Source organism: Sminthopsis crassicaudata, chromosome 6 (genome assembly GCF_048593235.1).
Source record: "Sminthopsis crassicaudata isolate SCR6 chromosome 6, ASM4859323v1, whole genome shotgun sequence".
Lineage (NCBI taxonomy): Eukaryota > Metazoa > Chordata > Mammalia > Dasyuromorphia > Dasyuridae > Sminthopsis > Sminthopsis crassicaudata.
This window is the reverse complement of record NC_133622.1, coordinates 178,945,175-179,058,673: the sequence shown is the minus strand read 5'-3', so window position 1 is coordinate 179,058,673 and position 113,499 is coordinate 178,945,175. Positions and strand designations below refer to the sequence as shown.

The 113,499-nt window shown below is 44.8% G+C and overlaps 3 protein-coding genes across 11 annotated transcripts; 1 reads left to right on the top strand and 2 right to left on the bottom strand.

Annotated features, from left to right (window-relative positions):
* Positions 1-2,546: 2,546 nt before the first annotated feature.
* Positions 2,547-30,385, bottom strand: GSR (glutathione-disulfide reductase). 5 transcript variants are annotated; one of them, XM_074272971.1, is made up of 13 exons: positions 30,233-30,385; positions 23,301-23,327; positions 20,873-20,961; positions 19,963-20,032; positions 16,147-16,294; positions 13,816-13,870; positions 11,705-11,804; positions 9,762-9,848; positions 8,506-8,664; positions 7,123-7,234; positions 4,389-4,520; positions 4,104-4,237; positions 2,547-2,838 (listed from the first exon to the last, which is right to left on the bottom strand). In XM_074272971.1, exons 3-13 carry the CDS (start codon positions 20,956-20,958, stop codon positions 2,689-2,691), a joined length of 1,233 nt encoding a protein of 410 aa, XP_074129072.1. In that variant the 5' UTR covers positions 20,959-20,961; positions 23,301-23,327; positions 30,233-30,385; the 3' UTR covers positions 2,547-2,688. The 5 variants fall into 5 exon arrangements, with proteins under 5 accessions (XP_074129072.1, XP_074129071.1, XP_074129074.1 ...); XM_074272970.1 differs by lacking the exon at positions 30,233-30,385 and adding an exon at positions 29,534-29,833; XM_074272973.1 differs by lacking the exon at positions 30,233-30,385 and adding an exon at positions 29,534-29,598 and having other exon boundaries at positions 23,119-23,327.
* UBXN8 (UBX domain protein 8) lies at positions 29,100-64,864 on the top strand. Of its 5 annotated transcripts, none has more exons than XM_074272984.1 (8): positions 29,100-29,367; positions 36,831-36,950; positions 44,813-44,883; positions 45,909-46,031; positions 58,629-58,766; positions 62,198-62,239; positions 63,553-63,627; positions 64,539-64,864. In XM_074272984.1, exons 1-8 carry the CDS (start codon positions 29,139-29,141, stop codon positions 64,710-64,712), a joined length of 972 nt encoding a protein of 323 aa, XP_074129085.1. In that variant the 5' UTR covers positions 29,100-29,138; the 3' UTR covers positions 64,713-64,864. The 5 variants fall into 5 exon arrangements, with proteins under 5 accessions (XP_074129085.1, XP_074129081.1, XP_074129082.1 ...); XM_074272980.1 differs by lacking the exon at positions 29,100-29,367 and adding an exon at positions 31,308-32,159; XM_074272981.1 differs by lacking the exon at positions 29,100-29,367 and adding an exon at positions 31,313-31,609.
* A 4,812-nt stretch (positions 64,865-69,676) lies between these two features.
* Positions 69,677-108,883, bottom strand: PPP2CB (protein phosphatase 2 catalytic subunit beta). The gene is made up of 7 exons (XM_074272975.1): positions 108,662-108,883; positions 92,626-92,835; positions 78,802-78,975; positions 76,807-76,896; positions 75,487-75,648; positions 72,136-72,254; positions 69,677-70,371 (listed from the first exon to the last, which is right to left on the bottom strand). Exons 1-7 carry the CDS (start codon positions 108,761-108,763, stop codon positions 70,299-70,301), a joined length of 930 nt encoding a protein of 309 aa, XP_074129076.1. The 5' UTR covers positions 108,764-108,883; the 3' UTR covers positions 69,677-70,298.
* Positions 108,884-113,499: the final 4,616 nt, after the last annotated feature.

Sequence of the window (113,499 nt, the reverse complement as noted above, 5' to 3'; positions counted from 1 at the left end):
AATGTCCCTCCTGACCGTGACACCAGAGACAGCAGACACAGCGCCAGTGTAGCAGCTGAAATGGACTGTCTTGGGTGATATGCAATATAAAGACTGTAAATCTCCTTGAGTATGACTTTAATGAATGGGTTGAACATTTGGCCACTGTTGAGCCTAATTCTCATTGTCATACTTATATGCAATATAAATCCTGTAAATGGACAATAGGCCTGCTTGCTTCTCCCATGGCTACTTGCTATATGGTGGCCTGGGGAGAAGCTTTGCCCTATGCTTTCTATTGAAGGACTATGCTTTTAAATTAGTGAGTGAAAAACCAACACATCCACCTCTCATTGTTATTGAAACAATGCTACTGGACATGACTTTGCCTATGTGCACGTTTATCTGTGAAACTAGAATTGATCTAGGATTGTGGAAAGTACAATAGAATTCTGACAAGTGTCATGTGTGTAAGTACACCAGAATTGTGACAAACTAGATTTGTGAACTAGAATTGTGACAATTGTACTAGAATTATGAGAATTGTGCATAATTGTAACATCCTAATTTGGTGACGTCTTATCTCATTGACGTCCTGCCTCCTTGGCATCTTCTCTCCTTGGACATGACTCTGTTGATTAGGTTATTGGTGTTGCTTCCTATCTCCTTGAGCATGATCTCTTGATCAAGCAAACTATAGCTGATGCTAAGTAGCTTGACATGAGATGAGCTGTCCCCACTTTGAAAGAAAGGGGATTTGTAAGGGTCCTAGTAGATTAGGCAAGCGCAATTGAGATGGAAGTGGACCAATGGTCTTTATCCCCGGATATGCTCAAGAGTACTTAGAGACTTCCTTTGTGGGTGGGACCTCCACCCATGGCGGGAACCTAGATCTCACTCTGAAGCCAAGTTCAGGATGTAACCTTCATCATTGATTGGTTTGTGTCTGTGGCCTCATTGACCCTATTTAAGCTCTGGACAGGAAGAGCTCTTCCTTTTCCCCCTTACCACCTGGAGACTGGACTGGGAAGTCTCTACTAAGGTAGGTGCAGGAGATCATAGAGTAGATGTGATTTACGGGAATAAAGTTTAAGGTTACTCATCTAAACTCTTGGGTGCTCTGTTGTGCTTCAAACTACTTCCATATGAGATAGTAGCCGGAGGATTCTGAGGACCTCAAAACAGAGGTAAGATTGATAGTATATAGGGGCAGCTAGGTGGTGCAGTGGATAGAGCACCAGCCTTGAAGTCAGGAGGACCTGAGTTCAAATCTGGTCTCAGACACTTAACACTTCCTAGCTGTGTGACCCTGGGCAAGTCACTTAACCCCAACTGCCTGAGCAAAAAAAAAAAAAAAAAGATAGTATATTTACCAGATTTTCTCTGATAGGCCTAGGAATAAGGACCAATTAGCATTAGTTAGGAGAGTAAAAACCCTAACATCCCACTACCCCCAAACTACTTTGCATTAATTTTTAAAAGTCTGTTCTATGTTTTCTTGCCATGTTTCCTCCATCTAGAATGTAGATTCTCCTTGTGGGCAGTAGTACAGTTTTGTCTTTGCACTCACAGTGTCCAGGATTGTGCCTGGCATTTAAATGGCACTTAAAAAGGCTTGTCCATTCACTGGCTGCTCACAAATATATTTTAAAACACATATATATTAGAAAATATGCATATTTACTGATTTTAAAAGGTTCTCTTTGAAAATACCATTTTAAATACAATGACCCATTTTCCCAAACTAAAATCCAAATTCTTCAAGATTTCAAAGTTGTTTGTTTTTTAATTCAGCCTGATGGCTAAAGAACTACTGAGGAAGAGACCTATGGAATTTTTCCTCAAGGGTAAGTTCCCATTACAACCTCTTATGCCTCTCTGGTCAAGCCACACTGGCTTACTTGTGTAGAGGCAGCTCTGTGGTGAAGCAGACTTTGGGACAGTCCTGGAGAAAACTCTGCATCAATCTTCAAATCTGAGTTTCTGGTCGAACTCAAAAACCTAGGTACCTACTTGTTGAATCGTTTCAATCCATGATCCCCTCTGGAGTTTTCTTGGCAAAGATAATGGTGTGATTTGACATTTCTTTCTCAACTCATTTGACAGATAAGGAGACTGGGGCCATCAGGGTTAAGTGACTTGTTCAGGGTCACAGCTAATTAAGTCCCTGAGGCTGAAAGATGAATCTTCCTGATACCATGCCCAGTGTGCTATCCACTAAAGCACCACCTTGCTGCCTAGGTTCCTTGTTAAAGTCTCTAATCAGTAGAGAAAGATGGTCCAGCTTCCCAGCCAGGAAGAACTAGGTTCAAACAATGCAATAAGGTTTCCTCTTAATTCCCACAGTTGAATAAGGTTTCCAGACAAGATAGAAATCGAACAAACCTCATAATTAAAAAGGAGCTGAGCTAGCTCCAGAATTGAGTCACAAGATGGACTAAGTGTGGGTCACTCAATAAACTACTTATTATGCTAATTGATGGAATTACTGATACTGATGGAGTATCTAATCCTGAAAAATTGGGACAGCCAGTGAGAGAGGACTGAAGAACAAAAACATCCATCCATTTACAGAAATCATGTCTACTATTTATTGAAAATCTTTTTGACCATAAGGGAAATTGACTGACTGAAATTTATAGTCTACAAAGTAGGAACAAGAAAAAAGGCATCTGGCAACTGGCAGTGGTCCCCAAGATTCTCCCTTTTTCATCGGAGTGTGACCAGCTCTTCAGAAGAGGTCGGATGGATGGCCACAGTGTTGTCAAAGTCGGCCTTTGTGGCCCCCATCTTCACAGCCACTGCAAAGCCTTGCAGCATCTCATCACATCCAATTCCTTGCATGTGGATCCCCACCACCTGGAGAAGGCAGAAATTAGACCTTAACCAGCAGCCATGTGGGCACCTTCTTCCATAAGACTCTGCACAGTGGGTCTATACTGCTGATCAGGTAGGGCTCCTATCCCATATTAGCACACCTAGGAAATGTCCTAAAAATTAAGAAAAGCATTGGTTCCAAAGTTCCTTCAACAAGAACTTTCAGGATTGCTCTTTTCATTCTCTTATGAAAAATGAGCTAAACAATTGTATTTCCACGAGATTTTAAATGATGGTGGCACTGAGGCTCAGGAGATGCAGATTTAAGCATGAGAAAACAATCCATTTCCACAGTTCTAGCTCCTCTAAGGGGAAAAAATGGGCTACATTGGGAAACAGGGATTTCTGTCCTTAGAAGATCTCAAGCAGCAGCTGAGTAATCCCATTTGGGGAGAATTTTGAGGAGGTAGGGTTCCCATTCAGGTACAAGACAGCTTTAATGTGTCACCTATTCTATGACTTTCAAATGTGACTTACTGGTGGTGATATAACTTGTTAAATGGCAGATTTTGAGACAGTATAAAAATTTAGCCATAGAAGAGAACTTTTCCCCCAAAACACATGCAATATTTATTCCAGTAAGACACACTTGAGCCTGAAGGCACCTCAGAGATCTGCCCAACACCTTTACAGGATGGAAGAAGAAAGGGAAACTTTGCAGAGAAGGTAGGGAAGGAAATGAACTTGCCACACCTCATGGGTGAAAATGGGAAAGTCTTTTGACCCTGAATCCTGATCTTCCCACATGCTGCTTATGCCCAGACACCTCCTACCAAACCAAGAGTCACTTAAGGTGCAATCATACTCGTCCATCCAAGTACAATAAGGGAAAGGAGCTTTCACAGGCCAAATGACACACATTTTTGGACATGATCAAAACGGGAAATTGTTACAAAGGTTTTCTTCCCCACTCCCCCAAGGCAGAGGACAAAGAATATAAATGTTTACTAACAAGAGAAAAACTTAAAAATTTCACAGCATGATCTCTACTGATGAGAGGTAACATTTATACAGTGCTTTGCAAACCTTAAAGTGTTGTATAAATGCTAGTTATTATGTGCAAGTAACAGTCCCAGGAAAGATAAAACTAAAAAATAAGAAATAAAATATCCAAAGAAGCTAAGTGGCAAATAGTCACTACTTTTTTCCTTATGGAACCTCCTCTATTCCCTCCTATCCCAAACAAACCCCCAGGAGGTCACCCAATATTCCCAACTCTTTCCCACAGGAAAGGCTTGATCCTCTACCTTTTCTTCCTGGTGGGCACACACCATCTTCATCACACACTTGGTTTTCCTTCTAGTCACCGCATAGTACATAGGGGTAAAGGTAGTCACATAAGTCTTCACATTTTCGTTTCCGTATTTAGAAATGGCTTCCTCTGAAAGGCAAATGAACAAAGCACAAGGGAAGAGAGATGAGACTGAAATACAGCCCGAAGGTAAGACTTGCTAATTAGTAGTCTGGACACCACTCCAAGAGACAAGAGAAGAAGGAAGTCCCACAACACAGGAGGCAACACGGGTTCCTACCTTCTGTGAGTCCCACTGTTCCAATTGGTGGGTGGCTGAAGACAACAGTTGGGATGTTTTCATAGTCAAGCTTGGAGTCCAGTTTGCATTCAAACAGTCTGTGGGCAAGTTTCCTTCCAGCGGCAATGGCAACTGGAAATACAAGATGGGCATTAGAACAGGCCTTGTTCTTGAGGTTTAAATTTCTCGTTTCACTTGTTCCCTGGCAAGTGGGGGACTCTGTGCTTAATATTACAGACATACCGGTAGGAAAGATGCTGCTGGGATGCTGTCCTTCATGAGCCTACCACATGGTCATAGTGGAAGCTCCATATGCTGAGGTAAATGCTATGAAACTGGGCAGTCCCATCCAATCATATGATTCAGTGATCAACCATTGTTCCAGCCCATGCCATTATCTTAAGATAATCTTAACCAAGGCTGGCAAGTTTTCCAAACCCATGTGCTGTTATCTTGAAAATCTTTGCTCAAATACAGCAAAGGTTCTTCACAGGAACTAGGGACTTTTTAGTTTCAAAGTTGAACCCAGAACCTCCAGAAAAGAGCAATGGATGGGTTTGAAAACAACGCATGCCTGGATGAGAAGATGGGAATCTGACTGCAGGATAGGAGATATAGAAGACAGATGACCCCATCTCAAGGCAGTTCTAAGGTCAGAAGACCAAGGAATAATTAGAAAAATCTCAAGATTTACACTCCCCTCCAAATTCATTATATTAGAAAATTAACTATCTTATAAGTCTGAAGAGCTCCAATCTGGCCTTAAAGATCTGAATTTGCTGTCCATTTCCCATTGGTTCAGCACCAAAGGATTTAACTGGGCAGCTCCATCTTCTGGCATGGAATGGGATAGGATCTTCACTGTCTGCAAGAACATATGGATACCAGCCCTGTTCTGACATCTCAGAATCCTTCTTCCTTCTGCTTCCCTGCCTCTAGTTCTTGCTCCTTGTCCAGAACTGCCTTAAGAGACCCTATTTGTCTCCATGTCTGATCCCATCAAGTCCTTTGCACCCTCTCCTGAGGGGATTGGCATTAAATGTGCCAGTTCCTTGCATTCCACCACTCAGATCCCCTCACCTCTCAGCTTTCCACTAGGAAACCATACCACTAGGGTATGGTTTCAGGGCAAACACTCCATCAACTGCCAGACATTTTGGGAAGCCCAATGTATTTTCTATTAACCAGTTTAATGACAAAAGAAATACATCAATCAAATAATTCATTTAATACTACTCATCCCCAAAGCCACAATCTGAAAACCAAATCTGCCTTATTAAGAAAATATCAGGTCATCTTCTCAACTATGTGAACAAATAGTATAAACACAAGCATATTCCAAGTAAAGCCACAAAAACCTGACCATAGCACTGTAGTCTGGGTGTCCACCTTTCAGACATAAGCAAAGACCTCAGGAGTGGATTTTAAATGCTTTCCTTAAAGGTGTGACATGATTTTCACTCCCCACCATCGGTAGCTAGGTGGCGGCACAGCACACAGAGCACCCAGCCTGGAATCAGGAAGCTGAGTTCAAATCCAATCTCAGACACTGCAGCTAGTGACCCTAAACAAGTAACCATCTGGCTCAGGCTGCTCATTTGTGAAATAAGATGAGTAACGCCTTCCTTCTCTCTGTCCCTCCCCTCCCAAAATGAATGTGAGGATTAAACAGGATACTCTTTGCAAAGCCATTTGGAAATCATAATGTGCTCTAAATGTGCTACCTATCACAGTCATGATTAGATTTCCACTTTTCTCCCCATGGAGGCTAAGGGTATGAGGAAAAGGTATCGGGGTAGCCCACACTGAGTGCAAGGGAAGCATGGCTCTTGGAACAGCCATTCCTTGTTTGTAACTGTCTTGTCTTTATAAATTCTGTATGTAGGACCCTTATCAACCAGGCACTTCTGCAAAAGGACTGTGCCTTGAGCGTGACTCTCTAGTGGGCACAGCTTATAATCAAGGTAACAGATCACTCTCTTCTGGGCTTTAGGAAAAAAAGCTTCAACATTTTTCTTCCTTTTCTTTTGCTTGAGCATCCCTGCCCATGACCATCTCCCAGTTCTTCTCATCTCTTGCCAAAGAGAAAAGAAAGAAAAACAGAACATTTGTAGGATATGTGCCCAGACAAGCAAAACTCATGCTCCCAAGGGGTGGCATGGCCCCCAGGCAGCACCACTCCCAAGCTGCCAATGTTGGCCATATCCAGGCTGGTGACTAAGCAGAGGATCTCGGGTTTAATGCCCAAAGGGACGTAGGACATTAAGTCCAGTCTCTGCTTTTACAGAGAAGGAAGAGGCCCAGATAGAGCAAGGAAAACCCAGAGCTGATGAAGCCAGCCCAGCAGACGAGGTCTCTCTTATAAGTCAGCACATCATCTGCCATCATCCAATAACCAGCCCTAAGGAGGCTCTTTGTCCCTGGTATCAGGGAGGCAGAGGCTGGGAAATGGCTGCAGCTTAGAAGTGTTGAGCCACAGGCTGGCTAAAGCTTTGCTTCCCAGGAGGCCTGGCAGCAGGGCGGCAAGACCCTGGAAGCAGAGAGCCACTGGGCTGTACAAAAGGGTAACCTGCCCAGGTGGATAAAAGGGGAGAGGAGGAAGAGGGAGAGAAAATAGAGAAGAGGAGGAGAAGGAATTAGAGGAGAGAAGAGAGGAGGAAGAGGGAGAGAGTAGAATAGGGAGGAGACGAGATGTAAGAGAAAAGCAGGGGAGTAGGGGGAAGAGGAAGTCTACCTGGAGTAAGAAGAGATTTTCCACACACATCTCCAACAGCATAGATGCCCTTTCGGTTGGTGTTCTGGAATTCATCGACCAGGATGTGCCCTTTGTCATCAGTCCGAACGCCCTGCAATGGCAAAATGTGTGATTACAAACTTAAGGATCCTTAGCAAAAACAGATAGCCCACTAAACCCCCAAATTAAAGGACTATTTCCCAAAGTGGAAGCCTGCCCACTGCAATTCACCCCCCCCAAAAAATAAAATGCATTTAGCAGTGGTAGCTGTATGCCATAGTGGGTGGAGCCTGGCTTAGAATCAGGAAGCCTAGAGTTCAAATCCAACCTTGGACCCTTATGAGATCCTAGGAAAGTGACGTCTGTTTGCCTCAGTTTCCTTATCTGTAAAAGGGGCCTTCCCAGGAAGGCTTAGATAACTTTTGTGAAGTGCTCTGCAGGATTTAAAGCACTCTATAAATGCTAGCAATGATTATTTATGCCTAGTCCTTCACTTAAATGCTCAGGACTTTGGGCATTTTCTGCTCTGACAAGTCTTGTTCTGTATGTATCCCTTCCCTGAGGCTGCTCTTGGCAAACCCCATTTTTATCTTTTTGGGCCCAGAGCAGCATAGGCCTAGAATTCCCCCTCTCTGAAAAAGACCTACAACTTGTCCCTACACAGTCTTAAAAGAGTGCCTCAGAAAGTGGCAGCCTCACCCTCACCCAGGTTATCTCCCAGGTAGTTTATCTAAGAAGCAGGCTTTGAATGCAGGGCTTCCTGACTTCAAGGTTAGCCTTCTACCCACTAGGCAACACTGCCTCTCAAGGCATCAGAGAAACACAACATGCACAATTTCCATAAAGTCTAAAAAAAGGTGGGTAGAATGTTGGTGGACATATGGACAAATATCAAACTCCCCATTTGTTGGGAATGCAAGGTTGTTTTAAAAAATTTTCCAAGGGAAGAAAAGGCAGTGGAGGCCTCAAGCACTCTTAAGTCAGTTAAGCTGAGGCTTCCATCAGCCTTGGAATCTTGGCAATGGAAGATGAGCAGAGAAAAGGAAGGGAAGAATCATTTACTTTGAAGCTCTGTGGGCCAGGCAACATGTCCAGTGGTTGTACAAACGTGTATTGTCTCACAGTAGAGATACTGACTAGACCGTAAAGCTGCAGGGAGGCAGGAACTGGATCTTCTCTAAATTCAGTGCTTTTCTGGCCCCAGGTTCAGTGCCTAGAGTGCACTAACAGTGATTGTAAGGTCTCAGTGACTGTATGTGAATAAAGGGAAGGAGTGAAGCAGAAATGTAGGGTGGGGGTGAGGGCCACCAGCAGTACTCTCAACAGAAGGGAGATGTCCCCTGGCATCCCCTTCCATCTAGCCTGCCTAACAGCAAGTCTCACCACTTTGCTCAGGTTCAAGCTTTTGACGTTTGGGGTGCGCCCAATGGCCCAGAGCAAGCAGTCCACATTGAGGATCACGTTGACAGTGGATTTTCTGTTGGGCTCCGCTGTCATCACTTTCACCTCCAAGCCAGTGGAGGTCTTCTTCACTTCCTTGACCTGGCCACAAAGAGAAAGGCAGAGATGGAGCCGGGTGGAGGGACAAGAAGAGATCGGTGAAGGCAGGGTTGATTCACTGGACTTTTCAGAGGTTCAGAACTTTATTATTCCTCCTGACTGCCAACCTTTTTCAAGAGGTCATTATGTAAGTCACTTATCTTACATTCAAGGATGTGCTGGTAAATGCTTAACAGCTGATCTATCTATACAACCATCCATTTATCTACACAACACATTTTTAAATCTAATCTCCTTTACCAACATTTCCCCCATCTTTTTCTTAAATCTAAATGATCAAAAAAACTGTAAATCAAACCCTGATTTGTGGTGTTTACCAATTTCTGAAGTGTGAATGCTCAATTAACAACCAGCTCTCCAGCATCCTAAAATGAATCACTTATACTTGCTACCTAGATTCCCTCTTCTGAACCTACCAACTGTTTGAAACTTTCTGGGCAACTTCCCCTGCTCATGTATAAGGCCTTTCCTAAACTATCATTGTTCTTACTCTCCCCGAAGGGCTCATCAGGCGGCCTTTGGGGATACTGTGTCTCTTTGCTGATTCTTCTATCTGCTTGATATCTCTTTGGCTGGATCATCATCCACATTACCTAAAGCTCCTCCCTTGCTTCAGATGTCCCCCAGCTCTGTGTTCTCCCTCGAAACTCCCCTGGAGATGCAGCTTGCCAGTTCCCACAGGTTCAAATGTTATTATCCCTCTGCAGATGACGCTTAGACCTATACTCGCAGCCTTCCTCTCTCTTGTGAGTTGCCATTTCCCCCTGCCTACTGGGTGTGCCTACCTGGATATGCCACAGATACTTCAGACTCCACTTGCCGAAGAGCAGGGGAGCTTCCCTCTCACATGGTCCTGAGAATTGTCTGTTCTGCATCCACAGCATCCCTGATATCTCTACTTTTTTCTTTGTTCCCACAGCCATCCTCCCATTTCACTCTTGTCTCTGTCTGCACCTCCCAAGTCTATCCACCGTGAGAAGCTGAGAACTGTCTGCCTGAGCCTGGGGGATCTGATGGAAAGGAGCAGGGCATAATGAGGAGGGTGAGCCCAGGCAAGACAGCACTCAGCCCATTCATACCTGGGAGTACTGTAGGATCTCAACACCAGCATTCATTAGTTCCTCAGTGCAGTTGGAACTAATTAACTTGTCAAAATGCCGAAGCACCTAGCAGGAGGAACAAAAGGAAAAGAAGGATTAGTAAAGTTTACAAGGATAATATTTATCCCATCCCATGTCAGACTGAGAATTTAAAAGTCTGGGATGGAACTGAGGATTTACCACTAAAGATCTCAGATCTAGAACTAGGAGAGACTTCAGAGGCCATCTGCTACAGGGCAGGATTTGAACCCACATCTTTTGACTTCTGTTAGGATTACCAGGTGAGAACTCAGGTTGTCTGGACAGTGACAAGGTGAGAACTCAGATTGTCTGGACAGTGACAAGGTGAGAATTCAGGTTGTCTGGACAGTGACAAGGTGAGAATTCAGGTTGACTTGACAGTTCTCTGGCTCAGACCTTTGGTTCGGGCCTTTAAAGGGACTTTACACCTTAGGAACTCTAGGAGGAGCAAGCTCATTGGTTGAAGTAATGTTTCCCAGAAGCCCTTGCGTTATCCCACACCCATTCTCTGGGAAGAAAAAAAGAAGGGCAGCATTGGGTCTGAGAGAATGGACTCTGGGATAAAGTCTTGACACCAGGCAGGCTGAAAGGAGACCAGTCTGATTTGAGAAAGGACAAGAGTTGGAGGAGATTCAGAGCTCCCAAGAAACCTGCCCACAGAGGAAAAGATTTTACAGATCTCCTCCCAGAGAAGGATTATAATTGAGCAGACTACCAGACCCTCACAATTCAAGAACATTACAACTTTGAATCCAGTGCCAGGTACCACACTGTCCACTGAATACCTATGTGACTTTGGCCCTCAGTTGTCTCTTCTGTAAAATGAGGGAGCTAGAGTAAATGGTCCCAACCCACAAGTCCCAGGAGAGCATTCTCCTTGGTTGAGGGAAGCCCAGGCTTTCCTTTCCAGAGAGGAAGCCGGGGCAAGAAGCAGAAATCACAATTCTCTCTCTCTCTCTCTCTGTCTGTTTCTCTCTCTCTCTGTTTCTCTCTCTGTCTGTCTCTCTGTTTCTCTCTCTCTCTCTCTCTCTCTGTTTCTCTCTGTCTGTCTCTCTGTTTCTCTCTCTCTCTCTGTCTGTTTCTCTCTGTCTGTCTCTCTGTCTCTCCTCTCTCTGTTTCTCTCTCTCTCTGTTTCTCTCTCTCTCTGTTTCTCTCTCTCTCTCTCTCTCTCTCTCTCTCTCTCTCTCTCTCTCTCTCTCTCTCTCTCTCTCTCTCTCTCTCTCTCTCTCTCTCTCTCTCTCTCTCTCTCTCTCTTTTCCCCCTGAGGCAATTGGGGTTAAGTGACTTATTTGCTCAGGCTTACATAGCCAGGAAGTGTTAAGTATCTAAGGCCAAATTTGAACTCAGGTCCTCCTGACTTCAGGACTTGTGCTTTATCCACTGTGCCATCTAGCTGCCTCACCCCCCTTAGTATCCCCCCCTCTTTTTTTTTAATCATTAAATAATGTAAAAATAATTTGATCACTGCATTTCAATAGAATGGGTCCACTTTGTAATCCGCAGTATTGTCTTATATATTTAACAACATGATTCTGAAAGGGATCCATGCCACCCAAAAGGTCAAGAACCCAGTTGTCCTGTCTATGGTAGAGAAAGGGACCAGAGGACACACCCCTCTGCCAGAAGCAATGAGGATGAAACTGGCCCAGAACCGTGTGTAGCAGGGACTCAGTGGCCTTCAACAGCCTTTCTCTGTCACTGCGGGCAACAGCCATCCAGCCAAGCGTCTAAACCCTCCTAAATTAGAGGCTCACTTCCACCCAGGAAGCCCCCACTCTGACACCAGCCTCCCAAATAAAAGGCAGAGCAAATTCCAGATGAGCTGACACACGAGTAACATAGCCCTTTGAAAGTCAGGATGTATCTATCGTTATTACTGTTTTATTAGCATCATTCCTCACCTTCTCATGCCGTATCACCACTGTTGTCTGAGAGCCAAGGGCACTGAGGATACCCGCTACCTCCACAGCAATGTACCCAGCGCCCACGATCACACTGCGCCTAAAGAGGAAGCACTGGGTTCATTTTAGCAAAACAAAACAAGCCTGCTCTTGAACATAATCAGCAATTCTCAGAGAGATGAGTTCTGCTTCCCCTGTCTCATGGTTCCTAATCCCTGTCTCCTTCTTGCCTTGGTGCTGCTATTCAAAAACATAGCCCTGCTCTTGACTTGTCCCTCTGGCTCCTATCCTTGTGCTTTCATTAGGCAGATTCCAGCTCAGCCCTGCCACTCTTTGCCCCCTCAACCCAATGGAACTCCAGCCATTATTGGCCCCTCCATTCTGTGGTCGTCCTCCCTTTTCTGTTTCCACAAGGGAACCTGGGCTGCCTCTAGAAAACAGCTCACCTATCTGCCCTTTTCCTCTAGGCCTTTTCTCACCACCCAGTGGGAGCCCAGGCATCGCTCTCCCCCACCTCGTCCCTGGGGAGCCTCTGTCACACTGATGTTCATAGCTACAGATCACTCTGATTCTTATACTGCCAATGGCAAACACTCTGGGACCCAGGATCTTCCACTTTCCTCAGGGGCTTCAGAGACTGGCAGTCCCTGCCCTCTCCTGAGTGTTGGGGAGGACCCATGACCAAGGAGCCTAACCAGCTGCCACATAACCCCAGAAGCTGGGGTCTGGGAGCAGCGGGCACAGCTGGATCAAGGCAAAGGGGCCATTTCATCATCTCAACAGTAGGGGGACTGAGAGCAGGGTGGTCAGACGAGTCCTGGCATAGCTTTGCGCTGGGTCACCAGACTGGTGCTAATCTGCCCATTTCTCGGTTTATCGCTTTTCTCCATGCCTATGACACCTCCCATCTATACCATCTCAGCCACTCAGTGGGGTCAATTTCATATCTCAGTGTTGTCCAGTCACGTCTGATTCTTTCTGCCTCCATTTGGGGTTTCCTTGGCAAAGATACTAAAGCGGTTGGCCATTTCCTTCTCTAGCTCATCTTACAGGAAAGGTAATGGAGGCAAACAGGGTGAAGTGACTTGACCAGGGTCACACAGCTAGTAAGTGTCTGAGGCCACATTTGAACTCATGAACATGAATTTTTCTGATTTGAAGCTCTGTGTTTACATAGTCAACACCATATAAATGCATATTCCCTCTTCCTTCTCTGTTCTGCTCAATTTTATGGGCTTACTCTCACACTAAATATCCTGTCGGTAAACTCTCTAAACACACATGGAGTCCTCATGGTTGAAAAGGCCTTTATTTATCTCATGATTGATTCTGTCTTGCCTTTCTTACAGTTCCCCTGGGAACACAAGCCCCTGATTCCAAACGTGGGCCTCTTCAAGCAGGTGGTGCTCCCTCCTACCTCCCTTACAAGGAGCTCAGACCATCCTAAATCCAGCAAACTGCAAGAACAGGACACAGCTTCCCCCTATGCTAAGGAAGCTTTTTTGATAGTGTTCCCCTAACCTATCAGACTAGGAACCTTAACAGAAGAGAAACTGAGATGAGTCTGGCTGAACCTGTGCTTGATAAGCCCGGATTGGCTCTTGGCTTTTCTAAACATTCACTAACCTCTTCCACATTTTATTACATCATCTTCCCAAGAGCCAAAGTGGAGTTCACTATCCTATCATTTCCAGACTCAGCCTCTTCCTTTTTTTGAAAAGCAGGACAATAGTTGCCTATCTTCAGGTCCATAGCACTTTTCTATGACTCCGCCATCTTTACAATAGTGTTAATGCTGCCTGATCAATCCATTCTTTTGGAACCATGGAATGTAGCCCTGCAGGGCCACAGTAACTCTCTTATATCGCCCAACTTATCTCAGGTTTCAACTTCCCCTAAGGCATTCTTTCTGCTCTAAAAATCATTTACTTTGGCAGGACCAAGGAGCACAGCTACCAATTTCATAAGGTGCTGAGACTTGGTAACACTTGGTAAATTATAAGGAGCTATTATTATTATCATTATGACCATAAATTACCAAAAGCCCTCTTTGTTCTGAGGATCAGACAATGTCTGCGCCCACCCTGGGTGGGAGCCTCATTTGAGGTTACCTGGGTAAATCTTCCAGCTCAAAAAAGCCATCACTGGTTATTCCCAAGCTGGCACCTGGGAAGTAAAGAATAAATTATCATGACGCCACAGGCAAGAGGCAAGGCTCAGGATTTTCGATATCCACACTTGAAGAATGAAAAATAGAGAGTTGTGGACCTTGCTCAAATGAGCAAGGTTCAATGGCAGGGCCTGAGTTGGGAGAGGGTAGGCACATTGGGAAGTGATTAATAAACAGTAGGAAACATCAAAAATATTTCTTTAAGACATGCTTTTATTAGAGAATTTGTAATACTTTGTTCCCTTTAGAGTAATCCACCTTTGGGGGAGAGGGCTTTCGGGAGAAAAAAAGGCCAAAATAACTCTAGTGTGATGAGAGGTTGCACAGAAAATGAAGCATCAATCACTTTATCCCCCTGTAACCTAAATCAAGTTACTTCTCTCTGGGCCTATGCTCCTCCTCTGTCTATGAGGGAGTTGGATAACCCAACTGTAAAGGCCTTTTCATAGGGATCCTATGAATCTTTCCCTTAGGAACTATGTGAGGATAGGAATTTCTTCAGCTGTGAAATGGGAACAAAAATGCCTGCAGGACCTACTTCAGAGCCGATGGGGAGGAGCTGTATAATTACAAACTTTGAAAAGCTTTATGTCATCATCATCATCATCATAATTCTACTATTCACGCAGATTAACACTTTGTAGAACACACAGCCCAACAGAAACATGAGCTGCCATATTGAATGTGCTCACAGCTGAAAGGACTTTCAATGGCATCTAGACAAGTCAGGTGCTGCAGATAAATTCCTACTGTTCCATCCCTGATGAGTAATTACCATTGCCAGTGAAGGGCAGAGCATTCCATCCCAGAGCAGACCATTGTCCTTTGAAAGAGCACTCTCTGTGAGGAACATTCAACCACCTACAATTTGAATTGCTTGATCTGGAGAAATTCAGTCCTTTTCCAGTCCCTCCCAGTCTCCTCTTCTCCATGATCTCTTAGCCATTTCTGGCAGTGGTTTGGCAGTCATATAATCAAACAACAATTATCTGAGGCCACATTTAACTTGCTGCTATTGTTATTTAGAATAACACTAGCAACTAATAAGCTATTTATACCACTTAAAGGTTTGCAAGTGCTAATTTGTTTCTTGTCACTAAACTGACAAGTATCAGAAGTGGAATTAGAAACAAAGGTATCTCCTGATTTTAAGCTCTGAGCGCTTTATTCTGCCAGGAAATCTCTCATTCTCAGCACCATCCAGTGTATCCAGTGCCCTGGGACAGACATGTTTGGGCCCGATTACCTGAGCTCACCACAGGCAGCAGGATGTTTGTTTAAGCAATCTCTACTTTCCTTTCTAGGCCCTTGAGCATACTGCCCACCGTACAGAAGTTTAAAGCAACCTAAGGCAAGCTGAGCTGCTCAGCCTGAGTGGTGTCGTCATTACCCTGTGCAGATTGGGCAGCGAGTCTGGCCTTTCCATTTTTCTCCTGAGGTTGCTTTAACAAATCATTTGGTCCTACCCAGCCCTCTTATAGACTGTCTCATGTTCACATTTTTATCCCCCTTCACCCATCCTTAATTCCAACTTCTGAACACATCTCTTTAAAATCTAAGCTGGTCTAAGATTTCCCATCCCCTTTCCTTCCCTTCGGAATTGTTTCTTTGTGATAATGACAGGATAGCACTTGATGACATCAACGGGCTTGTTTATAGGCTGTGATTTTACATTAACAGCCCTGGGTACCAATGTACCAGAGTGCCGAATTATAAGGTACAATTAAACAGTTCTAATAGGAATTTTGTTTGCTAAAATAAAATTCTGGCTATCTCATCAGTCTTGTAAAGGGTACCCTTCAGCTCCACTTTCTGAGAGCCCAGAATGTTCCCCCCAACAACTAGACTCCCTATCATTCCCCTCTTACAGATAAGGAAATTGCGATGGGAAGAGCTGAAATCTGACTTGCCATTTGGGCCTTGCTGGAGTCAGAGTGGGAATTCACATCCAGGTCTTCTGACTCCCAAGGCCAGCCTCCTTCCCACCTGCCCATTTGTACCAGACAGTGGTCATAAATGAAGCAAATTTCCCATGTTTTTCTTTCCCTTCCCAGGACTGTGCCTGGGTGTCTGATATTCAGGACTGCCAGAGGGGCCCCTCTTTTGGTCCCCTTGTAAAGACAAGGGAAGCCCAAAGTTTAGTTCAATAGCGACCCACACAAGGTGACTAAGGAAACCACTTCCATTCATTGAATGGGATCAGAGTCTGATGCATGCAGAAGAGCCCACAATGCTGGGTCAGCCCAGAGCATCACAGCCTCCATTCACTCACCAGAGATTTGGTCATCACTGGGAATGGTTGGGAAGCCCCCTGTGGCGATCAGGATGTGGGGAGCTTTGTACTTCTTCCCATTCACCTCCACAGTGGGTTCAGAGTCATTTGTGAAGGCTGCGTGGCCCCGAATAATGTCTATTTGGGACTGAAAAAAAGAGAAGAAGGGGAAAGGCAGGGATATACTTGGTCTGTGAAGGCTGACGTCATTCAGTGAACACTTCACAGCCCATGGGGTTCCAAGCATGACAAAGTACTTCATAGGCACTGTGTCTACTTACCATTTCTAGGACAGCCCAGGCTACCGCTCCCTCCATGGGCTGTCCCTCCCGTTAGAATGTATCCACAGTACTTAATAAATGCTATTTCATTCATTCATTGTCTCATTTGACCCTCTCAGCAATCTTTTAGTAAGCATTTATTAAACACCTTTTATCACACATTTATTGCACAACTATGTGCAAATATGTAAGAAAGAGAACAGGTATCCCCATCTCAGTTTTAAGGGAGAGGGACTTGCCCAGGCTCATACAGTTAGTAAGGCTAAGAGCTGGCATTCAATGATAACTCTTGGGTGAGGAGATGCAGTGCCCAGGGTGCTACATGAGGATGCTTCTCCCAAGAAAGAAGATGACTAAGGAAAAAGCAATGCCCAGCTCTCATTAGAAAGAGAAAGGGTTTGGAAGCCTTTGTCTCAGGAAGGGAGGATGGAACAAAGGAGGTATATGGAACATAAGAGTGAGAATAAATTATGAGACTCTCTGGATCTCAGTTTCCCCATCTGTGAAATGAGGGATGACTCATTTAGGGTTAGGGTTAGACCTTTCACTGTCTTCCAGATTTACTTCTATTTTCCCCACAGATGAGAGGGCAGAGATGAGGAGCAATATATACCACTAAGAGTTTCCCCACATCACCCATCTGTAGAATGCAAAAATCATTGACTGAAAGGTGACAAGCCACTGGTGTCTGCCAGTAATAAAGAGGCATCATGTCCTTCCTTTTACTTCTCTCAGTCCCAGGACTATGGCAAGGGCTATAAAGCTTCTGGTACCACTAGCTTGCAATTCAGCCTGTGAGTGGCCCTCCAGCCCTTAGCCAGCTGGTTGGGGCCATCACAGGTAAGCATGAACAGTCAATGAGAAGAATGGTATAATCCCTGGGGTAGAGAGGAAGGAGAAAGGTGGCAAAAGGAGCAGGGATGGCAGGAAGTGCATACAGAAGGTTGAGAGTCAGGGCGAGACTGAACGGGGCCAGTGGGAGTGTGCTGGTGCAGAGAGACAACTACCTCCAATTACACCCCTGGCTCTGGGCAGAGATAAGTAAAGCCAGCAACCTAACCTACAATGGGCCTGCCCCCAGAAAGCAAGGCTGTCCGTGGCAGTCACTTTCAGAGTGGAAAACATCTATCCTCTCCACCAAACTATCACAATCCAAAACTGCCAATCTAGGTAGCTGGTCCCAGGGAGGTATCTGAAGTCACGAAACCAAGGGGACCTGCAGAACATGGGGGCTGAAGAAGAGAAAGAGGGCCGCATTCATTCACTGCTGAATGTCTCAGTAACTGACATCTAACAATGTAAATAATAAATATACACTAGGTCTGATTTTGCAAGTATGGAAAAGGCTTTTTATGAAAATCAAAGAAAAGACTGCCATCAAAATGGATGGCTGACTCTAAGGAAGCCCAGTCCCTCTCCCTCTCCCCCATAGGAATGGCCACAAATCCACCAAATAAAGGAAAATAACATCATTATGAGAAAAATTGTCCTGCAGAAAAAAAGAGAATAAGTTAGAGAAATGAATAAACAAACAAAAAAAAAATCCAAAATACTCTTTGATGTTTTCACTTCCTTGAGAAGTCAGGGAGGTCATGACCACCCTACGTTCTAAATCAAAAGAAAGAGGGATGTTAGGATTTTTACAAGGTGCTAAGTCACTGGAATGAATAGAGACAATTGATTTAATCCTACAAGGAGATGTTACAGGCCAGAACTTGAAATAAGGTACTGAGTGGAATTGAGGAGACAATGATTAAGTCTAATTTAGTATTGATTTAATCCTACAACAAATAATGGTTTCCTAGTGATGAAATGATTGGTGTATATTCAGTGTGCACCATATAAGCAAGAAACTCTCAGGGCCAAAGACACAGGAGCCCACAATCACACTCCGGTGGAGTTTGATTCATTCCCACATCTACCTTCGTGCTGGCTGGAGTCTTTGGATTCAGAGGGAGCTGGAGAGATTTGGAAAGAGACAGTAAAGGACTTTAACTCCAGGCTGCATTTGGGGGATTACTGGTACTGGAACTAAAACTAAGGCTTCCTCCAAAAGCCCCCCAAGAGATCTGCCCCCAGAGAACGATCGCAATTTAGAGACAACAGAACATCCACATTTGGGGCAAGGACTTTTGCTTATCCCAACTCTGGCTGATTCTGAGCCCTTCAGGGAGCTAGCCCGGACTTTACAACTCTTTAATGTGATAAATAAACAATAAAGAACGAAATAAGAGAACCATCTGAAGGAAAAATAATGAAATAACTCTGCCCCAGGCTCCAGTAATGAAACTAAATCCACTAGGCCATAAAATTCATAAAAACTGGCCAGCTGGCACATACCAAAAAAATGAAACTGAAGCCTGTAATGGAGGAACCAAAAAACAATATTGAGACACTCTAGCTTGGAACAACTGATGGAGAAACTTTCTGACTGAAAGAGACACTAAGCAACAAAATCATTCTGAGAGAGGGCAAAATAGAAGCTTCAAAACAAAACAAAACAAAAAAATCAGAAATCAACACAATTCAAAGTTACTTCGGGAAGTTCACAACTGAGGATAGAGCTGAGAGGAATAACCTGGGAAGACAATTTAAAGTAAAAGAAGAATCTGAATGCTATTTATTTCAGAAAAATCACACAAGAAAATTCCCCTCTTGCTGAAATCAAGCAATAATGTACAGACTATCAAAATTTATAGAATGCCAACAGAATAAATCCTAGATTCCTTTAACTAAAGAACATGATTGTCAAACTCCAATATTTCACCAACAAAGATGATTTTCTGGTTGGAAATTTGGTTGCCTCCAGCCGAAAACCAATTGAAAAGCAGAGAGAGAATGTGGGCTGAGCAACTGATGCCAATAAGATGAAAAAGTAAAGGAAAAAAGTCTATGAATATTATATATTGGTGGAAACAGAAATTATATACAGGCCTATCTGTATCCATGCATAATATGATAGATAATGTAGCAAGGCCTGATGGAAAAGCAACCTTTACAGTTAGAACCTTAAACCTGCTGGGTGTGTATATTCTTATAATCCCAGCTATCTGAAAGGCTGATGCTGGGTTAAGCCCCGAGGCTAGGGTTAAGTGACTTGCCCAGGGTCACACAGCTAGGAAGTGTTAAGTGTCTGAGACCAGATTTGAACTCGAGTCCTCCTGACTTCAAGGCTGGTGCTCTATTCACTGCGCCATCTAGCTGCCCCAGCTGGTGGAACTCTTTAGCTTGAAGGTCTGAACTGCAGTAAGTTATGCTAGCTGAAGTGTCTGTCCTAAAACTACAATAACATGTGGTATTGTGCCTATAGGTACATGTACTTGTAGACAGGGCAGGGCACCAGGTTGCCAAAGGAAGAATGACCAGCCCAAGTCAAAAGTAGAGCAGGGCAAAGGTCTCACACTGGATCCATGAGTAGCATTGAATGTACTTCTTGGTGGGATAAGAGAGGGAGACCTAGTTTTTAAAAAATGAATATATAAATTTAAAAAGAAAACCTATGAACCCCAATGGCTAGAAAATGCAAGAGATAGACCTTGAGGAGGTTATTTTGATAGATGATGTTCAGCCGGCTTACATAGGCATCCCTCTTCTCCTTGATAACCCTGCAATGAGATTGGAATCACTTCAGTCAACAATCAAAATGGCCCCATGTCTCAGCATGTGTAGGGAAAACAGCTCTTCCCATTTATCTAGGCAAGGAGAACCCTCAAGAGCTAAAAGGGGAGAAGATAACCCTAATTTCCTTGTCATATCCTTCTTCCATATATATAGGACATGACATTTTTTAAAATTATTCTAACTTTTTATAAACCTTTTTATTTTTAAAACATTCATAGATAATTTTCAACATTCATCCTTGCAAAACCTTGCCTTCCAAATTATTTTCTCTCTCCCTTTTCCCCACTCTCTTCCCTAGATGGCAAGTAATCCAATATGTTAAATATGTGTAATTCTTCTATACATATTTCCACAATTATCATGCTGCATAAATCAGATCAAAAAGGGAAAAAATGAGAAAGAAAAAAATGCAAACACCAAAAAAAGTGAAAATATTATGTTGTGATCCACACTTATCAGACATGACTCTCTAACCATGGTCTACTATATTTGTAATACCACTGGAAGCCACCTCTCCTACTCCAATTTGGCTCTGGCCACATCTCATCTACTCTGGTAGCAGAACTGCTAATATCTACGCATTACTTTAGCCTCTTTTTAAGCTATTCACGGCTGAAGGGCAAGGTCTACATGACCTTTCCCCTTGCTTCTCCTACACAAAGCTCAGGCGCTCATGTGTCTCAGAACTGAATCAATGCCAGAAGGAGAATTTGCCTTGTGCTCATGCTACCTGATTCTCTTCTAAACATAGAGTCCTGATGATCCAGCCCTCTGTTCTATCTATGCTGACTTTCAGACCGTACCCTATGTATCACCATACTTACCGCCAATTGAACTTAACATCACAGTTCTGGAAACCATAATCCTCTTGGTCGTGAATAAACTCGGAATGGACTGCTGTGTTCCACATGACCTGGAAGAGAGGTACCAGAAGACCAGTGGGAAGTATGTAGGAGGGAATCTGCTTCATGGACAAACCAGGACTTCATCAGCTCTTTGGGGCAGAAGCTACGCCTTACTTCAGCTCCATGATGAATGTCTGCCAAATGCTCAGAGGGGTTCGAGGGTCAAGGACCCCAACAACCATCACTTAAGAGCTGGAAGGGGCCAAAAGACACCATCCTGTGCAACCTTCTCATTGTTCCAGCATGAGAACTAAAATTACATTCACGGTAGGTGAGCAGCAGAGTCTCATGAATGACATGTGGCAAGATTCCAATTAGCATGAGGGCCTAATTTAATTCGAATATATGGTCCTGGCATTTGTTAGCAGTACGAAGATGCCATGAGTAGGACTGTGGTACAGAAAATGGATAAGGCCCTGCCTCTGAAACTTGCTACCAGTGTGATCTCGGGCAAACCCCTCACCTATTCGGTGCCTCAGTTTCCTCATTTGTAAGATGAGAAGGCAGTTGCCCACATGAAGCTCTAGGGATCCAGACTTTGAGTACGGCCCTTACAAGATTTGCCCAGGGGCACTTGGTGGCAAAGTGGGTAAAGCATCAGCCCTGGAATCAGGAGGACCTGAGTTCAAATCTGATCTCAAACATTTAATACTTCCTAGCTGTGTGACCCTGGACAAGTCACTTAACCCCAATTGCCTGGGGGGGGGGGAATTGCTCAATTTGTGTCTTTTTTTCCTCCCAGAACACTCAATAGGTATTATCCTGAAGCTGGGGTTAAGTGACTTGCCCAGGGTCACACAGCTAGGAAGTGTTAAGTGTCTGAGACCAGATTTGAACTCAGGTCCTGAATTCAAGGCTGGTGCTCTATCCACCGCACCACCTAGCTGCCCCACTCAATAGGTATTATAATCAATGGTCCTCCAAGCTCAAACCATAGGGTATCCTGGACTTAGAATCAGGGATCCTCAGTAAGTCCCTTCCCCTCTCTTGAACTCACTTTACTCTTCTATAAAATGAAGAATAAAAGCAAGCCACTCCCTCTCACTGGAGGGTTTTCAGTTTGTTTTTTCAATCTACACCTCAGGAATGGGATTAACTGTTCAAGAAAAAATTCTTACAAGGACCCTTGAAAAGTCCCTGGGGAGATTACCCATCCCCTGACACTCTAATACCAGGAAACTGCCAACTCCCCAGGTTGTCCTCAAGTGTAACCTGGGCTGGGCTGCCTGCAAGGCACCCATCCAGAAGGGCTGGCCCCATGAGCAGAATAAAAGGCAAGACAAGAACTCCACGCCAATGCTTTCAATCTGAGAGAGAAGAGGGCATGGGTGCTTCCTGCTATGTCTGGGATGGGAACATTCTGTTCCCCCATGGGGGACTTCTAGACCCACCCAAGGAAAAGGGGTGTGCCCTAACTCAACATCTCCCATGCAAATTATAGTCTTAGAAAGCTGCCTAGGACACAGAGGGGCCTGCCCCCTCGTAAGCCTGGAAGACAGGTCTTCCTGCTCCAAGGCCCTCTCAGCCACATCATGCAGCCTGTGAGCTCCCATAAACAAGAAGTAAGACCAGAAAACCCTAAATGTTCATGTTAGACAATCTCCAGGGCCCGTCAGCCAAGCGCGTGAGCCGGGGGAAGACCCCAGAGAACAGACCTGCTCGCTGTCCCCTTCACTGCTCAGTTAAGTCCAGTATGAATTTAAGTTGACAGAGCTGATGTTGGGCTGATGACTGCTCAAGAAACCAAGTGGCTGCAATGCCAACCTAAAGCCAGGGCCACCACACACCAGAAGGCTGGACAAAACAGACATGCTGACTCCAGGGGCAGCCATTCCAGGAGAACACTGAGAGGGAAGGCAGCTTTTCACTGGAGAAAGACCTTGAAGAAAAGGACCATGGAGCATCCTGGGTGAGGAGGGGGGGTAAAAAGAACCTCCTTCAGACCCAGAGAGGCATTGGAACTGGTGCAAGAATCCCAGCATCTGAGATCTAATGGAAGAATGAGGACACTGGACAGGCAAGGAAATTAGGACCCATGCAGAGGAAGTGACTAGCTTAAGGTCACACCTAAGATCTCAACTGCAGAGCTGGAAGGGGCCTCTGAGGAACACCCTCCTTATCTGACAGATGGAGAAGCCAAGGCCCAAGGAGGCACTGTGACTTACCTGGTCTCTCAAGCAGGGAGAAGATTCGAACCCTGGTTCGTTCACTTACACTGTACCCTACTACCTCTGCATGATCCAGGCTTTAGAGTCGACATGTTTCTTAAGGACAGCAGCCCTTCCCAAGACAAACGACCTGCCCCAACCCCCAGCTATTTACAAAGGAAGGAAGTAAGAAAGATTACCTTTTTGGGCACGCATCCAACATTCACCTGAAAAAAGAAAATGAACAGTTTCAGGTCAAGAAACCAGGCCCAGTTCCCCAGCACTCCCTCCCAGGGAGGGTCTCTCTACCCCAGAACCATCTAGTAGCTGTCTTCTGCGTTTCTCTCCCAGAGTGTTTTTAAAAAAAAAAAAAAAAAAAGAGGGCACTAATCTGGTTTGGACAAAGTTCTGGGAAAATGTTTTAACTTTCCCATTAGAAGTTACCATCACTCAGGATAATTAATTTATCAAATCAAATATTAAATGTTTTTCATCACATAACAGAGGGAACTTCAGTGATCTAGGGAATATTATCACTCCCTTTCCAAGGTCTCTCAAAGTTTTCTTTCATTTCTCCTAGTTTTAGGGTTCAAAGAAGGAAACTCCTCCAGGCTTACAGATGGAAGGGACCTTAGAGATCACTGAACCCCTCACTTTACAGGTAGGGAAACCAAGGTCCAACTATGGAAGGTGATATGGCCATGGGACATTGCCAGGAAGGCAAGAGCCAGAATTGGCATCCAGGTCCTCTGTGTTGAGATTGAAATGGCTTCATCTGGTCTAAGAGAATAAACCATTCACTGGAGCTGCAGATTAAATGCTTTGACTGCCTGCTCACAGGGGTTCAATCTGTATATGACAAGACCCTCCATTCTTTCCTGTCCCCTTTAATTAGAAAACTAAATAATCCAAACTGCTGACTAGAATCTGATCTGGCCCCAAGGTTACAATTTCACTTGACCCTCCAACTCCAGACTCTGGGCATGAGTTCTGACTATCCCCCCTTATCTCAGCCTCCTGGCTTTCTTCAAGTATTAACTAAGGTACCACCCTTCTTAATTCCAGTGCCTTCCCTCTGTAATGTATCTCCAGTGTATCCTGTTTAGAGTGTGTTCCTCACCTAGTTGTTGGTACATTGTCTCCCCCACTAGAGAGTGGGCTCCTGAAGCATAGAAACGGTCTTTCCCCTGTCATAGCCCCAGTGCTCAGTACTGCCTTAGCACATAGGAGGAACTGTCTTTCCCCTGTCTTGTATCCCCAGCATTCAGCACCACGCCCAGCATATAGTAACAACTGTTGCCTTATAGTCCCCAGAGCTTAGCCCTGTGCCTGGCATACAGCAGGTGTTTAATAAGTGCTTAAAGATTTGGCTTTTCCATTTTTCCCTGCCTTCACCCTAGTCCAGGCCCTCAGTATACAACCTCTGCTTCCCCAATCTCTCTTCACCATCCTTGTAAAGGGGCTGCCAACATCCTCACCCTCATCACGCCTCTCTCCAATGTCACCTACACTGCCATAACACAAGCATTTGCCCAGATGTATGATAGGTTAGCTGGCCACACCAATGGGCTCCAGGTATAGAAGCTCTCAGAAAGCAGGAATTGTTTCATTTTTTTGACTCTGTATCCCCCAGCACTTAGCTCAGAGCTCTGCAATTGGGCTCACTTTAAAATACTATTCATGCCATCTTTGTCTCATTCTTTTAGCAATTATCTTGTGTGTGTGTTTTTACACTTAAATACAGAAATATGAGATAAGGAAGAAGCACACACTCTGGAGGTAAAGGTATATTCAATATATTCTATGGGAGTGCTAGTCACAAAGGCTTGGACAAGGTTGCCCTAGGAGTCCAAGTGGACAAGGGAACATAGCTCTGGGGATAGCTGGCCCAAGGGGTAACAACGATCACCCAGGAGAGGAAGAGAAGAGACTGGGGAAAAAGGAAGGAAGGCAGCATTTGCAAGCATAAGTGATCTGGCATGACTGCCCGGAGACTCTGGCTCTCCTCTCCAGGCAAGTGTTTGAATTTGGGGCAGTGGGTCCCCAGCAGACAGAATCCTTGAAGCCATAAAATATTCCACTGGGTGTGTGAGCTCTCCCATCTTATCTGTCCTTCATCCATCTGGGAAAATGGTCGTGGCCCCATCAAGCACTCTCCCAACCCACGCCCCCATCCCCACCTGACCCTAACTCTGGCATCCAAGGCAATAGCTATGTGGCTGCTGCTAAGAAAAGTCCACTTCCCTGGACGGCCCTCATCCCTCCCAGATAACCTGTGTTCTGGGGCAGAGACCCAGGAAAGAAAAGTTTCACATCCTCATTTTTTATTGTGGGTGGGACGGTTGAGTCACACAGGATAGGCAGGCAAGGAAGGGCTTTTATCTGTCTCCTGGATCTTATGACATTACCTTACCCTCAAAACCCTCTTCTGAACTTCCTTATTTCTGGTGAAAGCATCACCAGCCTCCCTTGACTCAGGCTCCAAACCTATATTCTATTCAGCTCCTCATTCATCCTTCCTCCACACACAAGCAGTTTTGTCAATTTTATCTTCTCACCTTTTCATGCATCTTTCCCCATCTCTTCTACCATAACTGTTACTTGGTGTCAGGTGGTCTGTAATAGATAGGGTCTATAACTCTAGGGGAGGCCCTCCTATGGGGCTCTGGTCTTCTCCTGAGGGTATAGAGCTACGAATTGCGGGAAGCCTCCTCCCACTTCCAAGGCCCCCAATGCAAAGCTAACAGGGCTGTAGCAAGCTTGCAACAGTGAATAAGATGAGGCTTTAGTGTGTGGAGAAGGCCAGTCGGGGCAGACAATGAGAGCCAAACCATGGTCAGCCCACAGAGACCCTTGAGGAAAGAGAACAATGCTAGAGGTGTCATCCAAGAGAAATTTAAGAAAGGATATAGCTCCATATCCCTCAGAATGGAAAGACCCAGAAGAAGCTGTGCCATGTGAATGAACAAACATGTTTGCTGGGTGTCCAGGTCTTTGTTATACATCACAGAATTTGAGGTTTAGAAGGGACTGGTTATTCTGGAAAACAATATGGAACTGTGCCCAAAGTCACTGACTTACAAATGCCCTTAGATCTAGAAATAGCACAACTAGGCTTGTACCCCAGAGGGCAAAGAAAGAGGCAGAGGATCCTCATGAGCAAAAATATTGATAGCAATTCTTTTTGTGGTGGCAAAGAATTCTGAGAGGATGCCATCAACTGGGAATTAGCTGAAAGAGCTGTGATAAAATATAATAGTGCTGGAAGACAGGAGACGTGATTAATGAAATGTTTTACATGACTGCACATATATAGCCATATCAAATCACTTTCCATCTTAGAGAGGAGGCAAGGGCGGGAAAGGGAGGGAGAAAATTTGGAATTCAAAAGTTTATTGAATGCAAAAAAATTGTCTTGGAAAAAAAAACTATTAAGAAATGACATAGGAATGGTTTAAAAGAAACCTACGGAGATTTGTGCAAACAGAGACAGAGTCAATGGGCAGAACTTCACTCTATGGCTGCTCCTGGTTCTGCTCGCTCAGGCCAAGAAGACAAAAGCTGATCCCTCCTTCACATAACAGTTGTTCAGGTATGTGAAGAAGCTCTCATGTAGCTGCTGAGATTTTCCTTTTCCACAATCCATATCCCTACTTTCTTCAACCTTCTTTCATATGATACAGACTCCAGTCCCTTCACCATGCTGATAGCCCTCCTTCTGGAAATTCTCCAACTGGTCAACGTCCTTCTCAAATCAGGGAGCCCACAATGGGCACTATGCTGCAGGTCAGTGCAGAGTACAGAAAGATCATCACCTCCCTCTTCCTGGAAACTGGCTTTCTCTTACCCCATTCCAAGATGGCACAAGCTTCTGTCTGCCACGTGCCCATCTTTCCTATGACTTCCCTATTCTCATTCTATGTCCTTCTTCCCAACAATGTGGCTCCAACCCAAGCTGCCCACCTCCTAGCCGGATTTCTGGGTTTGCCAGAATTTCCACACCAGTGCTTTCTTCTGGCTCCTGACTTTAACCGGAATCTGACTCTTTGCAGAAGCATCCCACTAGGGAGGTGACTGCTTTGCCCAAAGTCACACATATATCTAGCTAGAGCTGGAAAGGACCTTGGAGGTCATCTTGTCTGACCCCTCTCGTTTTACAAAAGAGCAAACAGGGAAGGATTGGGGACTTGTGTAAGCACACACTGCGTAAACAGTAGAGCTGGAGCAAACCCAGAATTTCATCACTCTTTCCACTGAACACCACAATCCACCGTCTACACCATTCCTTCAGGCCTCAGTTTGCTCATCTGTAAAATGAGCTGGAGAAGCACATGGAAAACATCTTTGCCAAGAAAATCCATCTGATGGAGAGCGAAATATGATTAAAAAGTCACTGAACCACCACAAACACGATGCCTTTCTGGGTTACCTTTGAGGTTCATTCAATCCCATTCAAAGGAAGGAGAGATATATCCCAAGATGATTGTCTCACTTGCCAGATGGGGTCGGGTCCACTGAATGTAGAAGGGGAAGAGTGAACCAAGACAGCAGTTGTTGAGCTGTGGTTCAGTGTTGCAACTCAAGGGACCTGGGGTGGGTCAGGTTTTGTGCGCAACCCCAGAGATGTTTGAAAAACAAGACTGCAGCTTTAGGGAACAGTAACAAAACTCCACCAGCAGCCTGCGGACATTGATTAAGCATCTATTAAGGACCCCATCGTGTGCCAGGCATGGCGCCAAACACAGGCAATGCAACCAAAGGCGCTGTCAGTCTAAGGAAAAGGAAGAAGCTGCATCATGGGGCAAGCACAAAGATTTCCCTCAGGGCAGAAAAACCCAACATCTCTGGCCAGCAGTCATTATGGATCTGGGCCTTGACCTGTGGGAGTTCACTTAGATAGGAGATGAATATTTGTTACAAAAAGTTAGCTGTCCTTCCTCTCCCATGCCTCCTGGGAAAGGAAAGAAAATAGTTTTTGTGAATTAAAAAACATATAAAATTTAATGGGGAAAAAAAAAAACAAAAACAGAGCACAGAGTCAAGTGGTAGAAACAGGTCTGGATTTAGTGACATCAGGCCCAAGTTCAAGGCCTATAGAGAGACATCAAGCAAGCATACAACCTAGTTACAGACTGGATAAATAAGAGCTAGCTCAGAGCAGCTCAGGGCCCAGTGAGCACTGGGCCTGGAGGCAGGGAGCCCTGAATTCTAATAAGGCCTCACACACTTCTAGCTGGGAGACCCTGGGCAAGCCCCTTCCCCCCATTTGCCTCCCTTTCCTCAGAGCAGCAAACTCCTCCAGCATCTTTGCCAAGAAAACCCCAAACGGGGTCACAAGAGTGACTTGATTTCAACAACAGAACTTGGAGAGGAGGCTCCAGAGCAGGACTTGGGGAAGGATCTGGGGAAAGGTGGAATTTTAGTGGAGAAACCAGGGATGTCAGTCATTAGGGGAAAGAGTGAGCATTCCAGGCAAGAGCTGATTTAGACTGGAGACAGAGGGCATGGAGGGGAGCTGAGGTCACGAGGTGGGCTGCAGGTAGGAGGGGACAGGTTCGGAGGGCCTGTATTTACTCAGGAGACAACTTTGACCTGGGTGGGAAGGAAGGCATAGCACTAGGAAGATCCCTTCCCTTCCTACCTTAAAATCTTGGGTCACTGCAATTCTGTGACACCCCCCCCCCAGAACCATGAGCGTGTCCCTGCATGGTGCTGCCTTTGTTTACCCTTCCGTACAATGGGGGTTCATTTGAGGTAGGCAAAGATGCAGCCGGGCCGCCCGGCCTGGGACCCAGTCCCCGTGTGAGCGCTTCCAAGCCTGGGTTTCCGCAGCCTCGGCTGCAGGACGCCCAAGTCCTCCCTCTGCCTGTTCCCGCCAGGGCCTGTTTCCACTTCTTAAAGAATGTAAAAGATTCTCTCTCAGTGTTACACTCTTCCTCCTCCCCTTACTTTCTGGGCCAGACCCCGGCGGGTGGGGGCTCTCCCCCCATTCTGTCCCCCAAACTCGGGCCCTGTGTGACAAGGGGACAGGGCTAAGGATGCTCGGAGACCCAGCAGCGATTCTGCCTCTTGCCCAGGAAAGACCGAGCCACGGCCTCACCCCCGGCACACGCGGGGAGAGGGGCAGCCCCCTCCCCAACACGGCCTCAGGGAATCCAGAAACCAACGGTCCAAGCCCAGAGACGGGGAGCTCCGGGCTCAGGAGGGAGGGGCTCGCGTGGAGGCTTAGACAATGGGGAGCTCTCCGGCACAGAAAGGGCTCCCAAGGTAAGACCGGCTGCGGGCTGCGCAGAAAAGGGCTGGGAGGCGGGGGCGCTGAGCACCTGGGGTTCGGCTCTGCGTAGGAGAGGGCCCGGGGCACAAGGCTCCTCCTCCCTGCGGGGGCGCCGGGAAGCAGGGCTGGGGGCGTCGGGGCCCCCCGCGGCGTACTTACGCAGGTGCCGCCCAGCTTGTGGCCCTCCACCACGGCAGCGCGGGCTCCCAACTCGGCCGCACGCCGGGCGCTGGCCAGGCCGCCCGAGCCGCCGCCGATGACCAGGAAGTCATAGGTACCGACCTCCATGACCCCGGCCGCGCGCCAGTGGCGCTGGGACACCAGAGCAGCTAGCAGCAGCCGGGGCCCGCGCCGCACCACGCCCGCCGCCACGCCGAGGCCCACGCCGGTGCCGCCGTTCCGCTGGCAGCTGGCCTCCCGCCGCCGCCGCTGCTGCTGCTGCCGGGAGGCCGAGGGGATACTGGCGGGTTGGGCCGGGGCGGGGCCGGGACGCGGAAGTGGGCAAAGTCCCCGCGGGGCGCTGCAGCCTCAGCGTGACTCAGCAACCGACCGGACCCCGGCGCCGCCCTCCGCTCCCCCTCCCCTGCAGCCGGGGGAAACTGAGGCCGGTGCTCCGGGAGCGCCTGCGGGGCGTGGAGATGCCAGCTCCGTACGTGCCCCGCGGCTCGCGCCGCTCCCTGCCCAGGGCAGTGGTCAGCCGAGCCCAGCCGCCCGGCAAAGTGAGGAGACTGAGGCAGGCATGGGGGAAGCCAGGAACCCCCAGTTAGGAAGTAACTCCTGCGGGCTTCAGGGGCCCCGGGAATGGAACCCTAAATGCCCCGCCCCATTCCAGGACAGCACAGATCACGAGGAATGCACCTGCGGTTTCCAAGAAGAGGCTTGGGCCAGATAGATGGTCTATCTCTGGGTCCTACAGCATCCTCCCAATCCCTGGTTTTACCCACGTAAAAGGAAACTGAGGCTTGGAAACGGGTAGAGATTGGCTCTCGGCACCATGGTCAAAAGGCAGCCATTAGAAAGCTTTATTGCCCATTAAAGTCTGCCCTACCAGACGTTTATCCTGTTTTCCTGCACAGGAAGATGGGAGAGGGACCTGAAAGGACGCTAGTCTTGTTATCTTTTGTTTGCTTCTGGTCTCTCCCTTGCTCTTCGAGGGCAGGCACTTTTTTGTTTATATCTCTAAGCCCTGTTCTGTGCCTCATTCGCTGTAAGCTCTCAATATTGCTTAACATTTATACTAAAACCCTATTCAGACTTCATTGAAGGGGGCTCAAACCTTAAACCTTAAAAGGATCTGAGCAGACAAATAATTTCATTACCTTTAATTCTGAGCCCACTTTCCTCTGGACATTTTAAAACTTTATTTTAATTTTATTTGGGGGGAATATATACATTCATTTTTTACATATTTTCATATGAGTCATGTTGGGGAAGAAAAATAAGAGCAAAAAGAAAAAAAAAAAAAAAAACACCAGAAAGACAAAACAGGTGAAAATAGTATTCTTCAATTTGTATTCAACTTAGCAGCTTTTGGTATATGGATGACATCAACCATCCAAAGTTTTTTGGAACTGCCTTGGTTCACTGAATTGTAGGAAAGAACTAACTCTTTCATAGTTGATCGACAGTCTTGCTGTTGCTGTATGCAGTGTTTTCCTGGTTCTGTTCCCTTCACTCAGCATCAGCTCATTGTGGGTCTTTCCAGGCTTTTCTGAAATCAACCTGTTCATCCTTATAGAAAAACAATATTCTATTACATTCAGCCTCCTGAGCTATATACTATGTATCCCTATAAATGACAATTACAACAGTTGCAACTAACATTTCAAAGAAGCTTTGAGGTTTACAAAGTCCTCATAACCCCAGAAGTAAGTCCCGGGCTGTCTGGATTCCAAATCTCATCCCTTTCCGGTAACAAGTACCCTTCGGATTCTTTGCGGTACTCGATCTAACGCCTTACTGTTTCAGGGCTAGGTACACCACCAGCTGGTCCACCTCCTTTTGCGTCCCTCCATGTCCAGAATGAAGGGTTTTTTATTGCTCGGATGTCACCATTGACAACACACGACTCATCCCCCCAGCCGTTCATTTAAAATCGTTTATGGAAGTCATTACTGTGTACAGAGCATTATAGGAAGATAAAAATCAAATGATCTCTGCATTGGCTGGGTACTAGGGACAGCGTGCCAAACGTGGGCATGGGAACTTCGAGAGAACAACGGGGTGCAGGAAGAGGTAAACTTGGCCTGAAGGGCGGCTCTGGAGGCTGAGAGGCCGGCCTTTGGCTCGCCAGCAGAGTGGCTTGGGACAAAGAAGAGACTGGCCCTCAAAGCCCCCTCGAGCATCTCGTTTCTCTCTCCACCTCCCCCTCCTCCCCTCTTCCTTCTCCTCCCGTCCTCGAGCCTTTCCCAGTTGGGACGCTATAAACACGTTGGGAATAACTGAAATCTTTTCAGAGATTTAAGTCCCGAGGTAACAAAGCCTTAAAACATAAATGTGAACTCATTCCCACACGTTCCTCAGTATTTCGGCTTTACGATCTGTTATCCTCAGGCACCTCCTCCGCGGGGCTCTCACCCCCTTATCCCAGATGGTATCAACCTGCGGCAGCGGGCGGGGCTGAAGTGGGAGGCGCCTAGGAGACGGAGGCGCGGGGGACGAAGCCGCGCTTGCGCTCCGGGCGCGGCCTGAGGCGCCATGGCGGCCCGCACTGCGTGGCTGCTGTTGGCCATCCCGGCCGTGCCCCTGCTCTGCCTGCAGCTACGGAGCGCGGGCCTCAACCCAGGTAAGGCCCTTTCCCTTTCTCCGTTAGAGTTCCTCCGCCTTTTCCCTCCCGGGCCCTGTGGACTGCTAGCCTCATGGAAACTACAATCCCCAGCATTCCGTGCACGTCTGCTCGCGCGACAAGGCATACTGGGAAAGGGGCGGGGTCATTCTTGGACCCCAGTTTGGGCGGAAAAACTGCGAGCTAGCGGCAGGTGGGAAGTGAATCCTCGCCCCCGGCCCCGGGGTCAATCAGTTGGTGCAGACCCCTCCGTGCTTCTCGTTACCCTTCGCGTCTTAGGGCCCAGCGACATTCCCGCACCACTATTGGTTTAGCAGTTGGTGGGCGTCTGCTGTTTACGATCCTTTGCGGCACAAAAAGGGCCGCTGCAGATATTTTGGAGAACGTGGCACTGTGCTCTTACCGATGATGGCTTCCGGGGGGATAAGCCAGCGTTGGAGGCCTTGCTTAGACACACTAATCATTTCATTTGCCTCGTTTCCAAATGTTTTCCAGAATGTCGGTCTCCGCACCACTGCACCAACAATGTATCGGTGTGTCAGCCCTCCGGCCCGGGCCGGTGCCCTGTCCTTCCCGCTGAGAAGTGAAACCGCTAAAGTTGTTTTGATGTGCATTTCTTAGTGACTTCTTAATTAACTTCGTGGGTTTTCTAATAACCCTTTAATGTGTCTGTGATTGTTCTTACACTTCCGGTCTAGACCGGGGCTTTTCGGCTTTTGGGGGACCTGAGCCCCCTTGACATTCTGCGGAGGCTTTTTTGAAGTCTGTAAAATAAAGTGCATACAGAGGAAAGCAGTTGTGTTGAAATACATTTATCAAAATGTTCCATCGGCTGAGGCACTTCTCAGGTCTGAGGATGAGAGCTCGGTTGTGAATCGGTCTCCACGCTCACCCTGTGTGTTACCCTAATTAAAGCTTGTGATTGACATTGAGGAGGAGGAGGGAAAAGTGACCCCCACCGCCTCCTGTAGAACAGAGGAGGTGAGGTAGAGATCATTTACTATCTCTCCCCTGCACTGCTTTTAAAAACCTACCCGGGAAAGGTAAAAATGCTACCAGGGAGACGAGCGGAAACCGAAGGAAGGGCAGTGGAGACAATTAGTAAACAATAACAATATTCCAGAATGGTAAATGAATTATTAGAAGAGGAGCTATCGGAGGGAAAAGTAGGAATGAAATCAGGAAATGCTTTGCATGTGGAACGTCAGGTTAAATGACGCGACTGCTCCAAAGAGGAAACACTAGAGATCTGAGAACAGTATGACTCAGGCATCTAAAACTTGTGTGGATCTTAGTAAGCTGTGAATCAGTCCTGCCAAAGCACAGACAGACTTACTGTGAAACCCTGGCAGTTTCTATCTAAATATCTGAAGGGCCGTGTCAGAGCTTCGTGCAATCCAAACCTCTCATGACCATTGAGGCACAGCTAGCCAAAGTGAAAGCCAAAGCTCTGATCTACATCCACGCCTTCTCACGTAGACAAAAATCCACTTTTTTATGTCCAAGGTAGAACTAGTTTATATTTGATGTTTTTTCAAAACCTGATTTATTGGCTATTTATTTTGCACTAGGTAGTTTTGGATTCCTGTTTGCCTTAACATTTGGAAGGGCCACCTCATTCTGGAATCCCCTGGCTCCCTCCAATCACTCCTGGTCACTTTGTCCGCATCAGCCTGGAAGAGATGGGGATTAGTGACTGTGGCAGGAGATTGCTTCTTGTTCCCTTTCTTGTCATGCAGGACTTGTAGAAGCAGTCCTCTGATGCCATTGCTGCATTTTTGAGAATCACTTTAGGAAAGGAAGACTCCTATCTCCAGCAAGAGCCCCTCAAACTCCTCCCAGCACCTTGTCTGCCTCACCTCATGGAAGTGGAGAGCTAAGCCCGATCCATGGAACTGGAATCCCATTGAAAGGGAGCTTCCCCTCACAGAGATTGCTATTCTTCTTTCATCGAGTAATCTGTCTACGAAAGTGGCTGGTGGTCAAATATTGATCATCTTGTGATCTCCAGCAAAAACTTGCTAGTCACTGGACAAGTCGTGCACTAAGCTCTGTCCTTTGGGTGTTTGTAGCTTGATCATTTCTAGGATGTTGTCATGAGTGTCCCAGGGCCATTGCCACTACGGGGTCATCACAATAGCATTTGGCCTTGCCTAGAAAGAGAAATCTCACTGGGATCAACAGATCTGGGTGGTATTGTTAAAGCAAAGGCATAAAGTTATATCTTTCCTGTTTGTGTGTACAGGGACAATTCCTAGCCAGATATGACTCAAAAGCAGTGCTAAGACCATCTCCTCTACCTATCCTCCTTAAGCTCTCATTGTTAACATATCCAAGCTCCTGAGAAAAAGCTGTCTACCCTTGTTTTAACAATTTTATCACCTCATCCTCATTTTCTGCAATCTGGCTTTGACATCACCCTGCCCTGATATCTTAGATCCACAAAACAAGAAAGAAATTGAAGGAATCCATTGCTCACCTTCTGAAAGAGATCTCAGGATTATTATAGAAAAATTGCAGAGCTCTCAGATCAAGGAGAATTTGCAAGCCACTTGAAAGAAACAATTCATCAGGGGTGATGCCTATTATTACCACTACTATTTGACATTGTACTAGAACTATTGGCTTTAGCAATAAGAAAAGAAAAAAATTAAAGGATAGAATAGGCAATGAGGAAATAAAGCTATCACTCTTTGCAGATGATATACTTAGAGAATCCTAGAAAATCAACTGGAAACAATTCACAGTTTAGCAAAGTTGCAGGATATAAAATAAATTGATCATCAGTCATCAGCATTTCTGTATAGTGCTGACAAAGCCCATCAGCAAGAGATAAAAAAATTCCATTTAAAATTACTGTAGACAAAATAAAATACTTGGGAGGAGGGGTCTATCTGCCATGACAAACCCAAGAACTGTATGAACAGAATTATAAAATATTTCTCAAATAAAATCAAATCTAAATAATTGGAAAAATATCAATTGTTCATGGATAGGCCAAGCTAATAGAATAAAAATGACAATTCTGCCTAATTTGGTCTGCTTTTTTAGTGTCACACCAATCAAACTGCCAAAACATCATTTTATAGAATTAGAAAAAATGATAACAAAATTCATCCAGATGAACAAAAAATCAAGGATATCAAGCAAATTAGTAAAAAAAGATGGTGGCTTCATATCAAATCTAAAACTATATTATAAAGCAGCAGTCATCAATACCATTTGGTACTAGCTAAGAAATAGAATGGTGGATCAGTGGAATAGAGTAGATACACATGACACAATAAGCAAGGCCTAAATCAATCTCCCCAAACTCCAGCTTCTGGAATAAGAACTCATCATTTGACAAAAATTGCTGGGAAAACTGGAAAATAATATGTCAGAAACTCAGTATAGATCTATAGATCTACATCTCACACCCTATACCAAAATAAGGTCAAAGTGGGTGCATGAATCTTTAGAGAAGGGAGGAATTGATGACCAAAGAAGCATTATGAACATCATGAAAGACAAAATGGACAAATGATTACATTAAATTAAAGTTTTTGCACAGACAAAACCAACAGAAATAAGATTAGAAGAGAAGTACAAAGCTGAAGAAAAATCTTTACGACCAGTATTTCTGATAAAGGCCTCATTTCTAAAATATATAAAGAACTGTGTCAAATTTATAAGAATACACATCATTCCCCAATTGATAAATGGTCAAAGGATGTGAAAAGGAATTTTCAGATGATGAAAAAAAAGCCGTTTGTAGTTATATACTCTAAATCACTATTCATTAGAAATATGCAAATTAAAACAACTCTGAGGTACCACCTCATATCTCTCAGGTAGACTAAGATGACAGGAAAGGATAATGATAAATGTTGGAGGGGATGTGGGAAAACTGGGACACTGATACATGGTTGTGGAGTTGTGAAATGATCCAGCCATTCTGTAAAGTAATCTGGAACAATGCCAGTGGGCTGTCAAACTTCGCATACCCTTTGAACCAGCAGTGCCATTACTGGGTCTGTATCCCAAGGAAATCATAAAATTGGGAATTTACTTCATGTACTATAACTTGCTCAGCCATTTTGGCTGAGCAAGTTATAGTACATGAAGGTAATGGAATATTATTGTTCTATAAAAAATGATGAACAAGTTGATTATACAGGGCCTGGAAAGATTGACATGAACTGATGCTGGTGAAAGAAGCAGAACCAGGAATACATTGTGTTGTACAGCAAGAATGTGAGATGATCAAGTATGAAAGGCTTGGTTCTTTAGTAGTTCAGTGATCCAGAGCAGCCCCAATAGAATGAATGTAAATCAACACATGCTATGTTCACTTCTTTTTTCTGTTTTTTTTTTTCCTCTCTTCTGTGATTTTTCCTGTTTGCTCAGATTTTTCTCTCCCAACATAATCCTCTTCATACAAATTGTGTGATTAAGATCACACAAAATCTAGCGATCCCATGTTAAAAAAAACAGAGGGCTTAGAATATGACATTCTAGAAATGAAGGTTTTAGGATTACAAGCAAGAATAACCAGTCTATCCTGCAGTCTGGCTTTGACATCACCACTCAATGGAAACCACTTTTTCCAAGGTTATCAGTGATGTCTTTGGGGCCAGATCCATGGCCTTTCTTTATTCTCATCCTTTTTTTTTTTTCCCCCCTCATTAGGATGGAAGGATATCTTTTTGCTGGGTGGCCGGGGTTTGCTGTTTCTTGCTATCCTGACTTTAATTATCTTGGTGACTACCCCGTGGCTTACACCTCAAGCCCCCGAAGTATGTTTGACAGGTAAGCAAATACCAGGGGGTAATCTACTTCAGATGTCTAATTCTCTGTCTTTTCCTGCTGTGTGCAGTTTCTTTGTTACTCTGTGACCACAGGCAATCATTTGCTGAAGCTCTCTGAGTCACCATTTCTTCAATGTGAAAGATGTGTGGGTGGGGCCCCATGCTAACCCTAGGGTCGCCATGCTGCGTGTGTGGGAGCTGGGGGCCACACGCTGAGACCCAGTCTGGGACTGCAGATTCTGCAGGCAGGCCCGCTTCATCCTTTCTTTCCCTGGCACCCCCTCAAGCTCCATAGTGGCTGTGTGGAAATCTCTGATTGTGGGTGCAGTGGTGCAGGATGATAACTCCCACAGGTGCTCCTCTGCACTCCCAGTGGCCAGCCCTGGGAAACCTTCAGGCAGAACCTCAGAGACAGAGGGGCTAGAAGGCCCCAGAAGGGCCGCGCCAGAGCATCTCGAGCTTGCCAACCTCTTGTGCTCCCCTTTTTCTCCTCATCCTGACCATTTTCAGGAAGTGGTTGTTCCACCTTGGCTTGCCTGGATTGGGGTGAGCGCTTCCGATCCTCCTCTCCTCCGGGTTTTGGTGTCACTCACTTCCTAAGTCTCCTTGGTTAAATTGGCATTTGTGCCATATGATAACAATGAAAAGAGCCAGCATTTCTGCAGCACTTTTAGCTTTGCAGAGTACTTTACAAAAGTTATGGGATCCTTCTATTGTGGTCTCTTTTTACAGACGACAGAACTGAGGCAGACACTAAGTGATTTGCCCAGGGTCCCCCATCTGCTAAGTGTCTGAGGCCCGAAGCTTCTCAGGGGGCTGGGTGAGTGGAGAGAAGGGACCGGGTGCAAGACGTGTTGCTGAGGGAGAAACAATAAGGTTTGGTAGGAGGTGGGAGTTGGGAGGAGAAGAGGTTGAAGCTGATGCAGAGGTTTGGAATTGGAGAGTGGAAGGAGGGTGGAGCCCCTGAGAGAATAAGGACCCCCAAAAGAGGGGGAGGAAGGATGATGAGCTCCCTTCTGAGCTAGCTGCATGACACGCCCGCGGCCCTTCCGCCTCACGGTGCCCATTGTGTGCCGGGTGTGTGAGTGGCAGTTGGGACACGGACTGATAGTAATGACAATCCATCGATAGAATGCTTCCCATGTGTTAGGTCCTGTGCTGAGCCATTTACAGTTATTACCTTGTATAATCTTCAGAATTGCTCTGGGAGGGAGGTGCACTATGCTTCCCTTTCTCAGGTGAGGAAACTGAGGCAAAGAGGTGAAGTGACATACTCAGGGTCACATGCCTAGGCAGTGTCTGAAGCTGCATTTGAATTGAGGTCTTCCCAGCCTGTGGAAAGAAATTCACGAGAGCAGGGCCTTGGGGTCCCCACATTTATCAAGAGCGGGTCACATGGTGGTGATCCCCCCCAAAGAGGCTGAAAAGCAAGCAGTAGAAAGGGATGTCAAGAGAAGCCAGAATGGCGAGGGCGGAATCTGGGCCAGGGCCAGAAGGGCTGAGCCGGGGCCCAGGGGAAGGACGGGAGCTGCTCATGCTGAGAGCCTCGGGGCCCAGAGTAGGGCATGAAGAAACAGGAACGATGTCAACACTGTCCAGGACTGCGGCCAGAAAGAGGAAGGGGGAGGTCGGGAGACAGGCTGGGCCCAAGTCGGATTCATAGCGCGGTTGGGTAGAGATCTCCAGCTGCCCAGATCTCTGCTGGAGCACGCTCCCTGTTTCTCCTCTCCTCTCCACCTCTGTCTCTCTCCCTGTCTATCTCCTTGTCTCTGTCTCTCTCTGTCTCCCTTCTTCCTTCCCTCCCTTCCTTCTTCCCTCCTTCCCTCCTTCCTTCTCTCCCTTTTTCTCCCTCCCTCCCTCCCTCCCTCCCTCCCTCCCTCCCTTTTTCTCCTTCCCTCCCTCCCTTCCTCCTTCCCTCCTTCCTTATCTCCCTTTCTCTCCCTCCCTTCCTCCTTCTCTCCTTCTTTCTCTCCCTTTCTCTCCCTCCCTTCCTCCCTTCCTCCTTCCCTCCTTCCTTCTCTTCCTTTCTCTCCCTCTCTCCCTCCCTCTCCCCCTCTCTGAGGAGGGAACGACCAGTCCTTTCTCTGTTGGAGGTAGAGGAAACCTTTGGGTCTGAAGTCAGTGGGCAGTGACAATGATGTAAAAAAGATGCTGTCAATGAAGCTTGGAAAAAACAAAACCAGAAGAGAGTCCAGAAAGGGACATGGAGAAGCCGGGCACGTTGGCATGTTGTCACTCTTGTTAAATTTAATTGACCCATAATAGTAGAAATGCAGGAGCTCATGTCAGCGTTCAGCTTTTCCCGAGCCCTTTACAAAGTACTTTTCAAATACTCTCTGATATTTGATCTTCACAACAACCCTGAGAAGGAGATGCTGTTATGATCCCCATCTTACAGATGAGGAAACTGAGGCAAACAGGGGTGAAGTGGCTTGTCTAGGGTTACTTATTAGGATCTGAAGTGGGATTTGAACTCAGCTCTTTGAGATTCTAAGCCCTGCCCTCTATTTGTTGCACCACTTAGTTACCAGACTTTTAAAAAACCTCTTTTTCTTTGTTGTTTGCATATTGAAATGTTTGGGAAGGTTGATGTTAACGTCACAAGAAAAAATCACCATAAGGCCACCCCCAAACACTGATTAGCCTTTCTAGCTTGGATGGAAAAAGGAAATAGAAGATTGAGGTGGGGGAAGGTACAGATGATGACTCTCAGAGAGCATGGCCTGTGATCATGGGGACGGGAGGTTGGGACTGTGTGAGCTGAGAGAGGTGGCCCGGCTCAGGGATGGCGCAGTGAGGGTGCCCCGGATGGGCTGCTGCTCCATCCTGATTTCCCTTCCGTTTTCCTGGCCACAGAGGACATGCAGGAGGTGGGAGGGGGACAGTCAGATAGCCCCCATCTGGGCGCGGTCGGTGCAAGCCCCTGGCTCAGCAGTGGCCTCCCTCACACCTGAATGAGGGCAAATAGAAGGGCACCACTGACCGAGACATCGGAAAGACCCAGGGACACAAGAAGCCATTACCTTGGAGAAAAGACCGTGTTGGGCCAATTCTTAAAAGAGGGAACAGAGTCTGAAAATAAGCTTGGTTTTCATTCCTGGGAAACTGGAGAGCGCTTCCCTCAGTACAGTACAAAAACCTTGAGTTCCAAATTTTTTTCTTCCTCCCTTCCCTCCACTCTTTGTCCTAGATGGCAAAGTCACCGGCTTCATCAAGATCGTGTTTGGTGCTAGAGTCACCGTATTTCTAGCTCACTAATGTAGAACATGTAAAGAATGTTACAGACAAAGTTTGCCTCCAGTTTATTTATTTGAATTACTTTATTTGGCATTCAAACCCTTAATAAAATCGGCATTTCCATGTAAATAAAACAAGAAGAGAATCATACCTTGAAAGAGTGGGTCTACCCTTAATTCACCTGAAGATTACTTCCTAGCCTTCCCCCTGGGCTGTAGAACTAACATAGCTATGATTGAACGCTGGATCAGTGTGCCTCCTCCAGTTTCTTTACTGAATTCCCTTACAATTCCATCCACTTGGTCCTTTCCTGTGATTCTGTCTCCTTCAGAGGGTCTTCATCCTCGGACCCACCAGAAGTAGGTCATCACTATCCAGCCTTCTCCATATCAACTCCAGCCATGACTTCCTCTTTGCCCCTCAGTCTACTGTAGACCCCACAGCAGTGTCCCCGCCCCCCTAGCTCCTGGACCCCTCACTCCTGCCAGCATGTTTCTAAAGTAAACTTCGCCCCTTGACTAGGAAAATTACTAAGAAGAATGGGTCTCCCTTGTTCTAGCTTGCTCCCTTCACCTCTGACCAGGTCGGTTGGTCCCTCTGAGCTCTCTTGACCACCCGGGCTTCTGGTGAAGCGCCTCATTCTGTTCTTGCGGAGGAACCGGAGACACGAACCAGGGAACGAGGAAGTAGGGGCTGGCGACTGGCTAGGTTCAGGGAATGTCTCAGGGCCAGAATGGTGGGAGAGCGCTCCAGGGCTCTGCCCTTGACTTCTGGGAAGGGCAGCCCACTTGCTGGACAGCTGTGTCAGGCTCCGGGGACGCAGTGCATGAAAGCAGTGGTTTGCCTGGCATGTGACCCCCCCCCCCCGGAAGATGGGAACATGGCTGTCCCTTTAGCCTCTCCTTCCTCAGGCAGCCACTGTCAGGGTTAGCCACACAAAGCCTCACGCCAGGGTCGCCCCTCCTGCCTTCATTCTGCTCCTTCCTTCAGTGCTTCCCCTGGCAGGGAGAGGTCTGAAACTCGGGACCCGAGGACTCCAGGTCTGGCAGGATTCCCGCTGCTCCAGGCCCTTCAGCTCAGTCCTGGCAGCGACTCTGAGCTCAAGGAGCGGCATGCAGCCATGCCATTGGCACCTAACCAGTTCCAGCCTGACATCGGCCTCGGGGCCCCACAGAAGGGTGCCAAGCTCCCAGAAACCAGCCTTGCCACTTTGGTGGCCAGGAATAAGTGATTGAGATGTTGCGGGCTGCTCACACCAGCAGGGATTCATAGTTTCATGTACAGTCTTCTGGCGCTCTTCTGAATGGTAGATAAAAATACCAGTTTTATTTGGTGTGTAGGTTCAGAATAAAAATAGAGAAATCTAAAGAGAGAGAATCAAAGCAAACCAAGCTACCCTCCCCCCCTGCCCGGTTTAGCTTGGTGACAGGAAGGCATTCCAGGGTGCTCCCTTCCTGGAGCGTTTTCCTGAGTTGGGCATCAGGTTTCTTCCTCCTTATAACCTCAGCGGTGCAGCGGCCCTCTTAAGCGTCGCTTCTCCCCTTCCCTGAGATGGGCTATTCCCATCCCACCCACTTTGCAGAGAAGGAGTGAGAAATAAAGTGGCTCCGTTGCAATGGTCTTGTGGTGGAGAGAGCCACCTGTGCCCAGAGAGAGGACTGTGGGCACTGAGAGCGGTTCACAGCATGGCATTTTCACTTTTTGTTGTTTGCTTGCATTTTGTTTTCTTTCTCATTTTCTTCCCTTTTTGATCTGATTTTTCTTGTGCAGCAAGAGAATTTTATATATATATATATATAAATAAAAGAATTGCACATGTTTAACCTATATTAGATCACTTGCCATCTAGGACAAAGAGTGGAGGGAAGGGAGGAAGAAAAAAATTTGGAATTCAAGGTTTTGCAAAGATGAACGTTGAAATTTATCTGCACATATATTTTGAAAATAAAAAGCTTAAAAGAAAGAAAGTGCCTTGCTTAATATTGACTCTGACTCAGACAACTAAAAGTAGGGGCAGAGTAGAACTCAGGACTCAGCTTTTCCTCAGCCTTCATCTTCATCCGGTGAGCCAGCTGTGGCTTCCTGCTGCCCAGTTGTTTCAGAAGCTGCAGGTCTAGCAGGCTCAGGTGCCCAGGTACCGAGTCTCGAGCCTGAGCTCTAGCAGGCTCAGCGGTGAGGGGAAGGACACTAGGATACCAGGCCCAGTGGCTGTTGTCTGTCTGGCCATCCCAGGAGAGAAGCGCTCTGGGGAAACCAGACTGGTGTGTGACGGCTGTGAGAGGAGCAGATGGCAGGGAAGTGAGAAGGCCGAGCCTCCGGGCAGCCCCCTTCCGTGGCCCCAGCGCCCTTGGTTGCTGTAGATGCACGGCTGCGTCCCCCTCAACTCCTTCCCCTCCTGCCACAAAGCTTTTTGGTGGTCCTACTTGTTTGGTTCTCTTGAAGATCTTAAAATTTATGCCTAAAAATAGTCCTTGCTTGGTTTAACATCAAGGTTCTTGACTGTTTGGGGTCATGGCCCCTTGGACAGTTTGGAATGGCGTCACATCACTTCAGTAAAGTTTGCCCCTTGACTAGGAAAATCACAAAGAATGGGTCTCCCCCAGACCCCTGCTTAGAAGAATGTTTTTAAGTGCATAAAAAAATTCTTAAGCTCCCAAAAGAAAACAATTATATTGAAATGCCTCGTGCCAGCTGGTACGTATTAAGCTCCTACCAGATGTATACGGGACAAATTGGAAACACTCACCAGAGAGAAGGCTCAAGAAGAGCCTCCAGCAGGGGGTGGGACTCTAGCTGAGCCTGGAAGGAAGCCAGCAAGCAGAGGTTCCCAAGCCCCCCCCCCCCCTTTCAGAGCCCCCGAGATGGGAAGCACGCTCCAGGCTGGCTTTTGGCACTCTGGGCATTTGCTGAGTGCCTGAGAAGTTTGGAGGTGGGTGAGACGATGTGGGCGGCTGCAGGCATTGGAGAGGACGTCCTGGCCAGGAGGCTTCACTAGGCAGAGACAGCGGGGGCAAGACTTGGATGCCGGGCAGAAAGATCGCTGTCCTTTCCTGTGATTCTGTCTCCTTCAGAGGGTTTTCATCCTCGGACCCACCAGAAGTAGGTCATCACTATCCAGTTCAGCCTTCTCCATATCAACTGCAGCCATGACTTCCTCTTTGCCCCTCAGTCTACTGTAGACCCCACACCAGTGTCCCCCCCTCCCCAGCTCCTGGACCCCTCACTCCTGCCAGCATGTTTCTAAAGCTGGACTGGCCCCCACCCACCCCTCTGTGCAGGCAGAGCTGCTGATCTCTTTGCCTGGGCTGGGCTTGAGACTTCTCCTTGCCCCACCTCCAGGCAGGCCTCCGGGGCTCCTGTGGCATTCTCCCTGCATTTATGACTTATTTACCTGCCTCAACACCTCCTTCCTACATCCTACATCCCCTGCTTGGTCTGGTGAGTTGCTGCCAGGCTCACCCTCCTCCTGCACTGTTTTCTTATCTTGGAGGGCTCCCTCTTGTCCATTGTGATTGCCTCCTGCCAAAGGGGGCAGCGTCAGGTGGGAGGAATGTCTGGAGACCTGGGCCAGGTCTCATGGGACTATTCTCATGTGACCCTGGGTGGGTCTGTCCTTACCCCAACATGGGAATGGTACTTGTGGGCCCACCCGCCTCCCAAAGAGCTTTGAGAACCTCTTGGCGTGAGCTTCCAGACGGGGAGGCTGTGTGTGCAGATGGGGCAGGGGCAGGGAAGGGGGCTGGATGCCAGTGCGAGCCCCGGCAGGCGAGGGAAAAGCTCACCTCTTGGAGCCACGGGGCGGGCGTCAGGGCCCTGCCGGACTAGGCATCAGTGAGTCCCTTGATCTCAGCTGCCAGACGGCAGAGTTCCTGAGAGGGGGCTACATGGGGACCAGGCCAGGCTGTCCGCTCACTGGCGTGGTTGGGAGTCTTAGGCGTTTCCTCCCGCCCCAGTCTGGGGAAGTCTTGCAGCCTTTCAGAAGGGCAGGCGGCTCAGTCACTGGCCCTCGAGTCACCCCCCTCCCAGACCCCGAGAAGCCCTGAGCAAGAGCCAGGCCTTTCTCAGTTTCCCCATCTGAAAACATGGGTCCGACCTCATGGTCTCTTCCAGCTCTAAGAACGAATTCCCCCTGGCCCGGGCTGCCCCCCAGCGGCTCCCCATTTACAGCCAGCCAGTGAGCCCTGCTCTCTCTATGATAAGAAGAACTAGTGCTGCTAGAGAGCTTTCAGATGTGCAAAATGTTTTATAAATATCATGTGTCTGCAGCCTTGGGAGAGAGGCTTGTTGTTCAGATGAGGAAACTCCAGCAGAGATGGGTGACCTGTCCAGGGTCCCAGCTAGTGAGCGTCTAAGGCTGGATTTGAACTCGGGTCTCCATGGCCCAGTGCTCCCTCTGCTCCAGCGGCCGCATCCTCAGGTCCTCACAGCCCGGGCTCCAGGTCAGAACTTTTGTTTCCCTGGCTGGTCTTTGTGCCGGGGCAGAGAAGGCTGGCTCCTGCCCCGTGTCACTGACGAGGGAGGCTGGGAGGCTTCCTCTACTGTGAATTCTGAGCACGTCTCTTCTGTGCAGGGAATTTGCTGGTAATTAGGGAATAAAAAAAGCACTCTTGTGTTTTGTTGTCCTAGTAACTGAAGATGAGAATAAAAGAAGGCAAAAACGTGTAAGAGAAAAGCAGCAGGAGACCCTGAGCACCAAGGTGAGCTCTTCTCCTCCAGGGCTTCCCAGAGGCCTCTGCAGTGCTTGGGGGTGCTGAAAGGCACGGCGGGCAGAGGGCAGGCAGAGTCCCCTCCGGGAGCCCAAGCTCAGGCCCAGTGGGTCCTCGGCCAATGGAGGCCCTCAGGCCAGTCCTCGGCCAAGAAACCTCCCCAAGACTGTCTGTGAGGACCCCAAGAGACCCTCCATGTTTTGGACACTCTCTGGACTTCTTTCCATTTTGAAAGGAGAAAATGGGCTAAAGTAGATTTAACATCCCTCCTTTGTTCTTTGCTGAAAACCCTCTTACACTGAGTGTCCTTTGGGCCAGGCTTCTGTTGGTTCCAGGACCTTCACTCCCCTCTGCCCCATTCCTGGCTTCCAGACTTCAAAGCCGGGCCCCAGTGCCCAGGGTCCCCTGTGCCCACTCCTGCTCTCGCTCCCTTGTGTGTGCCGTGTGCCCATGTTAGAATGCAAGCTGCTTGAAGGGCTGGTCTGGTTCTCTCTATTTGTATCCCAATCACCTAGAACTGCGCCTTTCCCAGGGCCCAATGCATGCTGGCTCTCTTCCTTCTTAACAGTTTCGGGACCCTCTCTATCCTCCCGAGTCTGCTTTGTCTCTGACCCACTTATCACTGGGGTCCATGGGCCTGGGGGGAGGAGGCGGATGTTTCAGAAATGAACAGAATGATGCAGACTTAGCTGTGTCTCTCTGCAAACCTGAGTGATCTGTGAGCCAGAGGTCGTTCTGCCCTGCTGTCTTCCTCCACCTCTAACCCCCTAAAGGTCACTCCTCTGGCTGAGCGCCTGCCTGGGGCTCCCAGACTAAGCAGGGCACAGGGAAGGCCATGCCGGGACCAGTGCAGAGGGCCAGGCGAAGTCAGGGCTGGACAAAGAGGAACGGGGGAAGGAGAGGGCCTTGTAAGCCTCCATCAGCACGGGCAGCGGTCCCGAGGGAGGAGATGGGGACCCCCGGGGATCCAGGGCACCAGGCTAGATTCACCAGGCGTCCTTGCTTTTTATGAGCAGAGCAGTGGATACTTGAAGAATGTCCTGAAACCTCGCCAGGAAACAAAACTAAGAAAACAGGAAGAAAGCTTCTATCAAATGATGGGAGAAACCTGGAAATCGCTTGATGGCTACAAGCTTGGGGTAAGACAACTTCTCCTTTGCATGTTGGTGCTCTGCCCTGCTTGGGTGGTGGTCAGTCCCAGGGCGCCCAGAGAGTTCATCTCTTTTGGAGAGACACCTCCCTAGCGACTGCCCCTGTGACTGCCCCCAGCCTCTGCAGGTTTAGTTACTCATCCCTAGCGCCCAGGGAGACCCTCTGAGCATTGCCCCAGACAGCCCTGTTGCCCCAGCCCCGGTCACCCCCGTTTGACAGATGAGAACCCTGAGGCCAACAGCCTGGGTTAAGTGACTTGCTCAGGGTCACAGAACTAATCCGCGTCTGAGTGTTCCTGATTGCAGGCCGGGCGCACCGTCCACTGCCCCTGTACCACTCAGCCCCACAGTCCAGTGTGCACAGCCTGAGCTGGGCAGTCCTTCTGCACCTTCCTTATCAGTTCCCCGTCCTGCCTCCTCCTGGAGCTCTCTCAGACCCCATCCCTTCTCCAGCCTCGATGGACCCCTTCCCTCCTCTCTCAGCCGAGAGCCTTGCCCACAAGCTCCGTCCACTCTCCTCCCATCACTCTTCTCGTTCACATGAGGAGGCAGCCTCAGTCCTTACGAAGGCTCACTCCTCTACTTATTCAGGCAGTCCCGTTTCATCCCCTCTCCTTTACTGGATTGCCCCCTTTGTCATCCCCAACCTTTCACTTATTTTCATCTCTACTGGTTCATTTCCTACGGCCTACAAACATACCCAACTCTTCTTCATCCTGGAAAAATCCTTCACTTGATCCCCCCGTCCCTGCCTTTTGCCCTCTGTAGCTAAATTTCTCAAAAAGGCCACCTAAGATAGGAGCCTTCATGTTCCTCCCCCTCTTCTCTCTTTACAGTCTGGCATAGGGACTTCATTATTCCACAAAAACTGCTATCCCCAAAATTACCAGTCATCTCTTAGTTGCCAAATCCAATGGCCGCCTTTTCTCCATCCTTACCCTTGAGCTCTCTGCAGTCCTGATTACTGGTGATCTCTTTCCTCTGTGATACTGAATTCTTTCTAGTTTTTAGGAGCCTCTTTCTCCTGATTCTCCTCCTCTTCACTGACCATTTTTTTCTCTGTTTCTTTTGCTGGACCCTCCTCCAGATCAGGTTTCTCACCATAGGTGTCCCCCAAGGCTCTATCCTGGGGCCTCTTCCCTTATCTCTCTACACAGCTTCACTTGGTGATCTCATCAGTTGTCATGGATTTAATGTCCATCTCTATGCTGATGATTCTCAAATTTACCTTTCTTGCATCAATCTCCCCATCAGCTTCCAATTTCTCATCGGCTGCCTTTCATACATCTTAAATTGGATGTCCAGTTGGCTTCTTAAATTCAATTTGTCCAAAACAAAACTCATTTTCTTTCTCTCTAAACTCCGTATTACTTGTGAGGCAAACACCACCTTCCCAGTCCCCCAGGCTCAGTGCCTAGGAGTCATCCTGTCCTTCTCATCATTTCTCACCCTCCATATCCAAGGTTCATATTTACAGCTTCTCCCAATATACCTCCTCCTCTTTTCTGATGCTGCCCCCCAACCTGGTACAGAACCCCACCACCTCAGACCTGGACTGGTGCATTAACAGTTGGTGAGTCTGCCTGCCTCAGGCCTTTACACTCTCTATCCATCCTCCATTCAGTCACCAAAGTGATTTTCCCAAAACACAGGCCTTTCCATGTTTCTCTTAGCCTCAAAACTCTAATGGTTCGTATTGCCTCCAAGAATGCTCTGTTTGGCCCTTCATTGTCTAACTTCCCCCTTCCTCACTAGTCTTTTTATATCTTATTCCCCAACACATACTCTGTGATGCGAGGCTATCGGTCCTCCTGGCTTTTCACCAAGACCCTCCATCTTTTGGCTCAAGGTTTTTCTGGCTCTCTTCTGTGATCCCCCTCGTTCAGTCTTACTATGAACTTCCCTGGCTTCGAGTCCCATCTGAATTCCCACCTTCTACAACAAGCTTTCCCTAACCCCTCTTAATTCCAGTGTCTTCCCTTTGTCAGTTATTTTTTTTTAATTTTTTTATTTTATTTTATAATTATAACATTTTTTGACAGTACATATGCATGGGTAATTTTTTACAACATTATCCCTTGCACTTACTTCTATTCAGATTTTTTCCCTTCCTCCCCCAACCCCCTCCCCCAGATGGCAAGCAGTCTTATATATGTTAAATATATTACAGTATAATTTAGATACAATATATGTGTGTAGAACCGAATTTTTTGTTGCACAGGAAGAATTGGATTCAGAAGGTAAAAATAACAGTTTACATTCATTTCCCAGTGTTCCTTTTCTGGATGTAGCTGGTTCTGTCCATCATTAATCAATTGGAATTGGATTAGCTCTTCTCTATGTTGAAGAAATCCACTTCCATCAGCATACATCCTCATACAGTATCATTGTTGAAGTGTATAATGATCTCCTGGTTCTGCTCGTTTCACTCAGCATCAGTTGATGTAAGTCTCTCCAAGCCTCTCTGTATTTCTCCTGTTGGTCATTTCTTATAGAACAATAATATTCCATAACATTCATATACCATAGTTTACCCAACCATTCTCCAATTGATGGACATCCATTCATCTTCCAGCTTCTAGCCACTATGAAAAGGGCTGCCACAAACATTTTGGCACATACAGGACCCTTTCCCTTCTCTAGTAGTTCCTTGGGGTATAAGCCCAGTAGTAGTATGGCTGGTTCAAAGGGTATGCACATTTTGATAACTTTTTGGGCATAATTCCAGATTGCTCTCCAGAATGGCTGGATTCTTTCACAACTCCACCAACAATGCATCAGTGTCCCAGTTTTCCCACAGCCCCTCCAACATTCATCGTTATTTGTTCCTGTCATCTTAGCCAATCTGACAGGTGTGTAATGATACCTCAGAGTTGTCTTAATTTGCATTTCTCTGATCAATAGTGATTTGGAACACTCTTTCATATGAGTGGAAATAGTTTTAATTTCATCATCTGAAAATTGTCTGTTCATATCCTTTGACCATTTATCAATTGGAGAATGGCTTGATTTCTTATAAATTAAAGTCAATTCTCTGTATATTTTGGAGATGAGGCCTTTATCAGAACCTTTAACTGTAAAAATGTTTTCCCAATGTGTTACTTCCCTTCTAATCTTGTTTGCATTAGTTTTGTTTGTGCAGAAACTTTTTAATTTGGTGTAATCAAAATGTTCTATTTTGTGATCAATAATGGTCTCTAGTTCTCCCTTGGACACAAACTCCTTCCTCCTCCACAAGTCTGAGAGGTAAACCATCCCATGTTCCTCCAATTTATTTATGATTTCGTTCTTTATGCCTAAATCTTGGACCCATTTTGATCTTATCTTAGTATGTGGTGTTAAATGTGGGTCCATGCCTAGTTTCTGCCATACTAATTTCCAGTTTTCCCAGCAGTTTTTGTCAAATAATGAATTCTTATCCCAAAATTTGGGATCTTTGGGTTTGTCAAAGATTAGATTGCAATTTTTATTCACTATCTTGTCCTGTGAACCTAACCTATGCCACTGATCAACTAGTCTATTTCTTAGCCAATACCAAATGGTTTTGGTGACTGTTGCTTTATAATATAGCTTTAAATCAGGTACACTTAGACCACCTTCCTCTGACTTTTTTTTCATTAGTTCCCTTGCAATTCTCGACCTTTTATTCTTCCATATGAATTTTGTTGTTATTTTTTCTAGGTCATTAAAATAGTTTCTTGGGAGTCTGATTGGTATAGCACTAAATAAATAGATTAGTTTGGGGAGTATTGTCATCTTTATTATATTCGCTCGGCCTATCCAAGAACACTGAATGTCTTTCCAATTATTTAAATCTGACTTTATTTTTGTGGCAAGTGTTTTGTAATTTTGCTCATATAATTCCTGACTCTCCTTTGGTAGATATATTCCCAAATATTTGATACTATCGACTGTTATTTTGAATGGAATTTCTCTTTGTATCTCTTGCTGTTGGATTGTGTTGGTAATGTATAAAAATCCTGAGGATTTATGTGGATTTATTTTGTATCCTGCGACTTTGCTAAAATTCTGAATTATTTCTAATAGCTTTTTAGCAGAGTCTTTGGGGTTCTCTAAGTATATCATCATGTCATCTGCGAAAAGTGACAATTTGATTTCTTCATTTCCTACTCTAATTCCTTGGATCTCTTTCTCGGCTCTTATTGCCAAGGCTAGAGTTTCTAGTACTATATTGAATAGTAATGGTGATAGTGGGCAACCTTGTTTCACTCCTGATCTTACAGGGAAAGGTTCTAGTTTATCACCATTACATATGATGTTTACTGAAGGTTTTAAATATATGCTCCTTATTATTTTAAGGAATAGTCCATTTATTCCTATACTCTCAAGCGTTTTTAGTAGGAATGGATGTTGGATTTTATCAAATGCCTTTTCTGCATCTATTGAGATGATCATATGGTTTTTATTAATTTGATTATTAATATGGTCAATTATACTAATAGTTTTCCTAATATTAAACCAGCCCTGCATTCCTGGTATAAATCCCACTTGGTCATAGTGTATTATCCTGGGGATGATTTTCTGAAGTCTATTTGCTAATATCTTATTTAATATTTTAGCATCAATATTCATTAAGGAAATTGGTCTATAGTTTTCTTTCTCAGTTTTCGATCTACCTGGTTTAGGTATCAGTACCATGTCTGTGTCATAGAAGGAATTTGGTAGGACTCCTTCAATCCCTATTTTTTCAAATAGTTTACATAGCATTGGAGTTAGTTGTTCTTTAAATGTTTGGTAGAATTCACCTGTAAATCCATCTGGTCCTGGGGACTTTTTCTTAGGAAGTTGGTTAATAGCTTGGTCTATTTCTTTTTCTGAGATGGGACTATTTAGACTACTTACTTCTTCCTCTGTTAATCTGGGCAAGCTATATTTTTGAAGGTATTCTTCCATTTCATTTAAGTTATCAAATTTATCGGCATAAAGTTGAGCAAAGTAGCTCCTAAGTATTGTTCTAATTTCCTCTTCATTAGTGGTGAGTTCACCCTTTTCATTTTCAAGACTATCAATTTGCTTTTTCTCTTTCCTTTTTTTAATCAGGTTTACTAAGGGTTTGTCTATTTTGTTGGTTTTTTCATAAAACCAACTCTTAGTTTTATTAATTAATTCAATAGTTTTTTTACTTTCAATTTTATTAATCTCACCTTTTATTTTTTGAATTTCAAGTTTTGTGTTTGTCTGGGGGTTTTTAATTTGTTCCTTTTCTAGCAATTTTAGTTGTAAACCCAATTCGTTGGCCCTCTCTTTCTCTATTTTATGCAAGTAGGCCTGTAGAGATATAAAACTTCCCCTAATTACTGCTTTGGCTGTATCCCACACATTTTGGTATGATGTCTCATTATTGTCATTTTCTTGGGTGAAGTTATTAATTATGTCTATGATTTGCTGTTTTACCCAATCATTCTTTAGTATAAGATTATTTAGTTTCCAATTATTTTTTGGTCTATTTTCCCCTGGCTTTTTATTAAATGTTATTTTGATTGCATTATGGTCTGAAAAGGATGCATTTACTATTTCTGCCTTACTGCATTTGATTTTGAGGTTTTTATGCCCTAGTATATGATCAATTTTTGTATAGGTTCCATGAACTGCTGAGAAGAAAGTATATTCCTTTCTGTCTCCATTTAGCTTTCGCCAAAGATCTATCATATCAAACTTTTCTAGTATTCTATTTACCTCTTTGACTTCTTTCTTATTTATTTTGTGGTTTGATTTATCTAATTCTGATAGTGCAAGGTTGAGATCTCCCGCTATTATAGTTTTGCTATCTATTTCCTCTTGCAGCTCTCTTAATTTCTCTTTTAAGAATTTAGATGCTGCACCACTTGGTGCATACATGTTTAATATTGATACTGTTTCACTATTGATGCTTCCCTTTAGCAGGATATAATGCCCTTCCTTATCTCTTTTAATTAGATCAATTTTTGTTTTTGCTTGATCTGAGATGAGGATGGCTACCCCTGCTTTTTTGGTTTTGCCTGAAGCATAATAGATTCTGCTCCACCCTTTTACTTTTAGTTTGAATGTCTCATCCTGTTTCAGGTGTGTTTCCTGTAAACAACATATAGTAGGATTCTGACTTTTAATCCAGTCTGCTAACTGCTTCCTCTTTATGAGGCAGTTTGCCCCATTCACATTTATGGTTAGAAGGACTAATTCTATATTGCTTGCCATCCTATTAACCCCTGCTTATGCTTTTCCCCTTTCCTTCCCTTTTACCCTCCTATCCAGTATTAAACTGGTGAACACCACTTGCTTTTCACAGCCCTCCCTTTTTAGGATCCCTCCCCTACCTTAAAGATCCTCCCCTTATTTTACCCCTTTTCCTCGAAATTACTGTATTCCCTTCCCCTTAGCTTACTCCTTTCCTTTCACTTTTCAATGAAGTGGAAGAAGTTTCACCATAAATCGAATATGTCTATTGATACACGCTATGTTCATCTCCCTCCTTTCTTTCTCTCAGATATAATAGGTTACCTTTGCCTCTTCATGAGATGTAGTACCACCACTTTATACTTTTTTATGATATAATCTCCTTTCCACCTCTAGTTTCTAAGACAAATTGTACATATGTTCTTTACATATTTTTTTGACAGAAGTATAGTTCTCAAGATTTCTTTTTACCTTTTTTAGAAGTCTCTTGAGTTCTGTATTTGAAGATCAAACCTTTTATGTAGGTCTGGTTTTTTCATCAAAAATAGATGGAATTCATTTATTTCGTTAAATGTCCATCTTCTTCCCTGGAAAACGATGCTCATTCTTGCTGGGTAAGTTATTCTTGGCTGCATACCAAGTTCCTTAGCCTTTCGGAATATCATGTTCCAGGCCCTGCGTTCTTTTAATGTGGACGCTGCTAGATCCTGTGTTATCCTTATTGTGGATCCTCTATATCTGAATTGTTTTTTTTCTAGCAGCTTCCAATATCTTTTCCTTTGTCTGATGGTTCTTGAACTTGGCCACTATATTTCTTGGCGTTTTGATTTTAGGGTCCCTTTCAGTAGGTGATCGATGAATTTTCTCAATGTCTATTTTACCCTCTGTTTCCAAAACGTCTGGGCAGTTCTCTTTGATAATTTCCTCAAAAATGGTGTCCAAGCTCTTTTTTTCCTCCCATTTTTCAGGGAGTCCGATTATTCTCAAATTGTCTCTCCTGGATCTGTTTTCCAGGTCTGTTGTCTTTCTGGTAAGGTACTTGACAGTCTTTTCAATTGTTTCATTTCTCTGGTTTTGCTTGACTCCCTCTTGGTTTCTCCTTGAGTCATTCATTTCTACTTGTTCCAGTCTAATTTTCAATGATGTATTTTCTTCACTCACTTTTTTTATATCTCTTTGTAATTGTCCAATTGAGTTTTTATCTTCTATGGAATTTTTTTCCATTTTATCCATTTTATTTTTTAGAGAGCTGATTTCTTTTTCCAGCTCACTAATCCTGTTTTCCTTGGAGTTGTTTACCTTTTCCAGCTCACTAATCCTGTTTTCCTTGGAGTTGTTTACCTTTTCCAGCTCACTAATCCTGTTTTCCTTGGAGTTGTTTACCTTTTCCAGCTCACTAATCTTGTTTCTCAATGATTTGATTTCTTTATCCACTCTGTCTTTGAATGCATGGGATGACTTCTCCAGGCTCTCTTGCCAAGCTTCCCTTTCCTTTTCCCATTTCTCTTCCAGCTCTCTTGTGAGAGCCTTTTTGATTTCCTCTATGAGATTCTTTTGTATTGAGGAGCAGCTTATATCCCTCCCAGGGGATTCCTCTGGGGACAGTCTGTTTTTAGTCTCCTCAGCATTTGAAGTCTGCTCCCTCTCCACACAGAAGCTGTCAATGGTTAGAGCCCTTTTGAATTTTTTGTTCATTTTGTCAGAGTAGGAATCAAAGAAAACAAACTGACAAGAGAAACAATTGGTCTGTTTTGCGGGGGATAGGGCTGGATGGTATTAATGGGCTTCCTCTACAGACTGGGGGTAGGGCAGCAGAGAGCCACTAACAGAACAGCAATGACTGTACTGAGTCTGCGCTCTGAGGCTCTGAGAATGCACGGAGTCAGTCCAGGTGGGGGTTGGGGGTGGCCGGGCTCTGAGAGACGCTGGCTTTCTGGGGTTTTAATCTTCCCCTCCGGTGTTTACCCCCTCTCCACCGCTCCTGGCTTGCTGCCAAGACAGAGCATCCACACTGGGGCAAAAGCCCTTTCACAGAAACGGCAGAGATCACACCCCTCCCCCTCCGGTCTGAGCTGTGTGAGCTGCCTGTCTTGCTCTGGCTGTCTGCCCTCAGTCTGCGCCCAGTCTGATTGACCCTCCCCCGAACAAACACAGACCTTTTCTGGCGACTTTCAAGGATGTCTTCTCTTGGTGATAATTTGTGGATTTCTTTCTGGGTCAAGCATTAAGTCAGAGGCTTGTCATGAAGTAAGTTCTGAGAGAAAACGAGGAGCTCAAGCAGCTGTCTGCCTCCACGCCGCCATCTTCCCTTTGTCAGTTATTTTCTGTTTATTTTCTATATGGTTTGTTTGTATATATTTGTTTACATGCTGTTTCTCTCCCACACTAAATTGTAAGCTTCATAAGAACAGGAAATGTCTTTTGCCTCTTAGTGTATCCCCCCATTCAGTACAGTGCCTGGCACATGGTAGGTGTAATAAACGTTATTAAATGAATGAAAGGTAAAGTCGAATAATGTGTTCTCTTAGTGGAGAATTGAACTTTCTTAATAGTTTTTCTATGCATTTTTTTTTTTGTTAAGTTGGTTAATTTTTCTTTTTAATTCAGATGCTTCACCAATAGAGTCCCAGTTACTTTCTGTTGATATTGTATTATTGTCATTAATACCTTTTAAAGAACTCAGATGGATCTGTGGTCTGAAAGATTCAGATACTATTTCCCCGGCTGGCGGCTTTCCTCACTTTGTTCCAGCATCCCCTCTAACGTCTCACTTTTAGTTACTTGAAATAGGGTCAGCCTGTCTTCTCTTCCTTGATGTCTTTTGCTCCGGTTCTTCTTTAGAATTTTTCCTTGATTATAGAGATTGCAGCCTATTCACCTTACCTGTGCAGCCACCTTCCATGAAGAGCTCCACTGTCTTCTGAGTGGTAGTTATCTGTAGTCCTTTGGAGGCAATGCTGCCATATGGCAATATCTGTAAGGTGTTATCCTTTTAAGTATGATATGCATTCACTTTCTCTATGTTGTAAGGCTTTCCAGTTTAGACTTAGTTTTGTTTAATAGTGTTCAACTGCCGCTATAGATGTTCTGGGCTCAACTGAAATATGGCAAATTTTAGTCTCTATTCTATTCCACAAACACTCTCCCTCCATATGTATCTATATCTATATATATGTGTATATATATCCCTGAATTCTTTCCTATAGGCAACATTTTTGGATTTTTAAAGTCATTTAATAGAGTCTTTCTTTTTAGAAGACAATTTAATCCATTTACATTCAAAGTTATAATGGTAAATTTGGTTTATTATAGTTTATTGAATTGCATTCCTTTAAAACAAATATGATCTATATTTCACTAGTGCTAATTCCAGTCAAAGAATTTTAGAATTGGAAGGGACCTTAGTGGCTATCTAATCTAGCTCAAATCTGAAGGAAAAAAAATCTCATTAAAATGACAAGTGGTCATTCACCCAATTTGAAGACTTCTAGTAAGAAAATAACTTCCCTATCATTAGGAAACCCATTCCACTTTTGTACAGTTCCTGTCAGGAGGATTTCTTCAATATCAACCTAAATTTATCTCTCTGTAATTTCTATCTACTGTTCCATGTTCTTCCCCCCAGGGCTGAATAAAATCCTTCAAATTAACTTAAATTCAACCATCATGTTTCTCCTCTCCCCTTTACAATTTTTTTTTCAATTAACATTTCATTTTCTCTCCCCTTCACCTCTTCACTCCCTATTGAAAAAGAAAAACAAATCCCTTATAACCAATTTTTATAATCAAGCCAAAAAAAAAAAATCCCCATATTAGCCATGTCAAAAAATCTGAATCCTGGACCATGAGCCTCTTAGAATCAATGACTATCAATGATTCCTCAGCAAACATTTTTTAAACATCTTCTATGTGCTAAGCACTAAGGATGCAAAAAGCAGCAAAAGACAGAGCCAGCCTGCGGCTTCAAGGAGCTTCACTCTCCTGTCTCTCTGGAATTGGGGTTGGTCTTTGCGTTGACCAGAAGTCTGACGTCTTTCAGAGATGTCTGCCTTTACAGTGTGGTGATTGTATACGCTCTTCTCCTGGTTGTGCTCCCCTTCCTCTCCCTTAGTCCCCTCCTCCAGCTCTTCTCAGGTCCCCTGCAGCCAAGCTCCACCTTTCTCGAGATCAGCAGTTCGGGTCCAGCTCAGATCCCACCCTCAGGCCCTTCGGAAAACACCTAGCCTGGGCATCCTTGTCCCCTCCCATGGGAAGCAAAGGCTTCTCTCTTCCAATGTGTGGGAGGATGGGGTCCTGCTCGTGCATCCCTCCTCCTGCTCCCTTCCTACTGTAACCACCACCAGCCCTGCCTGGGCTTTTCTTTCTTTGGGGAAATCCACCGTCACCTTGCTCTGCTCTTCCCATTTTTTTCTCCCTTTGAGTTCATTTCATTGAGTTCCTTTCAAAAGGCTTACAGTTAGAAACAGCTGGGCTGAGGAGGCTGGTGAATCAACCCCTCATTTTGCAAATGAAGAGAGAAAAGCCCATTAAGGAGTAAACAGCACCCAGATTTACTTCAGTAGTGTTTGAGGTCACCTTGGAACCCAGGCTCTTTTTCCTGACTTTGGGCTGTTTACTCCTCATCTGCCGCTCCCAGTGGTTGTTCCACCCGATATCGCGGCTCTCTGGGCACCAGTGCTTCTGCCCGTTCCCTTTCTCTCCCAAGGACTGAGGGGGTTTCTGACAGACGTGCTTTTGTCCCCCGCTCCAGCTCCTCACAAGTCCCCTTATTACCCAGCTCCCCAGGGGCTGTGAGAGTGTGTGTGTGCATGGAGATCATAAGATGGTGGCTCTGGAGCTAGAAGGAAACTAGAAGGATCCTTGGTGTCCGAGGGGATATGAATCCAAGTCCTCAGACTCTGATCCCTTGGGGGTGAGGTGAAGGGTTCCCCAAGAGCTAGCATGGGCGCCCCTGGCCTGGGAAAGCCAAACCCACTCTTCCCAAATCCAAGGCTCAGGTGAAGAAGATGCCGGGGGATGGAGGAAACCCGAGCCCCGCTATTGGTTTAAGACCCTCTCGGAGCCCAGCACTGTTCTGTTTTAACCTTATTCTCTCTTTATCTAGTGAATGTATGTTTTCGTTTTGGGGAGAAAAAGTGGCAGGAGGAAAACTCAGATGGGATTCAGGAAGTGAGTGAAAAGGGAGACTTTGCATTCATTTCAGCCTATCACAGATTAGAAAACTCTGGGAGCTTCAGCGAGGGTTGGTGCACGTCGGGGACCCCGGGTGGCCAGTCTGAATACGATCCGAGGAGTGGCCGGGAGTTTGCTCTCATCCGTGGGTCAGGTGATTCCCCTCGTGGATTTCGGGTCAGTTCTTGCTCTGGCTACTTCTGAATGACCTGCGTGGGCCTTTTTATCCGAGGAGTCTAGAATTCGGGACTGAGAAGCTTGACTTCTCCCTCTCCCGCCAGAGCCGGCCTGCACAGCCCTCCGTCAGCCCGGCCAATCAGTTCCTTGATTGCTAAAGTAAAACTTTCGGTCAGAACTTCAGAATCCATTCCTTTGGCCCAGCTGCAGACATAACCTGGCAGCGCGCTGCCCGCTGAGTCTTCCATTACCCCGCGGGCAACAAGTTCAGTTTAGTCTGAATTCCTTGGGCACAAATGCGAGGCTGCTCTGGCCCTCCGGGCTGGTGACAAGGGTCTGGAACCCAGATCCACGATCCTGGGAGCTTCATCCAGACTGGCCGAAGAGCTTGGCATGGGAGCAGAGGGAACAGATGATCCGGAAGGTCCCAGGCCTTTGGTTCTACATCTGGGGAAACTGAAGGACTCCTCGTCCCAGCAAGGTGCCCCAGCCAGGCGGCGGCAGGTGCAGGCTGGGCCCCAGGGCTCAGCCCAGCACCCAGGCGTCCGTACCTGCCCCTCTTCAGCCCGGGCAGCTTGTGGACTTAAGAGCCAGCGGGAGGTGCACCACAAAAGTGGATGCGTTAGCAGCCAGAAGGGAAGAAAGGCACCTCTGCCTATGAAATTATTCTGTGCTTTCTGTTAGCCCCTAACAAGACAGAAAAGCAAGGCCTAGTTTTTCTTTAGCCATTCTTGCTTTTAAAAGTGACTGAGGGGTGAGCACAAGGGGTAACATGGGGAGATCCCAGTGCTCGGAGGCTGCTCTCAGCCCTGAGGGGCAGCTGCCCACGGCGGAGCGGCTGAAGCCACTTTTTAGTCACCAGTAACTTCGGGCATCTCCGGCGCTGGGGTGGAAGTGGGGGCAGGGAGCCTTCCTTTTTCCTCCTGCCTCTTATGTTGGAGCTCCTTGGATGGAATGGCTGTGTGAATGAATGAAGGAAAAAGTGCTTACGGAGCGCTCCGAGTCTGGGACGCGCTCCTCGAGTGGGAAATAGAGATCTCTTCTATTGTTTCCCCGAGCCAGGGCTATGAAGAGCCAAGTGTTGCCAGTGAAAATGGAGTACCCGATGATACCCCGAATAGGGAAGCCTCCAGGAGGCGGAAGCTGCCTGAGCATGTGAACCACGCGCCAGCATCACCGGAGCAGCCCAGAGCAAAGAAGGTAGCGTCCCCGAGGTCTTCCTGGAGGCAGAGGGTCCGCAGCAAGCTGGAGTCATTGAGCCTCGGTGAAAATGCCCCTGGGAACCTGCCAGGGGAAAGTGCTGGGGCAGCCTCCTTCCCCCCCCAGGGCCTGGCCAACGCTGAAGCAGGGTGTCCCCAAGGAACCCCAGCTCAGCAAGCGGTGCCCCAAGCCTAGGGAGGTGGCACCAAATGGGGGGGTCCTGTGCCAAACCGGGGGGGTCCTGTGACAAACCAGGGGGGTCCTGTGCCAAACCGGCGGGGGTCCTGTGCCAAACCAGGGGGGGTCCTGTGCCAAACCGGGGGGGGTCCTGCACCAAACCAGGGGGGGTCCTGCGCCAAACCAGTGGGGGTCCTGCGCCAAACCGGGGGGGTCCTGTGCCAAACCAGGGGGGGTCCTGTGCCAAACCGGGGGGGTCCTGTGCCAAACCGGGGGGGTCCTGTGCCAAACCGGGGGGGGTCCTGCGCCAAACCGGGGGGGGTCCTGCGCCAAACCAGGGGGGGTCCTGTGCCAAACCAGGGGGGGTCCTGCGCCAAACCGGGGGGGTCCTGTGCCAAACCGGGGGGGTCCTGTGTCAAACCGGGGGGGGGGGGTCCTGCGCCAAACCAGGGGGGGTCCTGTGCCAAACCGGGGGGGGTCCTGTGCCAAACCGGGGGGGGTCCTGTGCCAAACCGGGGGGGGTCCTGTGCCAAACCAGGGGGTTCCTGCACCAAACCAGGGGGGGTCCTGTGTCAAACCAGGGGGGGTCCTGTGCCAAGCCCAAGCTGCACCGGCCCTGCCTGTGAGGGGCAGCCAGCTAGGCACCTCTGGGCTACCAGACTCACACCGTATCATATTAATAAAGTGGCTGGGCCATCGCCCTGGGGGGCAGGCCCTTAGATCTGAAAAGGATTTGGTCTCACCCCAGAGCTATTTGTCATCCTCTCTGTACTTTTGGAGGCCTGGTTCTCCCCGTGGGTGCTTTCCCCACCGGCAGTGGGGAGCATCTGCCCAGAGCCCCGGACACTCGGCTTCCCCTTTCTTTCCCCTTCCTTGTTTGTGCCGGGGCCCTCCCCCTACTGAGGGTCTGCCCATTTCATCTGACCTTCCTATCATTTACTGACACCCCCCTTGCCCCGCCTTCTGTCAAGGATAATAAAAGTGGGAAAAAACAGCAGTTGAGCCAGAAGAGTGTTTCTGTGGCTTGTGCCCATCCAGCTCCCTCCCTGCCTCTGCACTGACAGGAGAGCAGCCTTTTCTCCCCCTTGTCCGGGGAACCCGGCACCCTTTTTTGGTCCCCTCTGTGGATGCACTGGCCACCCGGCGTCCTTGATTCTGGTCCTGGGATCCAGACAACTCCAGCTCGCTTGGCCAGGACTTTAACCCTGCACCTCCACCCCTGTAACGAGCTCCCCCAGGCCCAGCTGCCTCAAAGCCGTTGCCATGGGGTCCTGCCCAGCTTTGGGGGCCTCGAGGCCCCAGCCCAGTGAAGCTGGCCCCGGGCTCACTTGGCAGAGATCCTGTAGGAGTTTGCCATTCCCTTTTCCGCTGGATTAAGAGGGAGCGCCTTGCCCACCACAGGGCTGGCAGGTGGCCGAGGGCAAATCTGAGCTCAGGTCTTCCCCATTGCAGGCCCAGTGCCCCACGTCCTGTTTAGGCCTCAGGGCTTTTAGGAGGGGAGGCCAAATGACATCATGTCATCTTTCTGTCCAATCACCCACACATGCTCAGGGCGGAGCCCTGTCATCCGGTCATTCAGCGAGGCTCAGCCCTCACTCGGGGACTATGGTTGCGGGGAGGCCTCTGGAGCCCCTTTGTTGGCAGATGCTAGTCCTCCCGATAAACTGATCTTGCTTGGAACTTTGTCAAAAGCAGCTAATGGCATCTTAGCCTGCCTTGGAGAGGCAGAGGCTGCAGGAAGGGGAGCGGGCAGCCCCGGGGCCCTCTGAGATCCGGTTACACCCCAAACTCCCACAGAGCCAAGGGTTTCCCGGCTTCTCCTGCAGACCCAGCCTAACACGAAGCAGAACTCTCCTCTGGCAGCTCCAGCAGAATCCTTGGGCCCTGTCTCCTGCTTCCAGGTTGAGATTTTTCTGCCTCCTGTTAAGACAGAGCTCCAGGACCCTTTGCCCAGTGCCCGTTCCTTCCTCAGCCCCCGCCTGCTGTGCCTGCCTGGCCAGTCCCTGTCTGGGTGGAGCCTCCCCCTTGGCTGCCCTTGGGCAGCCCCATCATCATCCTGTCCTCTGGCACACAAGCTGGCAGCGCTCCCAAGGGCCAGAGCTCCAGGCCCTTCCTGGGGCCGGAGCTCCTCTGGCCCCTCACCTGGGATTCAGGCCCAAGACGGGCCCATTAGTTTCTCCCTTCCCTCCCCTTGGTGGATGTGGGCCGTTTCCCTTCAGCATCTGCCTCTGAGCCAGGGCTCGTTGGGGGCTCGCCTGGGTCCCCTTGTGGTGGCTCCCACTGGCTTCAGGAGGGAGAGGGAGGTCTCTTCCAAAGGGAGCCCTCCCAGGTGTGTCTGGGGGTTGGCGGCCATAGCTGCTCAGGATGTCCAGAGAAATAGCACTCATGCTGGTTTTCTGTTGTTCCATCGCCCTTTGAGAGGGAGTAACCAGGATGGCGGGCCCTTGTGGAGGGAGGAAGCCTCTGCTGGCCCTTCTCCCGCCCTTCTCCCTTTGGTCCCATGTCTCCAAGTATCCATTCCCGCTGCTGCTCTTATCTAAGACCTCACCCTCACGAAGCCTCGGCCCCTACCTCACATAGCCCTTTACTTTCCGGCTCTACCAGGCTAATAAAAGTCTTTTGAGCCTTGTTTAATGACAAAGAAGAGCTCTTGTTTGGCGCGGGAGCCCCCCCGGTTTGGTGCAGGACCCACCCTGGTTTGGTGCAGGACCCCCTAGTTTGGCTCAGGACGACCCCCCCAGTTTGGTGCAGGGCCCCTCCGGTTTGGCATAGGACCCCCGTGGCTTGGCGCAGGGTCCCCCCTTGTTTGGTGCAGAGCCCCCCTTGTTTGGCACGGGACCACCCAGAGATGGCCAGCTCTTGCTATGGTCACAAGGAGGAAGAGGGCAGGAGCCGTTCAGAGCTGCTTGTGGACTCTCACCTGCTGCCTTCTCTTTAAGGGTGCTGAGCCCCAGGGCTTCACCGGCCCCCAGGACTAGAGGTGTGGGTGACTGTGCCAGGCCTCAGCAGGTCCTGGCTGGGGCTGACCCCAGGGGCAGTGAGTGGCCACTGGCTCCAGAACTATTGGCCCAAGGACAGCTGAGGTCTCCTCCCGCCACGCTTCCTCTATTGCGGTACTGAGTGAGGGGCCCTGCCTGGCAGGCCTCTGTGCCCCTGAGGATTCTGAGGGCAGAGGCCCGAGTTAGGGAGGTGGGTGGGGCCTCCTGGAAACACCGTGCTCTCCTTTTAACCGTCGCCCTTCTCCTCTCCCGCAGGGCCTTGTTATACCTGAAGAGCCTCCCGAGACGGCCGAAGAAGTGAGCATTCTCCCTGCACCAGTGAAGCGCTGCTTATTGTGTTCCAAGCCTTTAAGATGCAAACCAAAAAGTCTGAGCCCCCGCAGGCCCCCTTCTTAATGTGGGAGACACATGGAAAGATGGCTTTGCTCGGAAGCCAGATGGCAAGGCCCCCTCCCCGAGAGCAGCAGCTGTGCCCGCCTCTTCCTGCCCATTCTCATCCACAGTCACGCTGGTGCCTGAGGCCGAGCTGCCTGCCTGGGTGCCCAGCTCTCCTCTCTGGCTCTCCAGGAGGCCCCAGAGGGCCGGGGGCTAGGCTGCATCTCCCCAGGAGGCGGTGGGGACACTGGGCTGGAAGCCTGGCTGTTCTTGTGGCCCTTGGCTCCAGAGCTCTCTGGGTCTGAGGGGATGCAGGGGGAGCTTCCTGGCTCCTGAGCATTTCCTCACTCTCCCCCTTTTTCCCTTCCTCCCACATCACTATGTATTTTTATACAGTTACCCATGTGTGTCTCCCCCAGGGCCAATTCCTTGGGGGCATGGGCTCTCCGGAGGCCTTCGCCCCTCCCTGCCAGCCCCTCGCCTCTCCCTGGCCCGCCTCCCATTCTAGCAGGTGTCCCTGCAGACGGAGCTCTGGACACGAGGGCCGTTTCTCTGTAGCCCAATGGCTGGGGCCCACTAAGTGCTGCTTAACCAACTTCCCAGGGTCTTGAACAATACCTCGGTCTCAGGGCCTCAGAGGGATGGGAGCCTGGCCCTGACTCAGGAAAGGAGGGAGGATGACCTTGGGCTCCCAGTGTCTGCAGGGTGGGCCTGCCCAGTGCCCCCTGCTGAGGACTGGAGGGTGGCCGAGTAATGGGGCTAGAGGGAGGCTGGAGGGAATGGGGGAACCCCTCCCAGCCATGGACTTCCTCCTCCTCCAAGATTAGTGTGTGGGGAGCAGGAGAGAAGATGCTTCTGCTGCTGGGGGAGCCAGGGCCCAGCAGGAGAAAAGGAAGGGGGACTGTGCCAATGGCACAATGGGTGCTATACAGGAGTGACCCCAAGGTTCCTGCCTGCCCCACATGCCCACGGCCCACATAGTTCTTACTGCCAGAAACTCTTCAGCTCTTCCTGAGCCCGCCCTCTGCTGGCCGAGCATCTGCTGGAGTGCTGGAGGCCAGCACCTCCTCTGCCCTCAAGGGGCTCACCATTCATTCAGCTGGGGACTGGGGGGAGGGTGAGGCACTCCGGCAGGCTAAGAGGTGGAGGTGAGAAAGGGGGCCCTTCAGGCCGGGAGCTGCAGAGAAGGGGCCAGTCTGGCCGGGCTGCAGAGTGACCTGTGCTCCTGCTTCCAGGTGGTTGCAATCGCTCTCCGCTGTCCTGATGGACGAGTCCTCCGACGGAGGTTCTGCAAGATGTGGAGCTCACAGGTGAGTTAAAGCAGGCTTTTCAGGGACATGGTGGGCGAGGATCCAGTCTATTAATGCAGTGAGGGAGGTTCCGCCTGGCCGAGCCCCCTATGCCCCCCGTCCCCACCCAGCTCTGCTCAGTCTGAAGCACAGCTGCCTCCCGCCCCCCAACAGAGGTCTGTGAGACCCAGATGAGTACAAAGCTCCCCCTACGATCATTTTGTGAACTGAGCACAAGCAACATCATTGTTTGCATTTTAAAGATGAGGAGATGGAGTCACAGGGAATTGACTTGTGCCTGCCTTGCTCTGAGGTCTGTCCATCACCTCTTGGCTGTGCAGACTTAAGGGCCCCTGAGGGACAGCGAGCCCTGTCCCCTGTCTCCCACCCCACATCTCTCATGGGTGGGCCATACTTCATTTTTAACTTGTCCTTGAGGGGCTTTCATAGTTTTCCATAATTATTAGGAACCATTGATCCCCAAGTCAGCCCAAGAATAAAAACCATTGGTTTAAAATCGTTTCTTTGCTCTCAGTGTGTATGGTGGCTTACAGGATGGATTCACAGACAAGACTTGGGCTTCAGCCCTTCCCCTTTCTCCTCTGCAGGAGGGACGGAGATGTCGTCAGGGCTTCTGTGCCCACCATTGTGTGCCCGGTCCCTGAAGGCAGTCTGGTGAAGAAGCCTAGGGACCCCCTTTTAGATTTATTGTGTATTAGGATTACAAAGAAAATCCTTCTATTGAAAGTAAGGAGTGTTGGTCCCAGGTGGAGTCCCCAGTTCTCTCAGTTGCTTCTAGCCTGCCCCGTCTCTGCCAGTCTCCCTTCTGGAAGCCCACTGGGTTCTCTAGGTGATCAACTGTTTTTGCCGAGGATTCAGGACCAGGCCCGGAGGTTGCGTTAATACCTGGCTCACCAGTCTCTGTCTTCTAGGTGTTGCTGGACTGGATGATGAAAGTAGGGTATCACAAGTCCATCTATACCCTCTCCACTTCCTACCCCCGAAGACCTCTGGAAGTGGGAGAAGACCAAACCCTAGAAGACGCTGGCCTGACGACGGACACAGTGCTGAACGTGGAGGAGAGAGAGCCCTGCCCCTCCCTGTGAAGTGGGACCTGGGTTTGGCCACCCCGGCGCTGGCTGTGAGCCCCAAGACAGGCTTCCTGCAGTGGCTAAGCTGAGCAGGAAGTGGGCCCTTTGCAGGCAAACACCCCCACCTCGGGCGATGTCCTCTGGTAATAAACGGATATGCTGGCAAAGTGGGACCTCTAGAATGAGTACTTCCCGGTGACCAGTGGTCATCCAGGAGGCAGATCCTGTGCTCCCGGAGCCCATCTCCCAGGCCCGGGCCCCTCCCCTCACCCAGGGGACTGCTCTTCAGGTACTCAGCCTGGCCCAAACCTGGCACCCGCAGGGACCTACCTCCTCTGCAGGTCAGTGCCCCTCTGTCTAGGCCACACTCTATGGCAACAGATGCAGCGCCCCCCCCCCCTCCCCCAGGGCTCACACTAAATGGTGGGTGGGAAGACTGGCTTATGGACTGCGCAGACAGCGCGGGACAGATCTGCGCTGCCTGCTGCTTCTCCCTTCTTGGGGTACACCCCCAGTGCCATTTGGGGCATGTCCCCTGTCAGGGCACCAGTGATGCCCTTGGTGAAGGAGGCTGCTCATTAAGGTGCCCCTGTAACCCTAGGGAACACCGCTGTCCAAGGCAGCTCTAATTGTTGGGGGTATTCACAGTAATATCTGCCCCTCCCACTTTAAGCCCCAGGTCCTATTTCAGTCCCTAGTTGGGGGCCAATGTGGAGGACCTAAGACTGTGGAAGGGCTCTGGCTGTGGGATGGATATGGGAGGGGCTGAGGAGAGTTAGTGAGGGAGCACAGTGTGGGGTGGGGCAGGACCCGCCAGCTTGGGACTTCTGAGGGCCTTTCCTGAGGAGGGGGGCCGGCACAGGGAGCTTTCTGAGGCAAATTCAGGTGGCGTGTGTGAGAGCTGACCCGAAGGGCAGCCAGAGGCCCAGAGAGGAGTGAGCTCCCACCGCTGGAGGTCTCTGGCAGAGGGCGGACAACCACGTCAGGACGCTGACAGAGGGGACATTGAAGATCTCAGTGGTGGTGGAGAAATATGGGGCTAGATTCCAACATTTGTTTCAACTCTGATCCTTGGGGAGGGGTTCCTACTTTTCCAATCTGGTATTTTAAATATTTTAGAATACATTCTTATTGATACTTTGTTTTTATGTCACTATGGTATCTCAAAGATTCTTCCACATTCCCCTCTCCAAGAGCCATCCTACTTGGCAAATAGTAGTTTTTAGACAGCAGGAAAAAAAAAAAAAAACAACCCACCCACTGATGGGTGCATCTACGTCTGAAAACATGCCAGGTGAATGCCCCACACCGGTGCCTGCACAAAGGGGTCCGGAGGCAGCACTTTCTCATCTCCCCCAGGCGAGCACTGCGTGAGGGCTGTAACTGTTACAGCAGCTGTCCCGCCCTTCCCTTACAGCCGCTCTGACTGCGCCCCTTGTTTTCCTGCTCTGTGACTTAACTGCCTCAGTTCCCGTGGATCTTCCCTCACTGCTGGCTCTCGTCCCATTTCTCACAACACTGCAGGACCATCCCCTTCACGTGCCCCAGTTTCCAAACTGGTGGGCCTCTAGGCCATTACCAATTCTTAAGAGCCAAATGACTCTATGGATAGAGGTCGTACCTAGAGTCAAACAAAATACTAAGACACAACATCAAAGTAAATTAATCCAGTCCCTCAGAGCTCTGGTCCAATTGATTCAATGCAATCAGAGAATATTGAGACAAAGCTGGATACAACAAGGTCCCGTCCTCAAAGAGCTTAAAAACTAATTCAGGGAAAAAGCGGTGAGGAGAGAAAGACAGACCCTCACCCTAGTGCTAGAGATGCAAAAGAAACTTCCATCTGTGCAAAGGAGAGGTCCAGGCAAAAAGCAATGAGAAACAGAGAGGGATCATTTTCTCCTTCCATGGAAGATGTGATTCAAGCTGCCTTGGATAGAAGACAATCCCTTGGGTCCTTAGAGAACAGATCAGCCCCTCACTGGGAAGATGAGGAAACAGGGTCTAGGAAGAGCGACCTACAGAAGATGCCCCAGCGGAGCAAGTTTATAATGATCCCAGACTCCTTATCGCCCTCCTGGATCACAACTGTTGCTCACAGTCAGAATCAGCAGGGGATAATGGGGGTGGGGTGTTTGTGGAGGGAAATGGAATGATGAGCAAAGGCATGGTCACAGGAACGTACAGGACAGGAATGGGTCAGAGAATGATGCTAGAACAAAAAGGGAGAAGACAACTCTGGAAAGACAGACTGCAGACACCATAGAGATCAGGGAACCTCTAGAGAGTTCCGAGAGGAGTGACAAGATAAAAGGAGTGCAGGCAATGGCAGGAAAGAGAGAGGGAAATAATCTGAAGGCAGAAGACTGGTTAGGAGCCTGATATAATAACCACCATCCCTGAGTCCAGGTCCCTCATTTTACTGATGAAGAAACTGAGGCACAGAGTGGCCCACTGGTTTGCCAAGGGTTATGAGGCTACTAAGGGCGTGTGGCAGGATTTGAGCCTGGGTCCTTTCTGACACCACATTCAACACCGTATCAGAGCCTGGCAGACAGGGGCAAGATGTATGGGCCAATGCTGACGGAGACTTGGCTGGGCTTAGGATACTAGATCTGATACTGAGGCCAAAAGTTAATACAGAAACAGAAAGAATGGTAATATTGCCACCAAAAGCAGTGACAATTTGGAGGGAGGGCAGGTTTGAGGGGAAAGAGGGATTCTTCGGGGCAAATTGAATTAGGTGGTGATGTCAACAAGGCTGGAGAACACAAGGGCTGAAGATCATCTGCACAAAGGCAAGGCTAGAAAACACTGGGCTGGCCACGATCACCAGAGGGCAGACAAGAGGGCTCAGAAGAGAAGCTGGGGGAGAGCAGCAGGAGAGGCTGGAGAGAAGCTCAGGGAGAGCAGCAGGAGGAGGAGAGGCTGGAGAGAAGCTCAGGGAGAGCAGCAGGAGGAGGAGGGGTTGGAGAGAAGCTCAGGGAGAGCAGCAGGAGGAGGAGGGGTTGGAGAGAAGCTCAGGGAGAGCAAGAGGAGGAGAGGCCTGCTTGCAAAAATGAGAGACACAAGCACCGCAGAGAGATGCTTGACACTGAGAACGCAATGTCTTGGCTGAGCTGGGGGGGAGCAGGGGGAGGGGCCCAAGCTGCTATTTCTAGAAGCCTGGCCATGAAAGGGAGGGAAGAGAAGTCAGCTGCAAGGCTGGCAGGGTCAACACTGAGTCAGTTTCTGTTTTTGAGGAATCTCTATGGGAGAAATGGGGTTAAGTGGCAAAGGAAGGCCATGAAGAAGAATGGAAGGATGGCAGAGGATCAAAGAAAGCAGATGCTTCATGCACATCTTTCTTGGGGACCAACAGGAAGAGAAAGGACAGGCAGTGAGTAGTGGAGAGGAAGAAAGAGAGACAAAGAGAGGGAAAGAGAGAGAGAGAGAGCTGAATGATCAAGGACTCTGTGAACTTGGACAGGACGAAGAACTCGCTCTTTATTTTCACTAACCTTTGGCATATTTTGAAATTCAATTCCTTTTATTTTTTTGCATCTAAAAACATCATTCTCAGAAAAGGTTCACTGGTTTCACCAGACTGACCATAACAAAACAAATAAAGGATCTCTGCTCTAAGGAAGCCCAGGTTGCAGCTCTCAGGGCACGCCTGCCTCGGATAACCTGTCAAAGTCACTGAAGGCGCTGCTGGGCATTTAAGGCATCATTCAAGCTCACAATGAGACAGGCTCAGTCATATCAAGTGTAAAGGAAAGATGGAAACAAACAAAAAAAATGCAAAGAATTAACAACCTATTGCTGCAAAAGAGCCTAATTAGTCCTCCAAAAACACAGACTTTCAGAAGGTCCTGGCAACTTGATTCTTCTATGACCATTACACAGAATACCAACCAATTGCTATATGAAGGAAAAATGGGCATGACTGGAATACTAAGAATTGGGGGGGGGGGGAATAGTTTTTACTAATGAAAATTTCATATTCAAAGCTATATCAAAAACCACTGTCAAACCCAAGTGAGCCTGTAAAATCTGGGCATCCTCATCAGACTAAAGCATTTAGTCAGAAAACATTTATTAAGATTCTATATGTGCCTGGCACTAAGTGAAGTACTGGGGACACAAAGAGGTAAAAACACAATCCCTGTCCTCAAGGTGCTCAGTCTAATGGGAGAAACAACAGGTAAACAAGTATGTACAAAAGAGGTTACAGAAAGGACTTCTTTAGTACAGAGAAGGTACTAGAACTAGGAGGGCTTGGGAAGCTTCGTGTGGCAGGGGGAAAGCCAGAGAGGTCAGGAGTCAGAGCAGAGAAAGGAGAGCAATCCAGGAGAGGGGGACAGCCAGAGCTGAAAGATGGGAGGGTCTGTGGGAGGAACAGCCAGGAGGCCGATGTCACTAGATTGATGAGGACTTATTAGGGAGTGTGGGCTAAGGAGACTAGAAAGGTGGGGCTAGAGAGGTATGAATGCCAAACAGAACATTTTCTATTTGATTCTGGAGGTGACAGGGAGCCACTGGAGGTTATTAAATAGGGGGATGATTTGGTGGCTGACTGGAGGGGAGGCAGACAGACCCTGGGCCTGCACATATGCCATTCCTGGATGTATTAAAAAAAAAAAAAAAAAAGCTGTGTCTTCACTGCACATTATTGTAGTTCTTCAGAATTCATTTATTCATCTTCTATTTTGGCTTACAACCTAACTTTTTAAAAAATTGCACATTAAATGCAAGTATTCTGTATTATATTAATAACACAGATCACCTACAGAAATCAAAACCATAAATGGCTATATTCTTGCTAATTGTTAGCAAATGCCTCTTCTTATATTTGCTACATAATATCTCGAATAAAAGAGTCATCATTTTAAATGAGTTCATTTCCCTCTTCAGTCTGGGAAAAATGCTGACCCTGCAGCAGGTATTGCCCATGAGAAATTTCCTATCCATGTACACCACGGCAATTCAGGACAGTCTGGTTTACAACTCAAAGTTTATTGTTCCAATACACCCAAGAAGATGCAAGTACTTCTGTGACAAATATACAGAAAAAAAGGGAGACCAACACAGAACAGTCATTTAGCTTAAATGAAGGGAAATCTCTCTAAATGTTATGACAACGTACTCCCAAGGGGAATCTTCGCCTTTCTCCAGTTAAGTTAATCATACATTTTAATAAAATAAAGGGTGATGACTTATGTTAAAGTTAGTTTGTGCATTTTCTTTAAAAATAAACTCCAAATTCTATAATCCATGCCAGTTAAACACTAAAACTAAAATTTACATATTAATAAGCGCAAAAGGAGATGGAGGTATTAGTTACCTTTTCTGTTTGAACAGTCCAGAAGAAAACAGGGACTCCAAATACAGCAGGCAGGCTGACTGACTGACCGACCTAAGACAGGGTTGGGGGGGTGGGTTTCAGCCTCAGTGGGCTTGCTCAGTGCTGAGCGCACTACGGCACAGTTTGGTCCATGATGGGCACTGATGCAGATACAGATCCCAATTTGTTACATAAACATGTCTATTCTCATCGCTTTGTAAAAAAGATGCCAGGTATACTTCCAAGTATTTTTCATAGGTTTTCCCCAAAGCTGTTTATAGGAAGTAGTCTGGGGTGCGTCGTGTTACATGGGGCTCTCCACGACGGGGTGCAGGATCAAACTGCAGGCTATAGAAAGAAAAATACATAAAGTGGTTCAGGAGATGGTCCTTTGAGGGTTCTTTCAACCATCATTATTACTATAACAAACCCAATCTAAAGAAAATAAAGGACTAATTCTCTTTGCCCCCAGCTCCTTAATAGACTGAGGAAATGGGCAAGATGACAAAGATACGGGGACAAGTCAGCAGCCATCAGCCAGGCCAATGAGTCTCTGAGCCTCAATGTGAAACAAGATGTCACAAGGTCAAGTTGGGTACTTTCCTGGTTTCTTTGGGTACATTCTTAGGCTTTGATGGAAGTTGGGAAGAATACTGAAGTATGTTTTCACAACTTTACAATCACTTGAATACAAAGGAGCAAGAGTTAATTAAGGAGCACTACTAACTAATAGGGCTTCTTGCATGTTCTCATCTGGGCATGCTGGAAGTTTCCCTTTGGTCTGAACAGTACAGAGTGCATACACAACAATCTTTTCATCAATGACAATATTATTAGTCTACTTAGACATGTAACATGGGGTCTCTGGGCTTACTCTACCCTATAATGACTTATGAAGGACAGCCTCAGGGACATCCCATAGCTACATTGTGCTTGGTCCTTTTCACCATTTCTCCAAGATCCAAAAGGAACTTTGCATCATATTTTTAGCTATTTATTTTAACTTAATTGGACATCTCTAATAGTGAGGAAGTTTACTTAAATTAGCTCCTCTGTAACCTTTCCCCATTGCTCCTCCTTTTATCCTCTGGGGCTTCTTCCATGTGATAGCCCGCCAAATAAATGTAGACTGAGCATCTTCCACCAAGTTTTCTCTTTTGTACATTCCAAAGAACTCATGAGCTTGAAGCTCTTCCTCATGCTGGTAACCCTGATCTGGTGAGTCTCTAAATTAACAATGTCCTTCCCAAAATGTGGATCTAGTAAGGGGGATAGATACACAGGACTACAGCTCTTTGATCAAGAAAGGCTTTTCTTACTTAATAAAGCCTAGGACTACATTAGCATTTATGGCTGACATAACTCATTGTAAGCTCTTCTAGGGCACTAAAACTACAACATTTTTGCAAACGAAATAAAAGCATGATTTAGTAACTCCAGGTAACTTATAGCTGAAATCTTTCTATAGCACTTCCTTAAGTGGACAATCAGAGATTCCACTAATGACAGGTTAGTCAGATATACCCTAATCTGGATGAAATTAGACTAGCTCTTTGAAATCACAGCTCCATTTGTTAGATAACAAAACATTTCTTTAAGGATGGAATGTAGGCTTTTCGAGGAAGCAAGTTAAGCTCACTGACCTGCAGTTTCTATTCTTTTTCCTCTTTTGAAAATCAAGATTAACACCTGGTCGGGGCAGCTAGGTGGCCCGGTGGATAGAGCACTAGCCCTGAAGTCAGGAAGACTTGAGTTCAAATCCAGCCTCAGACACTTAACATGTCCTAGCTGTGTGATCCTGGGGAAGTCACTTAACCCCATTGCCTCAGCAAAAAGAAAGATTAACACCTGCTCTCTTCTAGTCTGGTCACTTATTCTATTCTCTGGGATCTTACAAAGCAACTATGTTGGTCAAAAATTATATTCAATTGCATCGATTCAATAAATGTTTATCAAAATGATTTTTAAAATAATTGCAATTTTCTTCTCTCCTCCTTATTTTTAATTTTCCTTTCACATATGAAGGAAATGTGAAAATGTTAACTTTTAATGTATGACTCTTAATTTTACTATTTCCATCTCTATTTTCTTTCTAAAACATGTGATACTTACAAAGAATATTTTAAAGTGTCATCTAGTTCCATAATAGCAGCCTGGTTCCCACAACGGTAGCAGTAATTGGGTGCACTGAAAATAGTAACCACGTTCCGATCATGACACCAATTGTATCCCTGAAACATTCAAAAAAACAGCATTATGAGTTATTGTTGTTTTTTAAAGGCTGAACATCACAAAGGAAAAATGAGAGGGGGAGCAGAATGGTCAGAGTGGCGGTGCTGGGAGCCACTAATGACACCTACAAATATAATCCTCAGCAGGGAGCCTGAATGAGTTAGACCAAAGTCCACAATTAATGAAGGAAGGCTCACAAAAAAAGTTCTAAATGAGACAGCTCTATTTCAAAGTGTGAAGATCTACAAATTATTGAAATCGTATGCAAAACCAAATTAACTTTTCTAAATCTTTAATAAGATACCTATTTTTAATTCATAAGGAAAACAGTGCTCTATGGACATACCAGGCAGTTTTCTGGAAAGAGCATGTTTAACTTATCCATGGCAAAGGCAAATAGCTATATTTTAACATTCAAGAAAAGGCTCAGTGTTGGTGTAGAAGTTATTACATCTTAGCTGACTATTTGTCAGAATAAAGTCAGAAAGTAAAAAGCTAGTAGAAAGAATAATGTAAAAGATATAGCATAAAAAGGGAACAATTAAATGCTGAATTACTTAGTCAAATAATTAATAATAAAAAATGAGAAATGGGTATCAGAAGTGGTATCATATAATCAAGGTCAACTGCCATAGGAAGACTACAGAAGTTTCCAAAATGCAGCAATCAGCAAATATCTGCTATATTTATGAGGCAGAGAGAAAAGGTGACAAGGATAATACAATAATTTAACCTGTGAAGTCATTGGTTAACTGTTGGGAAGGATAACGTATGAAGAGAAAGTGAAGGAGGAGCAGGATGAAGAGGAAGAGAAGGAGGGCGGCTGTCTTATAAAGCAGAAGTAAAACTAGCCTAAAAAAACTCCACAAAGACCCAATGAAGCCAAATCATCCTAAGGTTATTTAAAAACAAACAAAGATGGAAGGACAACAAACAGAAGAGAAAACAGAATCAATCCACAAAGACTTACAACTTGGTTCTACCACAGATGACCCACTCTAACCAAACATAGCCTGGAAATTCTGGACATGCTTATGGGAGAAGCAGAAGTCACACTCAAATATTACCAAAGACGGGAGAAGCATCTGGATTGGATGCAGTCTACCTAGAGATCCATACTCAAGGATAAGAAACTCAGGAGGCATTGGGAGGCCTGGCCTACTTGGAGGGGAAAATACCAAAAGTGTGGAAAAAAATCCCTGGTTTGTTTTTTTCTTTTTTTAAATGCAAAAAGTGAGAGAAAAAAAAAATCAACAATTAAATAACTTTCCTATCTACAAAAGTCTTAAGGAGTCATGGCTGTAAACCAAGAATCCTTGTGGAAACAGACTTTCACAAAAATGAATCAGCAATGGCACAAAGCCAAGCTCAGAAGTTAGCTCACTATGAGAGGCCTGACCCTCCAAACTCCAACTCTGACAAGCCTGAGGGGATGGCAAACATCCATTATTATAAATCTAAGGACAAGGAACTCCCTTAGAGTTTGTCCATACCCGTGTCTATGAACACATGATGCAGGTGGAAAATGAGTAGGACAGGAAGTTCCAGGTGGGTAGCCCCTGAAAGATGCCCACAGGCATCTTAAACTTCCATAAGCTCCATGTGGGCTGTTCTAGGCATTGAGTACAAGGGAAAGGATGTGGCAACCAATGAAGAACTCCTAAGAACAAAAAAGGCAGCATGGGGGGAGTCAATGGACTGGTCAGACAGAGATGACAAGATAGCCAGAAGGATGCATTAGCATCCCAGGATGCTGACAAGGGAATGAAAAGAGACTTGTCACATGATACAGGTCCCATGCTCAGCAATCTATCAATTCCTGCAGATGACATTTACTGGTTACTGTGACCTCAAGGGGCTGACATTCTACTGGACAAGTATACAACAAAACAACATCAATGACCCTTTAAGGTTTGTGAAGAGTGTTATATATGTGATCTTAATGGAGTCTTTCAAGGGCCAAAGGAACTACTGCCAGGATAACTATCATGTCTTTTTTTATAGATGGAGAAAACGAAGCTAAGTCACATCCAAACAGCTGTGCCCTGCGTTACAGACAGAAGTCAGACCCAAGTCGTTGTGACACAAAAGTCCAGCACAGTCCATAACGATACCTGCTTCTTGTTCACACAGAGTAACATGAGAGGGGGAGGGAGTGGGTCAGGGAAGTTAATTCTTGAACAAGACAAGGATGCTGGGGCCAGCAGAGATTTCTGAAAAGGGAGGCGTTTAGGTCCAGAACACTGACTAGAAAAAAAAGAAACTGAGAACTCGACAAAAGGAGTACAAAAGCTGTCCAAGCATCAAACTACCTGGAAATTAGAGTGCACCAAATAGAAGCTAGTGACTCCATGAAATAACCAAAGATATTAAAAGATTAAAAGAATCAAAAGACTGAAAAAATAGAAGAAAATGTAAAAGTACCTCACAGCAAAACAATTTACCTAGAAATATTTATAGGACCATACAGAATCAATAGAGCTAAGAAAACAATATACAGCAATTAGAAGGGCCACAGCCCAAAGATCCAAAGGGAATGTAACAAAGTAGTAAGGATTCATTAGGACTCAAATGAAGAGAAATGAGAGGACAATCTAATCCTCCATGTCTCCCTCTTCCCTACTCCTCCACACTGGAGGGGGAGACACATACCCAAGGTATGAGGTTTTCACAACATATGAGTCAATTGTGCTGATTTTTCACTCTCTTTTTCTTTCTTTCTTTCTTTTTTTTTTTTTTTTGAGTTTAAAAAATACTGTTTGTTGCATGGGATGGTTTTCTGAGAGTTACAGGGGGAAAGACAGGCTATTAAAAAAAAGAAAGACATCAATGACATTTCACTTTTTAAAAAAAGCAAAAAATAAATTAAAAGGAGGTTCCAAAAAAAGAAAGTGGGTATTTTTGCAAAGTTCGATATACATACTTCTCAGAACCAGCAGGTTTTTCCTTCACCCAAGGGAGAGCTGAATCAGATACATGGCTTTATAAGCTGCTGTTTCTTTCTTATTTACTAGAAGATGTAAAATCTTTTATTAATTCTATCCCTCGTAAATATATTGGAATAAAGCATTTTGAAGCAACACATCTTTCAATGTAATCCACCTTACCAAGGCATATTAGTAGCTCCCTAAAATGAGGAACGATAATTTTCCCCCTTCAGTTAACATAGAAGACCAGTCTCTAATACCCACTGACGGTGGAAGAAAGCGTCCTGCACACAAATCAGCCTACCTCCATCACAAGTTGGTGAGCACGGGAAACCAGTGTGAGGCCATTAGCATGGTTAAATGTTTCAGAAATGTCCTGTCCAAATGTGTAGCCAGCTCCTCGTGGAGAAATGCCCCATCCACCACGATCATCAGGATCGGACCATAACAGGTCACACATTGGGCCCTACCAAAAAAAACAACAATGTCACAATGCATGAGGAGGCCAGACTACCACTGACGTAGCTGAAAGGGCAAGCCTTGCATTACAGTTGTCAGCAGAGTGAAGAGTCTAGCACTGAAGGAAGCCGTAGTACTGGAATTTTTCCCTCACCTGAAACATTTCCCCAGAACACCATTCAGCTCTTTCTACTGATGATATAGTAAATTAACATAATTTACTTGAATCTCTATTCAGCTACCAAAAATACTCACTGAGTGTTCCAACTTCTTCCAAAGTTATCCTTGAGGATTCCAGGAATCTGGATGGGAGCTGGTAGGGAGTACTCAGCCCTTTCCTTGGGAGCTGCAGAACTCTCCTACAATCCTTCTCTCCCAAGACAAAACTTTTATTCTATTACTAACCTGTTTAGTGTCAACTTTTCTGTTCCTTTTTTAAAAGTCTCTGCCACTTCCAAGGTTTTCCATCTCTCCCAAAGTGTCCCCCCCTTGTAACCAATTAGGGTAGCCAAAAGCAACTAAATCTGACCACTCCACCAGTGGTTAATGATAGATGATGGTGGAAGTGACAGAGGAAGGGGCCTCCTGAGACTGACTGTGGCCACCTGCCTTCTGGTCTTCACAATCCACGTTCTCTTCTTAGGGGTCTCTGAAATGGAGAGCTGTTACTAACCTCCCTTGGTAGTTTCTGTCAATGTGTGATTACTCTGAAAGTAACTGCAAGTTTTCTGACTTAATTTCACACTGTTCCTTTGGCCCACTCCCTCATGTACATGGAAAACAATTTAACAGGGTTTCTCTCCTAAATATATCTCCATGAAGATATCTTCAGGCCAGTCTTTGGCTCTTTTGCCATCAGCCTGCTAAGCTCAATCCCCTTTAGAGATTTTGTCTGGACTGAAGCCCAAGAGAGAGGTAAAGAGGAAGAAGAATGAGCTTCAGTATTTTGAGGCTAGCAAAGGACTATGTTCCTGATGGCCTTGGAAAGTGGGGCCCAAGGAATTCCTATCTCACAGCAGAGCCCTTCAGATAGGACAGGTCAGTTCTCTAGTGAACTGGATTCTTGGGGCTGATGGAATACATAATGGTCTAGAGAAAGAGAACTTACCTCCTTTTATACCTGACATGGGTAGAATGCCACCCCCCAAAAACCTCTTAACTTTACCTCATGTGGAACTTCTTGCAGACGATCTAGGGCTCGGATATGATCCAGTGTATCAATGGATGGAGAAAGGCCACCATGGAGGCAAAATATCTTTAAAAAAAGGGGGGTGGGGAGCGGGCGCACAATTTTTTTTTTAGCTCACTTCTTGCCAAAATCTCATGAAAAATACCTAAATAATTTAAATCATGCATATCTTATCATAATTTTTCACCTTTTAAATTTAAATCCAAAATTTTATGATTCCCAAAAATCTTAATTATAAGAAAATAAATTTTCTAATGAGTAAGTACAATTAAATTACTTTATTACAGAGATTATTTTTATCCAAATATAATTTTCTTATATTCTGTGGTAAACTTGTATCACTAACTTTTAAAATTCCTTTTTACATAAAGACTAATAAACCTTCAATCATTATGCAGCCAGGTAGCAAATTAATATAGAATTAGGATGAACTGACTTCAAATCTTGCCTAAAACAGCCCCTCTCGCTGTGTGACTCTAGAATTCTCAATCTCTCTGTTTCGCAGTTACTTTATCTCAAAATGGAAATGAAGCACCTATCCCAAAGGTTCTTGATCTATGTGAAGCACTAACAAATACATAAATACATTCTACTATAGAAATGTTGGGTATTATTTCTATTGCTTTATCAGATTACTTTTTTTTTCTTCTAATAAATGTATTTATTTTTAATACACATTACTTTATGAATCACATTGGGAGAGAACATTCAAAGCAAAAGGGAAAAACCATGGAAGAAATAAAAAACCAGATTACTTTCTGTAAGCCATTTAGAATGTGGGCTCTCCAGAGAACTGCTTCCAAAGAGCACATTCATGGTGGTAAAGAACTGGCATGACTCTACCCATAATCCCAATAATTAAAAAACAGGGTGGGTCAGCACTGCCTTCAAGTTTCTCTCTCTATTAATGATCCATGTTTACAAGAGGCAGGTAAGGAGAAAGTGACCCCTGGAGAGACATCCCACCTCTCCCCTCCCCTCTCCCCCATATGATGATGCTTTTCTGCCAAATGATGAGCTCCTCCTTTAGCTTCTCCCTCCCCCAGCCATCTTGGAAGCTCAGGGCTCCCAGAGTAGTGAAGGACCTAGCAAAGGCAGATATGCACACATGGGGACAGCTGAGTGCTTCTCATCAATTTGCCTTCCTCCTTCTGGAACCAAAGGACAGAAGATGCCTGAAGGTAGGGACCAATTCTGCTCTGTCTTCTGGCACTGCATTGATCACAAAGCACTGCTCACAAGCAAGTGCTTATGAAGCACATGCTCATGGCTACCGCAAAGTTGGTAGCTTATTCCTGTCTGACCCTTATTAGTTGTAAGACCCTGAGCAAATCAAATCATGAGCTTCAGTTTCCTAATCTCTGAAATGGGGATAATGCTCCCTAACTTGCAGGACTATCCCAAGATAGTGGATGATACATGCAGAGTATCTTGCCAATGTCCAGGAACTAAATATTAAATTTAAAAAAAGGAGAGAGGTGGCAAAGAGCAGTAGATAGAGAGCTGACCTTGAGACTAGGAGAGATCAGGGTTCAAATCCTGCCAATGACACTGAGCCAAGTTACTTTTCCTTTACCCTTTCCCTTTAATTGCCAGTTACTATTATAAAAGTGAATAATAAGTGCTTTTTAGTTCCTGAGGCAGCTAGATGATACAGTGAACTGAGGCTGAGGCTTGTAGTCAGGAAAACCAGTCTCAGACACTTCATAGCTGAGTGACAAGTCACTGAACTCTGGGCCCAAGTTTCCTCTTCTGCAAAATAGGAATAACAGCATCTGCTTCCCAGGGTTATGGTGAATATCAAATGAGGTAATATTTGGAAAGCTATTAGTACAGTGCTAGGCACATAGTATGTCCTATAGAAATGCTCAGTCCCTCCCTTGTTGTTACAGGTACCAACTTTGCAGAATGATAGACCTGACAGAACTCCATTAACACATAGACACTACTTTAATTACAGTAAATACATACCTGTCCATCTACTAAAGCTGTGAGTGGGAGATAATCAAACAGATCAGTAAAGTATTTCCAAACATTGGCATTGCCATACTTCCTCAGGCATTCATCATAAAAGCCATACACTTGTGTAATTTGTCGGCTCTCATGGTTTCCCCTCAGTATTGTGATCCGCTCTGGATATCGCACCTAGAAAAGGGAAAGTGAATATAGCAGCCTGTTGAAGATTATTACATAGATTAACTTTTAGCCCAATTCTTTAATTAGTTTTTCTCTTCAGATGAAATTATAGCAAATTATTTTATAATAATCAAGAAAATCTCTCATTTCCTATATACAATTTTTTTTTCTTTTAAAAATCCTGTCAATTCTAGCTTTCAAATATCTCTTGGGTTTGGGTTTTCTCTTCCCACAGCACTACTATAGCCCTGGCTCATAGTTCTAATCAACCCATTACTCAATGGCTACAAAAAGACCATTTCTAGCTCTTGTCTCCAACCAATCTACTGTGCACAAGGCCACTGGTCTCCTTCATCTTTCTAAAACATCACTTCAATAATTTTGACCCCAAACCCAAAAAAGGATCAAGGTCCCAGTTTTTAATCTTCTCATTCAAAATTCCACTTTGTTGTCTTGAATTCTCTTTCTTGCTCCCCCAAAAAGGTATGGGCACATGGTAAGCATTCAATAAATACTTGTTGAAGAGTTATAACCATCAGAACACATTGACAAAGGACAGTGATCAATGGAAAACCGAGATGGGTACTAACATTTTTATTTTTCTTATGAGAAATATTCATAATTGGGAACCACTTTACCATTAATGAATCTGAGATATAAGAATAAAAACACAAAGAAACAGATCAAATCTATGATTTGATTTAAAAACAAAAACAGGAGGCAGAACCAAGATGGCAGAGAGAAGCCAGGACATTGCTTGAGCTCTCTCCCCTGCTTCCTGCAGAATCAACACTTAGAGCAAACCTCTGAACAGATTTTGAAGCGAACTCACAAACATTCAGGGCATAATAATTTTCCAGCTTAAGATATCTTGGAAGGAATTCAGGAAAGGTCTGTCTCATTTGTGCAGGGGAGAATGTGGCTGAGTGCAGGCACAGCAGGGGGAAATCTAATGGGAGGCTCTTAGTCAAAGTACAGCAGCATTGGCTACTCTGGCCTGGTTCAGAAGTGAATGCATCAGCAGGCCAGCAGGCCAACACAACCACAGAATACAAATTGTAAATGCTGGGATCCCACAAAATAGGCAAAGTCAGAGCAGTGGAAAAGCCTATAGCACCACTGGCTCCAATACAACAGAAAATCACTGAGAGGCCCCGTCCCACTAAAAAAAAAAAAAAAAAAAAAAAAAAAAAAAAGTTGGAACTACCTCCCCTGTGCCTTAGGAGCAGGGCCCAACTTTTAAAAATGAGCAAAAAAAGCAAAAAGAGCCCTGTCCATAGAAAGCTAGTATGGTGACAGGGAAGATCAAAGCCCAAACACAGAAAAGAACAGCAATGACAAAATGGCTACAGGTGAAGCCTCAAAGGAGTTGAAAAGGAGTTCAAAAGACTCTCTTGGAAGAGCTAAAAAAGGATCTTAAAAGAGAGATATAAGAAAAATGGAGAAAACAAATGAAAACTATGAAGGAAAATTATAAACGTTTTCTTTTTTCGGGGGGAGCCAACAGCTTAGAAAAGAAAGCATATAAAGCAGGGGTTTCTCAAACTACAGCCTGTGGGCCACATGTGGATGTTTATGCAGTTTGCCAGGTTATGGGAAATGGGCTGAGGGGCAGCGACAGAGTGTGAGCTTTTGTTTTTACTATAGTCCAGTCCTCCAACAGTCTGAGGGACAGTGAACTGGCCCCCTATTTAAAAGTTTTGATTTAAAAAGTTTGATATACCACTGATATAAAGTGACTGAAGAAAACAACTCCTTAAAAAAATAAATTTGGCAAAATGGAAAAAAATAGACTGAATTAAACAATTCTTTAAAAAACAGAATTGGTGAAATGGAGAAAAAAATACACTGAACTTTACATACAACTCCTTTAAAAATATAATTGGCCAAATGCAAAACCAAGTTAAAAAAAAAAAAAGCTAACCAAAGAAAATCATTCTTAAAGATTGGAATTGAATAAATGGAAGTAAATGACTCAATGGGATATCAAGAACCAGTCAAACAATATTTTAAATGTGAAAGGTATATTCCATAATAAAGGAATGGAGGCTTGGAATATGATATTCTGGAAGGTAAAAGAATTTGGACTACAATCAAGAATCAACTACTCAACAAAACTGAGCATTAACTTTTAGAAGAAAAGATGGACATTCAATGAAATAGGGGATTTTCTATTTTTCTGATAAAAAAGCCAGATCTAGGCAGAAAATTTGATCTTCAAGTACAAAACATAAGAGAAACATAAAAAGATAAACAGGAAAAAAAACACACTGATGTTTAAAGATTAAAATGTTTACATTCCTACATGAAAGATGATACTTGTAACTCTTGAGAACTGTATCTTTGTCAGGGCAGTTAGAAGGGATAAACATAGAGGGTATGGGCATAAATTGACTTCAATATGATGATATAAAGAAAAAACTGAAGGGTGGAAAAGAGGATTACACTGGGAGAAGAGGAAAGAGGAAATAACCTATTGCAGTAGAGGGAAAGAAGGGGAGGTAAGCATTGTTTGAATCTTAATCTCATCAGATTTGGTTCAGAGGGAATTTTATATATATAAATTTCAGCAGATTTTAGAGAGGTCTGGAGAGACTTACATGAACTGATGCTAAGTAAAGTGAGTAAAACCAGGAGCACCTTGTACACAGCAACAGTAAGATTATATGATGATCAATTCTGATGGATATGGCTTTTTTCAACAATGAAGTGATTCAGGCCAGTTCCAATGATCTTGTGATGAAGAGAGCCACCTGGACCCAGAGAGGACTGTGGGGACTGAGTATGAATCACAACATAGCATTTTCACCTTTTTTATTGTTGTTTGCTTGCATTTTGTTTTCTTTCTCATTTTTTTTTTCTTTTTGATTTGATTTTTCTTATGCAGGATAATAATTGTGGAAATATGTATAGAAGAAATGCACATGCTTAACATATTGGATCAGTTGCTGTCTAGGGGAGAGGATGGGGGGAAGGGAAGGGAAAAAAAATTGGAACACAAGGTTTTGCAAAGGTGAATGTTGAAAATTATCTATGCATGTGTTCTGAAAATAAAAAGCTTTAAGCAAAGCAACAATCACCACCACTGCACATACCTGGGTCTATATTCCAAAGAGATCATAAAAGAGGGAAATGGACTCATATGTGCCACAATGTTATGTGCCTTGCCTTTTTGTAATGGCAAGAAACAGGAAATTGAGTGGAGGTCCATCAATTGTAAATAAGTTATGGTATATGAATGCCATGGAATATTATTGTCCTATAAGAAATGATCAGCAGGCAGATTTCAGAAAAACCTGGAAAGACTTGATGCTGAGTGAAGTGAGTAGAACCAAGAAAACATTATACACAGTAACAAAAGATTATGTGATGATCAACTGTGATGGATTTGGACTTGGCTCTTCTCAATAATGCAACGATTCAAAACAATTCTAATAGACTTGAGAACTGCCATCCCCATCCCCAGTGAGAGAACTATAGAGACTGAATATGGATCAAAGCATAATATTTTCCCCCTTTTTTGTTTTCTTTCTTGTGGTTTTTTTCTCTTTTGGTCTGATTTTTCTCGTACAACATGACAAACATGGAAATATGTTTAAAAGGATTGCACATATTTAGCCTTAAACAAACACAAACACAAATAGCACCAAATGGCAAATGTGCATTTCAGCCCAATTCACCCCATATCTCTGAGTTCTCATTGTATACAGGCAATTGGGATAACCCGTATGAGATAGGTAGGCACCCTGCTCTTCTCCTCCTTTGCTCATGTTGATCACAAGCTGAACCAACTGAAGGGACAACAATCTCATATGACTACCAACCACCTTTTTAATCCGCACTTGTAGATTCCCTTCCAACCTCAGTAACAGTTCTAAATTTCTTCTTCTAAGCATCTAAGCTTCTAAATTGATGCTTTACAAATTTCTGTACTTTTCCAATCATGTTCTTTCCACCCTAATAAACAAGTCAAGAAAAAATGACAAGCTGAGGGACACACTGATTGTCAGGTTGATGGTACTACTTTTCTCCTGTCCATCATCCTTCTTAGATGATCTTATTTCCTACTTTGTTAACAGTGATACCAGCTAGCATAAATCTGACTCTTACTCTTCTCTCCAAGGGAATTCTTCACCCTCTGCACCCTGGCTCTCCTTTGCCTACTTACTAATTTTCCTGTTCCCATTAGTTTTCTGACACTAATGTTTTCCCTCCATCTCTACTGACTCTTTTGCCCTTCATCTTAAAAGTCTGTTCAGTCACATCATTCTAAAAGAATACAACTTTGTTGCTGCCGTCCCCCTAGCCTGAATTGTCATTTTATTCTTGTGTACCCCGCAACAGCCACATCTATAAAGTGTAGCCTCTACTGATTTTCACTCTCGAATCCCAATTTTCTTTTAGTCCTCACACTCTAATGAAACACTCTAGACTCTCAAAGTACCCAAGGCTCCTTCTGGCTACCCCCAATACCTTGTTTCTTGGTCTCCTTACCTCAATCATACTAAGGAATCTGACTGGAGGGCTCTGTGTCCTTCTGGAAAGCCATGGCTTTCTTGGCTTCTGTGACAACAATGCCTTGGTTTTCTTTTGACTCACATGACTTCTCACTTTCCTATGCTGTTCCTCCAGCTGACTTCAAGATGAGCTTTCCTTGAGGTTCTGGCTAGCCTCAGTATTCTCCTTTCTAGAGTCTGTTCATGGCCCTTTTTCCCCATGCCCGAGTGAGACTGAGTTCTTGGAGAGCAGTATTTATACTCCACTTATGCTAGGCAGCTAAGAAATGTCCACTGAAGTGGCCGGCCTAGACTTCGTATAGTGTTACATTACAACTGAGACAGTACCTAAGGCCACTGAGTGGCACAGGGAGAGGTGCATTTCTGAATATGGGCAGAATCAGTTATGAAAAACTTCCCTAAGGACATCCTTGAGCAGTTCTACAGAAGGGCAGTTTCCAAGCACACCACATTTGGGAAGGGTGCCAGTCCAAAAGAGGCACTTTGTAAAATAAATACACATACAAAGGCTACCCTCAATTGTTGCATATGTGTGCAGGCACAAAACAAGGAAGGAAAACTGCTTCCTCAAGAATTTACTTCTTCTGAATGTTGTCCAATATAACTGAGCAATCAGTATAGCTCTTCCCCGACAAGGAGAATGGAAGTCATCCAGGGCAGGGACTGTGTGCAGTGATCTTTCTGCTTCCAATGACCTCTATTCCTGGTGATATTATAGGGTCCTGGAGGCATGTAAAATACTGTGCCAGCAGGGGCCAGCATTACTAAATAGCAACTTTTCCAGCTTTGAGGTGGAAATCAGGAATCAGCCAAGCTCCAATTAGGAATGCTGGGCACCAAGCAGAACACAGGGTGAATGGAGATTTTGGACCTCAGTAGCTCTTAAAGACTTCTTTCCAACTGTTTAAGGAGCTCTATCTGAGCCTACTGGGATAGCCAAGGGGGGCAAATCTCTCAAGCCAAAATCACTCCTAAAAATCCCCAAAATGGGGGACATACATACATACAGTATCCTTTCTGTATATGATTAGAATTGGAAAGAGACCCAGATCACTTTAAAAGAAGGTAGCCCATGAGAAAAAAGGTAGATCTGAGATCTATAGAATCAATGTCAATCTCATTTTATCATAGAACCCAAATAAACCATAAATCAGGAATGAAGAAGAAACCAGGCCTTCTCAGAGAGGAAAAAAAAAAAAAAAAAAAAAAAAGGCAACCCTAGCAGGAAACCTGGAGATGGGGTAAAAAAAGTAAGAAAGGAACTGACCCCCCAAAAAATGACTATTTTATTAGAGGATGATTGTACTCCCATTCAAATGGAAGTTCCTGGAGATCAGCAACTGAGATTTATCTTCTTTTTTTTATTGTTTCTATCCCATATCCCTGGCTCACAATAAGCATTTAATGTGTCTGCTGATGCCCACCTTACAAATTTCTCTTTTCTTTCAATCACTTTCAATTACACCCAACTCTCTATGATCCCATTTGAAGTTTTCTCGGCAAAGATGACTTAGTGATTAATCATTTCCTTCTCTAATTCACTGTAGAGATGAGGCAACTGAGGCAGGCAGAGGCTTAATGATTTGTCCAGAGTCATACAGGAGGTAAATATCTAACGCCAAATTTGAATTATTGAAGAAGAGTCTTCCCAACTCCAGGGCCAGCATTTTATCCACTACAAGATCACTTAATTTTCCCCCTTTAGCCAATACCAAATGAACAGACAGCCTAGGGGGTGCTTTAGAAGTTTCTAGGCCCCAAAGCCTCCTTGGGGCCAAAAGAGTTAAGGTTTAGAGGAAAAGAGTAATGATTAGAACTAGGGAGTAGTGACAATTGGGGCTATCTGTGGGTTTATCCACAATTGTTCTATTGGGTTTTTCCTTAATCAAATCCCCCAGACTATTGTTCCTCACTAATGACCCTCTGTCCTGCTCCATTTTCATCTAGCTCTCTCTCCTCCACCTTCACCAAAAATCTCCACTCTCAATAAGTTCTATTTGTTAAATATTAAAAAACTAAAACTAAAAATTGTACTTTTGTCTTTTCTGTTGATGCAACACATTTCATCAATTTTTGTTTCAAGACTGACAATTAGCAGGGGAAAAGTGTTGACTTAACTCTCTCCCTTCAACTGTTTTATAAAATGATAAAAAAATGCTTCTCAAAAGCATTAGCTAAAACATGGAGAGAAGTCCATTCTTTTTTTTATTTGTGTGTTTGTTTTGTTTTTTATGTTTTGCTGAGACAATTTGGGTTAAGTGACTTGTGGCAGGGTCACACAGTTAGGAAGTATTAAGTGTCTGAGACTAGATTTGAACTCAGGTCCTCCTGACTTCAGGGTTGGTGCCCTATCCACTGCGCCACCTAGCTGCCTCCAAAGTCCATTCTTGATGCCTGATTTAAATGAACATGTTTGCTATGGTAGACAGATAACTAAGTGCTAGGGTGCCTACTCTCAAGGAAATTACACTCTAATAAGGCAAATCATCAAGAAAACCAAAAAAAAAGAAAAAGCTATCAAATATCTCCACTATTCTTCTTGAGTCCCTGATAATAATCAGTCAATCAGTCATTTATCAGGGGCTTGTACCAGGGATACAAAAAACAAAACAAAACAAAACAAAAAAACCTGGTGCCCTCAGAAGCTACATTTGGGGGAGAACATGACTATAAGTAGAAACATATAAGATCTATACAGACAGTAACTTTGGAAATTCATTTTATGGGAGTCATTGCTGATTATAGGGACCAGCCAAAGGCAAGAAATCTTTGGAAATTTTTAGAGAGGATTGGCTGTTGGGGCTCCTTCTAAATGACCACATAAAAGCAGGTGTGTCAGACAGAGTGAGGGAGTTCTTTTGGTGCAGGTATGTTTATGTGTGAACTTGCTTGGATTCATCCATGTGTGGGACACTGAAACCTCCAAGGCTTTGAGTTCTTCTATAGGTGCCAAACCACCATAATTTAAAAAATTTTCTCAGACTTTTTAAAAAAGTCAATTTAGTCGAGGACTGTTACTTTCAGCTGCCTCACTCAGGCTATCCATGAACCCTCTGGAGAGATGACCCAATAATGGAATTTAAAAACTTTGCATGTATCCATGCTACTGGGTGCCAATCTGGCCTGGGACTAGTGGTCCCAAACAGTAACAAACAGTTCTTCAAAAGAATTCCATGGGTCACGTGGGCTCTGTCCAAGGCTCCTCAGTAACAAACCTGATATTCTCCATCGCTCATACTGTTGCTGGTGGTTTGTTACTGTATATGAATTTGTTCTATGTTCAAGTACAATTAGTCCTAGAGAGGAGTGATGCTGCAGGAGGTCCATGTTTCACTTTGTCTTTTATGAAGACGTGGTTCTTCTTGCCAAGGCCAATCCCTCTACAAGTATTCAGTAGTCTCCCCTAACACATCATCCCCTCTGTCATCTCTATCCATCACTTATTTTCAATATCTCCCTGTCTACTGCTCCTTCCCTACTCTCTATAAACATTCCTTCATTTCTCTTAACTGAAAAAACCTTTAGCTGACCCTTCTATCTCCACTATCATCACTATATCCACTATCATACATTCTGCCTTTTCTCACTAAATTCCTTAAAAAGGCCTTCTACGATTGGTGTTTCCACTCTCTCTTCTCCCATTTTCTTCTTAATCCCTGATAATCTGGCTTCTAACCATATCATTCCACTGAATCCACTCTCTTCAAATTTGCCAATGATATTTTTTGGTTACTAAATCCAGTGATTTTTTCCTTACTCTTTATTCTGTTTGACTTCTCTAAAGCCATTAACATTTTTAATCACTCCTCTTAGATATTCCCTTCTCTCTCCCAGGTCTCCTTCTACCTATCAAACAGTTCCTTCTTTATCTCTTTTGTTGGATCCTCCTTATGATCATTTCCTTTAATCACAGATGTCCTATACATAACCTATGTGTACATATTTGTTTGCATGCTGAACATAAACTCACAGAGAGCAAGGATTATCTTTTGCCTCTTTTTGTACCTTCTTCACTTAATACAGTGTCTGGTAGACATAGTAGGTGCTAAATAAATGTTTGTAAACTAAGTGAATAAAAAATCAAAAGTACTATAGCATAAGAGAAAAATCTAACTGTTGGGGAGGCAACATGACACAACAGCTCTGATGTCAGAAAATGTGAGTTCAAATCCTAGCTTAGATTTACCATCTGTGTGATCTTGAGATAATCCCTTACCACTGGTTGAGGCTCCTTTTCTCCTCTGAATTCTGGCTGGAATCTAAGGTCCATTCTGAGTCCTGACTAGGATTCTGTGATCCCATTAGTGGTTCTTCCCTCCAGAAGAAATCTTTGCTCTGAAGCTAGAGCTTTCTCTGTCACAAAGGACAGTTACTATAGGTGGTCTGGTTCTGGCTATGTGGAGGAGCCAACGCATTGGGTATTCTTTCTTTTTGATTTCTTTTGTGCTGATCTACTTCTGTGGTATATGATTTGTTCAGTGAGAAGGGAAGACTAGTCCCTGACAAGATAATGAGTTTATAAAGAAACAGGTTTTTGTTTTGTTTGTTTCAATAAAGTAACTTCCTCAAATTATCTTCTGGAAGCTAACCTGCAACTGAAAGTTTTTCTTCTTTGTTGTCTCCCCCCTTAGAAAGTGAGTCCCTGAATATGTTTTAAATAACTGAATTTATATACCTTATTTAAAATTCTTACCATTTTGGAGAGGGAGGAAGGGAGAAAATTCGGAACTCAAAAAGTTTTTTTTAAAAATTTTATTTTTTCCAATTATATTTGTTTTTATTATTATTATTATATTATTATTATTATTATATAGCTTTTAATTTACAAGATATATGCATGGGTAATTTTTCAGCATTGACAGTTGCAAAACCTTTTTTTCCAACTTTTCCCCTCCTTCTCCCCACCTCCTCCCCCAGATGGCAGGTAGACCAATACATGTTAAATATGTTAAAGTATAAATTAAATACAATATATGTATACATGTCCAAACAGAATCAGACTTTGAAATAGTGTACAATTGGCCTGTGAAGGAAATCCAAAATGCAGGTGGACAAAAATAGAGGGATTGGGAATTCTATGTAGTGGTTCATAGTCATTTCCCAGAGTTCTTTTGCTGGGTATAGCTGGTTCAGCTTCATTACTGCTCTATTGGAACTGATTTGGTTCATCTCATTGTTGGGAGAAGGCCACGTCCCTCAGAATTGATCATCATATAGTATTGTTGTTGAAGTGTATAATAATCTCCTGGTCCTGCTGATTTCACTCAGCATCAGTTCACGTAAGTCTCTCCAGGCCTTCAAAAAGCATTTTTAAATGAATGCTAAAAATTATCTTTACATGTAGTTGGAAAAAATAAATTAATAACTAAAAGAAAGAAAGCTCTGGAGAGAGGAAGATATCTGACTTTTCTACCAAAACATCAGACACATCCAGGTTTTTGTATTTAAGGGCACTTCATAAATTCTTTCCTCCCCTTCCATTTCTCCCCTTTTCCTTTCCACATCACCCAGGTAGCAAAAAGAACAACAGAACTAATCCAGTCATTCTGAAGAACAATTTGGAAATATGTTCAAAGGATTATCAAACTGTGCATACCCTTTGATCCATCAGTGACACAATAGGTCTGTATCCCAAAGAGATCATAAAAGAGGGAAGAGGACCCACATGTGCAAAAATGTTTGTAGCAACTCTTTTTGTGGTAGCAAAGAATTAGAAATTGAGTGGATGCTCACCAATTAGAAAATGACTAATATGTTGTGGTATTTGAATCTAATGGAATACTACTGTTCTTATAAGAAATGATAAGTAGGACTGTTTGAGAAAATTCTGGAAAGACATGAACCAATGCTGAATGAAGTAAGCAGAACCAGAAGAACATTGTACACAGTAACAGCAAGATGACAGACTTAGCTCTTCTTAGCAAGATGATACTCCAAAACAATGTCCAATAGACAACCCCATCCAGAGAAATAACTATGGAATCTGAATGCAGATTTTTTATCATGCTTTTTCCCCCTTTTGTTTTTTCTTTTACAACATGGTTAATATGGAAATATGTTTTAAATGATTGTGTATGTATAACTATTATCAGATTGCTTGCTGTCTTGGGGAAGGTGGAGGTAAGAAGAAAAAAATTTGGAATTCAAAATCTTACAAAAGTAAAAATGCTGAAAATTATATTGAAATGTAATTGGAAAAAATGTAAAACAATAACAAAAAGACAATAGCAAAGGAGAAAAGACTTTCTCATAACAAACAAAAAACCACTATACCAGCAACAATTTACTTGGCAATAGGAGCACCATTAAGCCTGGACTTTCATGGTCCAGTTTCTCTGAATATATATCACTATAGCTTGTTAAAATGATAAGGAACTTAATCCTTCCCAACTAGCCTTCTTCCCTCTCTTCCTCTCTCCCCAAAACAATTCCTGGATTGAAGATAGAGAGAGGGTGCAGGAATTCCTTCAAATTCCATACTAACTTCCACTGGCTCCTATGTGATAGGAACTCATTCACATATGTGTGTGTTCAGTGGGTCTCTCTCTTCTGTGGACTCAGCCCAAGAACAAAGTTATTTTATTGCCTTGTCTTATCTGTGTTGCAAAACTAAGTTTAGAGCATGAATTCTCATTGGAAGATGTTAAAATTATCAGTTCATTCCAATCCACCAGCTAACAAAGCTGATCTTCACTCAGAGTTTTCAAAATTGTTTGGCTGCTGCTTAGAAGAGATAAAGTTTGGAAACTAGAGCAGCTTCTAAGAACAGAGAGGCCAAGGGCACCTGTCCAGTTCACCTTTTTTATTCTCTTTATCTCTTTATTGTTTCCCCCATTTAACTATGGAAAACTAAGGAAATGTCTTAGAAAAACACATTTCCTTGAGAAAGGCTCTTGGAGAAAAGGCAATAAATAGTTCTTTTTTGGGGGAGGGGGGGATTTTTGTTTGTTCACATGATTCAGTCTGAATCATGGCACTGAATTTATATGTTTAACAAACTGCCAGAGTACGGTTAGTTCCAGCTGTCATATCTGAACATCTAAAAGAAAGGAAGATGAGAAGGCCCTGGGAAATCACAGGTTCTTGAGCAAGAAGTCAAATTAGGACAATGACTTATGTGGCAAAAAGGGAGGCTGTGCCTGGTCAGTATTCCCTTTGCTTACCCTGTAGCAAAACAAAGCAATAAAGCAGACACATTGGTATTTAGTGGGATCTTGCAAGGAACATTTGGGCTCTGTGGGCTATATATGTAGTCATGGCATGCCATTAGTTGAATGAACAAAAACAGTATGAATGAGCAAGAAATACAGAGCATGTGGGAAAAGGAGAGACCAAAACTAACTGCCTATTTCAGCTACAGGCAGTGTGATGAGAGCTGAGAAATACAGTAATGTTAGTGTGCCCTGAAGAGGGTGAGATGATAAGAAATTCAGAGAGAAAGCTGGTTGAACAGCCTCGCTGCAAAGATGCAAGCTCCAGAAACCAAAAGGGATGAGAAGCAATGCAGGTCCTTTGGGCAAGGAGCCCACCAAGCAGCCAGCACTGTCACTCAACAGGCCAGTATCATAGCCAATTTTATTTTGTCATTTTTCAGTAATTTGTTCCAAGGGAACATGATTAAATGTGTTGAGCTGGACAAGGAATAGGAAGTCTCTCTTTGGATATGAACAGACAATTCTCAGATGAAGAAATTGAAACTATTTCTAGCCATATGAAAAGATGCTCCAAGTCATTATTAATCAGAGAAATGCAAATTAAGACAACTCTTGAGATACCACTACACACCTGTCAGATTGGCTAGAATGACAGGGAAAGATAATGCAGAATATTGGAGGGGATGTGGGAAAATTGGGACACTGATACATTGTTGGTGGAATTGTGAATACATTCAGCCATTCTGGAGAGCAATTTAGAACTATGCTCAAAAAGTTATCAAACTGTGCATACCCTTTGATCCAGCAGTGTTACTACTGGGCTTATACTTATATCCCAAAGAGATTTTAAATAAGAGAAAGAGACCTGTATGTGCAAGAATGTTTGTGGCAGCCCTCTTTGTAGTGGCCAGAAACTGGAAAATGAGTGGATGCCCATCAATTGAAGAATGGCTGAATAAATTTTGGTATATGAATGTTATGGAATATTATTGTTCTGTAAGAAATGACCAACAGGATGAATTCAGAGAGGTCTGAAGAGACTTACATGAACTGATGTTGAGTGAAATGAGCAGGACCAGAAGATCACTGTACACTTCAGCAACAATACTGTATGAAGATATATTCTGATGGATGTGGCCCTCATCAACAGTGAGATGAACCAAATCAGTCCCAATAGAGCAGTAATAAGTAGAACCAGCTACACCCAGCAAAAGAACTCTGGGAGATGACTCTGAACCACTACATAGAATTCCCAATCTTTCTATTTTTGTCCGCCTGTATTTTTTATTTCCTTCAAGGCTAATTGTACACTGCTTCAAAGTCTGATTCTTTTTGCAAAATAACTGTATGGATATGTATACATATATTGTATTTAACTTATACTTTAACATATTTAACATGTATTAGTCAACCTGCCATCTGGGGTGGGGGGAAGGAGGGGAAAAATTGGAACAAAAGGTTTTGCAATTGTCAATGCTGCAAAATTACCTATGTATAAAATTTTTGTTAATAATAATAAAAAAAATTTTAAAAAAAGAAGTGCTCTTTTTGGCTATAATTATTTCAGGCCAAAGGCAGAGCTTTCCTGAAACCCTCAATACAAAATGCACAATGTCCATTTTAGAATCACTACAGTAAGAAGGGATCATGGGGGATCCCATGATGAACCATGGGAACTGTGGGAAAGAAGGATCAGAGAAGGGAGGTAATCAACAGGAAAGGAAATTCACTAAGGAGCCAGAGAAGTAATTCAGAGGCTATCAGGAGAACTTGGGCTCTAAAAAGGCATAGAAAGCAGGGTTATAAATAAAAGGGACAGGTCAAAATAACACCAAGAATTCAGATTTGCCTAAGACCACCATAAAATATAACATCATCCTGAACTTAACAATGAACTCTCAACATTTTCCTTGATTTAATAATTAAAATGCAATGCCTTTTCATTAGTTAGAATAAAAAAAAAAAAAAAACAAACCAAACAACTATACCTTTAATGATACAAGAAGAGTCACAGTCTCCACTGAGTAATAGCCTCTGTCCACATAATCACCCATAAAAAGATAGTTTGTGTCTGGCGATTTTCCTCCAATTCTAAAGAGTTCCATCAGATCATGAAATTGGCCATGGACATCACCGCAGACAGTGACAGGACAACGAACCTCTTGAACGTTGGATTCTTTTGTGAGGATTTCTTTAGCCTGTTAGAAAAATGCAAAGCATCATCCAAGAGAAAATCCTTCAGAGCAAGAAGTGGCAAGCTCATTTAAAGATCAGGGACCCACTCCCATCAAAATGCAATTTGGGGATTCTCTGAATACTTGTATAGTATAGAGAAGGGAGGGAAGAAGGGCAGTGGGAAAAGAGTATACCAAAAACACAGCAAAACTGGGCATTAACGAGGTTGCTTTCTTTGCACCCCAGGTACAAAACACTTAAATGCTTGCTAATCCCAGCTTTGTCACTTTTCCACATACACACATTTGCATATTTCTTCAAAGAAGCCATCTTGTACCTCCCCATTCCAGTTACCATTTTATTTCCTGAGTCTTAACTTGGCTTTCATTTTTGATCCAAAGAATTTCTGTAATTGTTTCACAAATTCAAAGTCCAGTCTAATTAGTTAACACCTCCCTAGTGAACTATTTCAGCCCCCCAGGCCAACAAAAGCCACAGCTCTCAGCAGGCCTATAACCTAGAATTCTACTTTTATGCAGAAGGTCACAAGAATTTAGCAGGTTTCAATAATAAAAGATCAAGACCAAAAATTGGAAAAAGTGAAGTGAGATAAGCAGCTGGCAGCCCTACTAAGGGTAGGACGAAAGAACAGTCAGTTACAACACAGAATTTGACAGAGGATGTAACTTATCCAACTCCCACATTTTAGAAAATGAAGAAACTGAGGCCAGTTCCTTGGGAACTTAAGTTCCCAAATCTGAAGTCTGGTATTCCTTCTACCCTCACAATCTCACTTGAAAAAGTTGCTGAAAGAAATACCATATAAGAAAACCCCAACTCAAAAAGTCAGGTAATACAATAGAACTCTTCCCCCCATTAACAAGTATTTATGTTTTTTCCTCCCACTTCCCTTGCCTCCCCACTGAAAAAAAGAAAAAAACTCTTGCAACAGAAATTAGTCAAGCAAAAAATGGTCTCATTGGTCAAATCCAAAATTTTATGTCTCCTTCTGCATCTTCTGTCATCTTTCAACGATTAATGTTCATAACAATGACCCTGAGTTACTTTAAAAAATACTATTCAATAAGGTCTTTTTATTAAAGATACACATGTAATAGTTGTTTACTTTAAATAGTTTTATTTAATTAACATTTATTTATATAAGGAGGAGCCAAGTGGCACAGCCAATATAATGCCCTTTCTGAAGTCAGGAAGAGTCATCTTTTTGAGGAATATCTGACCTCAGACCAGTTGTGTGACTCTGGACAAGTCTTTAACCCTTTTTGCCTCAATTTCCTCATCTGTAAAATGAGTTAGAGAAGAAAATAACAAGCCACTCCAGCATCTTTGACAAGTAAATCCCAAATGGAGTCACAAAGGGTCATTTACAACTGAAACAAATGAACACACACACACACACACACACACACACACACACACACACACACACACACACAATTAATGTAACAGAATTTTGAAGATTTCTATCAAAAATTCATCGAATAAATTTTCTATGTAAAAGCATAATTTGCCTTGAATTATCCAGAAAAACTCATTCCCTGTTTTGAGTAATGAAAAGATCATGAACTGTATTTGGAAGGAGAGGACCTGGGATTTAATTCTAGCTCTATCACTTGCTACCTAGAAAATCCTGGACAAGTCAATGAATAGAGGTACCTCATTGTCCTATCTAAAAATTGAGAGGCTTGTATTAGATCAGGGGTTTTAAACCAGTTTATGTGTCATGGAGTGCTGGAAATGTTATGAGGCCTATGAACCTCTTCTCAAAATGTTTAAAAGCAGAAAAATAAAATACAAAGGATTACAAAGGAAACTAAAATTCAGTTTTCAATTTTTTATAATAGCTTATTTTTAAAATATATACAACATTCATCCTTGAAAACCTTGTGTTCCAAATTTTTCTCCCTTCCTTCCCCCACCCTCTCCACTAGACAGCAAGTAATCCAATATATGCTAAATGTATCAAAATATTAAAAAAAAAAAAAAAGTTTTTAGGTCTTCCAGGTTATGAACCTTCAGGACTAGCTGACCTCAAAAGTTCTATGTATTTAAAGTTTTTGTTTATAAAACTCAAGCAAGTTCATTAAAAAATTACTTTTCTACAACTTATTTTTATTCACTTTAAGATCTAGTTTCTATCACACAAAATTGGCAAATAAGCAACTCTATACATTTGCATTTCTATTTCAAATTAAGTCAACCCACATCACTTACAAACCAAAAATAAAACAATATGCCTGGAGAAATTAAATTGTATTTCTCTTTATTTCCTGAAGTCAGGAAATCTGCCAATGTAACTATCACATGATCTCGATAACATTCAGGAAAGCTACACAGAATGTTGCCAGGGAAGCTCCCCCTCCCCTTTTTTTTTTTCTTTTAAAAAGTAATCTTAGGATGCAGAAGGAAGCTTACCAAGAGAACAAGATGCATCAATGTAAAACACAATTATCTTAAGAAACATCAGGATTCAGATTTAATGTAAGACCCAATCTAGGCTCCAGAGAAACTCTACCAACTCCCTCTAAGCACAGGGTCTTTCCTGGTTCTCCATGTTCCTACTCAGAAATGATTTTATATTTACATTGTATCTATTTGGTATGTAGGGTTTTATATGTTTATTTAACCTCCTTCTCCTAAAAGAAAGTAAGCTTCCTGAAGACAAAGGATTTGTTTCCACTACCACCCCACTCCCCTTTAGCCCCAATACCTTTCTCCCAGCAGGCACCATGAAGTACAGGAGGGAGACATATGCTCCTGTCTTGGTAGACAGGTAGGTGATGAAACATCAGGTACAGAAGGTTGCAGATACTGGCAATTCCTTTTGCTTCATTTAATTGATTTTCTTGTCACAAGAAAGGGCTCTATTGGGGAGGGGAGGCGTTCTTGGGCAGACACAACAATAGCAAAACCAAACAGCATCAAAAACACTTTTTCCATGAAGTGTGAGCCAGTTTCTCCAGATAATCCCTAAATTAGCTCAGCAGCAAACAGGCTTTCCACCCACTTCTCTCATGTCTGTACCATGTAGTTAATAACTCCAATACCACTAAATTTATACAGTAGTTGTTTTTGAGGAACAAATGAAATAATGTCTTAACAAGTGTTCTGCAAACTCGAACATTTAGGCAGGGTGGCCTGATGAAGAGCAAGCTGAGCCTGGAACCAGGAAAACCTAGGTTTAGGTCTTACCACATATTGGCTTTGTAACCTTATTATGGACTCAAGACCAATGTTGGCTGATCAAGAAGCCACCAGTGGTGGGTCCCAGAGATCTGCCCTTGGGCTGTCCCATGTACTATTCAACAATGGCTGTGGGGACCAAGTAATATATTACAAGCTGAAACAACCTGAAAGTTATCATGAAACCATCCCCCCCCCCCCCCGCTGGGATTAAGTGACTTGCCCAGGGTCACACAGCTAGGAAGTGTCAAGTGTTTGGGTCCTCCTGAATTCAAGGCTGGTGCTCTATCCACTGCACCACCTAGCTGCCCCCATCATGAAACCATTTGAAATGAAAAATTAGGCTGAATCTGGTCAGATGAAATTCAGTAGGGATAAATACAGTTTTATTAGACTTGGTCAGTACAAGATGGAATGGATGAGCAGGATAAAATAAGAGTACCTACTCACTGCTAGTTCAGAGTGGAAGAAAAGAGACCAGAAAAGAATGGGAAGGATCCGTGGCCTCTGTCATGGTCACATTCCAAGAAGGGAGGAGTGTCCTGAAAAAGACACTGATTAACTAGAGAGAAAGCCAAGGGCTTGGAGCCAATGCCATGAGGGTCAGCTGAAGGAACTAAATATATTTAGCCTGGAAAAGTGCAGGGAACAAGACAGCTGCATTCAAGTATCAGAAGGACTTGAAAGTGGTGAATACAGGCTGCATAGGACAGAGTTGTCTCAGAATGGAAGAGGCTGACTTCTTCCTGGGAGATATCCAAACTAAATGACTATCTAGGTCAGGTGTATTACAGCTGGGATTCTTTTCCCAAGATAAGCCTGCTAACGTTCCTTCTAATTCTAATGTTCTTAGATGTTTAAGTTTGCTTGTCTCAATATCCCAGGCCTCACCCAGAGTCTAAAAATTGCAAAACAATTTTGTTTCCTCACTGGGGACAATCACACATAGTGAAACCCTAGGTCTAGGACAAATCGAAAATCTCATTAACCCTTCTCCTTCTCCCAGCCCATTTTGCTGAAGACAAAACTTGAGGCTGAAAAGGTTAGGGAACTCAACCTAAAGTCACCAGAGAACCTAACAGCCTGGACTGTTTTTTCTTTTAAAATGGAATCTTAGGATGCAGAAGGAAGCTTACCAAGAAAACAAGATGTATTGATGTAAACAAAAATTGCCTTAAGAAACATTAGGATCTAGATTTAATATAAGAACTAATCTGGGCTCTAGAGAAATTCTACCATCTCCCTCTCAGCACAAGGTCTTTCCTGGTTCTCATGATTATTCATGTTCTCCTTCAGAAATGATTTTATCTATTTTGTATATAGTTATTTGTGTGTTTATTAAACCTGTTTCCCCTGAAAGAATGGAAGCTTCTTGAGGAAAATGATGGGCATGTGAGTGCTGAAGTTATTCTCATGAAGGTCCAATATCAAATTGTTGAAATTCTCTCACTTCTCTGTAATCTCCCAGCTCCTTCTTTCATGAATAGGTCTAGCAATGCCCCGTGCTTTATCCAGAGAAGCAGGCTGGGATAAGGTGAAAGGAAGAAGACTGGTTTCCACCTCTGCACCTTCTAGCTGTGAGATACTGGGGAATTAATTTGCTTCTGAATCTCAGTTTCTCATCTAGGAAATGAGGGGACTGACTCTTTCCAGCTCTAAACGACACATTTCTCTCAACAGGATTTCTGATCTACACTTGCTGAAGCACACAGAAGATACAGTACATTACTGTCGAGTTTGAGCTGGAAGGGGTCTTCAAAATCAAGTTTCATCCTTCTTTTAAAAATGAAGAAACTTACAGGCCTTGGAAGTCACACTACTTACTCAAGTCTTTGGACGGGGACAGAGAAGAAGGGAGACTGAAAGCACGGAAGCCAGGGACACTTCTACAAGTAATAAACAAGACAAAGATGGTGGCCATGGGAATTGTTGGGATTAACCCACACATCTATACGGGCCAGTTCCAAGTTCTTTGCTGTCACTGTTTCAATCACTATTGGTTTATTCTATTCTGAATATAATCTGAGTGCCAGCTAAGGGTTCCTCTTGAGAGGGGCCCTGATTTTAGAGAACAGATTCAGAGTGAGAAGAGGCCTAAGAGGAAAAGCTGCCTTATCCCAAGAATCACAGAATCAATGACAAAGTGGAAGAGACTTGGCCAGTCATCTAGTTCAATACCCTCATTCTTCAGCCCAGAAGTGAAATGAGGGCAGAAAGGAAATTAGATCCTAGGATTCTGAATCCAACACCTTTTTCCCTGTCCTTATAGGAAGCTGCCCCCCCCCAAAAAAAAAAAAAACTTTCCCCCAAAGGAAGGCTATTTAGGAGAAACTTGGAAATAAGTTTTCAACAGCTATTACGCAGAATGGAACTTGAAAGCTTAAGGCAAGAAGTTCAAATCGAGGAGGACACTCCAGGAAGCCAATCTGCAGGACTGCTGACCTCAGAGAAGCCTGTGCCAAAGGCAAACCTATAGCTAGACTCATCATGGAACAACTTCAAGTCCAAGGCCTCCTTTCTAGGAGAAAAGGAAAGTAGTAGACAAAGTCCCTTGGCTCCCTAAAAAGTGGCCAGGTGGTGCTTCTTCATCCTCACCCTTTTGGGTAAAGATGAACTGTAAATCTATCCTAAGCCACTGGAAGAGAATGCCTTGATATTGTGACACAATTTTTGTTCCCTCTCTATCACACAGCTTGAGTATGAACAAAAGGTCTTCCCAAAAAGTATGACTATAAAGACAAATGGAAAAGGGAGAGTAGTGACAGCATAGAGAAATGGGAGTCAAGCAATCTGGACTCCACCACTGTGGTTATAGGAAGATGACTGAATCACAGAATTCTAGATTTTAGAGGGATATGTAATGTCTTGACTATGTAATGATAATAAATCTTTTCTGGTTATTCCTGAAAATAAGAATTCCAGCAACTGGAAAGACTTGCCAAATTCCATTAAAAACATGTAATCCTTGTTGACACAGAGATACCCCAAATCCTCTTGGTTACATCACATTACTTACCTTCAGATCCTCCTCCTCCTCTCATAGGCCTCCATCTACCCAAACTCAGATCACCCTCACCTCTATTCTCCATCATACTAACCTGGGCCTGCTGCTCATCTCTCCCTTCTTTCATCTTTAATCCATAGATCCAAAAACAGTCTAAGTAAGGCAGCAATACATGACAATACTTTGCTCAACTATCTTCACTGGCTCACCAATGCCTCCCTCCAGAAGATAGCACAAACTCTTTAGCTGGGCATTCTAGAGCCTCCACGAGCTGGCTATTTCCCATCTATAAGTCAAATCTTATTTCATTCTCCTCCCTTTCACAGACTTGACCTTCCAGTCCAATGAGGCTAAGTTGTTCTTGGTGCTTTCACTGAGGTCACTATGTATATCCTCATAGAGAGTTTCTTCCCTCTTGCTCTCAGCATCCCAGCTTTCCTCCAGAACTCAGTTCAGATTATAGCTCCCCCCTCTTCTCCACCCCACACCCCCAGTAGTATGCTTTCTCTCTCCAATTTTCCCATCAATCCAGTAGAATAGAGGATCCATGAAGGCAGAAACTAGTTTTGGGTTTTGATTTTTAAACTACCACATAATAGGCTTTTTTTCTCCAATTAAAAAAACTTAAAAATATTGGTGATCTTCATATTTCCTGTTTCAGCAACAGAAACACAAATATCTACCACTACTACCTGTTTTACATTTGTTCTGATCATTTCTGATCATTTTTGTGGCACAATTCCCACAAAAATGATTAGAAACAATTACCACCAAAACAAATCAAATCTGACATGGTTATCTTCCCAATCCTTCTCCAAGAGCAGCTGTTTCTGCTAATCTTCACCAATAGCTCCAAGAAATGAGGAAAAGGAAAGGGAATGAGAGACATACAAAGGAAAGCTCAATAACAAATCTAGTCAGTCAGTGAACAAACATCTATTAGGCACTTACTCTGTGCTGTGCCCAAGAAAGGAGAAAAGGAGGGAGAGGGAGAGGGAGGAGGGAGGAGGGAAGGGAGGGAAAGAGAAAGTGGGAGAGGGAGGTCTGTGGGCACAGAAGATGGGGTATGGCCATTCTAACAAAATAATATGGTAGAGATAAAATTGCAAAGACTTTACACAAGTTTTGGTTTTGTTTCATTCTCCATGGGAATAGGAAGAGAATTTAATTTTTGCTGTTTAAAAATATATATTTAAAGGGGGGGTGGGGAGAGAAACTGCCCAGATCTCTCTGTCCACAATGGAAAAAGGAAGAATTCACTACTCACCTTCTGAAAAAAACCACAAAAAGAAAATTCCAGGAACTTTAGCCAGTATCCAGAGATTCTACGTCAAATAAAAATTACTCTAAACAAAAGAATAACTTGCAAGGAAGCAAAAAAAAAAAAAAAAAAAAAAAAAAAAGTCAAGAATATAATGGCTTCTTTCTATTATTATACATGTTTTCTTAAAATTGAAATTTATTGCTATGTATTTTTAATTCTCTCTGATGTTCTGCTGGGAAAATGACAATTTTTTCCCCTTTTTCTGTCTTTCTTTTTCTATTCATTTTGCATTGAGCTCTGAAGTTAAAATAGGAGTGAAGAGAAACATAAAATGGTAAACACAAACAATTCTGAAGGATAAATAAGGATAAACTGCTTAAAACTGAGCATGAGATGAGACATGATTCCCTGAGCCCTATCATTGTCAGAGGTCATCTAATTAGATTAGACACCTGAACATAGCTCAGTTATGTCTTGGTGATCTTAAAAACAAGAAGGGAATATAAATTGGGGGAAAGGAAAAGGAAGGTTGGAGAAAATTATCTTACATAATTGAATTGTACAAATTAAGGAGGGCATGGGAGGAATAGCTAACACCAACCCTCCCCACTTATTTGAACTAATCAGAGGGTATAAAAGGATACCCTGCTTTCTACACACAGTTGAGTACAGAAATACATGCCATTCAAAAGGTAAACAAGTGGGAAAAGGAAAGGGGAATTAAAGGGAGGCCAGATAAAGGAAATGATTAGTCCCAAGCAAAATAAATTCTAACTGAAGAGGTACAAAAATATTTATGGCAGCTCTTTATGATTGGGAATCTGAGATGCCCATCAACTGTGAAATTTTTCAGTAGGGTGTGGTATAAAATTGTGATGGAATACTATCATGCTTTAAAAAAATGAAGTGGACAATTTCAGAGAGACCTAGGAAAACTTATACGAACTGTTGTAGAATCAAGTGAACAGAATCAGGAGAGAACAATTTATACAAAAACAATACGGTAAATATAAGTTTAAAAGACTTATCACTATAATGCTCAATCACATTCCAGAGGGTTAATAATGATGTAGGTCACCCATGTCCCAGTAGAAAGGTAAAGGCCATTAGAATGCAGAATGACACACATTCTTAAAAAACATGACCAATATGGAAATTTGTTTTGCTTGACTTCACACATTTATAACGGAGGTTTTATTTTTCTTTTGTTCTTGGTGGGAAGGAGAACAAATTTTTGCTGATTGAAAAAAATACATTTTATTTTTAAAAAGGGGGAAAGGGATCAAAAGCAGAAATTCCCACAAACAGCTATGTCCAAAATTGTACATCTTACTGTGGATCATGAGGCCATCACCTCCATCAGGTGGTAAGTCACATGTTTTGTCATCACTTCTTTGGAATTAGTCACTGCATACATAGAAATTCTTAAATTTTTCTACAGTGGTCTATCTTCACAATATAGGTGCTATTATATAAAATGTTCTCCTGCTTTTGCTCACTTCAATTTGAATGAATCTTTCAAATCTTCCCAAGTTTTTCTGAGCAGTCTTTTGCATCATTCCCTACAACACAACATTCTTTTCCACTCATGTACCCTATTTTAATCAGCCATTTCCCAGTTGATGAGCACCCCCTTGGTTTCCAATTCTTTGCTATAGCAAAAAAGACTTTCTTTCTATCTACACAAACAGTAGGACATAGATATATGTACATTGTGTACATGTGGACTCTTTTTCTGCTTTGATTCTTTTTGTTATAGATGGGCCCAGAAGTAGTATTGATAAGTTAAAGGGCATGCAACTTAGAAACTTCTGCTTGACATTTAACAATGGATTTGTGGACAGAATATAAACAGGGTGAAAATCATCACTAAAATTAAACAAAATTGGCAAGAAGACTCCCATCAATGCCCTATAATGCTGGAAGTTTATCAAGACTATGATTACAGCCCATGTCTGTTGACTGTGACATCCTGACTGACTGTGCTATGGGTATTAGTGGATCTTAAGTTTTGTCTCAAAGAAGGGGCAGACTCCTGAGCATGCCTTTCTGGTCTATATCTTGGATGTACAACAAGGGACTGCTGCTATCAACAAAATGGATGAGAATCTACGGAAGAAACTGCCAAGGAAATTGGTACTTAGGTGATTGGTCACCACCCAGTCCTAGGAGTTTTTCAGGTTGGAACAGGGACAACAAGCTTGACTCAAGCTCAAATAGCCTAATTCAAAGGAGAAGTCATCCTGAAGGATAGCAATGCTAGAGGACCATCTCTTCTTTTGGATTTCATTTTGACACCTGGTTGACTTCTCCAAGATGTCTGACACAAGACTGGTGGAAGTAGCACATTGCCAAATGGTAATGTAACTACTTATGTTCTAAAACTAGAGGGGCTGGTGGGAAAGATGATGTCTGCTCCAGGTTCTATCACAGCTGAACAAAGTCTGGGGAAATGCACTAGAAGTTTAGAGGAAGCAGCCCTCAAAGTAACATTAATTCTGTCAAATCAGAGATGTCAGATTATCTTGTCAAGGATCCACCCCATGGTAATGTGGCTAGTGGCAGGAAGAATGAGTGACCTGTCAATGAAGGGGCCACCTCTAGTTCACCCACAGGTCATCATCTGGAACCATCCAGGCCAAATCAGGGTTGGCTAGCTGGCTGCCCACCTGTTCAGGATGGCCTCACTGCTCCCAAGTTTGCTGGCCTTAAGAACAGAACAACTTTTATTCTGGTGAGAAGCTAGAAGCTGGCCCAGCCCTAACCTCCTGAGAGCTGCTACCACTGTTGGCATGGTCCCAGGCAAGCCGTGGGAGCAGAGAGCTTCTCGGATTATAGTCCTCTGGGTGACTGTGCTGTCCCTAGTATGAGACTCTGCCTGCTGCTGGGACCATCAAGGAAGAGGACTAGAAGGCTACTAGAGAAGTCAATGTCACACAATCTACCCAAAAAGCTCAACAAATATTCTGTACTGCCTTCCACTCAAGTCTCAATCAGTGGCCGAATGGTTTCAGAGCCATTTGCCTCAACTGACTGTTTATACTTAAGGGTAAAAAACTGGTTAATCATTACAATATTTTGTAAAAGCTTTAGGAGGAAGAAAATCTTGTGCACACAAACTTTTATATGATGGTCTTTGTTTTTATATCAGTAATTTCAAATGGAAACAAATTCAAAAAATTGATCACAGAATTTTGAAATCATTAAAATATGGTTCAATGAAAAAGAAAACAAAACCCCAAACTCTTAACATTTAACATGACTGATGTGAGTGAAAGCTCAGAAGGAAAGGTTATCAAATTTGCCTATCAAAATCTGGGAAAGAGAACATCAACATGATATCTTAATAGTCAGAATACAAAAAGATCTAAAATGGTTAAAATGTTAGTCTCACTCTCCAAATGATAAACGGTCAAAGGATATGAACAATTTTCAGATGAAGAAATTAAAACTATTTCTAGCCATATGAGAAAATGTTCTAAATCATTATAATTTATAGATTTCTCTTTATTAGAAAAATGCAAATTAAGACAACTCAAAAGATACCACTACATACCTCTCAGATTGGCTAAGATGACAGGAAAAGATAATGATAAATATTGGAGGGGATGTGGGAAAACTGGGACACTGATATTTTGTTAGTGGAGTTCCCAACAGTTTGGAACTATGCCTAAATGGCTATCAAACTGAATACGTATCTATTGGGCCTGTATCCCAAAGAGATCTTAAAGAATGGAAATGGACTTATGTGTGCAAAAATGTTTGCAGTAGCCCTTTTTGTAGTGGCAAGAAACTCGAAACTGTGGATGCCCATCAATTGGAGAATGGCTGAATAAATTATGGTACGTGAATGTTATGGAATATTGTTTTTCTATAAGAAACAACAGGATGATTTCAGAAAGATCTGGAAAAACTTGCATGAACTGATGCTAACTGAAGTGAGTAGAAGCAAAAAAACATTGTACACAGCAGCAAAAATGCGCGATGATCAACTCTGATAGATGTGGCTCTTTTTAACAATGAGGTGATTCAGGCCAAATCGAATAGACTTGGGATGGAGAGAGCCATGTGCATTTAGAGAGAGAATTATAGGATATTCAGCCTAGCACATTATTGTTGTTGTTTGCTTATTTTTTCCCCTTTTTGATATTTTTCTTGTGCATTGTGATAAATGTTGAAATATGTATAGAAGAATTGCACATGTTTAAAACATTAAATTACTTGTAGTCTAATGGAGGGGAATGGGGAAAGGGAGGGAGAAAAACTGAGAACACAAGGTTTTGCAAAGATGAATGTTGAAAACTATCTTTGCATGTGTTCTGCAAATAAAAAACTATTATTAAAAAACAATAAAATGCCAGGCTCAATCTAATTATATAAAATTTAGAGGAGGGGAAAAAAACCATAAAGAAGTAGTGTGAGGTGGGCAGTTACCAGTTGATCATATTATAAAATCTTTCCCTGAATTTCAGGTGAGGTCTGACTGAGCCAACAATATAGTATTTGACTCTGACCCAAACTGCTGATCTATTACAGATGTCTGTCTTCCAGTAAACATCCTTCAAACAGGTTCATGATTAAAGGTGCCAACAAAGTAAGCTCCAAATGAAGATGACTCCCTGAGAGCCTAAAAGTACACCTGCTAGTCCACCATTACAAGTACCTTTTCCTGACGAGCTACAATTTCCTCCAGGAAAAACAAAGGAGTTGGAAGTCACAAAGTCTGGTTCTCACTTTACCCCTCTTTAGTCTCCTCTCCCCACAAAATCAAAGGCCCGACCCTCCCCCAACATAATTGAGGATTAATCATTAAATCAGTACGGCAGTAGAATGAGACTTGGCATTTTGGTAGTATAGAGGAAAAACTAGCTCAGTCAATACAGGTTAGCCCCTGTTCCTAATCTATTATAAAGAGCATTCCCTAAGGCCAAGAGAGGTGAAAGAAAGACTCCCTGAGTCAGCAAGAGGCAAAAATGAGAAATGACCCCAGCCTGTCCAGATTCCAGGGCAGCTTCTCTGGCCACTAATCAGTGGCAAAAACATAATTAGCCAGATAATCACTTTTTTTCTTAAAGTTTGCCACTGGAGAGCAGAGCAAGCCTGGGGCATGTCATCAACATGTCCAAAATCAAACTCATTTTCATCTCCAAACTGTCCCTGTCCTCCCCTAAGGTCTGTAATCCTTGCTCTTTCCTTACCATGAGTATGATCCTCTGGGTCAGGTGCCTCCCTCCAACATTGGGGCTTCCCAAGATTAATGAATAACCCCACCATTCTCCAGAGGCAGCAGATGCTCATGGGGGCTGCAAAAGAAATCTTTCTCACATAGCTCTCTGATCGTGTCCTCGGGCTAATCAAAACCTTCAGAGGTTCTCCAAGTATAAACACCTGATTGCAATATTGAAGATACTTCATTCTTTCATTCAATAAACATTTATTAAGTGCCTACTAGGTGCCAGGTACTGTGCTAAGTCCTGGGGATACAAAAAGAGAAGAAAGGCAGTCTCTGCCTTCAAGGAACATGTAACCTAATGGAGGTAGACAACATGCAAACAACAGATGCAAAGCAAGCTAAATACAGAGTAAACAGGAAATAATGAACAGAGAAGAAGCTGGAAAAGGTGGGATGTTAGCTGGGATTTACTAAAAGCCAGGGAGGTCAGTAGTCAGAAAGAAGGAAAGAGAGCATTCTAGGAAGCTCCCACAGACCTTTGCAGCCTGATTTCAAATTATTTCCTTTCACATGTTCCCTGTTCTGGCCAAGCTAGACTTTCATTCATCTTCTCAAAGACCCTTACCACCTGACCTTTGCTGCTATTTTAGCCCATACCCAGAATGGCCTCCCACCAGCCTCTTCTATAGCTGTTAAAGTCCTTCTTTTCATGGCCTAATTTAAGCAGAAGCTGCTCTGGGAAGCCTCCCTCTGCCTCAAACTTCCTTATTTGTCCAGGGCACCTCAGAAAAGAACCTCTCCTTTACACCTATTTCATCCTCCTATTCTTCAGCCATTTGCACCCGTGTATTTGGGGCCACGCCCTCCATGAGAGCACAGGCCACAAGGGCAGAACTGTGTTCAACTCCAGCTCCTGGAAACAGCAGTACCACTGGTGGCAGTCTGCATAAGGGAACTGCTCAGACACATTCAGGTGACTGAATACTCGTTCTTCAACAGCAGAAGTTGGCACTGGGAGGAAATGTTTTAAGGAATCAGAATTTTTCTTGGGCTCTATATGCCACCAAAAAGAATCAAAAGTGAATTACAACCTGCGTACCTCCCAAAAAGAAATTATGACAAGTCGCCCACACCCCATTCTTTTCCAAGAGGGGAGGTCGATGAATGCGGACCGATCCGTATAGCTGATTTTTTTTCTCTTCTCTTTTTTCTCATCTTTCTGTGAGGGAGAGAGGTGCTGGGGGAAACTTTGGTAATGTTTCATGTTTAAAGACATCAACAAAAACATATTAAGAAACAAAATGATTACTTTGCCTTAAAACCCAACTCTGATTTGTTCTACTGGAACCAAACAGCTGTCAAGAATTTACCAAGCTTTTCTCGTGGGTCAGGCCCTGCGCTAAAATTTGGGGCTAGGAAGGGTACCCCCAGTCCTTGCCCTCAAAGGAGCTGACATTCTTTTGGGAAAGAAAACATGTCAATAACAGGGAGGTCCAAGACACATAGAGAGGAGAGGAAACTAGGAGGGGAAAAACCTGCAGAAAAACCTGGGCTCCAAAGACTGTGGGCTTCTGAGACCGAGGTGGGAGGAAGCGCATTCAGGCATGGATGCAGACAGGCAAAGGCCCTGTCCTGGCCGTCCCCACCACCACACAGCCCTTGGAGAGCACTTAAAAATGTCATCTTATTTTTCTTCACAACAGCTCTGCGAGGTGGATGTTAGAGCAGTACCGCCTTACAGAGGCGGCTGCAGGTCCCACGGCCTGCCCAGGGTCCCACGGCCCTAAGTAAGTGTCTGCACTCAGGCCTTTCTGACTCCAGACCCACAACTCTCCTCACTACGCATCCAGTACGTCGCTGTAAGGCCTCAAAGAGCAGCAAACAGATCTGTGTAGTTAAATTTTAGAGCTGAATAGAAAGAGACGGAAGAGTAGAAAAGTACGGGGTTTTAAAGAATGCCAGACTTTGCTGGGAGCCGCTGAAGGGGAGTAAGAGATGCAGTCACACCTGTGCGCTGGCTGACTCGGGACTGTGCTAAGGACAAGGGGGGTTGGGGGGAAGCTCACGAACTGGCCCTAAAAGCTGGTTAAAACAAAGCGCGTCTGCTCTAGGACCAGAATCCTGAGGGATGTGGCACCACAGAGATCAAGAATGACACTTCATCGGCACTCTCCTGTTCAATGCTCCCGTGGTTTCTGAAGTATTTTTTTGGATTGGTACAAAAATAAGTAAAAAATAAAAATCAGTGCCTAAAGAGATTGTTGATTGACATCCAAAAAAAAGGTGCTCTTGACCTCAGGACCCTCAGAAGATTCTTTCAGCCATTACCCCTGCAGAAAAGGTGCCCACTCCTCTGCCTGCCCAATCCAGTGGGGGAGCTTCTACCCAGCCGGCCTGTGCCCCCGAATGCCAACAGATCCCGTGGGTTTGTGTCAGAGCTGGGGGAGGGGTGGGGAGAGGAGTAAATGTCCCTTTAGTCAGTCAGTAAGCGTTAGTTAAGCAACTACCGGGACAAGGCACCAGAGATAAAAACATAAAGGAGAATATAACTCCTCCTCAGAATGGAGCCGGTCGGAAAGACTCGGCACCGATAAAAGCGAGTATTTCTAGCGAGTTGAAGGTTTGCAAAGTGACTCGTAAATCAATTTTTGTAAATCAAGATCATCTCACCCGATCCTCTCCAAGGCCCTGGGTGGGAGGGGCTGTTACGACCCACCCCCACCCTCCCATACTTTATAGATAAGCAAACTGAAGCAGACAGAGATAAAGTCCGGGCTTCCACGGATGAGGCTCGGTTAATCGGCTTTTGTGAAGCAGCTTTTGTGCTCGGGGCTGGGGTGTGAGGGCGGTGCTGAGCAAAACAGCGCTGCCCTCAAGGAGCTTCCATTCAGTCGGGAAAAGAACCCTGGGAGGGCCCAGGCCGCCGGAGAGGGCAGTTTGTGAACCACAGGTTCGGGAGTCGGGGGATGGGCTCCACGGCTGGAGGTCAGGAAGGGGGGTTTCAAGCGGGGGCGAAATGTACAGTCGCGTCCCCGTGACGGTCACTCTCTGGGCCTGGGGGGGTCCGGAGCGGGAGGACGGGCTTCTCCCACCCACACTGGGCCGCGGGGGGAGGGAAATGCGCCCGTGCCTCAGTTTCTTCCCGGCCGCACTTTCCCGCATAGCGTGCCCCCTCCCCCACCTCCTCCCGGCCCCGGGCCGCACCTTCTCGCAGAGCGTGCGCACTTGATTTTCGTTCAGCTGCTTGCACTCGTTCAGCTGCTCCACCCACTGGTCCAGCTCCTTCGTGAACATCTTGTCCTCCATGATGGCGGCGGCGGCAGCAGCTGCAGCAGCAGCGGCGGCGGCAGCGGCGGCGGCGGCGGCCGAGGGGGCTCGTGCTGGACCCGCCGGGCCCGGGCCCTGGCCCCGCCCCCGCCCCGCCCCGGCGCCGGTCCCGCCCGCCGTCGAGCCCCGCCACGCCACGCAGGCCCCGCCCCCGCCCCGCCCTCAGCGGGGCGCGAGCCGGGACTGCGCGGGCGCGCAGACGTGCCCGGGAGAGAGATGCGGCGACGGGGCCGCGCTCGGGCCTGCGGGGACGCGCCCGCTGGCCGCCAACCCCTCCTGCGCGCGCGCGTCGCCCCGCCCCCTCCGCGGCGCGCACAGCCGCTCCCAGGGGCCTCTGGGCGGGGCTGAGGGCGGCGGCGGCGGCCGAGATGGAGTGGGGCTGCCGCGCCGCCGGCCTGCCTGCCTGTCTCTCAGCTGCCCGCCCAGGCCGACTCCGCCCTCGCCTGTAGCCCTCCTCACGCTCTCTGCCCGTCGGGGCCCGTCACCGCGGGGCACTTCCGCCGGAAGGAGCGGGGGGAGGTCGGCGCGCGGACCGGGGGAGGAGGAGGAGGGGCACGAGGCGCGCCGCCGTGCTGCCACAGTACCACCGCGCGGCCGTGGAGGTCGGGGCGGGGGTAATGGGGGGGAGGTGGAGTAGGAGATGGCGGCGGTAGCGGGGTAGGGCCCCGCCCCTCCCTGGCTCCGCAGTTCTGACCCTTTACGTCACTGTGTGACCCTCCCCTTTCGCCGCAACGATGCCCTCACACGTCCTTGCGAGTAACGCTCGGAGTGATGAGCCCTTTTCCCCCGACCCGGGCACCACAGAGCCGCCATCTACCCCGGAGGAGGGGCTGGCTTTGCCCGCGCCCCGCTCTTCAGTTGTGTAGGCGCGAATCTCCTGTCTCGTGTGAAAAAGAACGGAGCCAGCCGCTTATGGGCTTGTCCAAGGCCTGTTAAGGCCCGAGCACCCAACCTTCGCTCAGCCTCTCCCAATAAACCTAGGCCACGGCTATCTGCTGCTGGGGGGGAGGGGGGAAGCCGACCTTCTGGCCCGCGGGATGGGCTCTGGGCGAGCTCGTAAGTGCACGCTGCCGTTCGGCGGCGCACCAGGCCCGTGGGAGCGGCAGGGGGTGCTGCTGCAGCGACCGCCGGCGGCCCCCGCCAAACCGGGCCAGTGCGAGACCGGAGGCGCTACGTCCGAGAGGTTCAAGAAGCCTCTCCCCAAACCTCCCTCGTCCTTCGGCTCCCGGAGGGCTAGCTCTCCCGTTCTTCTTACACCAAGCAAACCAGTCCTCCAGTACTGAGGCGTCCTGTGTCCCTGCCCGGACTGGGGACACCCCACAGTCCCGCGTGCTGTTCACACTCACAATAAAAGAAAACGCTTAATTGCAGCCAGATGTCAGTGAAATGAGTTAATTGGGCAGTTTTCCCCATCTTAGTTCAGACTCAGTGGTGGCTTGTGAGCGTTAGAATGGCCCTGACTGTGACCCAGCAGGATTACAGAGACACCCCCCCCACGATAAAAGGGGGTTCCTGCTTAATGCTTTTAGAGCACAACAAAACAAAAACATCCAGAGAATTTGTGTCATAACCGATGAATTCGTAGTTAAGCACTGATGCATTTTCTGCTGGACAATTCAAAACATGAAGTAAAAATGAAGCTTCTAAAGATGAGTTTCAGATAAGTCAGCATATATTTAGCCCTCAAAAAACACCTTTCAAGTGGTGCAAGAGTGATAGGACCAAGTGCGCCCACCTACACTCGGAATTGTTAGTGATTTTAAAACTCCAAATTTGTGCTGAATAAAAATTATACCGCACTGTGAAATCTACAAATCACATTACCTAGATTATCTCACTTGGTCCTTACAACAGCCCTGAAGGTACGAGCTGTTGTATCCCCATTTTACAAATGAGGAAACCGAGGCAGAAAGAGGTGGTTATTTTTCAGGGTAGCGTGTCTGTGGCTTTTCCTGACTCCAAGAGCCAGACTGTCGCTACCCCGCCTAGCTGCCTCCGAGTTCAACCGAGGGGTACTGGATGCACAAAACGTTCAAGAATCCCAGGTTAATGTTTTGCTTAGACTTATGGGCTTAATGATGGAGCTACTATCCATTATTCATGACAACCTTTTGTGGAACCAGGGGCTGGTTACCGGGAAAACTAAGCTGGTGAGGGAAAGTTAGGGGCCACTTTTCTCTTGAGAGTAATCGGGAAGCAGTTTTCATTTTGACCTTATCATACTCTTAGGTCAGAAAAATTTGAAGAGTGGCAGTAGATAGACACTATTTTTAATAGTCCTGGGCCAGTCTCCTTCTAGGAATCTGGAGGAAACATTGCCCCAAGATCTTCAGTGGATCCCTGCCGCTCAGCCTCCACAGTCCTGGACCTGGCCTCCCCTCCCTCCAGGTACTTGTCACCACCCAGAAGGAAAAGAAATAAGGGGACTGAAATATTCCTGAGTTGGCAACTACTCCTGCCACCCACGAGCCTTTGGAGTCAGCGTTAGTTCAACAGAGGTTTTCCAAGTTACCATGCACCTTTTTCTCCTTGTTCTACTCATTTCTCTATACATCTGTTCAGTTAAGACCTTAAGCCTTCCCATGCGTCTGAATGGATCTTTCATAATTTCTTAGAGCAAAAAAGGGATTCCATTATATTTACATATACTTCGTTCGCTCATTCCCCAGTAGCTCTTTGTCACCAAAAAAAGAGGTGTTACAAGTTATTTATACTTACGAGTCCTTCTCCTTTCTTCAGTCTCTTTGGCGCACAATCCTAATAGTGTTGGTTCTTCATAGCGTGGCAGGCATAGCTTAGTAATTTTGGGAATATAATTCCAAATGATTTTCCAGAATGATTTCTCCATGGTAGGACAGCTCCCCCAGCAATGCATCTATTTTTCCACAGCTCCTCCAGCATCTATTTTCCCTTGGTCAGTCTGAAAAGTTCTAACGGAAGGTAGGGCCTAACTCATCCTTCTTGTGCTGTATGACTAAGTTCTTTCTTGAGTCCATAGACAGTATTTCTGAGACAAGGAGTCACACTCCTTTAAAGCTAGATGCAATAGAGGATAGGAGACAGAAAGCTGGGATAAACAGTTGGAAAAGTTCACTAGATGGCTGGTGATTCAGGCTGGAGCTCAGGGAGGAGCGGAGGGCTGGATATAGAGATCTGGGGGTTATCTGTATAAAGAGTGAATTGAATGTTAATTTATGAAATAGGTATGGGGTTTTGGGCACGCCCTAGAAAGTATTTGTATAGAAAGTATAGAAAGATTTTGATTGGCAGTGGGAAATGGGGCAATGATCACAGTTTAAATAAATACAGAGGCTGTGGGGCAAAAAGCTCATAAAGGCAGAGACAAGTGGGGAAAGAGGGACAGAAGCAGGTAGTGTGGACATTAGGGATGGGATAGTGAAGAAAAGCAGGCAGCAAGGGGGAGAGGATGTGGAGGAGGGGGAGAGAGCCAGAGTAGTAGCACTCAGGTAAGGAATCATGGATTATCGTTGGGAACACCAGATGGAAAGGGAACATTTTGGATGCTGGTATGGATGCTTGGGAGACCAGGAATTTGATGTCTCATTTCTATAGGGGTTTTTTGGGGAAAAGACCATCTATGTGCGCCCCCTTGGTATTAGTTCATTAACATATCCAAACACTCTCAAAGTTCTCTGTAGAACTGCAAATTGAAAGTTTTCAGCATCTCTTCATGTTCCAAAGGTCTGTTGCTGTGGAGATCTAGATTTTGTCTGGGAATCATTTGTTCAGGCTAGAAATCTTTTTTTTTTTTAATTAATTTTTTTCATTTTTTTATTAATTTTTATAATTATAACATTTTCTTTGACAGTACATATTCATAGGTAATTTTTTTTTACAACATTATCCCTTGTATTCCCTTCTGTTCCAAAATCTTCCCCTCCTTCCCTCCACCCCCTCCCCTAGATGGCAGGCATTCCCATACATATTAAATATTTTATAGTATAGCCTAGGTACAATATATATGTGCAGAACTGAATTTTGTTGTTGTTGCTGTTGCAAAGGAAGAATTGTATTCGGAAGCTAAAAATAATCTGGGAAGAAAAACAAAACAAAACAAACAATGCTCACAGTTTACACTCATTTCCCAGTGTTCCTTTTCTGGATGTAGCTGATTCTGTCCATCATTGATCAGTTGGAATTGGATTAGTTCTTCTCTATGTTGAAGATATCCACTTCCATCAGCATACATCCTCGTACAGTATCATTGTTGAAGTGTATAATGATCCCCTAGTTCTACTCGTTTCACTCAGCAACAGTTGATTTAAGTCTCTCCAAGCCTCTCTGTATTCCTCCTGTTGGTCATTTTTTACAGAACAATAATATTCCATAACCTTCATATACCATAATTTACCCAACCATTCTCCAACTGATGGACATCCATTCATCTTCCAGTTTCTAGCCACTATGAAAAGGGCTTCAGGATATTAATCTTGACAAAAGATACTTTCATGACTTCCCCTAGAGTTTTGATTAATACATAATACAATTTGATCTTGAAGGTTTGTATGTGACTTCCAGATTTCTCTTTGTAATCTGATTTTTTGCTATATATATATATATATATATTTTTTTTTTGCTTTCTTTATAATGACTACCTATAAAAACTTACTATATTGAATTAAAGAGAGATGAGGTGATCAGGGAGACCAGAGAAAGATACAATTTTATTTTATTTTTTATTGAAACTTTTTCTT

What these genes read in the sequence shown, in the direction of transcription:
- UBXN8 (XM_074272984.1), top strand. Translation starts at nt 29,139, where the DNA reads ATGCTCGGAGACCCAGCAGCGATTCTGCCTCTTGCCCAGGAAAGACCG. An exon ending in CCCCGAAGTATGTTTGACAG is followed by an intron (nt 36,951 to 44,812) that starts GTAAGCAAATAC and finishes TTGTTGTCCTAG; the next exon opens with TAACTGAAGATGAGAATAAA. An exon ending in AGGAGACCCTGAGCACCAAG is followed by an intron (nt 44,884 to 45,908) that starts GTGAGCTCTTCT and finishes TTTTATGAGCAG; the next exon opens with AGCAGTGGATACTTGAAGAA.
- GSR (XM_074272970.1), bottom strand. Translation starts at nt 29,662, where the DNA reads ATGGAGGTCGGTACCTATGACTTCCTGGTCATCGGCGGCGGCTCGGGC. An exon ending in ACAAGCTGGGCGGCACCTGC is followed by an intron (nt 23,328 to 29,533) that starts GTAAGTACGCCG and finishes TTCTTTTTTCAG; the next exon opens with GTGAATGTTGGATGCGTGCC. An exon ending in TTGGATGCGTGCCCAAAAAG is followed by an intron (nt 20,962 to 23,300) that starts GTAATCTTTCTT and finishes CCTCTCTTCCAG; the next exon opens with GTCATGTGGAACACAGCAGT.
- PPP2CB (XM_074272975.1), bottom strand. Translation starts at nt 108,763, where the DNA reads ATGGAGGACAAGATGTTCACGAAGGAGCTGGACCAGTGGGTGGAGCAG. An exon ending in TGCAAGAAGTTCCACATGAG is followed by an intron (nt 75,649 to 76,806) that starts GTAAAGTTAAGA and finishes TTTTTTTGGTAG; the next exon opens with GGCCCAATGTGTGACCTGTT. An exon ending in GACACTTTAAAATATTCTTT is followed by an intron (nt 70,372 to 72,135) that starts GTAAGTATCACA and finishes TTCTTTCTATAG; the next exon opens with CCTGCAGTTTGATCCTGCAC.